Source organism: Schistosoma haematobium, chromosome 4 (assembly GCF_000699445.3).
Source record: "Schistosoma haematobium chromosome 4, whole genome shotgun sequence".
Taxonomy (NCBI): domain Eukaryota; kingdom Metazoa; phylum Platyhelminthes; class Trematoda; order Strigeidida; family Schistosomatidae; genus Schistosoma; species Schistosoma haematobium.
In genome coordinates this window covers 19,826,395-19,956,300 of record NC_067199.1, presented here as the reverse complement: position 1 = coordinate 19,956,300, position 129,906 = coordinate 19,826,395, and the positions used below count along the sequence as shown (strand labels likewise).

At 35.0% G+C, this 129,906-nt stretch overlaps 3 protein-coding genes across 9 annotated transcripts; 1 reads left to right on the top strand and 2 right to left on the bottom strand.

Annotated features, from left to right (window-relative positions):
• Positions 1 to 20,933: 20,933 nt before the first annotated feature.
• Positions 20,934 to 29,493, bottom strand: MAPKAPK2_1 (MAP kinase-activated protein kinase 2; the record flags this gene model as incomplete). 3 transcript variants are annotated; one of them, XM_051215922.1, is made up of 8 exons in its annotated part: positions 20,934 to 21,459; positions 22,797 to 22,957; positions 28,486 to 28,614; positions 28,647 to 28,722; positions 28,763 to 28,889; positions 28,923 to 29,002; positions 29,036 to 29,240; positions 29,275 to 29,493. In XM_051215922.1, 3 exons carry the CDS (start codon positions 28,517 to 28,519, stop codon positions 21,307 to 21,309), a joined length of 348 nt encoding a protein of 115 aa, XP_051066467.1. In that variant the 3' UTR covers positions 20,934 to 21,306. The 3 variants fall into 3 exon arrangements, with proteins under 3 accessions (XP_051066467.1, XP_012797625.1, XP_051066468.1); XM_012942171.3 differs by having other exon boundaries at positions 28,490 to 28,614; positions 29,275 to 29,418; XM_051215923.1 differs by having other exon boundaries at positions 28,490 to 28,614; positions 28,763 to 29,002; positions 29,275 to 29,427.
• A 15,438-nt stretch (positions 29,494 to 44,931) lies between these two features.
• Positions 44,932 to 50,917, top strand: USB1_1 (poly(U)-specific 3'-to-5' RNA exonuclease). 4 transcript variants are annotated; one of them, XM_051215919.1, is made up of 7 exons: positions 44,932 to 44,965; positions 46,439 to 46,708; positions 46,741 to 46,927; positions 46,963 to 47,016; positions 47,048 to 47,156; positions 47,189 to 47,272; positions 47,308 to 50,917. In XM_051215919.1, the coding sequence occupies exons 2-7, from the start codon at positions 46,510 to 46,512 to the stop codon at positions 47,413 to 47,415; spliced, it is 741 nt and encodes a 246-aa protein (XP_051066464.1). In that variant the 5' UTR covers positions 44,932 to 44,965; positions 46,439 to 46,509; the 3' UTR covers positions 47,416 to 50,917. The 4 variants fall into 4 exon arrangements, with proteins under 4 accessions (XP_051066464.1, XP_051066463.1, XP_051066466.1 ...); XM_051215918.1 differs by having other exon boundaries at positions 44,932 to 46,927; XM_051215920.1 differs by having other exon boundaries at positions 46,504 to 46,927; positions 47,065 to 47,272; positions 47,308 to 47,449.
• A 57-nt stretch (positions 50,918 to 50,974) lies between these two features.
• ACOT8_1 (Acyl-CoA thioesterase 8) lies at positions 50,975 to 102,955 on the bottom strand. Of its 2 annotated transcripts, XM_051215917.1 has the most exons (17): positions 102,880 to 102,955; positions 102,709 to 102,848; positions 98,024 to 98,072; positions 96,417 to 96,479; positions 93,111 to 93,166; positions 92,661 to 92,771; positions 91,212 to 91,370; positions 86,243 to 86,366; positions 84,927 to 84,999; positions 65,452 to 65,521; positions 61,048 to 61,212; positions 59,632 to 59,968; positions 58,586 to 58,722; positions 55,776 to 56,022; positions 53,776 to 53,939; positions 52,318 to 52,512; positions 50,975 to 51,571 (listed from the first exon to the last, which is right to left on the bottom strand). In XM_051215917.1, the coding sequence occupies exons 2-12, from the start codon at positions 102,745 to 102,747 to the stop codon at positions 59,867 to 59,869; spliced, it is 1,011 nt and encodes a 336-aa protein (XP_051066462.1). In that variant the 5' UTR covers positions 102,748 to 102,848; positions 102,880 to 102,955; the 3' UTR covers positions 50,975 to 51,571; positions 52,318 to 52,512; positions 53,776 to 53,939; positions 55,776 to 56,022; positions 58,586 to 58,722; positions 59,632 to 59,866. The 2 variants fall into 2 exon arrangements, with proteins under 2 accessions (XP_051066462.1, XP_051066461.1); XM_051215916.1 differs by having other exon boundaries at positions 52,318 to 56,022; positions 93,111 to 102,848.
• Between the last annotated feature and the right edge of the window lie 26,951 nt (positions 102,956 to 129,906).

The window sequence follows — 129,906 nt, the reverse complement described above, 5'->3', positions numbered from 1 at the left end:
AGTTAAACATTAAAACCGGCTCAGTTGTCTAGTGGTCAAGCGCTCGCACTAGAGACTGATAAGTCCCGGGCTCGAATCCCGCGAGGCAGGGTCGTGGATGCGCACTGTTGAGAAGTCCCACAATAGGACGAAACAGCCATCCAGTGCTTCCGGGTTCTCTATGATGGTCTAGCTTCAACTGACTCAAGATCTTAACTATTGAAACAAAAGTTTATTTGAGTTTATAATTAAAAATGCCATTTGTTTTTTAAATGCAAACTGATATAATTTTGTGGTAAATTATATTTATACATCAAGTATTTTTCCTGTGGGCTATTTTTTTAACCAATGATATTTATTATTATAAGTCTTATGGGTTTGTTTGCAAAACCCATGAATTGACAATAATGATGCCTTACTATTTGAAACATAAATCTATATTAGAAACAGAGAGAATAAATTTCTTTAGTGGAAATGTAGACATTTTATAACTAAATAATTTCTTTCTAAAAACAACATCTTCAGTCACTGACAGAATTTTAAACAGGAATTTAATACGACAAATTAGAAATATTTCAACTGTAAAAACTCTTAGAACGTGATTGGACAGAATGACATTCAGAGATCAGTATATTCGTAGCTTACAATTCATTTTAAAATCAAAGATGTTTAAACGCAGACTAATTATTACAGATGAACTCAGACTTAACAACATCTTTTTTTACTACAAATCAGGCTACATTTCGTTTGTTTATTTTATTCAATTATGGGACCTTAAATACAGGATGAAGTTTTATTCCACGTTTTATTATTCGCTAATCATCCTTCATATTTGTATAAATAAAGCTCGCACGTTATCTGTTGGTTTCTAAAAACTGCTCATATGGCTCAAAATATTTTTGATATTCTATTAAATCCTGAAAATTGAATGGCACTAAGAATTACTAGATATGGAAGATTAGGTAGGAGGAAAGTGCAAAATATATAGGAAATGATCTTTAGTAGTTTGCTACTGGTAAATTACTTCATCTAACTCATTATTTTGATGTAACGGACAGACTTTGTTTTCAGTCATTTTTTGGAAACAGTGTGCTGCAGTCCAGCGAAATCCGCGTAATTATATTCTTTATTAGCTTAGGAGCCAAGTAAATTGATAGAAAGTTTCACAGCTACGAATGATGCTTACAGTCATCTGGTTAGTAATTTATTTAGATAATAAGGCAGAATAATTGGCTGATTCAATATTTTCCTGAAACGTACAACTAACTTCTGCAAAATACTTGTTGCTGTGTTTATCATGTCTGTGAATCAAAATCTGGCACTTAAATATTGTCGAAGGACATTGGTGCTAATTTAACTTTATATGGACACAAACTTCTGTAAGCTTTAAAATCATTTAAATTACATGCTTTCTGTCTGATAAAATCGTCTTATTTGCTTACATGTTCGCATAAAATCGATCTCACGTATTAATATAATGAGCTTAACAATGATGTGTCTATAAGTATCATACACCATCATCTGCATGTAGTATCACTCCATATTTCCATATTTCTACAATAGAATGATTGCTACAATAGAATAAAAGTGGGAAAAACAGTAGAACAATAAAGATATATGAACGAAAAATATTCTTTTCTGTAATTTCTCATCGGGTTTTACAATTATATATCCAAATTAATATTTCAAAAAATGTCTAGGTTTGAGGCAAAGTACATGATTTAGAATTATAGCATATAAATTAAGGATTATTTGTAATATAAATAATAAATCAAAAACATAAATACTTAAGGACAAACTTTCCTTGGTTTTGTTTTTCTACATTATAGAAGGAACCTGATTAACACACTTCGTTATAGAACCAAGACCATATACACTCTAGATACAGTTAAAGAGGAAACAAAAGCATTGCGTACTAACCTGAAACAAAATGTATATCCAAAGAAATTTATGAGTGAACAACTATCCAAGGAAAGAGAACGTGAGGAATGCCTAACTGTGAGCAAAAAGCCTCTGTATATGCGTTCACAATTTAGAGGCGATGTACCCAGCAAAATGCCACTATTAAAGTTGTACATAGCAATCTAAAGAACTTTTAATGCAGGTAAACTACAATTACTGTTTTCTACACATCCGATGATCATTCCGAGATTGAAAGATAAATTATCTAAATTAGCCACTTCTTTCAGCTGCTCTTATGGAGCAAGCTGTGATGATTAGGAGTATTTGAACTACTGTACTACTTAAGAATTCTTAGAAATAACGCATTTTAACCAAGAAAAATCATATGAACACGAAAGAACGTATTTTATTTGGAATTCGAAATCGAGCGATCATCATGTACAAAGAAATCATTAGTTCATACAAACACTACATCCGCCACAGCTTTAATGATGATCAATCGTACCTCTTCTCCTTAGGTTCATCATGTGCCTGTCCGATTGTATGGTGGATGTAAACTCTGTACTATTTGGGTCCTGGATTTGTATACGATCACCATGCCGGTTGTGTACTGAAACCATTGATACCTAGAATTTGAACCAACGACCTACAAACATAATCCTTCCCCACGAAATAATGTTGGATGTTCATATCCCCAAGTTATAAATGATGTGAATTCATTTAAAACATACTTCTCATATTGACTACAATATTTCATAGAAGTGACTTCACGATAAAGATAAACGACAGTTGATATGAAATCATCCGAACTGTAATCAAAATCGAGCTCATTTATTACTCGTGCTTCTCATTGAACAAGTTTCTCACAAGAAACAAATCCATTATGGGGACAAATAATATTTGATGACATTAGGATTTGATTCTTCTTAAATATTTTCCTCAAATTAATTGTGAATGTCATTGGAGAGTAATGGATCATTGAAAAAATCAGCATCTATCAAAACTGCATCAGGTTTTTTATTACTGTTTGATTCATTCAACATATTTTCCTCAGATTTGCAAGAAACTTCGTCAAAAATGTGTGAATCATTAGGACAAACCATATCTAGTAAAATCAAGATCATAATGCGGCTGAACGTGTCAATGTGATGTTATTTTGGTCAAGATGATCTTGTGTGACATATCATTGGATTAATTTGTGTGTAAGAAGGTGGGTATGAATTATCATCTAGTTACAGAAAATGATCAAATATTTGTATAACTATCCGCTCGAATCTTGACTAACGTTTGTTTTTCCCTAAGATTTATTTATTTATTATATTAAAGTGATCTGTTCTATTTTGAGAAATAACATAAAATCTACATTTAAAATTAAATTTTATCATTTATTGGTTATAAACATAAGAATCTACGATTCAACATAACAGTCGCAATTTACAAATATTTATACACAACTACAAGTAGTATCGTATTGATGAAGTCACTTGAAGTAAATACCAAATCGTATAACACACTAAATAAATGTCACTTGTTTTACTGATAATATATTTTGAAACAGATGTTATTGGAAAATGACTCTTTTGTTTAAATAAAATCGACGGAATCGACAAGATATTGTGAAGTTTTTCCTTTATATTCCCTTTGGTTTATGTAACTGTGGTATTACTTTAGTCAGCTTTATCACAAGTAAAACCATCAATTTTTCTTTCGAAACATTTTCCAAAATAAATTTTCATTTTGCTAAAATATGGGACATTTTAACGTATTAATGTGGCTCTTCTTCATGTAGCTTTTCGACTTGCAGTACGATATAAACTTCTATGGATTTAACTCGGTTATTTATTGATTATCTGAGTAAATGACTTACATTAAGCTTCAAAATGCCAAAAATTTAATTTTTACTCAATGGTATATTATAAATATAGAGTTTTATTACCAATATTACTACGCGCGAAAATAATGTTCACAACCGTTTAAAGTACCTTTAAAAAACATAATTTTGACCATATGGTTAATGAATGGAATGAGAAGTAAGCGGATTGAATAATTGATTTGATAGGTTTGATAAGAACATTTTAATAGCTATAGCTTCAGTTTTATTTCTGAAACAAATTAGTATAAACTACAAAAGCCTGATTGGCACTTTGCATATGGTTCTAAATGGTAAACTTATTTATTTTATGTTTTAAGAACACTAAAGCCAATATTGAATCTTCGATGAATTACTTTAGATTACACGCATGAAGACATACAATCAAAATGTGAAGGGTTCAAATGTTATATTAAACAGAATATTGAGGCGACTGAATGCATAAACTTGACCAAATGTTACTCATCAAAACTATGGAGAGTTTTTATACCGCCCCATTTAAAACAATTAAGAATATCATCAAAATATTCAATCTTTTCTGTCAAATTTTTCAAGTTATTTAATAGGAGCAGTCAGTACTCGATTTCCTTTTCATTTCTGTCCACATTCAACAATAAAGCTAATCGGTAATATGCTATTTCAGAAAAAAAAACAAATTCTTTATATCACGATCAATCTGATTTCTGATCTATTCAATTACTGTCGTTTTGAAATCCTTTGTATAGAAGTCCAAAACTCTTGAAATGAATTACAGCTATGTAAGTTATGATTAAATGAATAAACATGATGATCGTAATATAAAACAATTTTCTGGAAAGTTGTACATTCATTAATGTAAAAAAAGGTTCTGTTAAATTCAAATAAACATTTCTGTATTATTAATATTACAAAATATAACTAATTGTAATGATTCATAAATTCAAACAGGCCAATAGGCATAAATACACACCTTAGATACTGTAACCAATTAACGTCACTTACTCTGTTATTACAAATGATCAATATTATGTCAAGTGTTTGTAAAATCACATGACTAGGTTTGTATGTAAGTAGACCCTAATAACATTAAAAATATTATTATCACCTGATATTATTTTACATACAATTACCTTATGTTCTTGTTTAGTAACGTTTCAAGTGACGTTTAACTTATCTCTATTACTAACAAATTATTATTAACTAAGCATATAGAGACGGAATGATGTGAGTCTCATAAACATTAATTGTTATACAGCTTCATTATTGCAAAAAACATGTAAATTCTGATAACTGCAACTTTAGGAACAGACTAAAGATTGAGTATTTAAGAAGTCATGAGATTAAGCTATTTCTTGGTAAATTCCATAAGTGTACATTTGGATTAAAAGCTTAATATTTTTCACATTACAAACTATAGCTGTAATAAATAATGTTTAACAGATGTTTGAAAATGGTATTGGAAGGACAGATTCCAAATGACATAGCTTTGTTACTCAATGAAGGTGTGCCCAAAATATGTTTTTTGGTTCTATTTTAAAAGATTAGCGCTGGTAAATAATTCCGGAAGTCCATAGAATTTCTATAAGTACCGTTTACTTCAATACTTGATTTAAGCATCCTTACTTACTTACATTTACCTTGGTATATGTCTTGTGTTCAGCTCATACATTTTTTTTCAGTTGAATCTAGGTGAGTGAAGTGAATCCGTCGAAGTGTATGGATAAAAATGAACACAGTAACAGGTAAAGCAATATAAAACGGCAAATAATAAGGAGAAAAAGTGAAGTAGTAATCACGAGTAAACAGTAAGTTAACATGGCTTTGATGGTTAATAACTGAGCAGGAGTGGGGATTCAATGAAAATTATTACAGCAACTTAGCCATTTAACCAGCTCTTAGAACAATTTCTTAAAGGAGATGATTCAATCCGAAGATCATTGCCTTTTTGTTTTAGGGTAGCAAAGCTTACATTGAAAGCATCTTTCAGATACTGATGTGCAAATAAACACGCTTATAATTTTTGGATACAGTAAGATTGAACAACGTTAGAACACACAACTCATTACTTATTACTTGTTAGAAATCCTTGGATCGACGATTCATTCTTGTTCGCTTTCGTCAATGAGATGTTTAAGCGACCTAGAAGAAACTTATGTGGATCTTTCGAATTTGACTGATATCATACTGTGTAAAGACGAATATGTTACCACTAGGCTCACATGGTTCGATTAACCAGCGAAGAGAATGAATGTCGCGAGTTCAAACATTGCAAAAAGGTGACAGTCTCATCAAAATTGCAGAAACATTTTGCTGACAAGTGCCAACAAGTTTGTGCTTCAACATTGCTTTGCTTCCATAGTTTTCCAGTTGACATCAGTTCATGTTGAAAGCTAATTTAACGTAAAATGACCTTCTCAACCCTTGTCATGCGGATGTTATTTGTTTCAAGCATACTGACATTTAAAGCAAAAAAATTCATTTTTTAAGTAGTTGGCGGTAAACAAATGAAACAGTAACATTTACAATATTACCAAAGTTGCTTTAAAATACGAGTTAGTTTTCCAAACTAAACATACAAGAATGGCTATTTTCGTATATAAAATAGAGTAATGAAGAGATGCTCTACAAAAGTAAAAATTCAAGAATGTTAGATAATATGACAACAAAAGTTGTCAACGAAGGACACATTCAAAATAATATCAACATCAAAGATTAAATTAGTGCTAACCTGCACCACATACGGGATCAATGAAAATCGTTTTACAATATATTCCTTCCTAGTTTAAATCAATTCATGGAATGCCCACCATTACCCTCTACAGGATCAGTTCCAGGGTTTTCATATCTCGTAAGGAGGAAAATCTATTGACCTACTGGAATCTCAGTGAGAAGTTACTTTAGAATTAGTAACCCAAACCAGTGAATAGATAGGATTTACACTAATAAGCACTCAAAGAAATGGGTAGCTGTCAAAAAGAGCAAGTGAAGAAAGGGTGCCCATCAATAAGGGTGAACGGTAATAACACTGACCATCGAAAGGACGACCATAAAAAGTGGCTCATATTAATAAATGTGATCATCGAATGCAGGAATGAAATTTTCGCTTCATAGATAATAGTTAACCCTTAAGTATCAAAGGTTATTTCAGTGGCTGCTTTCAGTTGACACCTATTTCACACTAAAATAATTCCCTTTGAACATAATTTTGACAAATATATTTAGTTTTGGGACAGTTATTTGCCGTGGAATTTCATTTGTTGACTTGAATTTTTTATTGATAAACATGCAATTCATTCAAATCGCAAATTTTATTTTTCACTCAAACATACGTGAATATGCACAAAAATGTCTCATATGAAAAAAAACCCCAATGATCTGAATACTTTCACACATGTATTCTAGAACAATAGTTACCATGTTTCAAGGATATCCCATACTAGTGCGGTTTTTATATATTTGTGTTGTATGAATAACATTTTTCTGGTAATCCTAATTTTTTTCTCACAACATATAATTAATACCGACAATTGATATATTATTAAGTGATTTGCAGAACAATCTATCATCACTGTTCTGATCTTAATAAAATGCTTATATTAAGAATTAATAGCTTTTCAAACTTCTAATGAAAATCTAGATATTAGGTCAAACATGTGATTAAAATAGTCTGTACTATTAAACGATTCTTATTCACTGACAGGTATTAGTTAAGTGCTTAAAATTAATAGGTTTTAAACATAATATCCAAATGTGGCCTAATAGTACATGAAGACATATTATCTATACACTACTATTGTAGCACCTAAATATATATATAATGCAGATCAACTAGATAATTAACTTGGATGTTCGAAAAAGATGAATGAACTATGATTTGGGTACTAAGAAGAGCAAATTGTTACCCAATTTGAAAAACCACTGTATTTGTTGAAAGTCGATTGTTTATTGAACGTTTGATGAACTATATTTCTGATTGGCCGAAGAAGCAAATAAATAAACGATAAACCGAACAAATTTCAAGCTTTTAAAAATTTTATCCGTTCCTTCGATACTCGCCTTTACTAGCATGTGCCATTTTGATAATCACACATTAGATTGAGTTCTTATAAATGAGTACCTAAAGATGGCTGCCCATAAAATATATTCGATAATAGTAGCTCTAAGTAGTTATTTAATAAGATTTAGATATATGATTCAGTGAATTCCTAATATATAATATTATCATCGCCGTAAGTTTTAGACGTGTTTGGTATAACTCACTATGTGGATCTTGAATTCATGTTGTTGGATTATTCGGAACTTCAACAAAAATTTAATCCAGTGCTCACTAGTTTTAATCGTTTTTCAACTGATATAAGTTTATGATTCATATAATCTGAACATAAATACTTTTTCATTTATACACATATCACTATACTTTTAATATAGACGATTTTTTTACTTCCCTTCCGTAAATTTGCCTATTTTTTATTCGCACTCGTTTTTGATTATGTCATTTTCATCTAATATTAGACAATAAAAAAAACCTTTTGAGCAGATCAAATAAATTTCATACTAAATGCATAAAATCATAACATCGCGGGATTACCGAAGCAAAACTCAAACTATTTTCTGGATAATATAGATAAATTGCCTCTCTTTGTTATCACCTTCATACATAAAGCTCTGGACGTATTTTACTTGATCATCATTATATTACATATCATTTGCCTTCATTATAAACATTTTTTGAAGTGGATCTACTATATCCGAGTACATTTTCCTGACCAATAAACGAAATACTGGATTACATTTTAATATTCTTAATCCATAAGTAGACTATATATATATACCAATTGCGTTGCGTTCCCGTTCTTTCGTTACCGATCTTCTACTGAAACACATTATATTCCTGACCACCGTTATATACTACTTATGTGGATATAAGTAATCCACATCACAGTGTTATAATACAGCATCAAATCATTTGGTATTATTCACTTATCTTGGTGGTAAAAATCATTGGTATTTTTCACGATAAGGTGAATAATGTTGAGCTAAGCGATGTAATGCTTAAACCTAATCTTTCATACCAAGTTTTCGCTAAAGGTTTGTAGCCTGTAAGTAGTCAAGCATAAAATGACTTCATCCCAATAATTATTGTCATAATAATACTTTAAACTATATATCTTTTCCCCCGTCAATAAAAACACTATTAACTTAAAATATGCGTTTGGTTAGAAGAAGCTTGACTATGATGTACTGACTAACTCATTGATTCCAACCTGTCACTTTCATTAAATTGAACGTTCTAAATTTATATTCATCAAATTTTACAACTCATTTATCTCATATGATTCATTAGTTAGAACCAAGCGTTTTTACGTGTGTTTTTCTAAAAAACATATTTATTTGTTTACCTCTTTTGATCACTTTAAATTGTTTAAAACGTGCCAAAAAATAGTAAGCCAGAGGCTTACAATCATATGACCATAAAAGAGTTGTTGTCTTCTTTAACTGATGTTTTCTCTAAATATCAATTTTACAAAAAAATTGAGTTATGTAAAAATACTATGTACACTCATCATTAAAAGTTCATAATGAAAAATAATTGTAATTAAAATGAAACAGAGAGAGATCTTGTGGATATTTTAGTAATTTAATAGTTGAATTCATTAGTCGATTGAAGCTAGACCACCATGGAAAACCTGGAAGCAAAAGACGGCCATTTAGTCCTAATATAGGGCGCCTCAGCAGTACGCATCCACGGTTCGGTCCCATGATATTCGAACACAGGATTAGTCAGTCTCGTGTGCGAGCACTTAACCACTAGACCACTGAACCGGCATCCGACGGTGTTAATGTCTACCTTCAAACAATCCACGATATTGCGCCGCCGTCCATCATTGTCATCAGTGAGTTACTATCTCACAACAGATCCGGTTTTAATATTTTAAAGTTATTCTAAGTTGATATAAAGAAGATGAGTGATAAATTTATCGGAAATTTCAAGTTATTCCAAGTGTTAGTAAAATTCATGTACTTTAGATTGGGTATAGAATAAACTTGATGAAATCTAATAACATAGCTTTATTATGACTTGATTAGACAGTCGAGAATCCAAATCGTACCGTATTATCTTATCAGAATAGTTACTTGTGTCAAGAGTTTGGGTGTAAAAGTTAAACCAAACATGTTATTTGATGTGATTTCATGCTACTGATGTCATTAAATAGTAGTAAATACATTTATTTACTGTGAATATAAGTATTTCACATGTCTTATTTCTATGTATAACCTCATTTTTTTTCAATTTTTGATTAACCGTCTTCCTTTCAAATGTATATTCAGTTGTTGATTACCAGGAGCTCATAATGACAACAGATAAATCAAACAAAACATTAATATCCCAACCTTTCAATTAGAGATACCTGAGTGACCGTAACTTACATTTGTTCATGATATCGCGTACTCGAGATATCAAAGTTAGAAGTATTAGACAATGAAAAACAGTTAGCTGGATCCCATGGATCTAATCAGATTCTTTCCCTTTACTCACCAATACAGAGTCTAGAATTTTTACAACATTTCGATCCAGGGATTTGAGAGTCATAGAAATTAATGCAGAATAATATGGACAACTTCCGCTTTTATTTATGACTGCATATAGAATACAATGGCAATTCAGTGTTCTCGCCTTGAAACCTTAAGATTAGTAAGATTAAATAAAAATTCAAGTGTGAAATATTGTATTTCAACTCATTTGTATACACTATATAAACTACAGGTTCTCTATTCGATGTAGTATGGATTTAATTCAATATAAAATGGTTTGGATTATTTGCTTGTTGATATTTTTGACTGAAATTTGATCGTTGACTTATAGGTGCTGGTACGTCCACCAGACAAGTTCCATATAGAACAAAATGTTAGTCTTATGTTCTACTGTTAGTCACATTTCATTTATTGGTATGTATTATTGAGAAGTTCCAAGCATATTCGATTACATCCTAATTTTTTATCACTTATTGAATTAACATATTTTTAGCGAAAATAACTTTTGTTAAGTTCATTTCTACCTCAATTATTTCGAACTAATTATTATGGAATGTTCTAACGAATTTGTTCTTGTTGTTATATACACTTTTATTTATATTGACCTTCTTTGAAAATCAATATCATCTGTTGAAAATATTTTGTCAATGTTAATTTGCACCAACATGATAATTTAATGTCACATTCAAGGATATAATACCTTGACATCTGTGCAGGATAGAAATGAAGCCAAATTGTTAAAGTACATATTCAGTAACTGATAAATTACAAACATGTTTTTTTAAATTAAAACTGTTATAATTCTACAGTATGTTTCTGTCCTTAATGAAACGACAATGTGTTAGCGGGTTATTCTTGTTTAGAATAAAATACTTTTGTTAGTATTTTTGTATTAGTAATGTTCATCGACTGTTATATAGGTAAATGTTGATGATATTCTCAAAACCCTACAATTAAAATATACACTTTAAAGTAACCCGATAATAACTAAATAATAATGATTTTTTTCAATGAAAGTTTTACATTTCAACTTTCAAAAAAAATCACCCATAAAGAAAATGTAACAGATTTTCCAATTTAATATTTTTTTGACAGTATATTTTTTTTCAGCTTTATTCAATATTATATTGCTTGCTCATCGCGTTATCCAATTGGCTTTTTAAACGACATTAGTTTGTGTTTCGATTTATATTGAAACAGTATAGAAATTTATTATAAATCATTTAATAACAGTACTAATAACTTAATACTTCCAAGTAATTAACTTTGAGATTTTAATGGAAAACTGTGTCCTTTGAAGTTAATCAATTCACAAATGAGACGGAAACTCACTGATGATATACTCTGATATTTCTAACATGTGAAATTAACTTAATTGAATGATTAGAAAGTTATTGAATTTCCTCATTATGCTTACTAATCAAACGAACATTCAATAGTCAGTGATTAAAATTTCGATAAAATAACAATATCAACATGATCTAATTCTTGATAATAAATTCATTAGGTGACATTTAGCTATTACAAACTTCTCAATAAAGTCAGTTTTCAGTACCCAGATCAGAAACAGATATTTTTAATTAAATAGCTGATCTCATCAAACAGAAGATGAAACGTATTTGAATCAAACATTCGTCGGTTTTTGTTAGTTTTCGTATCAAAGCCAAGGTGGTAATTGAAAAACTACTTGGCCAAACTTAATTCCAATTCCTATTAACAACTAATTGAAATGCTATATGGGTCTATTTTAAGCTTATTAATAAGCTAGACTCGAGTTGAATTATTTTATCACGAATATTTAACTAGGAGGAATCCCAATTATAATTCCTAAATATTGAACATTGTACACAATACACAAGTATTAGTAGGCTTTAATACAATTCAAAGTCAGTGTTTATCGTACATCACTTATATTTCTGTAGTTTTTTTTTGGAAAAACGCTAGTGTTTAGGTGAGGGGGAATTTTTATCAAAGAAATTGTTTTAATCCACTTTCATTCAATAACAGAAGTTATTTCGATTGTTATGTCAAACATGTTAAGACAGATAATTCCAAATCCCTAAAATTTATTTTTTAAATCATACTACCGTTACTCAAAATTTCGAAATCGACTCCGGTAATCACATTGTTTTTTATTACTCGAAACAAGTGTGAAATAAACCACATGCAATTAAATATTTGTAAATATATATTTGATACAGATGACTTTATTTAAAAACTACATTTTTATCAGTTGAATTCATGAATCGACTAAAGCTAGACCACCATAGAAAACCTGGAAGCCCTCATCGACCGTCCCGTCCTAGTAAGGGACTTCTCGGCAGCATGCATCCACGATCGCTCACGCAAGACTTGGACCTAGGACCTACGGTATCGCAGGCGAACGCTTAACATCTAGATCACTGAGGTGGCATCCAACAGTGTTAATGTCTAACTTCAACCAGTCCACGATATTGCGCGGAGGTTAGAGACAAGAATTTCCTAAAATAATAGCAACTTTGATTAAAATACGAAGCACAATATAGTCTGTAATGAAATTACTGAAATAAAATTTGTTTAAATTATTTGTGATGGGTAAGGCCGTTAACTTTGGTATTCAATGTGACAACAGAACAACGTGAAAATTATAATTCAATATTCTTTTCGATTGATTCCAGTGATACTTAAGTCTGTCAGGCAATAAGTACCCATAGCCATATGCAGAGAAAAAAACACAGAAATTACTATTTATTTATTTTGTCATGTACGCTTTTGATCTTTAACAAGCTAATTAATTGTTATTTGACGATTCACTAATATCTTCAGTAATATTTAAACAATAAAGTCCTTATATTCAAAGTTAGTTGTCATCTTTTTGACTTATTAACTAGAGTCTTTTGAGATAAGTAAATACTAATTCACTGTTCAAAACAAAATTTAGGATCTTACTTTAGTGCATTGCGAGTGCATTATACAGAATTTAACTCATGATCTTGGATTCCGGAAATAGTATGAGATTTTTAGACAACTTAAGATGCTTCTAATGGTCGCACTCCCAAACAGTTACGGTTTTTTACTTTAACATTTGAAGTTCAGCTTGAACCTAGTCATCAGTGTGAATATGATTATTTTCAGTCCACCAAGGTTATTGATAACTTTCTACGTAATCTCGGTCATCAGTAAGAACTTGCTTCAAATATGACAATTTTCGTAAACATCATGCTCTTTATCAATAACATCAGAGCCAACATTGTCTTTGTAATACCTAAACCACGGGGAATGATTTCCAAAACCTTTATTTACTTCTATATGATAGATTCTTTATGTAAGGCTATGATCCATTTATCTAAATTATCAGATTATCAGTAGGCTGATTACTCTCTCTCTCTCCCTGACACCCCTTTGTTTTCGTTTTGTTAAATCTGATGTGTACACTTCGACATTAATATTAAACGAAAGTTCAATCGAAACCGGAAAAAAATGGAGCATGGACAGCAGTTAAAAATCTATTTAATCGGTTAATTTATAGATTATTACATAGAGTCTATTTAAAACATTTTCTAAGAGCATATGTTTTCTTAAAATTCAGTTAATCGTTCTTGTTTACACAAGAGCTTCAGAAATTTGTTTTTTTACAAGTCAATTTGTTCAACACCAATTAGATTATAAGTTCATCTCGTCAGAAGTAACATTATTCTAGGGTTATTTACGTTAGTTATTAGTTAGAAATCATAGCCACAGTTGCAAATAAAGCTTATCTATTTATTATGATATCACCGACATAAAATGGCACATTTAATGTTGAGATGATAAGAAGATTGAACAAATGGTATCTTCATGTTGCTCTTTATTTATCATGGATATTATGTATAATGTTAATTATCACTTAACTGAATAAAGTAATAAGATGTAACAATTCAGCCAGTATTATTTGATAGTTAGAATATTAGCTATCAGGATGAAAATAGACTTATATACGATTTTGATACAACGGATTAGCTCCACTGGTCATGGCTTCTCACAAGAACTCCAAGAATTCCCTCACGAAGCTAGTCATTAGTGAGCACATGGTAATTATCAGCATAGGGTTGTGGAGATTAATAAGTTTTTGATTGAGATCATGAACCGATTGATGTTCGACCACCATTGAAAACCTAGAATCATTGGACGGCCGTTTTGTCCTATTGTGGGATTCTTCAGCAGTACTCCTCCACGATTTTTACGGACAAACCAATATGTGAAAATTGTTCCACATTAACACAGGTAACTCTTGCAAGTGTGGAGTTATCATTAGTAAACAAGGCATCAAAAACATAAATACAGAGAGATGGCATAACTAAAACCCTAAGTGCTTTTTAAAATGATCGATGTATCATCCTTGCTAATGAAAGGTACGTTCACAAATTTCCTAATTACAGTACAAATTAGTGTTTAACAGCACTTTTTTATTCAATATCAACTGACAGTCAACCGTTTAGGTTTGTGGTAGGTTAAGAGATTAAATAATTGGCTTATAATTGGCTTTAAAATAAGCCAATTATTATAAAGAAGAGAACAAAGTTTATTGAAGTAGCATTAATATAGATGCTGTTGTTCAAGAAGTCTATTGTATCACACTCATGTATGTCACTGCTTTTTTTGATTCCTGTTAAACGTATGATGCAGCACTTATGAAACAGTTTATTATGACAAGAAGACTGGAATGTCATCTTTATGAACTAGTGAAATAGTTTAATATTAGAGCATTTTAATCCAGTTACATAGTTTCTTTTAGTGCATACATCTAAAGAGAAGAAAACGGAAACAGAGGGCACGTAACAAGAAACATCATGATGATAAGTCAATTTTAAGATATGTTTTTAAATGTTTTTTAATATGTCTATTTATTATTACCCCACTACAAAAAGTGAATAATCTTACTCGAGTAAAGCTTGCGATTATTCAAGTTTTATGTGATAAATTAAAAGTATGAAATAGCAATTCAAAGGATTTTTCTAGTGTACCTAATCATAGACATATGTACATATTTAATTATTGTTGTAAAACTTATTAAGATAGTCATAGAATACAAAATACTTTTTACTTATCAAGTTGACTCCATGGTCAGATAGCGATGAATTGTTCCAGGTCCTTGAATATTTACTTACAAATTGACTCATGTAAATGTTAGATTTCAAATGACAAATCTTATTTTTTAGTATTAAAGTGATAATGGTGCAACTTGATAACTTCGAAAAGTGGATCACATTATTAGATATAAATGATAAGTTATCTAGGATATTGGGAAAGCAGTTTAGACTTATGTTAATCAGATCTAGATTTGTATTCAAAGATACAACCATTACCGTGATTGTTAACAGCAAATTAACTAACAGTAAACTAACTAGAAATTACCATACTGACAAATAAATAGTGCTCTGGAACATTCACTAGAGATGTGTATTCTATTGCATATGGTTTACGATTCGTGGTTACCACTTAACTTAAAAGCACTTTAGTACTGTTCCATTACTGAACTAGTTTGTTTTTTCATAACATACACCATAAATAACTCATAGATATGTTCATAATTACTTGTAATTATAAAAAACCTACTTTTTTCCTACTCATAGTTAAGTATTTATTGTGATACCACTTTTTCATTTCATTTCAGTTGGCATTTAATTCCACTATATATATACTCAAGACGATCCAACATTAAATCATTTTCAGACTAAGGCGTCATTTCTAGCAATGATTATCGTATTTATATAGTTCGAATGACATGGAACCTACATTTTCCAGATTAGTGAATATATAACTCAAAACAGAATTTTCTCTTCTAATATTTTTATAGACTTCAGGCAAATTATGCTCATTTTTCTAGCTCACTTTCTCACTATTCAAAATGGGATAAATCAAAAACAGAGGAATTGATTTTTGCATACAATTGTAAGTTAGTTAATTTAGTCTGGTATATCTCATTTTTGTATTAATATATATAAATCTATAGACCTAAAAAATATTGCTCGAAATTTCTCATTTTTATACAAAGAATCGTCAATAAAAGATTATATACATATGGACCATATTATATAACTTGCCTATCGAAGAAGCACGTTCAATCGCTTGAATAAAGTCTTTGTCTAAAAAGTATAAATGTTTCACCGTCATCAAGTAATTTCCATATTGTATAACTAGCAGTACTAAGACTTATCTAATGACCGTATCCTATTAACGCCTCCAACACTCACGTGGTCAGATTAAATTCTTCATATCGTCTATTTAGCTAAAATGAAATTTTATGAGTAAACGTCATAATTTGGAAGGTCTTGAGCAATACAAGTAATGTTTATGAATTATCATAATAAGCTATCTTGTTGTTTAATATATTGGTGTAAAGTGACAATATGAAATAAAGTACACTCTAGTATATTTTATAATTAAAGATAATTAGTACCCTTCTTCCATTTAGATTTCGTGTTGGTTAGCAAATGGTTATCTATGGGATTTGTGCAAAAGTAAGTATCTTCAAAAATTCGAACTTCAGTCAATTAGATCAAATAAAAGTCAAAATTGGTAAATTTTTCAAATTGCAAGTCTTACTGTGGAAAACAATGATTATTCCCTATAGTAATATACTAACGAGTGGTGCAGGGGTAATCATCGACAGATATGGAGATTTGAATGTTCGAATTTCTGTGGTAATGAGTTCATTCGTCATTTGTAGCATGATTTATTTAACATTGTCTCATCTCCACCACTGAAAGATTGTAACTACTTCAATCTGTATTACCGACAAATAAAATCCATAATTCTAAATGTCTAGCTTATTTCATTTCACGTTTTTACCACTTTGACAAAGTGATTCTATAAATAATCGAATGTATCGATCTTCCCGTAGATTCATTTTATTGACTATCATCCTAGCTGATTTTGTCATAACTTTACTCACATAATGAAAGTTATGAATACATTCATCACTGCGTGCATGAATAGTTGCCTACTTGTCATATTTTGTGTGAAGCCAGTAATTCTGACTACTTCATTCACATAATTAAATACCATTGTTAGCTGTTTCATGCATGTCATCATCAAATGGGTATTAATTGATTGACTGAGTATGCATCAACTGAATTTCACTACTTAACTTGTTGAGAATGTGATTGTTTTGAATGATTGTGGTTGTGGTTATTACGAAGTGAGTAAATGCATAATTGGAGTATTGCTGACTAGTTGAATAAGTTGAAATCGATTGTTTCTATTAGTAGTTGACTTGATCAATCCGTGTATAATTGTTTGAAGGAAAATCGAAAGTTGGTCAATTTTAGTTCATTTAGTCGACTGTGCATTTATAAATTTCCATGAACTTGTTTATTTAATTGTCTATATCAAGGATACTTTTTAGGTTTACTGATAATGAGATTCTAATCTTTGTTCTTCAGTGTTAGATTAATGAATAATAGTCCATTATATAAATCTTGTAGAGTTGCTTTCATTGAGTATGAGAATAACTTTACGGAAACATTCCCAAGTATAGAAGAGAGCAATATTGTAGGATGCGTCATCTTTTCAAACAATGTAAAACTCACTGGAATTCAGAAAACATTTTCTCTAGTCGTTTAAATTAGCCAAAATATAATTATAGTAATATTAGCAATAATATTTTACCTTTACATTGTCATTTACAAAAGTAACAATTACTTCACAACTATTCTACATTTACTGTGAACATTTAAATTCTTAGTACATGTAACAAGACGATCCTTTACAGGTATCATTTATTCGACCACATGAATTAATATGAATCACCATTAGTAAATGAAAGTGAAAATTAATATATCTAAGGGTTTAAATATCTTAAAATAGCGTCCAGTCACATTCATGTATTCAAAATATGGATATACAGATTGTTTTACCAAACACTATTTCATATAACGTAGGCAAATCGTTTCATGTTTTTCTCGAGACATCAATCTACTGAATTCGAATGTAGGTAGTACTGTTGGTACACACTGATGACGACACTCTAATTAGAATGGAACAGCTATTTATTGCACTTTGAATTTTAATGATTATTCATCTAATAAACGTTCCCACTTATCATCTGTATAAACAATATTTTATTGTATTTGATGTTATCCACCAAATTACCTAACTCTCCTATTCATGTTTTGAGTTACTTTAGTTATCCTTATTGTTATTACTATCAATTTTTATCCTTTATTTACTGATTAATAAGCAATAAACACCTTATTTTAAACACTTTAAATCCTCTATTATCTCGACATAGTTGTTACTGGGTCACAATCAAAACAATAGATGAATATCTTCTCACAACTTATGTTTTCAATTTTAGTATTACGTTGATTTTAGAAGGGAAAAATAATTAAGTTTAACTCGTCTTGATCAAACGTAATGGTAATGCACAAAAAGACTAAACGCTTGTCATCAATCTACCTGATGAATTTGGTCAGTAAATTGTTGTAAAATGACATCTTACTATTTGAAACTTCATTTGGCATGAAGTACATGAACTTACATGCACGAAATAATCTGAAATTTCTGTTCATCAACTGTAGCACTATAGCTTTGCTTACCTTCAAATTCGATTTAAACCGTTAAAGAATTTGAAGAATTACACCGATCAATTTATCTTAATGTTTAATCAACTGAAGTTATTCAATCAACACACATTTATGTTGCCTTTTATTTGTTCGCTAGAAACGTATGTAAAGTGCCATCCTTTGTCAATCTATCAATCGTTTCCAACTACAAGTCATTTAATGTCTTTTGATAATCGTATGGTTTAAAGAAGCATAAAGTGCTGAAAAGAGATTTTTATTCCTTATTAAATTCAGTTAATTCAGTATCCTATCATCAGTTTAGTCATTACCTTCAGATATTGACGGTAATTAAATATATTTGTGATCGATAATTTTTAAACTGTCGTTCCGTTTCGAAAATTATCATGTGGTTTATGATCTGCTGGTGTAGTACCTACTGATAGCGTATATTAGATCAAATGATTGTCTGGGTTTGTATGCTTTAACACAAAATCATTTTATGTATACAGAGTATATAGGAGTATTAAGTGACTTATATACCAAAGTGTTTCATCTAAAAATAACGAGAAACAATAATATTAAAATATTCAACTTGAAATTTTAATAAAACTAAGTAGTAGGGTTGTAGAAATTACTGCTAAATTGAACAAATATTATAATCAGAATAGACTAGATTAATCGATCATTATAATATCATACAACTATACCAAATATGTGGTAATATAGAGTACTATTGATAACATTGATAATATAAAGTAGTGTTATCTCAAATGTAGAAAAAAAAGGTTGATCAATTGAGTAACAATTCATTTTCTCTGAAGCTTATAGATAAACAAGGTCAAATTCACTTGAAATCAATGAAATAATAACTATGAACAGAATTTTTAATCTAACAGTTCAATGCACAACTCCAAACTAAAAAACCTTTGAAATGATTCACTTTAATGAACTAGTTGATAAAAGTTAACTGATTTTTATGAAATTATAAACAATGGAATCAAGAATTTGGCTCTGAGTTTATATTTCTTTCCTTTTTTTATAGATACAAATACAACACCTGAATAATCCGTGCTTCATAATTATAATCAAATATATAATCCCTGAAATAAGTAAAACGTACTTGGCCACTTTATAGACTAAGCTGTTAGTAGAAAAATAGTCACCAATCTATTTCTTCTTTACTTCAAAATTAAATGTCAGTGATTTCATTGATCATTCAAATCCTAAACTCATAGTCGCTTGAAACGTTAACATATGAACAGTTTTCGTGGATACTGATTTAAATCCTAAATTTATTTACCTTAACCACTATTTTAAGATATAGTATGATCAATGTGTTGAATTTATAGTATGCAATATTTCCATCACTCAACACTAAGGTGGAAGCTATAATTGGCAAAGTATGAAGGCTTTATGCTGTTACCCAGCTCGTTTAATAATGTTTTTTCCGGGATTTTATTATTATCAAGATATATAGCCTTATGGGGTACATTTAGGAGGAATGTATTGGTGATCTTTAGAAAAAAAGTTCTGCTTTTACTTCCTTCAAGTCACTACACTCATATTGACTAACATTCTCCAGGTTATTGCTAGTGATAGAATTATGATTAGTGAAAGATACAATAGTTTAAAGCCATTATTGTATTTCATGAGATTGCTTTTTTGAACTTCTTGAGGTAATATCTATGGTTACAAGCGACTATTTTCACTAGTTGGCTACCGTCTTTGTGGATTGATTTCTAAAATTAGTACAACAGTAGTATGTGAAAGTGGACGGTCAGGAAACATACCAGCTCGTACAATACACTTACGAAAAATATATTTTGGAAATCTAACTGTTTGTCCCCAGATGACTGATGATCTTACTTCCTTGTTTTAAGTAGTTTTAACTTTTAAACTGATCAGTTTGTTGAACTGATAACCAGAAATTGAATGATTTAAACCCAGTCATCGTTTCTATTCAACAGTGTACTATATTACAGTTCATTTAGCCAAGGATATTGCTGATAGTACTGTTGCAAGCCCATATAACTTTTACAGCTAGATAAATAGGTTTTATTATGTTTCAATAGAAAACCCACGGAAAGTTTCTCGCTCGGCAAAATACAACACTTTCAAATTAATTCGACAAACTACCAAGCATATTAAAAACAAACGTCATTATCTATTTACTTATTATGAATATTGGCATTACATACATAAAATACATTCTAAAAGGCATATTTATATGTATATGTTCCATTTTTGTACAACGAGAGAATTGACTTCATGCTTTGAAGTAATGAGCAAAGCAGCTCAGCAGTGAAGAATATTACCTTTACAAAGTACTATTATATAATGTTATACATATACGGTTTTAGAAATTGTGTATACAAAATTAAGTATAATTTATCATCAGTATGAATACAAAAATACACGTAAGTCAAGAAAAAGTTAACAATTATGTGATTAACTGAAAAGAAACAATAATCGAAATAATATTATTAACAAAATTTTTGTTGGTGATGATACCGACTATTATAGCACTTTATGAGAATTATTTTCAGGATTAGATTTTTGATTGATTTTACGTTTAATTAATAAGGGATTTTTGGAAGCATCTAAAGTCATCAAAGTAGGGACATTGGAGTGTTCTTTACGCTTTGTCTGAAGACTTTCACGAAACATCTCCTTTTTTTAAAAAACGAAAAGGAAAAAAAAGGTGTAAATTAATGAAACACTATTTTTGTAGTCATTAAATACAAAAAATTATTCGTAAATGAGGTGTTTTAAGCTCATTATAGTTTTTAATTGCATTGTAAAGTACTGAATACCATTACAAACATTATATACGTCTTGTTCTATCTGTTTATAAACAATAAGTACTCTCAGTTCTCATCTAAGATCTACTTCAAAATAAAGCACTCAGTGTTAGGCGGTTACAGGAAGATTTATCTGATAGTTTTTTGTAACTATATGCTGACGAATGTATTTGATATGAAAGTCAGTTCACTCAATCTATTATTCAAGTTGATGAAAATTATGGTGCTTTAATCAACACTTATGCTAATTATACACGTGTGCGGTGGAATTAATATCACCTGCAGCTAGTAAAAACAACGTTATTTTAATACTATAGTTCAACGTTTGGCTGCTTTTCTTATTCTGACCTAGTCAATATATGATTTCATTCAGAACCGCACCGAACTATCGTATAAAAACTTTGGATGAAACGAGCATTTGATATAATATACCTAGCATTCTATTCATGAATATAAAAGAAAAAAAGATGTTCGATTTATCAGATCAATTTTATAAAGATTAAATTAATTTCATCTTGGTTTCCTGTCTTAATGTAGAATGTGGAGTAAATTAATAACGCCATTCTCTAGACAACATTATTGGCAATTTTATGATTAAACATAAGATTGATTCTAGTTTGTTTTTTAAATTCCGATTGATAAATGTTACTACGAAACACATTCGTATTACACCTAATTTTAATTCATTATAATGTTTTAGTATAGAAGGTTTGAGTACTTTTTAAAACTATGCTCATGAGCGACTAAGTGCTTTATCTAAATCTTCTATTATTTAATGTCTTACTGCCTAGAAGATTAGCAAAATGCTTTAAACAAGGTCTCACATATCGAACGCATAATTAGACTTTCTGTCACATTACTTGACTAAATAATTTTTGAAATTTAACTTCTTTCATTTACTGTATATGCTGAAAACTGAAAAAACAATTCTACTTGAGCCCGTGTAGATTCATTATGCACAACAATTATTCGATTTAAAACAACAAGTAAGTAACTGGTTATATTATAGTACATTTTAGGCATCCTTTCATTTTGAATTCACTCACAAGTTACCTTCACTTTCTAATTTTAGGGGACATCAATCTCTTCTACATGATGGGACAAAGTACCAACTTAGTTAAATATTTCAACGTGATTAGTAGTAAAAACTAGAATTAAAGTGTTAAATTATTGATAAATCTATTCATTTATAACATTCAAACCTACTCGAAATTGATCCCATGCTTTTGTAGTGAAAAACATACTAGTTCCAAGAGGTGTGTTAGGCACATCATTATACTGAGCCACCCAATGGTTGTTCATCACTTCTCTGATTGTAGGTCTACGATCTGGCTCTGTGAGTAATAGGCTTTTGATTAGATCTTTAGCTATTAATAAATGAAAACATGCAAATATGTTAAAAAGTAAAGGAAAACAACAAACCCCAAGAAAAATTAACTGATAGTAACAAAATGGTTAATGACATTTGTCAACTAAAAAAAACACATATATCTTCAGCATTTTGTAAAAGTTGTTTAGTCTAGTTGTCAATTTTGAGTGTTTAAATTTTTTTTTTCAAAAAAGAAGTTGAAAGTTGGAATTACGAAGCTAATATAGTTTTAAAACATTGGGAAACTGAATATTTCATTACTTAGTGTAGATAACACAAAGAAAGCATAATGGTCTTTATCAGCTATTTTATTACATAAACAATGATCACATGTTTTTCAAGATTTCATGCAGATAATTCTAACAAACTTTTGAAAGCTGGAACATAAAACAATAACTGGCTGTAGAAAATATTAACCTGAATATGTTCCAGTTTAGCTGTGTTAACTTAACATAGGGAAGAAATAAGCTTTAAAACATACTCTTGAGTTCAGACTTCATTTGTTTTCGATTTAAGGTATCTCATAAATGTAGGTCTAATAACCTTTTACTAAATATTGTTAGTCTAATATTTCATCCAGTTCTGTATCAAAAACCGGGTTGTTAACTGAAAATCGTGTTTGCTGAGATATTAAGATGACTGATATCCCAATTCAGGTATTTCAAATTATATTGATTATTTCAATTTCATCAAACCTATGTTTAATCCAAGTGTGGCTAAGAGTCAACTTTGGGATTTACTCTTAGTTTTAGTCGTAACTTATCTGCTCTGTTCTAAATATCAATAACGGAAAGCATACATTCTTAGAAGTAATTGAACGACTTTTAAAGGCCAAGTTAAACTTAGGTGCATCGCTTTTCATTTATCCCAGGTTTTCATCAATAGGCAGGTCATATAATTGGTGGTTAAACACATACTAATCAAATAGTTACGGAATAATTAAAAGTGTTTATAAACTCAACGTTGCCTACGAAGACAAGTGGGTTGGTGGGAATGTAGTTCGAAAACTCAGGTGTATTGAAAGTTATAAGATTTGAACTTTTGCTGGGTAAAATGCAATTTTAGATCTTATAACAAATAATCTAAAGTTCAAAATTTCAATAAGGTATTTCAGTAACGTGACCAGTTATATAAAACCACAGAACGTTGAAATTAGCGTCAAGTAGTAATTAACCGAACTGAGGAGAGAATCAATCAGTTGGTTAGTTATTAGCACTGATTACACAAAACATAATTCGTATTTACATTATAAAAAACATCACGCAGTATTTAATTATCTCAAGTAATGATTAAAAGAGCTATGAAGACACCGAGTATTCACAAAACGATAGAGAGTAAATAGATCTGTTTTATCGTGCTGCTGAACTACGTTGTAGTTTGACAGTTCTAAGAGTTTGTTCAACCTCCAATTTCAAAAATCAGTCACAGTTAATGGGTAAAAATACTTACATTTTTATCTTTACTCTCCGAAAAAAACGACTTTTGACAAATAAAAATAAATCATCCTAATCATCCTAAATCGTCCTAAACAAATGTATGGATGCAGTGCATCGAGTGCAAAGGATGGTACCACGAAGTTTGCATGAGTCTAACGCTTTTAGCTCTCAAGTGGTTTAATAAAAATGGTTGCGTGTGGTTTTGTCAGCAGTACTGCTCGGACGCAAACAGCTTGATAACCAAGGCCATTTCAATGGTAAATGCTGCTGAAAAGTGTATTGGCAAAGGAGATCGGAACACATCGTACAGTACTCGCTCTGTTGACACACAAATTAATATGAAACCACCTCGAATAGTCTCAGTAACAGCTGACTCACATCGATCAAAGGACGAAAGACCGACTTCAAAGAGTTCTGTCTTAAATAAAAACTCAAGAAAGGAAGTTTTCTCTGCCCCCGTCCTCCAAATAGAAGTCGGCAGGAAACGCCTAGGTATCCCAATCGCAAGACTAAATCTGTTTCTAGCGAGAAAAACAACCTGACTGCTCAAGTCGTCTATAGCCTTCCGGAATCCCCCAGTGTGTCTGACGCGACTGTTGTCGTTACTCCAACGAAAGTTGGTGAATGGGCATACGTTGAGAACAAGAAACGACACAACGCTATTAAAGAAAATCCAACTCCCCCCTCCAAAAAAAATAGCCGAGAAATTAAAGACTGATCACAGTGACAGGTCAGTTATCCTTTAGAGAATCAAGGAGAGTGAAAGCCCAGAATCTAAAACTCGTTCTGAGCCTGACATTAGATTAATAAAACAGCTACTAAATCAGCTTATGCCCCAAAATATTTCCGTAGTTACCCTGCTAAAGGTGTATAGACTAGGTGACCAAATGAACTTGGAATAAAATCAAACCACACTGCTTAAAGTAGTACTAAAATATCCTAAAGAACAGGACTTACTATTACAGAATGCACACAAACTAAAGGGGTCAGGAGTTTTTGTCCGTAATAGCTTGCCACTTGCAGACTGTGTAAAAAGGCGAGAAGCCGAAAAAAATAAGACCTATGTTAGATGCTGGCGAGAAGGACCTAAAAATCGTAAATTTTGGGGTTGTGAGGCTTCGACAGATAATGATTTCGAGGCCACTATGGGTGCAGCACGAAGTCATTTAAATAGGCTCCGGATCTGTTACACAAATGCCCAAAGTTTGCTTAATAAGCGGTCGAAACTAGGTGTACAGATTGACTCTGCCAAGCCATATACAATCTCAGTCACAGAAACGTAGCTGACGCAGCTTATAGATAGTACGTAACTTGATTTTGGAGGTTTTATATTGGTAAGAGCCGACAGAATCCAGAAGCAGATCTATTTATTGGGAATGCTTGCCTATTTGTCACTATCGTCAGTGTATCCCACGAGAGTGGGACGTGTGAATTAGTTAGCTGCCTCTTGAAATACAAGGGATAAGAGCTGCTGATTGGTTTGATCCACCGTAGTTCAAGCTGTAAGGTAAATGAGTTCTTGCTACACAGTTTCAATACTTGGTCACAAAGTGGTCGATGTTTAATCTTAGGAGACTTTAATGCACCCATGGCTGACTGGAAAAATCCGCGAACTGGATTGTCAGATAATTCCTTTGAGCAGTAACTAGTTGATGCGGTTTTAGCATGTACCCTAGTATAACATGTGAAAAAAGTGACAACGTACGACTCGGACTCTGAATCATTCTTACTAGATCTTATATTGACCGATTATAAGGATGACGTCACGAACCTAGATTACATGCCAGCCCTAGATGAAAGCGATCATGCAGTTCTAACCTTTGACTTCCATATAGTTGTCAAAAACGAGCGTACATCAGCTCAATCCAGACCTAACGTCTGGAAAGCAAATATACAAGATACTATACACCCAGCATCGTCAGTATATTGTACAATAGACCCAGAGTCCCTAATTGAAACAGCCTGGGATGTATTTCGAAATTTATACTTAAAGGTTACTGCAACCCGCATCCCTTGGACTACTCTAAGGGGGTCGAGAAACTCTCTATCATGGTTTAGTAGGGAAGTTCGCACCCTTTTCCGTAAGAAGAAAAGAATGTGAGACAGATTTAGATTACTGGGGACTGATGAGACAAAATTTCAATGTCGAGAGCTCGGAATACCTGCGCCTTGACCCTCCGTAAGTCTAGAAGGTTGTGCAAAGAAAAGGTGTTAAGGAGTCTATAGAATGCCCCAAACGTTTGTATTCGTATATAAACCAAGGAACAAAATGAAGAGGAAATATTCCAGCACTATGGGGAGCCGGTAATGTTTCATCATTAGTGGAGGACGACTATGGTAAAGCTCAAATATTCTCAAACTACTGCTGGAAGAACAACATAGTAAGCCCTGTCTTCAAAATAGGTACGAAACATAAACCTGAGAACTACCGATCCGTTAGTCTAACTAGTGTGGTTGTTAAAATTTTAGAGAATTATTCGTGGGGAGCTGTTTAAGTACCTCGATGAAAACTGGATCCTTTCGGAGAAGCAGCACGCTTTCAGAATAAGTTATTCTTGTCTCACTAACTTATTAGTCACCCGTGAAAACAGGTGAGCTCTTAAGGACCGAACGTTACTCGTAGACGTAGCCTACATTGATTTCAGCAAAGCTTTTGACAAAGTTACTCATAACCAGCTGTTATGTAAGCTAAGAAATGTTGGAGTTGGAGGCAATCTATTTATATGGATAAAAAACTTCCTAGTTGGGCTCCAACAAAGAGTACGGGTGAACTCATAGTAGTCTAGCTGGGAAACTGTGCTTAGCGCAGTGTCACAAGGTACAATTTTGAGCCCAGTGTTATTCCTCTTATATGTAAATGACCCTCCTTGTCTCTTATCATCATCGGTCTTGCTATATGCTGACGATGTCAAGATACGGAGAGTGATAAGAAGTAAGGGTGATAGCTTAGAACTCCAAAATGATCTGGAGAAAATATCTGAATGGTTTCAAACTTGGTAGCTGCCGATAAGTACGTCCAAGTGTATTGTGGTGCATACTGGTCATCAAGGTACAGATATATACATGATGAAAAACACCGAGCTACCTGTTGTTCAGACACACAATAGCTTAGGAGTCATCATTAGCCAAGACTTAAAAACTACTGCACACTGCCGTGAAATGGCCGCCAAAAGTTTCAGAACCCTATGGCCAATACTTTGTGAACAGTATTCGTGCATCCTAAACTTGAGTGCTGCATACAAGCGGCTAGCACTTGCTTAAAAGACAGTGAGCCTTTGGAAAAAGTTCAGAGAACAACAACTATGCTGATTCTTGGAGTAGCAAAGCTCCCGTATGATGTCCGATTGGCTAAACTACACCTATTCCCGTTGTCATATCAAAGAATTAGAGGCGACATGATTACAGTTTTTAAATTACTTAGTGATAAATTTGCACCTAATATGCCTTCATTTTCTTTTGTCTTCCACAGCAAAAAATTTACGTGGACACTACAAAAAGTTCATAGGCTCAGAGCAAATTACTTGCCAGCTGACTATCGGCTTTCCCACCAAATCATCAACAAGTAGAATTCATTACCTTAACAAGTGATTGACGCTCCATCTGTCGATTCTTTAAAACGAAAGTTGGATCAGCTGACAGACCATCATTGCCAGGACTAACACAGGCCATCAAGCCTCCTGTACTTTCCAAACTGAAACTGTTAAATAACCTCTTGCAGGTTATTTATGCGGTTACTGTCTTTTGAGGAACAAGGTCTTTTCAAAGTCAAACTAATACCTTTGTTGCTTTTTTTAGCAAGTGGAAAGCTATGGATAACTGCCTAAGAAAAGCATGTAGTACATTTTGATAGCTCTAACCGGATACACAAATACCAGATACTTAAAATTTTACAAGCTTCGAACACGGTATAGGAAGCAAATATGGATAGAATGTAAGATGATCTGTCGGGGACAAAATACATAATTCTAAACATGCAGAGTCTAGAGTCGAAAAAAGGTTACTTTGTTATGTTATTAACGAATAAGTAAATGCATCAGCAAGTGTACAATTTATGAGTACAAATTCTGTACCGTTTAAATAAATGCCATACCTACCACTTTTTGAAACGTACTTCCATTGTGCATCGGGGAAGTCGTACTTTCCAGCTCGAATCTTTGATTTCATACCAGGAGATATGGGTTGGCCATTCTGACTAAAAAATGGCGGACAACCTGAGAGCCTAAACAATATTATGAAATGTAAATTGCTTACAAAATATAGGTTATTATCCCTAGGGACCAGATGTCACAGGACTTGTCATATCGTTCAAAATTAAGGATCTCTGGTGCTAGATATAATTATATTCATCAAAAGCATAATGAACCTACGGACATAATAAGGAGTGTAACATGGTGTTTGAAGAGACTTTTTAGTGACGACTTCTTTCGCAAACCCAAAGTCCGTAAGTTTTAGGATGGCACCATTCTCGTTAGACGTGTAAAGCAAATTTTCCGGCTAGAAATGGATCATTAAAAAGTTAAATATTACTTTAAGGTCACGGTGTGCTATATTTCTTTCATGAAGATAAGCAATTGCAGAGGATATTTGATACACTATTTTTGCAGCTTCTGCAAAGATAAAATCACAAATTTACGAGTTACCGCTTTCCGTAAAATTTTCATATTTTTTAATTTTATTAAATAGTTCACCACCCCTCATATATTCCATTACTATCAAAAGGTAATTCTTTTTAGTGTTCTGGTTTGTGTTTTCAAACACGTCTACGACCTTCACGATATGAGGACAGTCTGAGACTCTCCAATGAATTTCAGCCTCTCTTCTTGACTTTTGATTGTCCTCAAGTATCTAGAGTATGAGCTAGCATAGCAGATTACAGTACCTTTAAAGCATACTGGACTCCTGTCTCGTTATGAACACATTGCATCACCTTTCCTGTGATTCCTAAGCCAAGCACATTATTTGTAATCGTATATTCTGATGTTATAGTAGACGTTTTCGGAACAAATGGTCTAGACGATAACATTCCCAGCAACAGCAGTAATCAATCACTCAACCTAAAATCGCGGACAACAAGTTGCCTTCAAGTACAGTGCAGTCTAAGCAACTATGCAAAAAGCAAAAATTATTCATGAATAATGAACATAGCCCTTTGATTTCGATAACGAAGCATCATACAATACGGACTCCCTATTGCACTGAGAATATACAAAGACATTGAATTGTTAACTTGGGTTTCAAATGAAAGTATGTCTGTGCTTCACTAGCGTCTGTTTCTATCCGCTTTTCTTCTAACCAGATCAACTGAAGGCTCAGACATCAGTTCTTCCAATCGTCAGATCCGACCACTGATTACTCAACGGGAATTTGTTCGTTTTGCGCGTGCCTAAACTATAATGATAAACTCGGAGAAAAATAAGCGATATCACTTCTTGGAATCTCACGCACCACAATGAAGTCATACTTACCTGTGACCAGGTGGCGTAAAAAAGCCTAATATATCAACCCTATTGTCACTAAGTGAATCAAGTTCTTCCGAAATTCTTCAAATTCCAGTCCCTGGTATCCTTTTAAAAGGGTTTGAGATATTCTAAAAACAAACACTTGCGGCATACAGACGATTTTACTATTTCGGCAGTAAAAGGACTGGGTTGGACATTTTCGTGTCATGCATCTCTACGACTTTTAAGCACAAAGGAACCACGACTTAATTTGACTTCTGAATAATCATGAGTTAGGACCAGGGACATTAACTATTATCTCGTTTATTTGACGATATCTAAAAAGATCCCTAAGTGATCCGTCTGTGACGGAAACAAATTTCGAAGACTATTGTTAAAGACCCTATTGAATTCTACACAGATTAGAGTTACTAACTTGGTGTGACGATTGTGTTCCAGGTTGGGTGAGATGATGCACCAAGAGCTAAGTGAAGGAAATTTTTCAAGACTTGCTGTAGTTTTTTAAAAGTCGTAAAAAGTCTATAAAGTAGCTATTTTGATAAATAGGAGTTTTGTTACCTGAGCTAAAATCTCCACCATAGCTTATTACTTATACGATGTAAACCATGCCGCCATCCAAGTAGCATTTATTAAACCCATTGTCGAACAAACGACTGGCATATAAATGGTGTTAGAAACAGTTAGGTGTTTTTAAGAACTTGCATTTTAAACTCCAGAGGACATCCAAGTAACATCATTAGGAACTTGCGAAACACTATAGTTCTAGTCTAAAAAACAGGCAATATTGTTTTCAAAATTTTTGATTCTGTAAGTTTGTTCAGCAAACATTGCTTTATAGCCAGATCCACATTATGTAAAAAACAAACTGTGATTCATCTTTCTATTTCAATCTACTCCATTCAACCTCCAGGCAAACAATCTGGTCGTATGCGAATGTTTGAGTTGCAAATCTAATGTGAATTATTCAATATGACGTCCAACCACCCCCTACTTCGGAAAGCTTACTTGAAGCTATTTATGGGGTGAATCTTTCCTCCCGCCCACTTACGGACTCTCATTACCTTGATCTCATGTAATTAATAGTCTCTTCTAGGAGTCCATTCATGATTGTAGACTCCACTATCCTCGAATCGCTTGCGTTCTATTAAACAGTCTCATTAACTTTTGACTTCTCCAGGTTCCAAGCAATTAAACTAAACAAGGGTTTATCCTCTTTGTAAATCCTGTTGATAACCTTTGTTCACCTCCACTAACTACCAATACCCTTTCCGAAACTTTTATTTTGTTTTCGCTTTTGGATCTACCCACTCATCTGCATTATCTAATTTGTCTACTAGAGGGTTAAGCTCTACATACGTGGTACCATAATATGCACCCTGCAGTAGTGCTTAGAGTAATCACACTTCGCTATCATGATTCTTCGAGATTTAATACAATCACGCGTAACGTTGTAATTTACTATGGTGCTTCCCCTTTCAACACATGAACAGTGGTAATCCTAACTGATTTATCCCGAACCCGTTAACCTTCGGTAAGTTTGGACCAATAACAATCTCTAACATGGCTCATCTTGAAACAAGTCCTCAACAAAGCTCATTTTCCAACCTACGTCTATCCGATGTACTTAAGGTCAGTCAGTCAGTCAGCTACAACGTAGGACCAGGCACATTTATGCATCGGTCCAAGTTGCCATACCTCATTAACACAACAAGATCGACACCGGATTCATAAAAGTAGTTAATTCAGAGGTGGCAATATATAAAAGAAAGATTGCAATAAGGATATGGTACAGGAAGAAAAAATTAGTTCATAGAAAGAAAGATATGAAGCGATTTTAATCTCTTAGTTTAAGGAAAGACAGAGAGTGTATACACCGACGCCATTGTGATTGATTCTGAGCCATGTCACCAAGAGTCTTCAACGATTGGTTAGGACAGTCACGCGGACTCCAACCAAGTAGTCTGCATCTACCAACATGGCTCAGACTAGAAGTTAGTGACTTCAAGCACTGATGCCACGTTTTGTTTTGGCCGCCCCCAACTTTCTTCCAACCATCTCCAACACCGGTTAGCATTGCACGTCGTAGTAATCGGTGTTCAGGCATACGTAACACGTGGCCCAACCATCTCAATCGATGGAGATTAACAACCTCATCAACTGGTTTACCATCATTCCCTAACACCCTGCGTCGAACCTCACTATTACTTACTCGGTGATCCCAGCAGACGCCAGCAATATTTCTAAGGCATCTGTGGTCAAATAATAGTAGCTTACGAGTGTCTTCTACTCTTAACGGCCATGTTTCGCTGACGTAAATTAAAACAGAACGGACTGCCACGCAGTATATTCGTCCCTTAATTGATAGACGGATATCTCGCCTTCGCCATAAGTGACGTAAGTTGGCAAAAGCCAAACGAGCTTTTCGAATCCGTGCTGAGATTTCGTCAGACACCAACCCATTAGGGCTGATCAGACTTCCAAGATAAGTGAAGTTTTCAACGCGTTCGACCACTTCATTCCCTATCCTTAGTTCAGGTGTTGACGCAGACCAGTCCTGAAGCAACAACTTGCATTTAGAGGGAGAGAAGCGCATTCCAAACATTCTGGCATTGTTCCTTAGTGCTGTCAAAAGACTGCATTTTATCAGCGTCTTCACCAAACAGGACTATGTCATCTGCGTATTCTAAGTCGATAAGTGGACCTCCTGGATGGAGATCAATACCCGAGAATTCAGTCGACGAGAAAGTTATTTCCATCAGTAGATCTATGATGAAGTTAAACAAAAATGGAGAAAGTGGACAGCCTTGACAGACACCACTTGACGTTGCAAAAGTAGATGACAGTTCGCCATAAGCTCTGACTCGACTAGTAGTGTTCGAGTAAAGACCCTTCACAAGGTTTATGTATTTCTGAGGCATGCCTTTCAATGACAAACACTGCCACAGAACCTCTCGGTCTACAGAGTCAAGTACTACTTTTAAGTCAAGACAGACCACCATTATCGGATGCCGATAAGTATGCCTGTGTTCTAGAATCTGACGAATGGTGAATATGTGGTCGATGCAGCCACGACCAGGTCTGAAGCCAGCTTGATTCTCTCGTGTTTGCAGTTCGCGAGTCGTAGTTAGGCGTCTGATAATTATCGAGGCTGGTATTTTAGATACTATATTAGTTAAACTTATCCCTCTATGATTGTCACAGGATGATTTTAACCTTCTCTTATATATTGGGACGATAAGTGATTGTGACCAGTCAGATGGGATAACGTCTAACTCCCAGATCTTAGCTAAAATATTAGTCAACCTAATCACTAAAATTGGACCACCATCCTTAAAGACCTCGGTAGCTAATCAATCTGGACCAACTGCCCTTCCTCTTTTCAAATTAACGATAGCCTTTTGAACTTCAGCAAGAGTTGGGGGACCTACTTCAATGTTCCATTCACACTGTCTGGGAATGGAGGGTAGTTGTAGAGTAGCTGAAGGCCAGCTGAACTGTTCTCTGAAATGTTCCGCCCATCGTTCTAAACGTCTGGACTGAGAGCAGACGAGGGTGCCGCCTTTTTCCGAAATAGTCTGACTTACATTTGACTTATTAATTCCAGTTTCTTTTATTAGTCTGTAGAGCTGTCTTGTGTTCCCTATAGCCGCCGCCTTTTCCATCTCCTTTGCTTTCGTCGCCCACCACTGCTCACAGTCGTCCCTTAGACTTTTGGTTAACCTAGAACTGATTTGTTTTCTCTCTTCATCGTGTTCAGAGCCTGATGGGATGATTTTACAAGAATCTATCAGTGCAATAGACCTTGAGGAAATCCATTGGTTCCTTGTAACCCTGTGGTTTAAATCACTGATAGATGTCACTGTTGTTTCCACAGCTGATCGTATAGCTTTCCAAGCAACATCTGGGTCAGCCTCGTTTTCAGAACTACCTAATTGTGACCTCAGTTGTTTCTGGAACCTACTTTTGGTTTTCACGCTGCTCAATTCACTTCCAATGGGTCTTTTTATTGTGGCTTTTTGCGTCCAATGAGGCGCAAGCAGATGCGTGCCCATATTAGGGCATGGTCGGAGTCCAAGCAGGTACTCCAGAATGAGCGACAATCTTCTACCGACCCTCTACAACGATGACTGATGGCAATATGGTCTATTTGAGTCCATCGTTGGTTTGGTGCAGGGGGTCGCCATGTTAGACGATGTCTCTCCTTATGCTTAAAATTTGTGTTTGCTAAAAATAAACGATTGTCTGAGCACAGTTGCAGCAGACGATCACCATTATCTGTTCGCTGTGCCGGAATGCTAAAATACTCACCTAAATGCCTTTCTGTTTGGTTTAAACTACCTATCTGGGCATTAAAGTCGCCTTCTACGAGTACTATGTCTGAGCGTTTAGCTTTCTGAAGAAGTTCAGATAGCTTTCTGTAAAATTCATCTTTCACATCATCTGAGCTGCAGTCGGTGGGAGCGTAGGCAGAAACGACGAAAAGGCAACGACGTGTATCCCTATCCTTCCGAGTTCTTACGGAGCCGTTTAACCGAACAGCACATAGACGACTGTTGACGGGGATCCACTCTAGCAGTGCTTGTTCCGCCCTCATGCTTAGTGCTATCCCTACTCCTGCCAGTCCACGAGAGCTGGCCATCGGGTCACCAGACACACGGAGGGTGTGTAGAATTATGGTCCACTATGATATTAGTACTGCTCTAATAATGGACCTAATCCTAAATTTTGTAGATTTGTCATGATATAACTGCCTAATCTATAAGATCTTACGTGGAAGTCACACCATCGACTACACCAACTCACTGTATCGTATCAATTACCAATACATGATGTAGAACAAGGTTAGGCTAGAGAAGGAACAATATATTTAATATGAATAGAAGATATAAGGTAACATTCAGATGGACCACGCCTGCATGGTCGAGCCATGCCATCCGATCAACTCCAGTCAATTCAATCCATTGTTCGCGCCTTCTCCATTCTTAGGTATTTCTCCGTGTTAAATATTGAATATCTATTTTCTCAATAGTCTTGTGTTCAGCTTTGAAGATTGTATGGTTATGGTCCAATGCCACTACACTACTCTCCCACCAGAATCAACGTGATGTTGGTTCGATACCAAATTGGATGGGATCGTCGCGCGCCGGAGGTTACCAAGGATAATAGGAATCCTCCGGGTATTGGTAAGCTGAAAGATAAATCAAAAGAAAGCGGCAGCATCTGGTCGGGAAATACATGTAATAATTTTAAAATATCTGCCTTCATGCTTAACATGCTTGAAATGAAAATTCGGGTGATTATTTGAGCTATAAAAAATGGGATTACAATAATAATAATAATAACAAATCGATGCGTGTTAATAGATGTTGGTTAATAACTTAACGTATAGGTAGTAAGTATTTTGTGTTTAGAAATATTAAAGTAATGAATATTGTAGAAATGTTAATATTGGTAGTTTTGGTTTAAATTATGAAATCAAATAACGATTATGCCGGTAAGTTGTCCATATGAGTTGAATTCCAATTGCATCTGTATTAGTAGGCTAACTGAAGGAACAAAAGTATTACCGTGGAGAAGAATTCCAACTAGTGTTCCAGTTAGTTTGATACGGTTTATTTAGTTACGGGGAGATTTTCTCAACCCCGTGTTTACTTGACCGTGATAGAATTTAGTAATACTACTAATACTCATGAATGGTTATCAAGACAAAATTTAAATACGTGAGTGATAATTATATGAGTTTTAGACAGATAGCTAGAAACAAATCGTTAAACATGAGTGTATTCGTAAGAGACATGCTCTAGACTCAATGTTCTGATCTGTGGCAGACTATTTATTTATATTTATACTTGCCGGCTGATTGGGCATACAAGTTAGTTGCAAGTATGCAGTTTATCATAAGGCGGAATACGACTTAATTGAGATATAGTGGTTATAAGTTATTGAAATCAGTTAAGCCTATGTGTCATATTGCTAAGTGATGTGGTGCTGCAAGATGTATTTAGCTAAATGAGTTTTTACAAGATGATTAATAGTGAGTGACGCTCATATGATTATCAGGGAGTACATAAGTGGTAACCAAGGGGAGTACACTCCCAACTCATGTCTATGATAATGGCTTGAACCTTAGTCAGTGTTGGGGTAAATTCGACATTGTTGTTTTCAGTTTGCAGGAGATTTGCTCGACTGCTTATACCGATTATTTGCATGCATGATTGTGTCGCTAAACCATCAATAAGACTGACAAGGTTTTGAGATATTTACTGAATGAGCAACTGATAGAGAAACATACTGTAATCATCTGTAGTAAATGAATACAAAAGAAAAACAACACTAGTGATAATTATAAGTAAATTTGCTGACTGATTTTGTTAATAGTTTCATTAATTTTATCAATCATATTACGTGATTGTCAAGTTATGACAATGCTTTATGACGATATCCTGAAACTATTACGTTTAACTAGTTATAGTGTTGATTGAGGATTAGTCAGTAGAAAAATAGGTATTGTTGCTTTAGGTGATTCGAAATTATCAGAAATTTATAACGTTAAAGAATCCGAGACGCCTAATTTAATTATAAATTTTAATTCAGAAAGATTCGTTTAGTGTTAATTCTAGTAGGCTACGGAGTTTTGATTTTAAACGTTTGTTTAGCTAACAGCTACCTAGGGATTTAGTTATTTTACTAGTGCAGTTGATAGTACCTAAATTTTTAATCTTATTATCTAAACTATGTTCGCATTTTAGGCTGCTAATATGATAAACCAATCCATAAACCCAAATACGATTAGCAACAACGACTATGATGGGTTTATTGATAAATGTTAAAGGCGATTCAGATGATTCCTAAATTTAGGAGACATGAAGATATAGTGTAACGTGTGTGCGGGCCAGGTTAACACGCAGGTTGTTGACGTATATGACAATTTAAAAATAATGAACATGACCAGATAAATAATTTTAAAGTTTAGACTGCTTGTGAAACTTCAGGCAGGAATATGATGCGTTATAAACCTTCCATAAGAAGTTACTGCATTTAGCTTAGTGACACTTACAAATATATGACAAAAGCAACTGGAAAACATATACATCTTAAGTACAAAAAAAATCATCCAGTAAAATAGTTGGACTCGCCTTGATTATTTTTGAAAATTAGATTATTCAGTGGACGACATATATAACGCCATTCGTGAGTAGTAATGATTCAAAAGCATCCAGAATAAAACATGCAGTATGGCAATCACTTCCAGGGTGCTTGATGCTGTTGAGGTTTTTGGGACTCGCTCTGATTAGAACAACTGAATGAATCCAGATAATTGTGTGTGCCATTGAATGAGCCATCTAAAATGAACTTATGATTGCAGAAAACTTATGGCTGAAACTCACCGTATGCTTTTAGAGAAGTGTCATCCTTGTTGTTTGGCAATGGAACTCGAGAATATGAAATTAGGCAGGTAGTGGTCGGAAGAAAAGATAATTCAGGATAGTGCAGTTTAAAACAGGATGAGGTGTTATGTGAAGGAACACTGAGAGTTAGATCCAGATACCTATTTAGTCCTTGACTGCATCGCTAGTCAATGCATATTTACGCTACTTACAGGTTATATTTACTAGAGCTTGATGTTTAAACAAGTCTATGTTGCTGAAGCAGGTAAATGCTATTAAAGCTTGTTAACGAACCATCAAAGCTAATTAGTTGATATAGATGATCAACTTTTGTTATCGATTGAGCTAGTAAGTTATGTGAACTAATAGATATAACATTACGATAATATATGTGACCATTAATCAAAGGACTATTAGAATACTGGAATTACAAAAACAAAAACCGATTGAGAAGGTTAAGGTGGAAATAAGGATTAACAACAATAGGTTGCGTTTATTTAGTTGGGCTCACCAATGTAGAATTATGGTCTACTATGATATTAGTACTGCTCTAATAATGGACCTAATCCTAAATTTTGTAGATTTGTCATGATATAACTGCCTAATCTATAAGATCTTACGTGGAAGTCACACCATCGACTACACCAACTCACTGTATCGTATCAATTACCAATACATGATGTAGAACAAGGTTAGGCTAGAGAAGGAACAATATATTTAATATGAATAGAAGATATAAGGTAACATTCAGATGGACCACGCCTGCATGGTCGAGCCATGCCATCCGATCAACTCCAGTCAATTCAATCCATTGTTCGCGCCTTCTCCATTCTTAGGTATTTCTCCGTGTTAAATATTGAATATCTATTTTCTCAATAGTCTTGTGTTCAGCTTTGAAGATTGTATGGTTATGGTCCAATGCCACTACAGGTGTATCTCGTTGGCTCTCCGTTTTGCTGAGATGAGGTCAAGTGAGTGACCACACTGTGATCCTGTATGCGTGTTTCAGAGACACAGCATACATCAATGGTATGAGATTCTAGGGTTCTAGCCAAGGAAGCCTGTTGACCGATTTGACATATTGTGCATACGTTGAAGGCACCAATGTGTAGTTTGGAGCGAGGTTTCAGTAGACCTGGGACAGTGTTTTGAGCATTAGAATCGTTGGTTATGGTGACACTTGAGGGGGAAGCCGAAAAAGGAAGTTTAGATGTGAAAGTCGATGTAGGAGGAATAGTAGGAAGTGAAGACGGAGGTTGATTATGAATACAGTGGTCTTGAGTGCTGTTAGAGGTATGAGGGCGGTTAACATTTCCCGGCTGCCCACACCGTGGAAGGGTTCTTCTGGAGGTACCTGAAAAGGAAATTGGATTAGAAGTGATCTTAGTGACCTGGGAGCGTGACCGCAGTGCCCAAGGGACAACTGCTTGAGGTCGGTCACACACGACCATTTTATGGGCAATTTTTGTGTTAGCTCCGTACTTGTTGAGACCTTACCGCCGGAGACGGATATCCGTGGGATAAGGTGAGGTGTGCATTTTTAGGGTCGACCTATTCTAACCTCACCCCTCCTTGTGAGAAGGCAGCATCGCTGTCATGCTGGTTGTCTGAAGGAAACACCTTACTGCTGTCACACCTTTGTACAGTCAGCAGTACGACTTCGCCTTCGGACCTTGGGTTTGTTGCTTTTAGTCTTACCGCTCTTCAACCGACCTGTCTGACATGGTAGGACCTTGAGGAACAGTTGTTCCAGCCAGTATAGCTCGGTTGCTTCATCACGATAGGCAAGCCTGACCACCACGTCAAGGTAGCAACAACGGACGTGATGGAAAGAATACAACGAGATTTCACTCGCAAAGTACTTACACTATGTTGACTTGCCATTAATATTATTTCACCACTCCTTACCTTATCTATAACACATATATGTCTATACTTCTCCGCCTACTTTGGTAAACAACTATCCTACAATATACCATTCTTACAGCATATACTCTGATTGGCAACCTATACTTTGTGCTATAGTCATTTATAGCATTGCATCGATGACTTACCCACAGTCCATAACTTGTACCTGCCTGATGAGCTTGTAAAATGGTACTTAGAGAAATGGTGTTTTCCAACAGGATGTGAAACATAGAGCAATGTGTAAGGTATGATATATATCCAAAAAAAAGCTTAAATGAGCCTAAGATCAAAAAAGGAGTGAGGGTGGTGTTACTGACCAGCAAGCATTGGTGGTGAGGGCGATGACTTCAAACTACCCATGTTTGTGAGGAAGAATATTTTGTTTGTATTAGGCTCTTTATGCTTAAGAACAAGTCAACCAATCTGTGATACTGAGTTTGTTCTCCTACGCTAACCATTCAGACTCATGTTTCCAATTTTATGCAGGACTAGCTATTCTACTAAAACAACCCATACCATGCTAACTCTGACTTTTACATTAGGACTGTGTGTCAAGAACAGGATGGGAAAAAAGGAAAAAAATCAGACAATAAATAACATAGTTATTACTTTTCTTAACACTTTACACTCTATACGCACTTTCTGTTCTAATAAACAGCCTTCTTTATTCCAACATTGGCTTCCCTTACTTCATTTGAACTTATTCCACCTTGATAAATATCACAACTCATTATTCTTTATTACTGCATTGTCTCATCTAAAGCCTCTGATCACATTTCACTCTAGCTACAAGAGCTAGTGTGAATTCATTAAAATAATTTATCATATATCTGTCTCTTCCACTACAAAATGTTAAGTGTTGTTTATCGTTCACATTCAGGTGCCTTGCTCTACAAGTCTACTTTATAACAACTATAAACTTACAAAGTTTCATTATATAAATAATTAGCACGACCAAATTCCGAACATAATTATGCTGAGATCGGATCTGGCGTGTAAAGTGGAAGCGATGCCACTTTGGAGAATATTTTGAAGACCACTCAGTATATCTGAAAGAATGAACTGATATTTGCTTTTGAAGACTATATTTATTTAACATGCACACTGTGAACGAATAAACGTAATTTGTAGATCACGCCTGTAAAAATAGCGTGTACATGCCCTTGCAGAAATATATTATATTATCCGTCTCTCGTGGTCTGGAGACAGATCTTCGTGAAAAGTCTTTTTGAGGAGTTTGGGAACTTCTAAGGCTATGATGAATATATCAGTAGACTAGAAAAAATATCCGAAAATATGGAAACAGTGACTCAATAAGTAAAAACAAAAGATGAAAATATGATATATGATGTTCAAACAAGGAAAAGACCCATGAATCGGAGAACCAGATCACGTATCGTTCACCAATAAAGATGCCACAGTTATTAAGAGTTTTATTATTGGGGTTTTATGTTGATGATGTCACAGGTATTCAGTGTTTAACAACGCTTCTACCAGTAACACCTTCTAATATATTTCGTTCCCACCCAGAGAAATCAAAAGACAGAGTCGAGGAGATCGGAAGAGTATATTTGGCGATGACCAATATATCGGAATTCTCTGATCTAATCTGGCTAGCGATTGCGGTAGATATTGAGCACGGCGTTACCACACGTGATCTGGTGCGGATGCCTGACCGAGCGCCTTCAGCTAGATGAGTCCACTAACACATATGGTCAGCATCCAATGTCGAAAACTTAGAGCTATTTATTTTGGGGATTTATTTACCGCTACAATGTGCAAGATAGTTAATAATAATAATAATAATAATAATAATTTATTCTCAAATAACAGTTTGTTACCTGAGGCATGCCAGTTTACAGGCAAGATCAAATTGATACAATATCCACTGTAGTAAATTACTCAGCTGGGTTGATAATTTATAAGATATGAATGTCGATGGTTTTACTCAATATCACAGTTGGCGCGCTTCATGAAAGTTGCGTTGCGAATGTGCAACTAATGGTCAAGGATGAATCCATTGAAGGTGGGAGCTTCTAGAAATCGCAACCATATGTCCCTTTGGAATATCTAAGGCTTTAAGGATGGTGCAGGATGAAGTCACCAGTTACATATCTCAAGGGGGCTGAAAGAGGGAGCAAGTAAAAGAAAGGACGAGAGGCAGAGTAGCAAATATTCATGAAGGAATGTTCAAGGTATGATTACTCAGTCTAATTTTCTTTCATTAAGGTATTTGTTAAGCAAGAGCATTTTAATAGGTTAAAGAAAATAAGTGTAAACATGGTATGAGTGGATATACAACTGACAAATGGAGGCGATTCAGAAAGGAACTGAGAGCATGGGGTTATGTGTGGTTATAAAATATAGTGCTGAAAACAGTATTGTGATATACAATTGGCTATCTTTCTTTTTTTATCAAAGATATTGGAGCCCTTTACATTTTTTTGTATTATTATTTTTTTTAAGGTATCATAGGGTCTTGAGTAGGCTTCGTATATTATCGGATTGTCTAGTTTGCTTGTAATAGGATTACTGGGTAGGAAGTGAAACGAATTCAACGTTCGTAACACGATTTAATGACGTATTTTGCATGATGAATCAGCATTAATACCTTAAGTTCGTGACATCCCACTAGACCATAAGGAGCCGTAATTAAACAAAATGTACTACCCTACAGACATTGGTGGATTGAAGTTATCTCCCCACCATCATGTTTGCTGGTCAGCAACGCCACCCTCCCTCCTTGTCAAATTAAACCAATTCAGTTAAATCAGAAGTCATAAATGAAGGGTTTCGAATGCATATTTGGAAGGCTATCAATATATTGAGAAGCGCCTTGTTTGAGCTGGCTATAAAGTGCAAGGAATGCGTAGCACGGCGTACAATTTGGTGTTCTGATGTGGATGTGTGAACAAGCGCCTCCAGCTATGTGCGCCCAGTAAAACTAGTGAGGTTAGCATCAATGTCGTAAACCTACAGAACTATTAATCTTGAGTTGTTTAGCTCTAAAACCACTTACACGGGAGTCAACAAGCAACTGAAAAAGAGCATTACAGCCGGCAAATATAAATTCATGAAAGACCTAGCAACGGGAACCGAAAAAGCTGCGAGGGGAGGAAATATGCAAGGATTATATTATGCAACAAAGAAGATACAGGGAAGTAGATTGAGGCTAGAATGTAAGACAATCCCTGAGATTCAAGAACAGAGGAACAGGCGGGCAGAGCATTTTTAAGAACTCTTGGATAAATCAGCTTCACTGAACCCACAGGAATTCATAGCATCACACACAGATCATCTTATAACTATTATTCTACCAATGATAGGCGAAATCAGGCTGGTCATCAGACAAATGAACAGTTGGAAAGCGATATATTCACACAACATACCAAATGGAGCACTGAAGTCAGACATAGAGGCACTTCAAAACATGTTCCAAGTTCTATTCAGAAAGATTTAGGGGAAAAACATGTACCGACAGACCGGAAAAGTGGACACCTCATCAAGGTACCAAGGAAAGGAGTTCTGAACATGTGTGAAAGCTGCTGAAGTATCACACCATTATCGATACCAGGAATAGTTTTAAACAGAGTTGTTGAACGGAATGAAAGATTCAGTAGAAGCTCAACTTCGAAAGTAACAGATTAGATTCCAAAAAGATGAGTCGTGCACGAACCAAATCGTTGAACGGATCGTTGTTGAGCGGCCAGTTGAATGGAACTCGTCACTACACGTCAACTTTCCTGACAGCGTGAATAGGAGAGCCCTATGGAACCTTCTCCGACACTATGATGTACCTGAGAATACCGTCAACACAATTCGGAAATTATAAGACAGATCGCACTGCAAAGTTATGCCTAGAGGACAGTTCACAGATGAATTCCAAGTGGAGGTACGCCTGGAAGATTATGTGACAGCTTACGTGCAATTGTTCAAAGGATGAACGGTACTGTTTAGATCTCGAGTTTATCACTAAACGTACTCCAATTATCCTCAACCAATTCATTTCTACTGATTGATCAATTTATTGGAATTAGAGACGCTTTACCGGAATGGCATCCAACCTAATGTCGGATCAGGACGTAGCCAATTCATACAACGTTTTGTTTGTTGAAATCCGAGGGTAAAATGCAACTCGGTCATGGTGTCAAAGTGTGGGTTGAAGCGGAATGTCTGTTACACCACCACAATAGTATACAAAGACAAAGTACGACGTATTGGCATGTGGACGCGTTGTGCTAGTGCGCATTTAATAGTAATTTACTGAAGGCTGATGTCAAATCATCTAACTGAAATTGTAAGCTTTAACTAACTGATATATGAAGCGTCGAAATCTCCAACTATATGGAAGCAATTAGCCTTACTACATGTAAAGATGTGACTGGAGATAAAGTTGTAGGCAAGACAAGTTTGACTACAATATATTGCCCCTAGGATCACTACCACATTAATAGACAGCTTTTTGTCTCACGAGATTCACTATTTTTCGCCTCCTATGTACTAAATTTTATGCTAAAGTGATCTTTTAGATAAAAGATTGTTTCCTTTCCTGCGGTTTGCAAAGCAATACAACGCTGCTGCTACCATAGGTTTTGGTGCATTATGGTCGCTTTGCTGAGTATTCAAATGCTTTGACGAGATGTTTCGAATTTTATATCCCACCTATGCAAGATCACACTTAGATTACTGTGTTCAAGCATTTGCTCCATATCTGATTCAACATACCAACTCACTTGAGCGTGCTCATCGTGTGGGAACAAAATTGGTGAAAAGTCTTTCTAAAGTCCTATCTTTCTGCTCCCTCCAGCCCTAACGATCTTCGAGGCCGTAACAAGAAGGCTCACAAATTTGATCTAATAATAAGAGAGTGCGGTTCCGTTTTTCTCATCGAGTGGTTAATGACTGTAACGCCACACCCGAACAAGTGGTATCAGGGCCATCAGTGAATATTTTCATGTAGAAGCTAGATCTTCACTGGAAAACCCACTGAAGAGAGTAACATAAGTCCACCAACCTATCATTCTTATTACCGGGGAGTGATGACCGAAATTATCACCAACGCTACCCATACACATCATAGAGCTACTGACATCCGAATCCTCACTACCTAAAAATACTACGATTTGTCTCGCCGTTTCGATCAGTAAGACCACTATTTCACCTCAATTAATTTTCGGGTAACTGGTCTGGTCGTATATGAGTGTTCGAGTTGTAAATGTTACATGAATTGTTTAACATCAATTTTGGGTTGGAATGAACACGAGGTTTGATGGCCTGTGTTATTCCTAGCAATATGATGTTCATTTTTGTCAGTTTGCTTTGAAATTGCTATTTTAGGAATAAGAGCAAAGCTGACATGCACACGATAACCTGTTTGGTTTCTAAACATTTTCCAATAAGTGTAGTAACTACCATAACTACGAAAATGTACCAATAACTAACATTAACTGGTGATAGTTAAGGCAATACATCCAACTATAAGAAAAAGAACAGAAAACGGTGAATGCGATCAAACAATTATAAACGAAAAACAAAACGTCAGATGAAAAGACCTACAGTAGAAACCTAAATATTGCTTGAACCGTCAAATCTGAGTTTAAATCTAAGCTCCTAGTATGATACGAGCAACGTAAGTGAAATGCCTCAAAACGCCGAAGAACTCGTTTTTGCAAAAACATATGTGTCTCCACTTTGATATAATTTGTCCAGACATGGTAGCACACCAAGTAAAAGAGTTTTCTGTTCTATCTATTACCATTTCACTCGCCTGATTTCAATCCTAAAGTATTTGGCGGAACTACAAAAACGGCCTTCAGTAAGTTTTAAGTTTACACGAAGACGGATTGTGATCAGAGTTGTTACACTTCTCATCAGCACAGCTATAAGGAAACAAAACATGTGGAATAATGCTTTCAATTGACAGTAAGAACTAAGCAAATCCGCGCGCTTTGTGAACAGGAAGTGTGATCCTCACGTGATTTTTAATTCTCGAACTCGGTGTCTTTACGCAACAAAAGTACTATTTTCGACCCCCAAAGATCTGTTTTCTGCCTAACGATCCGTAACTCATTTCCTTCGAGTTTTGTCCGAATCAGCAGCTAACTGTAGTTTTGCCTCAATTTACTTTCTTAGGTTCACGTGGTTAGTTTTAGTTCAGAGATTTCCTAATCCTGGCCGGCATAAAGGGGAGTGGTTACATCGTCATGACTCAGTTTTATTAGCGATACTGAGCTAAAACATTCTACCAACAACAGGTGTTTGAGCAATCTACGGCAGGTGAACTGGGATGTTCACCCTCAAGTCTTACGCTAACTACGACAAAAGTGCCTTACGATCATACTACGGACAAGCGTTTTAGGCGAATTTGAAGGTGCAACACTTTTAATTGGCCTCACTAATACTATAGGAACATAGTGTTTCCTCTCTCACTCCAAAAGGATAAGAATGCACTAAAGCGTATCCAAAGTAGAGCCACGAAATCAGTTCGGGGACTCAAATTCAAACCTTATGAAGAGCACTTCAAACCACTTAATTTTCACCTGTCAGGGTATAGGCGTCTCACAAGTGGCCTGGTGACCTATAACTTAATTACTTCTGAGCATCCCCTAACCTACTTAAGCTCAGTCAAAACACAAACTTTAAGTGTAACATTCAGAAGTTAAAGATGCAACATAGGAGAATGGACTATACGGCTACCTTTTAATCTGTGTGATTAGTCGAATCCTGGATTTTAATACCGACTGAGGTGGTCAAAGCGACTTCTAAGGGGTCCATCAAGAGGAACCTTAACGTATTCTTAGGGACTCAGGATAATATTTTTTCATAACTAATACTTCTCTTTTGTTTTGTAAGTATACCTAGGTTCCTACTTGGAAGTGTCAATGATCGACGGCTACTAGATACGGAACCTCGTTAAACGAAATCTTCTATTCGTTCCACAACAATTTGAAGAGAATAGCTATATCATTGAACTTCACTAGTGGTAGTCAAATAATGTGGTTTTATTGTGACAACATAAGTGTGAAACTGCGGTTTTGCAATCTTACTATACTTAGTTGTTGATTCATATAAACTCAATCTACTTTGGCTCAAGTGAAAATGTAGGGTAAATGATGTTTGCACTAGAAATTAGTAAATTAGAATTCTCATTGGCCTACTGCATCAACTATTGATGTTAATTTAGCGATTAACGTGCACATCTGCATGTATTTGTGGATGGCATTATATATCCTTTATTCCCTGTATTTTTGTCTCCATTATTTATCATTTGTTTGCCATCTTGTTTTAGTGAATGTGTGCAATTCATCATTTAATTAAATACACCTAACTTGCGTATGTTCTTTACGACTTCAGTGTGATATGAACACACAATTGGTTGAATATTCATCTAGTGATGAAGAAGAAACTGAAAAACTGGAGCTGCCTACAATACTTCAAGATTTAAATTCTGATTCCTTTCGTTTTTTTGTTCGTGAAGATGATCCTTCGAAGCATGATTTTCGTAGTAGAACTTTTCCTCATGAACCTGGGAGTTGGGCCACTTCTGTGTATATTGCATGTAATCACAACAACGTCTTGTATTGTACCAAGGTTCTCATTTGCATTCTAGAATACTTGAGGCGATCAAAGACCCCGTAGTTCAATCAAATCCTGTAATGGGTGATTGTTATACTGTGGATTCTCCTCACATAAGTTTGTCGAAGACATGGCCTATTTATTTTCATTGGATTGAACATCTCGTTTGTAATCTTCGTTCTGCTGTAAGCTCTTTTGGAAAGTAAGAATACTTCGTGCATAGTTAAGTGATTTTAGGTGCTGGATTGCGCTTGATGGCGTAGAAGTTCTTGTAAATGAAGAAAACACACGGTACTCATTTTCTACTGCTTATAATCTGTAGATCCTTTTTCACTTTAGTAACTTCTGAAGAGTCACGTATAGCATTGATATCTCTACTCAATTCTGTTGATTCATGTGTCACTGCGTTTAGAGGGCCAAAGTATTATGAAGTAAGACAATCAATTTCCCTATTATTCTTCAGAATCCTAAATTCCATATGAGTTTTTTGTGGTGTAATGGGGATGTTCGTAAGAAGTATTCAACAGAAACACTAAACAATTTTTTGGTAAGACAACATTTTTCTATGAATTATTCATAAAGATGGATTTGCGAAAAGCAATATTTGTAGAATCTAAACAAATATCCCATGAAGTTACAGATATAGTGTGCAAAAGCGGAAAAAAATATTTCGACATAAATATATTGTGATCTTTTATGTAAATAGATGTACTGTGCTTTGAAATATTCATATTTCTCTACAAGCTTATTTATTTTGAAGCGTACAAAACCTTGCACAAAAAAATCCTATTAACATTAATTTAAATTAAAATAAACCGGAATAGTTTAGTATTACAGAGGGATATGAGTCCTAAGAGGAAAAGTGAGATATTTAGTGGCCCGATATCTGACCCCAAGTGGATCGTAAGATTGATTGTTATTGAATGATTGCCGTCGAAATATATACATCGCCAATCCTCGTATATACTCATCGACTTGAATCGTGTTGGTGAATAACGGAATTAAATAAGCTGAATACGAGAGTGGGTTTTTGAGTACGTATATTTCCTACAGTCATTGATCTGGACGGACAATCATAGGTACGAAGCGAAGGGAAGAAAGCAAAGCGAAATGATGCGCGGTGGAGAAGGCGTGTGAGCTAACTCGATTTAATCGAGCGTTATTCGATATTTATGGCCACACATACATGTGACGAGTAAGATAAGGAATGCACGCATACACTCCCCCCAAATGCCCCGGTACGGCCGGGAGTGAGGGGTCAGCTTTCCATCTCGAAATGCTCTTACATGACCACGTGCATACAACCACTGCCAGGGAAATCCTATTTACTGCCTTCTCGCGGCAGGGGCGTTGTTTACGAAATTATAGCTTCTGAACAAGCCAATTAATCCATTCTTCTTGAGTCACGTTTTTACCTTGTTGATTACTCATTTATCAACCCTGACTGTTTTTATATGAACGTATGTGTGTGTACACTTTTTATCCTCTGGAGGAGGTACCTACTCATGAGAAGCCTGTAACTTATTTTTGTTAGGCTATAAATGTTCATTAACTCTTGATTAAATTGATTTGGTTCACATGCCTTCTACACTGCACGTCATTTCACTTCATTCTTTTCTCTCCGCTTCGTTTCTCCGACAATTTGTCTGGATCGACAATTGTATGAAATATATGTATTCGAAATGTATTTTCGTGTTTGACTTATTTGATTCCGTTATTCACTAAAGTGGATTAAGTCGATATACGTAGAACCTAAGATCACTTGAATGAAATATGAGTGCCTTATATTTCAGTTATAAAAAGATTAATGCCCTGGTACGGCCAAGGGTGGGCAGAGTTAACTCTCCCTTTCCAATTCCTTGCACATGGCCAAGCGTATACAGCCAGGGAAGTTCTACTCACTGCCTGCTCGCACCAGTGGTGCTGTTTACGAAACTGAGAGGATGAAAATCGAATGTCAGGCGCTTTAGGCGGGCTGGTGGATACGGAGAGTTCACCTAGGGGGGTTGGGAAACCCTGATTCCAAACCAGTGGTGCACATGGGCTCCAGTATCGTGAAGTAACAAATAGCGTATGAATCAATTGTTGGTCACCAGCTACCATGGGTCTGCATTCCGTGCCGTTGCTCCATTGCCTTGTGGATCAGATCTTTAGGTCGAAGTCTCGGAGTGTGGTCCCCAAAGAAAACCACCTGCTTCGGTCTGGGCATCCGGTCATTATCCCAGCACTCACAAATCGAATGATTGATATGGCGCATATCTATTTGGTGCCTTCTTGTACCAATTTTTATGTGTTCAAACAAATATATAAAAACAGTCAAGTTTGATAAGCGAATAATTAATAAGGTCAAAATGTGGCTTAAGAAAGGTGAGTAGATCGGCTTGTTCGGAAGCTAGAATGAGTTAGTGGGCTTAAAAATAGCAACCGACACTACAGACATTTATGTACTATATGGTGGCTAGTTTTGGGCCACGTCAATCTGTTCCCATTTCCTGATTTTTAGAATCTAGATAACCCCAGCTATGTATCTTATGCGACCATTCGCCCTATCGCTGATGTTTTTCTCGTATTTACGAGAATTCACATCACCAACGGGTCCGTTCTTCATTTTTTTCAGATTCTACTCTTCACCTTATTCGGTAGTTTCAACACACACAATAAGCGAAGCACCTACGAGTTAATACGTTCCAGTCACATTTTAGGGGTTAAGTGAAGCTGTCAAATGCTACACAAAGTTGTCACTTGGTCGCCTCGTTCCGATATCATCAATGTTGGGGATATGAACTATGGGACTCAATGAACACAAGTTGCGCTTTTTGGATCGAGTAAAAAAGGTGCAATTCTTATTTCGTAATTGAACACCTAGTCTTGGTTACTAGGCTACTTAGACTGAATGTAAAAGAAGCAAAAATTACTATAAAGGATTACTTAGGTGTTTGTTTCATAGGACTTCATATCAATCAAATCTTTGATGAACAAGTAAAGTGGTATGTTCTGCTTCTTTCTAAGTACTTAGCAGAGTTGAAAGCTGAAAATGTGAAGAAGTCTCGCTGCATAATCTATTGGAGAATAAGAAAATTGATAGAGCGTTAATCTACCAAAACTTGTAAAAAAAGTAGGGATTTGAATCGAATTTTGGATTACGATCCAAGTTTCGTATAAAAGAAATAACTGCCGATTTGGTGAACTCCATTCAGGGGCAGAGTTACATGTTCACGTTTTCGTGAAATGGAATGACTTAATTTCGATTCATGGAACTACTCTAAGTTTATGAAGAGGGATAGATAGTGTTTGGTTGTGTATCTAGATGATCAGGTCGAACGAGATCGGGGTCGCGTTGGTATCAAATACACAACTGGGAAATCAAGATTGCCAGTTTACATTTATTAGATCTTATTAAGACTGATATTACGGATATGCATTCCTTCCGTATATTACAACGCGAGCATGGTGTAAAAAGATCGACTTAAAAGTCAGAACAATATATTTTCGATCAATACTTGAATCCAAACAATAATTTAGGTGCTACGGTAATAGAGAACTGAGTTTGTAAAAAAACATCGGAAGATGTATAGCCTTATTGTACAAAAGTTTACAAGTTGGTATGAATCCAAATAACCATCCTAGTTACCACACCATTATCGGCTGACCGCGAAAGCTATATCAAATAAACATAGAGTCTGCTGGAGCATTTTGAGAAAACAAGACTATAGAATTATATCCGATCAATAGGTTTTGCATGCATAAAAAATATTTCACTAGATGTTTGCAATTTATTGCTAATATGTGTTAAGATAGTGTCTCATCGATCCTAGCTTCTGGATACCAACCGGATTTCACCTCGTGCTTTGAACTGAGCGACGTATATTTGTTCACTTGCTATTGTTTGCTCGAATCTTCTCATTGATGTTTAGGACTGCCAATGGAAAGATTCAAGCAAACAATACCAAGTGAATTTAAACTTCACTTCATTGCACAAACAAGTAGCTATCAGGACTCAGTAGCTAAGCGGATAACTTGATGGCATTTGAAACGAACGGTACTAGGTTCCAGTCCCGGAGTGAACAACAACTCCAGGATGCATGTACATCCAGCCGGTGAGTCCCAAATAGGACGAAACGCTTGTCCTAGATCCCACTGCTAACCACCATGTTTCCTTATGTATATTGGTTTGAATTTTTGCATAAGGATATGTGTCAATGATTTTCGTGACTAACATTAATCTGGAAGAACTTATATAAATTTGGAGTTAAGGCTAGTAACTCCACTTTTCATCCACCTATCAAAGAAGGATACTGCTTGCTCAATTCACTTTAGTAAAAACTGAACAGAAGGTTAGAAAAAGCACTTAGTGTGAATAGTCTTAATCAATAATCTAACCGAAAGTCACTTCACTGTTGAAGTGGAATGGCCTGTGAGCTTTTATGAGGAAAATATTAAAAGGACATTCAATTCGTTGTAATTTAGTAGTGAATAACAATTATGAGGGAAATACTGCAAACATATTAATCAGAGAATCACAGCACCGATATCACAACTATAGTTTAAAAGTACGATATAGCCAGAACATAATATCAAGAGACTTCTTTGTGTGCTGAGGAATGTTGCATAGATATATATGTCCATGACAGGAATTAAGATATACAAAAAGATAATAAAATTTAAAGTCAGGTGCCTATATGGATGTAAGATTATTTCTCGGCTTGTTCTGCTAGTTCACTCATTGATGTATAGGATGAGACTGGTGTCATTTGTTGGGTCCGCACCAAGCCTTGTTGAGCCATGCTTGCCAGGAGACAGCCTTCTCTATTCCAAATGTCTCCATATGAAAGTGTCAAAGCGCCACCTGCACACCAAAAAACAGGGTTTTAATTTAGATGGTTAGATAGCAATCCTGAATGTCCATCAAAGAAGGTTAACAAAATGTTTTACAAACTTGAGCAGACTAAAGACCTAGAAGATTTCCTAACATAAAGTTAAGTAGATCACAGAATTTTCAGAAAAAATACTGTGAAAGGTTATACATTAATATAATTCATGAGTTGCAAGCTTTTATAAACACTCCTATATGAGATCGAATCAATAATCACAATTAGGCAGTGGTTTTCTGTTAACCCAGTTCTTCATATGGATGGATTGTTACACCGTATCTACAATTTTTTGCATACTATAATAAATGATTGCCTGTAGTTCACGTGACTTCAACAATTCAAGATGCACAATTTGTTTCCTAATTAAATGATATAAAATCTTGGCAGATGAACAGAATAAACCATATCCTCATGTTTATAAGACGATACTAAACATTAATGAAAATAGCAAAATCTAGAATGATTGTAGTGATCGCTCAAAATCAAATGATTTCGTAGCAAATTTAAAACTAGTTCACACTACTGTGCTGTTGAGATTCTGTAACATGGAAAACTGTCTAGTCAAAATCTAGTTCAGTTACAGTATTTTACTACATTGTCTTTTGAACTCTAATGTCGTTACTGAAAATGACTTTAAAAATAGGATTATTGGTAAACAAAAAAGTAATGATTTTCGCCTAAACACTGTTCCAAAACTGATAATCTGCGATAGCTGACGAACCTACGTAATTTGCTCTTGTTCCAATCAAAATCCATTCGTCCGGCTTAATCTCTACTTCGGGATTGTGAAACCATATGCTTTGATTTAGTGTGACCAAGTATAAAACATGATGTGGTTCAGTAAGAGCGACCCATAACAAAAAAGCATCCGATAAATACGCTAGGAAGGCATCACGATAAGAATGTAGAGAGGCGGCTAGGAAACGAAAAACAAACAAATAGATTTTTTTAAAGTAGCAAGACTTCTGGACCATTCACATAGACTCAGTAAACTATTATATACTTGATAATTCTCCTAGACAATGTAAGTGTAAGTGCTCTAAGAAATAGTGATTGTATTGACCACATACTCCTAACATGATAGGATATTAACGTGCTGAAAAATATCAATAACCGAAGGAAAATTTAGCGGCCTAGTGCACTCACTTCTCATCTTAGTAATACAGCACACCAAAAATATTTATAATGCTCTTAGAATAATAAACGAGCGAAACAATATTATTTCTGAATGATTAGCTATCAAACAAATTTCAACCAACAGGACTATTTACACTTTTCATCTACCCAACTAGAATGCAATGATATTACATGAAAAAGACAGTAGAAAATCGCCTGAATCATTAAGATGGATAGTTGGTTCAGCCTAACATAAATTATTATTTGTATGATTAAGTGATATCTCCATATTATCAGCTATAGTATTTCAAGTGAAAAATGACCTGAATAAATCACAGGATAGGAAAAAAAATGAAAATCTATTTACCTCACATAGGACAATAAGACAAACTGAATAACCTTACTGACACTTGCTGTAGACCGATGTCAAACTACTATAGTTCTTGAAGACGATTGAAGCAAACATAAATCTTGTGATTTCAATAAACTCACAAAGATAATTATAATCCCATACATTGTTCTTTTTCTGTAAGAATAGTAGGTTAAGAAAGAATGGTAATAGAGTAGCTTAGAGGGGCATGGGTTCCACTGTGAAATGAAGTGTCGATTATCTGGAAATTTACTTCGCTCAATTGACCTAGAAATGCCACGAGCATTATGTGATAATATAAATAGACAAAGTACTTAGTATGACATAGGGAAACATTATGTATTATTGGTTCTGTACTTGTTTATCCAGTTGACCAGCAGCAGTATTTGATTAATAAAAGAACATTTTAAACAAAAGAGCATAAGGACGTTTCCAGGAATTCCTAAACTTTGTTAAAACTGCAACCGGCTCACTTGTGAGGTAGACAATTCGAGCACTGAGAAAAGTAATGATATAACAGAAAGGTTTTAAATGGTCACATGACCTGTTATGCTTAATCTATTAGTCACTTGAATCAGCGAGTTATTCTCCTCATTGTCGTAAGTCAAGGAAGATTTGTAGTCTTTGAAAACGGTGCGCATTACATACGGAAAATAAAAGTAGAAAATAGCTTAATAAATGTTAACGACTTACAAGGTGGTTCCTTTAAACGGATCCAAGAGTGTAGTTGTCCACCAACATTTGACTTAAAACCAAGAACATATTCAGGTTCACAGAATACTGTTTCAATAGGTGAATTAGCATCGAAACTTTGATAATGTAGTACCCGAGTTCGTGGTACATTTGGCAAGTTGTCACTAACAAAAAATGAAGTAATTGAATCAAATAGTTAGAAAACCGTATTCATGACACTCGGTGCAAATTATTATTTTCTAATGAAGTATAAAATTTCGTAATGCTTAATATGAAGCGCACCAAAAAGGAATCTTTTTTGTTTAGCAACAGGCTGACGATAGAACGACGATGTTGATAAATTCAGTTAGTATGAAGGCAACAACAGAAAAGTTTCAACAAGTGAAATAAGTATAAAATAACACTTTTTGTAAATAGAAACGTACAAAATTATTCAGTCCATAATAATAAAACTAAAATAGTCATTCTAATAGAACAGTTTCCTCTAAAATATAATCCAATGTTTAACTTTCCATATCAATTTATGTTATTTCTCTCCAACTATTTTTCGTCTTATTAATCTTCCTTCTAGCTTTGCTAACATAAATTGTGACAAGTCAAGTTGATACATATCATGTCAGTTCCTATGTTAAATTTAACTAATGACTGGTTGAAGCAGAACCATTAGACTATGTTTTAGATATAAATGATATCTGTTATATGTTTAATGGTCTGGTACTACGAAACTTTGTGGTAAATGTATGGTTTTAGTAAGCCAAGAGTGAAAATGTAAATATATTTTTTGGTATAACCCAGTTAGATAAGTTATTTTCAGGTGGGCTCATCATTTTAACTCGTTCAGGAGGAAATTGACTAAGTTTTATGTAAAAAATTATATCGTTTGGAGTTTAAAGGTTGAACTTTGATATTAAATCAAATATGAACACTTTAATTGCTGTGGTTATATATTACAATGTGTGAATGTACAATTTAGAAAAAACGAACGCCACGATACCGACAAGTCAACTATATTGGAGCTATGGACATACAGTGCGCATATGAGAGTACGAACTTTTAAATACTGTCAAAAACATTAATCAAACATGATAATCAATAAATTTTTTGTTATATCCCAATAAGTAGCGAAATTGCATTTCTGACATTTCTGACTTAATGTAAGCCACTTATTCAGAGAAAATAAATTAACACAATTCTAAATAGTACAAAGAAAACAATGCAGAATATTTTTAGTACAATAAAAATCATGACAGGCCTCAATATGTCAATGTCCAGTTATTCTTAGTTAGGAATCAGTATTTCGGAAGTCCATGAGTGAAAATCAATCATTAGTATTAAATGAATAAAAGGAATATTTCTCCAATTTCCGACCTCACAGAGAGATAGAGAAATAAGGCACATACATAATCATAACTATAAACTTATTAGCGTTAATAACAAGAGCATCATTCCTACAGTTGAAGAACACATGGAACTCAGAAAAACTATCAGCCAACATCCAACTCACAATCTTCAATGCAAACATCAAGACACTTCTATTGTACAGGGCAGAAACGTGCAGAACAAATTTAACCATAAAAAAAGTACAGTTATTTATAAACAATTGTCTAAACAAGATACTTCAGATCCGTTGGCCAGACACCATCAGCAACAACCTACTGTGACAGAGAACAAACCAACTTCCAGCTGAACAGGAAATTAGGGAAATATACTGGAGATGGATAAAACACACTTTGTGGAAATCATCGAACTGCATCACGAGGCAAGCCTTAACTTGAAATCCTCAAGGTAAACAGAAAAGAGGAAGACTAAAGAACACACTGAGTCGGGAATCGGAGGCAGACATGAGAAGAATGAATAGTAGTTGGAAGCAACTGGAAAGGGAGGGGCCAAAGACAGAGTTGGTTGTCGAATCTTGGTAGGCATTCTATTCTCCCACAAGGAGTAAAAGACGTGAGTGAAAAAGTAAAACCGCAACCAAAATTTTCAGACATTGAACTTACAAATCCAGTGATTTCACATATGAATTAAAATCTTGGAGTTTTTCAACATACGGAACATTAGGCATGGGAGACAAAAAGGATGCAGCATCCTTCTCAGGTGTTTTAAATGAACAATCCATGCGAAAATACGGAGTAATTGAATCCGATTCACTTTTATTTATTGGAAAAGCTTCAACTAATCTATGACAAAATGAACGTCCATCACGAAGTTTTGTAACATAGTAATCATTCGGTTCAAGTACATTTGCTGAAAAAAAAAACAAATTAGAGCATCAGCAAATCAGAAAAACAGGATCCAGTCCCTGATATGGAATAACAAAAGCATGTTCTAAAAGTAAAAAGAATATCAAAGCAAATCAGGAAAATGAAACTATAGAAAAAAAAGATGGCTATAGATTAATATATTTAAAATCAAAAGCCAAAGACAGAGGAAATATCCAATTATATCCTGGTTATTTTTGAGAGATGATACTGAAAATATCCAACCATCAATTTCGTATATTTTGTCATCCACAACTCAAAGTCACAGACCTACATTACATAGTTGAGAGAAACATCAATTATTTAATAATTTATACAACCAAAGACGCTGGACGGAAAACGCAAAAGAATAATCACTATGTAACTCAAATCTTAGCAACCGTTTCGCAAATTGATCAACTCGCTGACATTTTTCAGTCAATAACTTCAGCATTTTTCCCGTGACGAAGTACTAAATTCATTACTCTAATGTTTCTGCAGTGATAAAAACAAGTGAAAAGAAACATAAGTTTGGATTTTTGGGCGGATATGTGACAGTTAACTGATAAGTCTTGAATCGGTTTCCTAAGCTCTTCTAATAGTCTCATGCTAAATCTACACGACAATGTGAACACGGAGAAAGAGCGCAAAATGTGGAGAGAATGCTTTCTTCCAAGGTTAATCCATAAACAGAAAATCGAGGGTATTTATAGTATTTCAGAATGCCTTTGGCTTCTGGAAGAATCTGGAACTATACGAAACATAGTAGAAGGATATGTAACCATCCAGTCAGAAATGTGACTCGTGACCTTACTTTCTAGATTGTTCTGAGAAACTTCTACTCAACGCTGACGGGATAAAATGTTTCACAGTGTCTTCAGGGACCCTCTGGACTATTTCAAGGAATACATTTGATTTCCCCAACACCTTTCTTCTTACAAAAAATAAGACTACATCTTTAAATCTACTTGCCACATCATTACAATTAGTAGTTTACTGAATTTATCGCGATTCGGAATGCAGAGAATAGAAAGTCGAATCAAATCATAGGATTTAATGTTAGGAAGTTGAAGAACTCCACAAACAAATTATTAACCGTCATTTTAGGTTGCACATATCCCCACCACCACTGTTTCCTTTGATATGCTTAAAGTAAGAGAAAACCCACCATGAATTTTGTTTAAATCAAAAAGATATTGAAAAATTTATGCTAATTTCTTATTAATTATAGATGCTTTGTAATGAAAAACTTAGTTTCAGGCTGACCGAATTTTCTTACAATTAAAAATATTATACCATTACCGTAGATTTTAAAGTACTCTTGTGTTAAATAGAACTGATGAAAAGCAAAACGGGAATTTCATATTAAACAAAGATTTTTCAATACAAAAAACTAAATAAGTCAATGATTAAAAAGTTAAATTATTTCACCGGATTTCATACAAGTACAGCTTAAAAACTGTGATTACGATTTCTAGTCAAAGCCTAATAGGTAATGAGACAGTGAGCTGTCAAGACAGTAAAACACACATCAAACGAAATGCATGTTGCATCATAATGGTAAAAACAGCCATTTTTCTACGTTAATAACAAACATGGTGACTGAGCATCAGATATTCTAACACATACGCTACATTGAACAGTAAAGCACAGATAGTCAGAGGTTTGTGTAATTACGATAAAGTATATAAAAATGGTCAAGGATTGAAACAATTAAAATCTACTGCATTTATATAGTACGCAACAAGAGGTTATCTTTTCTGAAAACCACTGTCAGTGGATGTTAATCAACCATAGTAAGGGCACAAAATTATATCCGAAGACATTCGAAAATATCAGTTTTTTAATCATTTCAACCACTTAGAACGCTGAGCTTCTCTAAACATAAAGCGAAGACAAAATTATAACTGATGCAAATGGTATCAACAATGTACTGAAGTGTGAACATGTTTGAAGTAGCAAAAACCTATTGTCGAATGCTTTCCCGTTTGTATGAAAAGTGAAAAAATGGATACACAAAATCAATAAAAGTGGTCCCCACTTATAATAATTTGAAATAATAGATGATTAAAAAACTGTTACATCCTAGCACGTTTCCCACGCTGAAGTTTGTTTACGTTTAATTTTGTTGAGCGTTTCAATTAACTTGTTTGACTGACAGTGTTATTCAAATACTAACAAGTTGTATATTATCATGCATCACATGTAATATATATATATATATATATATATATATATATATATATACTTGAATCTTATTAATTCATTCGACTCTTGATTCGTCTCTGTAATCGCTCGTGTTTGCAATACTGCCCGAATTAACTTGATGAGCTTGTGGCTTAGTGATCTCTGCTTTTTAATAATAAGTTGTAGTCGGTCATTTGTGTTCCTTTCTGAAATTCATACACCTTTGTGATTTATTTAATAAAGGTTATCAGGAAGATTGATATACGAAGTCTAAGGAATTATATCGAAAATAATCCTTTACATCATTATCGAATAGAGTTCTTCTGTTGGTTTAAAATCGCCCCATGATACATTTTTACAAAACGCATTACTAATTAACTTACATCGGTCATGAAAATAACAGTGTAGGCTATTCGGTCTGAAATCTTTAGGAACGGTTTTACTCGCAGCCATTAAAGCTTGAGCCATGAGCTCACCACCATAAATAGTTCGTGGATTAGGCAAGAACACGCGTTCACCTCTGAAAAAAATCACATAAGAGATTACATTCTAACTGAGTTTACAATAAAAAGTATATATTTCAGTGACAGGCACTATTACATTATAGTCACAAAATTTTCAAGTTTTCTGTCATTACAGTAATGAAATGTCGAATGCCTGATAGAAAATAAGCTTCTATAATAACCTTTCGACTGAATAAAATGATGTATATGACTAAAAACAATAATACTAGGAGTTACTTATTTTGCAGAAATTCACAAAGTCACATCTAAATGGTGAACCCTTACAGCTGTCAATAGAATATAATAGACAAAACTGATAACTTGAAAATAGTATAATCCTTTTATATGACACATTTTAACGTCTACAAGCGCAAACTTCGGTATTTAAAACAAATTCATTATCCAATGTATGAGATTAAATTCTATTCCTTTTCGAAACAAACCACTCATCGTATGCATGTATTTCAACGACCACCTGGTGATTCATAGACTGGGTATTTTCACTACACCAAGTCTTGGAGATAGAAAGCAGAACTTGCTAACCGAAAGTTGTTATCAAAACAAATTCCTTTATACAGAAAGTGTTACTGCTTAAAATTACACACATACCACTTGTGAAGACTACTTTTAAAAAATAAGCAAACAAATTCACGAATTTTAACGTCCTTGTGCACATTCAACAAATATATGTTAAAACATGTGCAAAACAATGTTGTTATTTCATTCCCTCATAATAAATCACTAACTGTTCACAGTTTTCAAGAAGTGTATTAATCCACCGTTGTAGAATACATTGCTAATAAGTAGTTATTGTATGTCTACCTATATGTAACCAGTTTTTTGTATGTCAAGCTACAAGAATACAATCAGCATCCTATTAAAATTAAACTATATTCAATGTAATTTAAAAATAATATTAATCTTGCCTGTATACATTTTCTCTTTGTAATTTCATATCCAACAATTTAGTAATAAATTTATCACCAATATTCATTGTTCCAAGTAGGAATATTCAAAAGCTAAAAAAACAGAATTGAATTCAATAATGTGAATTGTTATTATTATGGAAGAGAGAAAACAAAAAGGCAATGAGCATTATCACCAGATACATTTTTCTAATGAATAGTACAGAAATTATTCGCACAGAAACATTAGTTTTTTCTAACAAACAAAATTGTTTAATGTATTTCGGAGAAAAGTGGAATTCTCATTTGCCAATTGTTTCAAAATAATTTGAGATTCCTCTGGATATTGTAATGATGGCTGTAAGAAATTGAAATGATAAAATTTTTTTTAGAAAAAATGGTTAGAAGCAAGTAGACAATATTATGAAATCAAATCAAATTTACTTCAAACTTTTATTAGTAATAACCCAAGTAATCATATTTCATGTGGGAAAATTTGAACATGCGATATATTGGTTATGTTTAAATGAATTATTTTAAAAAGATTTCATATTGAGTCACAGAATTGCAAATATGTATATAAGGTACTTATTTATTAAATAATTTGGATATATAAACTAAAACATGTTAATTAATTCAAGATAGATGACATTACATAGTAACAAAAAAACATTTCAGGGAAATAAATAGTGATAGGTAAAAAATATAATAAGATATAAGTTGAGGAGAATGAAACACTGATAAGAGGAAAGAAAAATGTATTAGAATTATTGGTGACTTTATGTTTGTGCAATATATGACAATTTTATTTGTTATTCAGTTGCGCAACATCTACGATATTTACATTATAGAGTAGAATAAAATACAACAATAATAGCTAGATGATAACAATAATGCAGTAGATCAACTTTGTACAATTCATCATTGAGAAACAAAGAGTATCTTAACTAATCAATATCTCTTTGAAATCATGAAACGATCAATGTTAGACCACTACTGAAACCCTGAGTTGGTTGGAGTTAGACCTTAACACCGTTCGATTTCGGTTCAGAGGTTAGACATTCACGCACAAGACCAAACGTCCTAGGTTTGATTCCTGCGTGCAGGATCGTGGATACGCACTACTGAGGAGTCCAATACTAGGATTTCCATTAAACTAACAACTAGCAAAGAAATGTTATTTACTGGAATTGGATCCATCGATGAAAGGTTAAAAATTTAACCAACAATTCAACATAGGGGGAAGTCGATTGTCCATATCGCACTAAGAAACCATTAAATTTGAGTGTGTTTTGTTTTACTGCTAACAACTGATACATCAACCTGTAATAAATCAAATCTCGAATGACAAAAATAATCAGAAAACAGTTGAAGATTTACATTAAAAAACAGCTTTTAGTTTTAAAGGAAAATCGAAAGAGAATTCATATGACATACGTAATAACTTGCATAATTTCGTAAGAATTTAACAATCATATTTGTGAATTTTATTGATTTCCGAAGATTTGAATCTTTTTGAGCATCATGGTAAAATTTATTCACAACAGCTACAAACAATTGACTAGGAGACAATTCTGGAGTTGAAGATACATAGGCTAAACACTGAGAATAGAGGTTAAGAAAAAAACAACGAGATAGGAAGAGAGAGAAATAAAACTGATATCTTGCATTAAAAAGTATCAATTGTATGTAATAAGAACAAAAACCACTTTATTTCTATTGTAAAAAGGTAATTTAATGAAACGGTTACCTTATAACTGAATGAAGATAAATCAAGAACAATTGATCAGTGTAGATTATATAACAACCCATTATGGTCCAGTAAAAATATCTAATATGACCAAAACGATAAAATTTCACTCAACTCACAAACTTATTGAATTACAATCGTGATAAACATTTACAAACCCGAAATTTGCGAAGCCACTCAATATTCATTAATTGTTTGTTTCAATTAAAGTAATATTTATGTTTATAGGATAAGTTAAATGTGTATTCACAATCGCTCAATGGTGAATATTTTATCTCATGATATGTTTACTATCATTTTAGTAAAAATCAGTGACGGTGGTCAATAATAAAAAATAAGATCTAATTTTTTGCGTTGGACAAAAAAATCTTTCTACTTGGCAAAACAACGATTCATAAATTGATGCCATGTATTTTCAAAAGACGGAATAATAATTTATATGTACACACTAACATTTACTTAGTTGCAAGGCATAGAGCTGATAGCGTCTACACAAACATGAAGAAATAGCATAACAGAATGGTAGTGAATTAACTACTTCTACAGCATATTCCAAAGATACTGTCCTTGGATAAATTTTGAAAAAATCTAAGATAACAGTTTCACAATTATTGAATAAAGAAAGTGAGTAGATTCAAAACATCGACCTGTGGATACTATAATGTCATTTATATCAATGCGCAAAGACAGTTATAGAAACGAATTATGATGGAAGTCTCAAAAGTCCAGATCAAGAGAATAAATAAGGATCTATGGGATTCAGGTCGGTAGACATATTGCCATAGATCCAAATCATTAATTGCTGTCCAGAAACGTAGTTAACCTATTCCATTAATGAGATAAGACATTAGACAAAACAGAAAAATTGTCATGAGTATATATATATATATATATATATATATATATATATATATATATATATATATATATATATAGAGAGAGAGAGAGAGAGAGAGAGAGAGATTCAAGTGTTCTATGTAGTTTCTAGTACAGAAAACATCAATGTACGTTATGAAAGAATTTCAACCAGTAACAAAATATTCTAGAATTCGGAAGAGTAAAATTAAGGTATCCAATCTTGGAATTGACTTTTAAAACCTTGAATCAATTTGTAGATTTTGTTCGCACTTTGATGTGTTGCTTTTTTGAAAGAGCATTGAACTTTTTAAGATAGTTTTTATCACAACGCGATATGAAACTATGACACGTTAGACAGGTGTTTTATTTTACATTTCTGGGATGAATAGTTAAATGTCGAAAGATTCGAAATTCACATAACAGAAAACAATCTGAACGGATATACTCTGAATGTTAAACTCTATCCAAAAAATAGAATGCACAAATGAAATTGCAGTGGGACCTAATTTACTTTCAATGAACGTTCACTTAACTCCCAAGCCCGGGTAAAAGAAAAGGAATGTGAATGAGGTCAGAAACCCCATCCGGTAGAAAACAATCTTGCTAAAAAACGCTAACTAGAATAACAATTTAAACCAATTAAACTCTGTCCTGACAGTTCGAGGATCTTCTTTTAGAGGAATTATGACGCCTCATGGTGAAACCCGAGAATCTTCGGGAGTCATGACGCCGACATCCCTTCTAACAACCAATGCAACAATTAATATGGGTACATGGAATGTTCAGACAATGTGGGAGACCAGGAGGACGAGTCAAATAGCTACAGAAATGAGGAGATACAATTTGATGGTGCTCGGAATAAGTGAAACGCATTGGACCCAAGCTGGACAGTGAAGGTTAAATTCAGAAAAGATACTGCTGTACTTTGATCAAGAAGAAGAAAATGCCCCTCACACAGAAGCAAACAAGCAAGTGAAGAAGAGCAAGCACGGACCACAGTGAACAGCTCGAATACAGTTAGACGATTTGGACTTTACAGATGACCTAGCTCTTTTACTCCATACACATAAACAAATTTGCGTGAAAACAGCCAGTGTAGCAACAGCCTCTACAACAGTAAGTCTTCACAAAAACACAACGAAAAGAGCAACATCCTCAAATACAACACAGAGAACACTAATACAATCATACTTGGTGGAGAAATTCTGGAAGACGTGGAACATCATACGTAGCTGGACAGCGTCATTGATAAAAAAGGAGGATCTGATGCAAACGTGAAAGTATAGATTGTCAAAGCATGGGCACCATTCCTACAGTTGAAGAACACATGGAACTCAGAAAAACTATCAGCCAACATCCAACTCACAATCTTCAATGCAAACATCAAGACACTTCTATTGTACAGGGCAGAAACGTGCAGAACAAATTTAACCATAAAAAAAGTACAGTTATTTATAAACAATTGTCTAAACAAGATACTTCAGATCCGTTGGCCAGACACCATCAGCAACAACCTACTGTGACAGAGAACAAACCAACTTCCAGCTGAACAGGAAATTAGGGAAATATACTGGAGATGGATAAAACACACTTTGTGGAAATCATCGAACTGCATCACGAGGCAAGCCTTAACTTGAAATCCTCAAGGTAAACAGAAAAGAGGAAGACTAAAGAACACACTGAGTCGGGAATCGGAGGCAGACATGAGAAGAATGAATAGTAGTTGGAAGCAACTGGAAAGGGAGGGCCAAAGACAGAGTTGGTTGTCGAATCTTGGTAGACATTCTATTCTCCCACGGGGGGTAACAGGCATGCGTATGTTACTTGTTATATCCCGAGAATTATGAATGGTAACTTTTGAGAACTCTTTATGAACCAATACGATACATATATTTTCATTGTGTAATTGTTAAGTAGCCAAACTATGTATATTCATGTTCCTCTTATTATAAGCTTTATTTTGACCCATAGAATATCATTATACGATTTACTGTTCTCGATTTATGCCCAATCTATTAGTTACAGTCTCCCACATTCACAGTCACTTTTAGCTAGATCTTGTACAAATGTTGTTCTCTATTTTGTGGTGCGATGTAGTCTGTTTGGTTTGTATATAAACCCAGTATGTTTGGAATACATGATTCACATCGCAGAGGCTGAGATTGGTGTTTTGAACTCATCGAGCAGGGCTAGGCAGGAATAAGGACCGACAAGAACACTAGACTGCTCTTACGGGCTTAGGCGTAATTGGTCCGATCGATAAACCACTGTCATCTAATTGGCGACGTCATTGCATTGTATATATATTGATAGGGGCACAAGGCCACAAGTTATAATATTGTTAAGTAACGTTCACTTGGTTAATATGAAAATAACAGTCTTTCATAACGAATTGGCCGAATGATTGATGCGTGCATAATATATTGCATAAAAATAAATTTATAATTTAAAAACGTGTAGCAGTAAATGAATATGATCAAATTAACAAGATATTTATCTGCATAGAAAATCCATGTGAATTTAAAAAGGTTTGCAGTAAATAACCCATGACCGATAAGCAAAGAATTTCATCCCAAAAGTTATTTGCCCTTAACTGAACGTCGATAATGATAGGACGTAGTGTAAGTAGTTAAGCACAACTGGAAAAACTGCCAAAGTATCTCTGCGAATAAGTAAAGACGAAACTAAGTAGTAGAAAGAAGAACGATCTAGAAACGCTTAATATAGATGAAGATTAGAACTTGTTGATACTACTTCCAGTGAATGTTTCGTAATTATTCTAAAAGACAACTCTAAGAGACCTCAGTGTAACTAGTAATTATGTATTAAGCAAATTAACGTGACGTTTACTTCTGATAGCATGAACACCAGCTCTCTCTTTCGTATAAGCTCTCACATTATCGTTTTCACCTGAATTTCTAGCGTGAATAAGTATATATCGACTGTTCCCAACTTCAAGATATTAATTGTTCTCAACAAAATCTGTTTTGAACACTACTTATTCAGGGGTTTAAAGTAATATAGAAAGTTAAACGAACTCTAGCAAATAACATTTTCTTAAAGATCAACGTGGTTAACTGTCTTTTAATTACATTAAAAGAGAAAAGCGTTAGACTAATATACTAACCAACAGTAATAAACAACTTTGCAAACTGAATAAAAACCTTTAGTGATTATTGTAAAGAAATAGTCACTCCAAACATGCAAAACATGGATCAACGACCAATACTTACTGGATCAAAAAGAAATTCCAAGACAGAATATGAATCGACTGGCCAATTAGAATCCAAGGTACAGAGTTTACTTTGTTAAGATATAAAAAATTGATAAAGAAAGTAACCGTAAAAGGTTATTTAACAATCTAAATTTGTATATTATTGAAAATTGTAATCATTATTCTAAAAAAGGATTTTCTTTACCATTACATCAAAGATAAAAGAAACTAGTGGAAAATCTCTAAAACATGAATTACATATCAACTAAGTAATAGTCTATAATTCCCCTATATATAATTGTTATGAACGGGGAATTAAGAAGCCCAGACAATTACGAAAGCTATTTTCTTGGGACGTTATTGCATTTCATTCAAAACCTGTAAAACACTTATATTTATTTTTGTCCCTATCTTATTCTACATAACACGAGCTTTCGTTCTATGTATCATTCACTAGCATACCCTTTTTTGTTCCAAAAATATTGTAATTTAAACATTATATTTTGCACTATATTTTCTACCCTAATTCCCTGTTTCGGGGCATAACTGTATTTTTCCAAATTATCGTACGTCGTGGTCAAGATATGCACTTATTTATTCATGTACATTTTTGTAGTAATCCGAATTCAGAGAATCCAGAGTTCAGTGTTCCAACTGTCTTGTCTTCTTTCACTTGCGTGCTTGCCAACCAGTCAGGATTTAGGATAGTTCTCTCTACCCCGATCGAACTCACGCGTATTAGACTCAAGGTTAAGCCACTCAGCCTAACGCGTCAAGGTCATAGTTTAGTCTAGACAGATCAAGGTGAAGTCATAACAAGTATCACGGGGTAAAAGCAATTCAAGGTCATAACAATAATATAGTTATTTAGTTCATTTTTCATTTCAATAAGAAATTAGTAACTTAAATACATTCAAGATAAAGATTGAGTAATGAAAAATTCCAATCAACCATAGAACTTAAATTTTTCCTTAGTAAAGGAATAATTATTTATTAAGAAGAGTAAGGTATTATTATTTGAAATTAACCAGAAGAAAACAGATATTTATAAAATAATCAAATCTTTATGATTAAGAAAATAAAATTTATCTATATATTAGAGACTATGAGACATGTTAACTAAGGTCTTTAATAAACTCTTACAACTTTCAGACCTATGAAACCTACAATTACGCGTATGATATGAACCATCGATCATTGACTACGTAATTATTTGTGTTATATTGTATTTAGTCGAAAATATTAGATATTAAGTTTGTACGACAATCGTCATTGAGTGTCAAAAGTTTATTGTGCCTATATTACAGCTCATTTCGGATAAACTGAATAAACAATTCTCTTTTCATCTTCTTAGGTCAAATTAATTCAGGAGACAAATATTTGTGGAAAGGTTTACTGATATACACAAAAGAACATTTTTCCAAGCAAGTAACACTAACGCATACACATGTTTCCAGTGACCAGCTAAATAAGGTAAAACAAAAGCAGTATACTAAATGACCAACAAATTACTTGTAAACAAAGTTGTCCTTAATAGAGATGGAAAGGAAGCATCCATTCAGTTAAGAACTTTGGTGTGAATAAATTCAACTATATAAATTAAAAACTGGAAAAAATGTCGTCTAGGAGTTTTGGCATCCTCCACAACTTAGTACAAATTCCTGAGGGGATAGAAGCTCATTGATTTGTTTTCCCTATGTTGAAACTTTAATATTATTAACTATATGGCTTAAACCTGTTGGATTGACTCCTGGATTATTCAACGTCAATCAATTAATTATTGTTGAATTGGAACTTTGGGTTAATAAAAAATGAGCGCAATGGTTGTGTTAGAAGTAATAATTTTTGGCAATCACAAGCCAGATCTTATCTTTCCATATTTCTTAACCTTACTACGACATAACATACTGGGAAAGCAATTACGAATCTTGTAGCCTAGTGTTTTGAAACTCGTTTTTTTCATTATTGATTTATTCAGTTATATATCCTAATTGAACTAATTACTTTCGTATCCAATGATTACTCTTCATCAACTATTAAATCCCCATAGACATTCCAGTAGGGTTTACATAGTAAGGTGATATCTTTGCTCATCACTTATAACAGTCAAAGACATGCACGGTATCCTGATTGACAAAATCAAAGTATGTTCGCAAATTAAAGTAGGCCTTTGGTGTAAAATATAAGTGAATATCGGCAATTTGTGTGTATATAACAATGATTAATGGATATCAAACTTCAGTTTTTGCTATCACAGATTTCACAGTGCATAATCTATACACAGGAAAATGGATTATAAAACAGACAGACTTTGATGTAGGTGAATGAAATCTAATTTACTTGTATTCAGTCCTACCACAGGACAAACAAAGGGAAAAATATACCAACCACTCTTGTATCTCTCTTACAGTTTCATGGTATTTAACTTGGCTATGTTTTATTTTGTAAAAGCATATGGGCGAATCCCGACCGTTGTTGCTACCTTGACGTGGTGGTCAGGCTTGCCTATCGTGATGAAGCAACCGAGCTATACTGGCTGGAACAACTGTTCCTCAAGGTCCTACCATGTCAGACAGGTCGGTTGAAGAGCGGTAAGACTAAAAGCAACAAACCCAAGGTCCGAAGGCGAAGTCGTACTGCTGACTGTACAAAGGTGTGACAGCAGTAAGGTGTTTCCTTCAGACAACCAGCATGACAGCGATGCTGCCTTCCCACAAGGAGGGGTGGGGTTAGAAAAGATCGACCCTAAAAATGCACACCTCACCTTACCTCACGGATTTCCGTCTCCGGCGGTAGGGCCCTTTGAAGAACGGAGCTAACACGTCAAAAACCTCCCACGAAAAAGCCGTGTGCGACCGGCCTCAAGCAGTTGTCCCTTGGGCACTGCGGTCACGCTCTCAGGTCACTGAGACCGCCTCTAATCCAATTTCCTTTTCAGGTACCTCCAGAAGAACCCTTCCTCGGTGTGGGCAACCGGGAAGTGATAACCACCCTCATACCTCTAACAGCACCTAAGACCACTGTATTCATAATCAACCTTCCTCTTCAATTCCTATTATTCCTCCTACATCGACTTTCAACTCTAAACTTCCTCTTTCGGCTTCCTCCTCAAGTGTCACCATAACCAACGATTCTAGTGCTCAAAACTGTCCCAGGTCTACTGAAACCTCGCTCCAAACTACACATTGGAGCCTTCAATGTACGCACCCTATGTCAAATCGGTCAATAGGCTTCCTTGGCTAAAACCCTAGAGTCTCTTTCCATTGATGTATGCTGTGTCTCCAAAACACGCATACAGGATTCCAGTTTGGTCATTCACTTGACCTCACTTCGGCAAAACGGAGAGCCAGCGAGATACACCCTCCGCGTATCTGGTGACACGATGGCCAGTTCTCGTGGACTGGCAGGTGTAGGCATAGCACTAAGCATGAGGGCGGAACAAGCACTGCTAGAGTGGATCCCCGTCAACAGTCGTCTATGTGCTGTTCGGCTAAACGGCTCCGTAAGAACTCGGAAGGATAGGGACACAAGTCATTGCCTTTTTGTCGTTTCTGCCTACGCTCCCACCGACTGCAGCTCAGATGATGTGAAAGATGAATTTTACAGAAAGCTATCTGAAATTCTTCAGAAAGCTAAACGCTCAGACATAGTACTCGTAGGGGGTGACTTTAATGCTCAGATAGGTAGCTTAAACCAAACAGAAAGGCATTTAGGTGAATATTTTAGCATTCCGGCACAGCGAACAGATAATGGTGATCGTCTGCTGCAACTGTGCTCAGACAATCGTTTGTTTCTAGCAAACACAAATTTTAAGCATAAGGAGAGACATCGTCTAACATGGCGACCCCCTGCACCAAACCAACGATGGACTCAAATAGACCATATTGCCATCAGTCATCGTTGGAGAGGGTCGGTAGAAGATTGTCGCTTATTCTGGAGTACCTGCTTGGACTCCGACCATGCCCTAATATGGGCACGCATCTGCTTGCGCCTCACTGGACGCGAAAAATTCACACTTAAAAGACTAATTAGAACTGGATTGAGTAACGAGAAAACCAAAAGTAGGTTCCAGGAACAACTGAGGTCACAATCAGGTAGTTCTGAAGACGAGGCTGACCCAGATGTTGCTTGGAAAGACATACAAGCAGCTGTGGAAACAGCAGTGACATCTATTAGCGACTTAAACCACAGAGTTACAAAGAACCAGTGGATTTCTTCAAAGTCTATCACACTGATGGGTTCTCGCAAACTCATCCCATCAGGTTCCGAACATGATGAAGAACGACAACAAATCAGATCTAGGTTAAGAAAAAGTCTAAGAAACGACCGTGAGCAGTGCTGGGCAACGAAAGCAAAGGAGATGGAAAAGGCGGCGACTATAGGGAACACAAAACAGCTTTACAGACTAATAAAAGAAACTGGAATTAACAAGTCAAGTGTAAGTGAGATTATATCGGAAAAAGACGATACTCTCATCTACTCCCAGTCCAGACGTTTAGAACGATGGGCGGAACATTTCAGAAAACAGTTCAGCTGGCCTTCAGCTACTCTACAACTACCCTCCATTCCCAGACAGTGTGAATGGAACATTGAAGTAGGTCCCTCAACTATTGCTGAAGTTCAAAAGGCTATAGTTAATCTGAAATGAGGAAGGTCAGCTGGTCCAGATGGACTGGCTCCAGAGGTCTTTAAGGATGGTGGTCCAGTTCTGGCGATTAGGTTGACTAATATTTTAGCTAAGATCTGGGAGTTAGACGTTATCCCATCTGACTGGTCACAATCACTTATCGTCCCAATATATAAGAAAGGGTTAAAATCATCCTATGATAACCACAGAGGGATTAGTTTAACTAATATAATATCTTAAATACTACCCTAAATAATTATCGGGCGCCTAACAAATACTCGTGAACTTCAAGCACGAGAAAATCAGGTTGACTTCAGACCTGGTCGTGGCTGCATCGACCACATATTCACCATTCGTCAGATTCTAGAACATAGGCATACTTATCGGCATCCGATAATGGTGGTCTGTCTTGACTTAAAAGTAGTACTTGACTCTGTAGACCGAGAAGTTCTGTGGCAGTGTTTGTCATTGAAAGGCATACCTCAGAAATACATAAACCTTGTGAAGGGTCTTTACTCGAACACTACCAGTCGAGTCAGAGCTTATGGCGAACTGTCATCTACTTTTGCAACGTCAAGTGGTGTCTGTTAAGGCTGTCCACTTTCTCCATTTTTGTTTAACTTCATCATAGATCTACTGATGGAAATAACTTTCTCGTCGACTGAATTCTCGGGTATTGATCTCCATCCAGGAGGTCCACTTATCGACTTAGAATACGCAGATGACATAGTCCTGTTTGGTGAAGACGCTGATAAAATGCAGTCTTTTGACAGCACTAAGGAACAATGCCAGAATGTTTGGAATGCGCTTCTCTCCCTCTAAATGCAAGTTGTTGCTTCAAGACTGGTCTGCGTTAACACCTGAACTAAGGATAGTGTCATCGTCTCTCGGTGTTTCGGAATGGCACGAACTAAACAAACTGCTCGCAAATCAACTGGAGGTAAGGCGCCTCGAAAGCAGCTAGCCACCAAGGCTGCGCGCAAAAGTGCCCCAGCTACCGGGGGCGTGAAGAAGCCACATAGGTACAGACCTGGAACCGTCGCACTCCGAGAAAGCCGTCGTTACTAGAAGAGTACCGAACTTCTGATTCGCAAACTCCCATTCCAGCGTTTGGTCCGAGAAATCGCCAATCTACGATTCCAGAGCTCAGCTGTGTCTGCTCTTCAGGAGGCCAGTGAAGCGTACTTGGTTGGACTGTTTGAAGATACAAACTTGTGTGCTAATCCATTGGGGTTTCCCCGCGTGGGTTCGAATCCCATCCCCGTCACCAATTGTTATGACTTCAAATTTGGATCGATTTTTACCCTGTGCTAATTGTTGTGTCCTTGACTGGAAAATTAGATAGCAGCGTACTTATCGATCGATTCAATGACACGTAAACACGTACGGACGGCCTAGAGTCTCGATTGGTCTCGCTTCCCTGTCTAGCCCAGTCAGTTGAGTCTAGAACACAAGTTACAGCCTCGGAGATATGAATCATTATATTTCAAACATACTTTGTTTATATACCAATCAAGCATACCACATCGTACCATAAAATAGAAAACAACATTTTGTACAATATTCAACAAGTGAACAGATATCGACCAATAGGGAATGTCCATTTAAAGTCCAAGGACACCATTGGACTTAACATGATAATTATTGGTCTATTCCTCCGCATCCACAACAGATAGGGAGTGAAGTAGTCGAACGCGTTGACAACTTCATTTGTCTTGGAAGTCTGATCAGCCTTAATGGGTTGGTTTCTAACGAAATCTCAACACGGAATCGAAAAGCTCGTTTAGCTTTTGCCGACTTACGTCACCTGTAGTGAAGACAAGGTATCCGTATACCAATAAAATGATGAGTATACTATGCGGCAGTTTGTTCTGTTTTACTTTACGGCTACGAAACGTGTCCATTAAGAGTAGAAAAAACTCGTAAGCTACTATTATTTGACCACAGATGCCTTAGAAATATTGCTGGCGTTTGCTGGTATCACCGGGTAAGTAATGGTGAGGTTCGACGCAGGGTATTAGGGAATGATGGTAAATCAGTTGATGAGGTTGTTAATCTCCATCGATTGAGATGGTTGGGCCACGTGTTACGTATGCCTGAACACCGATTACCACGACGTGTAATGCTATCCGGTGTTGGAGATGGTTGGAAGAAAGTTGGGGGCGGCCAAACCAAAACGTGGCATCAGTGCTTGAAGTCACTAACTTCTAGTCTGAGCCATATTGGTAGATGCAGACTACTTGGTTGGGGTCCGCGTGACTATCGTAACCAATGGTTGGAGACTCTTGGTGACATGGCTCAGAATCGATCACAATGGCGTCGGTGTATACACTCCCTGTCTTCCCTTAAACTAAGAGATTAAAATCGCTTCATACCTTTCTTTCTACGAACCAATTTTTTCTTCTTGTACTATATCTCTATATGCAATCTTTCTCTTATATATTACCACCTTTGACATAACCACTGCTATGAATCCGGTGTTCATCTTGTTGTGCTGATGCGGTATGGCAACCTGGACCGATGCACATATGTGCCTGGTCCTACGTTGTAGCTGACTGACTGATATGGGCGAATAATGTAGTTGGTTTGGATTCTTAGTTAGTTAAAAAACCGAAAATAAGAAACATCGCTGTAACATTGATCGAAAATACATAATCCACAGGTCGACTTGCTGACAACTTGATATTTTATCTTAAAAATGGTTTTCTGTAAGAATTGCGGAACCGTTTGGAACCAGCGAACATTTGAACAAAGTCCCATCCTAGGTATGGGGCTCCCCAGTGTAGTGGACCCACAGCCTCCCAATAACTATACCTAAGAACTTCTGTTCTCACCGTGAAAAAGAGAAAACATCAGGCTACTGAGCAGGAATCACATGGTCAACACTTAAAAATTTAATCTATTTATAAGGAAGAGTAGAGGATATTAAATGTCATTAGCAGGTAGTAACTACTTCACTTTTAGTCTAAATCAATCTGTGACAATTGTTATGAACGGGGAATTAAGAAGCCCAGACAATTACGAAAGCTATTTTCTTGGGACGTTATTGCATTTCATTCAAAACCTGTAAAACACTTATATTTATTTTTGTCCCTATCTTATTCTACATAACACGAGCTTTCGTTCTATGTATCATTCACTAGCATACCCTTTTTTGTTCCAAAAATATTGTAATTTAAACATTATATTTTGCACTATAATTTCTACCCTAATTCCCTGTTCGGGCATAACTGTATTTTTCCAAATTATCGTACGTCGTGGTCAAGATATGCACTTATTTATTCATGTACATTTTTGTAGTAATCCGAATTCAGAGAATCCAGAGTTTAGTGTTCCAACTGTCTTGTCTTCTTTCACTCGCGTGCTTGCCAACCAATCAGGATTTAGGATAGTTCTCTCTACCCCAATCGAACTCACGCGTATTAGACTCAAGGTTAAGCCACTCAGCCTAACGCGTCAAGGTCATAATTTAGACTACACAGACCAAGGTCAAGTCATAACAAGTATCACGGGGTAAAAGCGATCCAAGGTCATAACAACTGGCGACGGAGAATTTTTTTTCTTTCCTATATTGATTGATCCAGTACAAAATGCCTGTTTCATTGGATGACCTTAAAACTATTCTTCAAATGCAGCAAGCACAAAATGAGGCAAATCAGACGAAGCTTTTGGATGCATTCGCACGAATGTTCTCATTACAGTCGTCCTCAGCTTGTCAATCAGATAAGCATGAAAGCATCATAAATTCTATTTCTGAATTCCAGTATGATCCTGAAGCTAATGTCATTTTCAGTTCGTGGTTTCACCGCTGTGAAGATATTTTCCGCGTTGAATGCTCGCATCTTGATGACGCAGCAAAAGTCCGCTTACTCTTAAGAAGACTGGGAACACAGGAATATAATAAATATGTGAATTTTATCTTGCCGCAAAATCCACGAGATGTATCATTCAAAGATACAGTCCAGATTTTATCTGATATTTTCGATGAACAGTCCTCATTATTTAATACTCGCTATAAATGCTTCCAAATAACGAAATCTCCAGAGGACGATTATCTCACGTATGCCGGGAAGGTAAATCGACAGTGCGAACGCTTCAAAATAAACGAAATCACAGCGGACCAATTTAAATGCTTGATTTTCATATGTGGTCTAAAGAATGAAGAAGATGCAGATGTCCGTACCAGAATGTTGGTACGCATTGAACAAGAACCAAATATGACATTACAAATGGTCACAACCGAATGTCAGCGGTTACTTAATCTCAAGCATGACACTGCGATGGTGCAACAGAAGGGTAAACCTTCCGGTTCTGATTCAATTAATGCGCTCCGATCCATAAAATCATCGAAACAAAACTGTACAAGCATGAAAAAACCTGCCAACCCCCCATCACCATGCTGGTTCTGCGGAGCATGGCATTTTGCAAAATTCTGTCCGTTTAAGAATCATAAATGCCGCAAATGTCATCGCATTGGCCACAAAGAAGGTCATTGTTCGTTAAATAAACGCAAGACTAAACATCGTAGTGAAAATTCAAAGCAACAATCAAATAGTCAGATTAAAACCACGTTTGCAACCTTTAAAGTTGGATTTAAAAATAGGCGGAAATTTGTAAATTTATTAGTAAATGGAAAACTTATACGACTTCAGTTAGACACTGCTTCTGATGTCACGTTGATTTCAAAGAACACATGGCACAAGTTAGGATGCCCATCCATCCGACCGACAGAACATGTCGCCCGAAATGCGTCAGGAGACATAGTAAAGTTGACAGGAGAGGTCCTATGCAATGTTCAACTTATGGGAAGTAAATTTACAGATGTTTGTTATCTAACAAATCGACACGATTTAGATCTATTGGGATTAGATTGGATTGCACATGTTGATACTTTGAATAAATTATTAGATGAGGTATGTTCTCAAAATGTTTCCTATGATTCTATCCAAATCCCTAATGATATTTCTAAATCAAATGTCTCCGACGAATCATCCTCTCTGGATATTAACGAATTAAATGCTTCTGATGAAACATGTTCTTATGATCTTTCTGAATCGGACAATTCAAATGTTATGTGTTCTCACCATGTCAAATCTAATACCGCCGATTTAGTACCTTCTCATAAAATTTCCAAATCGAATACTTCAGACAAAGTATGCGCTAGTGAAACTTCGGAATCTCATGTACTTCTTTCTAATGTTATGTCTACATCAAAGTCTTCTGCTTCCTCTCAATTGTCGTCCGTATCTTACATAAACCATCTTCGACAAATTCTTCCAGTGACAGCTGCTCGAATCGCTGAACACACTCGCCGCGATCCTATCTTAAGACGATTATCTACATTTATCCAGCGTGGTTGGCCCCCACGTATAACATCTCATGAACTGAAACAGTATTATCAACGACGCCAATCTTTATCCATCGTCAATGACTGTATAATGGTTGCTGATCGCGTAGTGGTTCCGTATAACTTACGCTCACTCGTCCTGAAACAACTGCATACAGCCCATCCAGGTACTGGAAGAATGAAAGCTATTGCTCGAAGTTATGTATATTGGCCTAATATCGATGAACACATCGAAGATTTCGTGCGTGCGTGCAGAAAATGTGCTGAGGTTTCTAAGTGTCCACGAAAAGCTGAACTACATTCCTGGCCATCTCCAGAAGAACCTTGGTCGCGTATACATGTTGATTTTGCTGGCCCATTCCAGGGTACGTACTTCCTCGTTTGTGTTGATGCTTATTCAAAATGGCCGGAGATTTTTCCTATAAATCAAATCACTTCGCAACAGACTATCATGAAGCTACGGCAGTTATTCTCCCGTTTTGGAGTTCCAGATGTTCTCGTGACAGATAACGGCACTCAGTTTATTTCTTCCATCTTCTCAGATTTCTGCAAGAGGTTTGGAGTCAAACATGTCCGTTCACCTCCGTACCATCCACAATCGAATGGTCAGGCCGAAAGGTTTGTAGATACCTTCAAAAGAGCGCTACTGAAGGCAAAAGGGGAGGGAAAGATAGAGGAGATTCTTGATGACTTTCTCTTGGTCTATAGAACAACTCCAAACCCATCAACACCAAATCAAATGTCCCCAGCAGAAATTATGTTTGGTAGAAAAGTAAGAACTGCCCTCGATGCCATGAAACCACAGCAAAGAGACATCGGAAAAAGAAACAGAAAGATGGAAAACCAATTTGATCGCCATCATGGGGCGAAACGCAGAATTTTCCAGAAAAATCAGAAAGTATACGTCCGCGATTTCCGATATTCACCTCCACAATGGACCAGTGGACGCATACTTAAGAGACAAGGGAACGTAATGTATGTGGTGGAAGTTGAAGGACAGAAGTGGACACGCCATGTCAACCACATACTGGAAAATGCTGGCACTTCACAGAAAACCGAGAAATTAGACTCAATGTGGAGAATCATTCTGGACAGTTTTGACATAAAATGCTCAGCGACTCAGAAGACCACGCAACCTGAACAAAGTCCTATTAGGAAAGCATCACGGAAACGCAGAAGACCAGATATTCTACAGGTAGACCCAAAGAGGAGAACATACGTTTCCGAAGGAAGATATCAATGATGATATCTCAGCACTTACCTGTATATAGTAACTAACCATTTTTTTCTTTTTTTTAAAGGGGAAGGTGTTATGAACGGGGAATTAAGAAGCCCAGACAATTACGAAAGCTATTTTCTTGGGACGTTATTGCATTTCATTCAAAACCTGTAAAACACTTATATTTATTTTTGTCCCTATCTTATTCTACATAACACGAGCTTTCGTTCTATGTATCATTCACTAGCATACCCTTTTTTGTTCCAAAAATATTGTAATTTAAACATTATATTTTGCACTATAATTTCTACCCTAATTCCCTGTTTCGGGCATAACTGTATTTTTCCAAATTATCGTACGTCGTGGTCAAGATATGCACTTATTTATTCATGTACATTTTTGTAGTAATCCGAATTCAGAGAATCCAGAGTTTAGTGTTCCAACTGTCTTGTCTTCTTTCACTCGCGTGCTTGCCAACCAATCAGGATTTAGAATAGTTCTCTCTACCCCAATCGAACTCACGCGTATTAGACTCAAGGTTAAGCCACTCAGCCTAACGCGTCAAGGTCATAATTTAGACTACACAGACCAAGGTCAAGTCATAACAAGTATCACGGGGTAAAAGCGATCCAAGGTCATAACAACTGGCGACGGAGAATTTTTTTTCTTTCCTATATTGATTGATCCAGTACAAAATGCCTGTTTCATTGGATGACCTTAAAACTATTCTTCAAATGCAGCAAGCACAAAATGAGGCAAATCAGACGAAGCTTTTGGATGCATTCGCACGAATGTTCTCATTACAGTCGTCCTCAGCTTGTCAATCAGATAAGCATGAAAGCATCATAAATTCTATTTCTGAATTCCAGTATGATCCTGAAGCTAATGTCATTTTCAGTTCGTGGTTTCACCGCTGTGAAGATATTTTCCGCGTTGAATGCTCGCATCTTGATGACGCAGCAAAAGTCCGCTTACTCTTAAGAAGACTGGGAACACAGGAATATAATAAATATGTGAATTTTATCTTGCCGCAAAATCCACGAGATGTATCATTCAAAGATACAGTCCAGATTTTATCTGATATTTTCGATGAACAGTCCTCATTATTTAATACTCGCTATAAATGCTTCCAAATAACGAAATCTCCAGAGGACGATTATCTCACGTATGCCGGGAAGGTAAATCGACAGTGCGAACGCTTCAAAATAAACGAAATCACAGCGGACCAATTTAAATGCTTGATTTTCATATGTGGTCTAAAGAATGAAGAAGATGCAGATGTCCGTACCAGAATGTTGGTACGCATTGAACAAGAACCAAATATGACATTACAAATGGTCACAACCGAATGTCAGCGGTTACTTAATCTCAAGCATGACACTGCGATGGTGCAACAGAAGGGTAAACCTTCCGGTTCTGATTCAATTAATGCGCTCCGATCCATAAAATCATCGAAACAAAACTGTACAAGCATGAAAAAACCTGCCAACCCCCATCACCATGCTGGTTCTGCGGAGCATGGCATTTTGCAAAATTCTGTCCGTTTAAGAATCATAAATGCCGCAAATGTCATCGCATTGGCCACAAAGAAGGTCATTGTTCGTTAAATAAACGCAAGACTAAACATCGTAGTGAAAATTCAAAGCAACAATCAAATAGTCAGATTAAAACCACGTTTGCAACCTTTAAAGTTGGATTTAAAAATAGGCGGAAATTTGTAAATTTATTAGTAAATGGAAAACTTATACGACTTCAGTTAGACACTGCTTCTGATGTCACGTTGATTTCAAAGAACACATGGCACAAGTTAGGATGCCCATCCATCCGACCGACAGAACATGTCGCCCGAAATGCGTCAGGAGACATAGTAAAGTTGACAGGAGAGGTCCTATGCAATGTTCAACTTATGGGAAGTAAATTTACAGATGTTTGTTATCTAACAAATCGACACGATTTAGATCTATTGGGATTAGATTGGATTGCACATGTTGATACTTTGAATAAATTATTAGATGAGGTATGTTCTCAAAATGTTTCCTATGATTCTATCCAAATCCCTAATGATATTTCTAAATCAAATGTCTCCGACGAATCATCCTCTCTGGATATTAACGAATTAAATGCTTCTGATGAAACATGTTCTTATGATCTTTCTGAATCGAACAATTCAAATGTTATGTGTTCTCACCATGTCAAATCTAATACCGCCGATTTAGTACCTTCTCATAAAATTTCCAAATCGAATACTTCAGACAAAGTATGCGCTAGTGAAACTTCGGAATCTCATGTACTTCTTTCTAATGTTATGTCTACATCAAAGTCTTCTGCTTCCTCTCAATTGTCGTCCGTATCTTACATAAACCATCTTCGACAAATTCTTCCAGTGACAGCTGCTCGAATCGCTGAACACACTCGCCGCGATCCTATCTTAAGACGATTATCTACATTTATCCAGCGTGGTTGGCCCCACGTATAACATCTCATGAACTGAAACAGTATTATCAACGACGCCAATCTTTATCCATCGTCAATGACTGTATAATGGTTGCTGATCGCGTAGTGGTTCCGTATAACTTACGCTCACTCGTCCTGAAACAACTGCATACAGCCCATCCAGGTACTGGAAGAATGAAAGCTATTGCTCGAAGTTATGTATATTGGCCTAATATCGATGAACACATCGAAGATTTCGTGCGTGCGTGCAGAAAATGTGCTGAGGTTTCTAAGTGTCCACGAAAAGCTGAACTACATTCCTGGCCATCTCCAGAAGAACCTTGGTCGCGTATACATGTTGATTTTGCTGGCCCATTCCAGGGTACGTACTTCCTCGTTTGTGTTGATGCTTATTCAAAATGGCCGGAGATTTTTCCTATAAATCAAATCACTTCGCAACAGACTATCATGAAGCTACGGCAGTTATTCTCCCGTTTTGGAGTTCCAGATGTTCTCGTGACAGATAACGGCACTCAGTTTATTTCTTCCATCTTCTCAGATTTCTGCAAGAGGTTTGGAGTCAAACATGTCCGTTCACCTCCGTACCATCCACAATCGAATGGTCAGGCCGAAAGGTTTGTAGATACCTTCAAAAGAGCGCTACTGAAGGCAAAAGGGGAGGGAAAGATAGAGGAGATTCTTGATGACTTTCTCTTGGTCTATAGAACAACTCCAAACCCATCAACACCAAATCAAATGTCCCCAGCAGAAATTATGTTTGGTAGAAAAGTAAGAACTGCCCTCGATGCCATGAAACCACAGCAAAGAGACATCGGAAAAAGAAACAGAAAGATGGAAAACCAATTTGATCGCCATCATGGGGCGAAACGCAGAATTTTCCAGAAAAATCAGAAAGTATACGTCCGCGATTTCCGATATTCACCTCCACAATGGACCAGTGGACGCATACTTAAGAGACAAGGGAACGTAATGTATGTGGTGGAAGTTGAAGGACAGAAGTGGACACGCCATGTCAACCACATACTGGAAAATGCTGGCACTTCACAGAAAACCGAGAAATTAGACTCAATGTGGAGAATCATTCTGGACAGTTTTGACATAAAATGCTCAGCGACTCAGAAGACCACGCAACCTGAACAAAGTCCTATTAGGAAAGCATCACGGAAACGCAGAAGACCAGATATTCTACAGGTAGACCCAAAGAGGAGAACATACGTTTCCGAAGGAAGATATCAATGATGATATCTCAGCACTTACCTGTATATAGTAACTAACCATTTTTTTTTATTTTTTTTTAAAGGGGGAAGGTGTTATGAACGGGGAATTAAGAAGCCCAGACAATTACGAAAGCTATTTTCTTGGGACGTTATTGCATTTCATTCAAAACCTGTAAAACACTTATATTTATTTTTGTCCCTATCTTATTCTACATAACACGAGCTTTCGTTCTATGTATCATTCACTAGCATACCCTTTTTTGTTCCAAAAATATTGTAATTTAAACATTATATTTTGCACTATAATTTCTACCCTAATTCCCTGTTTCGGGCATAACTGTATTTTTCCAAATTATCGTACGTCGTGGTCAAGATATGCACTTATTTATTCATGTACATTTTTGTAGTAATCCGAATTCAGAGAATCCAGAGTTTAGTGTTCCAACTGTCTTGTCTTCTTTCACTCGCGTGCTTGCCAACCAATCAGGATTTAGAATAGTTCTCTCTACCCCAATCGAACTCACGCGTATTAGACTCAAGGTTAAGCCACTCAGCCTAACGCGTCAAGGTCATAATTTAGACTACACAGACCAAGGTCAAGTCATAACAAGTATCACGGGGTAAAAGCGATCCAAGGTCATAACAACTGGCGACGGAGAATTTTTTTTCTTTCCTATATTGATTGATCCAGTACAAAATGCCTGTTTCATTGGATGACCTTAAAACTATTCTTCAAATGCAGCAAGCACAAAATGAGGCAAATCAGACGAAGCTTTTGGATGCATTCGCACGAATGTTCTCATTACAGTCGTCCTCAGCTTGTCAATCAGATAAGCATGAAAGCATCATAAATTCTATTTCTGAATTCCAGTATGATCCTGAAGCTAATGTCATTTTCAGTTCGTGGTTTCACCGCTGTGAAGATATTTTCCGCGTTGAATGCTCGCATCTTGATGACGCAGCAAAAGTCCGCTTACTCTTAAGAAGACTGGGAACACAGGAATATAATAAATATGTGAATTTTATCTTGCCGCAAAATCCACGAGATGTATCATTCAAAGATACAGTCCAGATTTTATCTGATATTTTCGATGAACAGTCCTCATTATTTAATACTCGCTATAAATGCTTCCAAATAACGAAATCTCCAGAGGACGATTATCTCACGTATGCCGGGAAGGTAAATCGACAGTGCGAACGCTTCAAAATAAACGAAATCACAGCGGACCAATTTAAATGCTTGATTTTCATATGTGGTCTAAAGAATGAAGAAGATGCAGATGTCCGTACCAGAATGTTGGTACGCATTGAACAAGAACCAAATATGACATTACAAATGGTTACAACCGAATGTCAGCGGTTACTTAATCTCAAGCATGACACTGCGATGGTGCAACAGAAGGGTAAACCTTCCGGTTCTGATTCAATTAATGCGCTCCGATCCATAAAATCATCGAAACAAAACTGTACAAGCATGAAAAAACCTGCCAACCCCCCATCACCATGCTGGTTCTGCGGAGCATGGCATTTTGCAAAATTCTGTCCGTTTAAGAATCATAAATGCCGCAAATGTCATCGCATTGGCCACAAAGAAGGTCATTGTTCGTTAAATAAACGCAAGACTAAACATCGTAGTGAAAATTCAAAGCAACAATCAAATAGTCAGATTAAAACCACGTTTGCAACCTTTAAAGTTGGATTTAAAAATAGGCGGAAATTTGTAAATTTATTAGTAAATGGAAAACTTATACGACTTCAGTTAGACACTGCTTCTGATGTCACGTTGATTTCAAAGAACACATGGCACAAGTTAGGATGCCCATCCATCCGACCGACAGAACATGTCGCCCGAAATGCGTCAGGAGACATAGTAAAGTTGACAGGAGAGGTCCTATGCAATGTTCAACTTATGGGAAGTAAATTTACAGATGTTTGTTATCTAACAAATCGACACGATTTAGATCTATTGGGATTAGATTGGATTGCACATGTTGATACTTTGAATAAATTATTAGATGAGGTATGTTCTCAAAATGTTTCCTATGATTCTATCCAAATCCCTAATGATATTTCTAAATCAAATGTCTCCGACGAATCATCCTCTCTGGATATTAACGAATTAAATGCTTCTGATGAAACATGTTCTTATGATCTTTCTGAATCGAACAATTCAAATGTTATGTGTTCTCACCATGTCAAATCTAATACCGCCGATTTAGTACCTTCTCATAAAATTTCCAAATCGAATACTTCAGACAAAGTATGCGCTAGTGAAACTTCGGAATCTCATGTACTTCTTTCTAATGTTATGTCTACATCAAAGTCTTCTGCTTCCTCTCAATTGTCGTCCGTATCTTACATAAACCATCTTCGACAAATTCTTCCAGTGACAGCTGCTCGAATCGCTGAACACACTCGCCGCGATCCTATCTTAAGACGATTATCTACATTTATCCAGCGTGGTTGGCCCCCACGTATAACATCTCATGAACTGAAACAGTATTATCAACGACGCCAATCTTTATCCATCGTCAATGACTGTATAATGGTTGCTGATCGCGTAGTGGTTCCGTATAACTTACGCTCACTCGTCCTGAAACAACTGCATACAGCCCATCCAGGTACTGGAAGAATGAAAGCTATTGCTCGAAGTTATGTATATTGGCCTAATATCGATGAACACATCGAAGATTTCGTGCGTGCGTGCAGAAAATGTGCTGAGGTTTCTAAGTGTCCACGAAAAGCTGAACTACATTCCTGGCCATCTCCAGAAGAACCTTGGTCGCGTATACATGTTGATTTTGCTGGCCCATTCCAGGGTACGTACTTCCTCGTTTGTGTTGATGCTTATTCAAAATGGCCGGAGATTTTTCCTATAAATCAAATCACTTCGCAACAGACTATCATGAAGCTACGGCAGTTATTCTCCCGTTTTGGAGTTCCAGATGTTCTCGTGACAGATAACGGCACTCAGTTTATTTCTTCCATCTTCTCAGATTTCTGCAAGAGGTTTGGAGTCAAACATGTCCGTTCACCTCCGTACCATCCACAATCGAATGGTCAGGCCGAAAGGTTTGTAGATACCTTCAAAAGAGCGCTACTGAAGGCAAAAGGGGAGGGAAAGATAGAGGAGATTCTTGATGACTTTCTCTTGGTCTATAGAACAACTCCAAACCCATCAACACCAAATCAAATGTCCCCAGCAGAAATTATGTTTGGTAGAAAAGTAAGAACTGCCCTCGATGCCATGAAACCACAGCAAAGAGACATCGGAAAAAGAAACAGAAAGATGGAAAACCAATTTGATCGCCATCATGGGGCGAAACGCAGAATTTTCCAGAAAAATCAGAAAGTATACGTCCGCGATTTCCGATATTCACCTCCACAATGGACCAGTGGACGCATACTTAAGAGACAAGGGAACGTAATGTATGTGGTGGAAGTTGAAGGACAGAAGTGGACACGCCATGTCAACCACATACTGGAAAATGCTGGCACTTCACAGAAAACCGAGAAATTAGACTCAATGTGGAGAATCATTCTGGACAGTTTTGACATAAAATGCTCAGCGACTCAGAAGACCACGCAACCTGAACAAAGTCCTATTAGGAAAGCATCACGGAAACGCAGAAGACCAGATATTCTACAGGTAGACCCAAAGAGGAGAACATACGTTTCCGAAGGAAGATATCAATGATGATATCTCAGCACTTACCTGTATATAGTAACTAACCATTTTTTTTTCCTTTTTTTTAAAGGGGGAAGGTGTTATGAACGGGGAATTAAGAAGCCCAGACAATTACGAAAGCTATTTTCTTGGGACGTTATTGCATTTCATTCAAAACCTGTAAAACACTTATATTTATTTTTGTCCCTATCTTATTCTACATAACACGAGCTTTCGTTCTATGTATCATTCACTAGCATACCCTTTTTTGTTCCAAAAATATTGTAATTTAAACATTATATTTTGCACTATAATTTCTACCCTAATTCCCTGTTCGGGCATAACTGTATTTTTCCAAATTATCGTACGTCGTGGTCAAGATATGCACTTATTTATTCATGTACATTTTTGTAGTAATCCGAATTCAGAGAATCCAGAGTTTAGTGTTCCAACTGTCTTGTCTTCTTTCACTCGCGTGCTTGCCAACCAATCAGGATTTAGAATAGTTCTCTCTACCCCAATCGAACTCACGCGTATTAGACTCAAGGTTAAGCCACTCAGCCTAACGCGTCAAGGTCATAGTTTAGTCTAGACAGACCAAGGTCAAGTCATAACAAGTATCACGGGGTAAAAGCGATCCAAGGTCATAACAACAATAGATCTTCAAATCAAGCTACTCTCCACAAAAATCTTTCAACTGAACTAAATATTTTATATTTGTGGGGTTTAAAACCATACAGCACTTTGGATCAAATGTTGAATAATGGGCAAAAAATGACATAACTATGAAACGTTTTTGAAAAGATACTCTGAAGGGTGGAAGATAAACGCTTATTTGGTCGGTAGTACTGCTTCTAACAGGAAACATTTAAGGTCTGTTTTGCTCTTTGTCTTAAATCCTATGAGCATTGTTGGTTTACTTTTTACCAGATTGAAAATAACATTTCCATCATTGTAACTTACCAAAGAAGTGTATAACAGTGCGAAGGAGTAGAGTTCTTTAAGAAGTTCAATATATATTCACCTTGACGGTGATCTGCAAAGCAAGTATAAAGCAAGCACGAGTCAATAATAACAACCATTGATTTTATTGACTGACTAGACAGTGAACTAGATAGTCATAACCAAACTGATTGCAGAAGTGAAATGCTCTTTGAAAACAAAAACATATTGGATGGACAAGCATACGGTTGAGATGTTTAAGGTGAAAAACAAAACGAAAAGACCACATGAAAACAAGACCAAACTTGAGAAATTAGATGCGTTTAGTATGCAGTTTAAAAAAAGTAAATGTACTTACAACGATTATAAAAAATACTATTATTTAGTAGAATTAAAATACACTAGTTGTAGTCGATTTGCTTAGCAAACAATGGTAAAGATCAATAAAAGAACTAATTAACTAATCACTTACAATGAATGAAATACTTTGTAGCAACTAATGATGGAACTCACGATGTATACTTCACTTTCTTGAGAGTTGAGCAGATGGATATACACCTAAATCTCAATGAGTGATAAATGAATTCAGTGTCTGACTCTTAAAGACTAGGGTTTTTTTTATTTATCAGGTAACTGACTTATCATACATACCTATTGATAAACGGATATGGAATGTTCATATGATTTCAAATTCTTATCGTGAATCTTCGAGCAACTGAAGTTGCTGGTTTACGTTTAAATGCTTAAACATTTATTTTTTTGTGCAAATCTTTATTATACAGCGCTTTAGAAGAAAATATGTAAGTTGTATATGAGATTTCAGGGTGCTATGTAAGATCGAAAATAGTAAACATAACAGAATAGACCATCGACTAATTACATTTTGTAAGGGCATCCAAATGAATGACTGATTAACCAAGCAAGTCTTTAAGTAACTTGAGAACATACCATTTATTGTATTAATTCATAAAATGTCAATCAGTAGATGTTTACACAGAATAATTGACTTAAGAATTCAAAATCTGTCACAGTAATGGATCAACTGACGCAATTAACAGTCATAACTTTATTATATATATATATATATATATATATATATATATATATATATATATATCAAGTTATTTATACTTTACTTCGACCATCCCCAAGATTCTACAACAGACTCCCACTTTTACTGAAGCCAATGTTGAAGACTGAAAACGTTGATGAAGATATACATAAAATATACATTCAAAGCTGTAATCGACATATTCAAACAACTTCAGCTGTTGACTTGCCTCTCTAATCGTAAGTTAAACCATGACAGTATGGCATATTCACTTTAGTAAACGTACCTGGAATAGATAAAACTTCGGGGAGTAGCGAAGCATACAACTGATGAAAAATAACCGGGTCTGGAGACAGTTCAAAAATGGACAACATCAAGCTCCGTGAGGGCAGTTTTTGAAAATGCTGAACCTAAAATTGAAATGACAAAATATGGTGCTTATTATGCAAATGAAAAGTAATTGAGTAAAACAAAAGTCGAATACATAATTATACAAACAATAAAGTAAAACATTATCCGTTAAATATAGGAAACTAAAAAGCACGAATCTATAGACATGAGTGTGGACTTGACCACGTCATTGGAATAGCTAAATAAAACACAATGTTAATTTTATTTACAAGAAGCTAATCATGTCACATTGTTTTCTCATAATAAAAGCATGATTCAAAGTGAATTAATGATCCCTTTTTGTATATTAGGAACACAGTTTTGTTTCCTCAACTTACAAGACTCGAAACAGCTGTTTAAGTATGATTGGGTTAAGATATTTTCTATATTATCATCGAATACCAACTTTAACTGAATATGAGAATAATTAGGAACATACTAGATAATCGTTAACTTAATAACTAGTGAGTAATTTCGTACGCTGAATGAAAAGCTTCTTAACGGTGATGAATGTTAGCTTATAAGCCACAGTACTTGCGCTTTAAATATCAGGTAGTGGAGTCAAATATCCCTAAACCTAATATGACTTAAACAATTGCAGTAACACTAATCTTCATAAGGTGACGTGGCTCTAAACCGAATATACGAACCTGTATATAGTTACAGGGTTGCGAATTCTTATAACCAGTGATAAGCACTTAGTAGCTATTCTAATCCGGTCACTCGTTAATCAGACGAGTCATAGACTTATAACTGATTCACGAGATCCAAATGTTCACGTCGGAGTTTTGTTGAGATCAGCAACTAATTGAGGACAAGTACAAACTTTTGAGCCATGAAATATACAATTTGGGGCTGTAAAATAATTTGATCTTCTTATCTATTTACATAAAATCAAAATTAAAAATATTTGTGTATACTGAAAATAACTTGTATCTTTTAGTAAAGTACATATATTTAACAATGACAGTTACTGAACTAAAAGAGCTGATACTTAATTTATAGATGCTCTAATTCAATGTTTCAGTCTTTCCACGAAGATTGATTACTACTTTTTCGAGGAGTCGAATGGAAGTTTCTGTTAGTCAGAAGTTATCTTTTTAATGAAAAAGTTAAATTTCTTACAAACAAAAACTAGAATTTACTTAAATTTATTTTAAAATATGAAAATAGTTTAAATGTTGAGTTTGCAATAAAAATGTGACTGAGCAGTTTAACAGCAGACTGTTGCAACGCATTACTGTTGTATTATATCCTTGATAACCCACCTGCTTATTTGCTATTCAGCCAGTTACTATCAGAACAGAGACTTGGCATGAGTACGCAAAGGTACAAGTCGCTACACCTTAATGTTAGAAACAACCACAACAACAGAGATTCAACTAGGCGAGAAAGCATAGGATGTGGAGTAGTATCGTAAACAGTAGAAATGTAAATATGAGAAATATAATTCAAAAAGAAACACCAACTGAAAGAGTTAGGAATGCCATTAATCCTAAAATTTAGAGAAGGATGGAAAAATTAGTGCAACTGTTTCATTGTGACAGAATTTGTGCCATGCCATCCAATGCCTACAAACATTGGTTACAAGTACAGCTTGGATCCCAACCAGGACGTCTGTACCCAAAAACATTAATCAGGTCAATAATCAGTGGTTTCATTGATTAATCTCATGTCTTGATCTGTCAACCGCTAATTTTGTTACACTGCAACAGGTCGGAATGGGTAGTGATCACGCATGGATAAATGTCTTTGAACCTCGAGATATTTCTTATCTTTTGGTACAAAATATACTTAATCTTTAAAGATTGTACTCAACTAAATGATAGATAAAAATAATTTCTTAAAAATCCGAATCACTTATTATTATAACAACTACTGATTGAACAGTCCGATATTTAAAAGTAGTTAAAAGAAAATATATGATACCCTTCTGAATACTGTGAAAACATATTTATTGCATGAAGTGAACTTTATTAGTATTTCATAATGAAATCAAAATGTTATAATTTTGAATAACACTTATTTGAACTTGTTTTGACGAGTTTAAACAATTAAGCTACATATCATCTTCAGTATTTTAAAGTAATATTTATTATACAAAACAGAAACTCATTACTTAATTGATTTTGCAAACGAAGAATTGAGGATAAACAATAAACTACAACTTTTAATAGGTACAGTGTAGTAAGATATGAATAAGCAAATTGCTAAACTTTAGTATGCAATAAAAGAAAATAGATTATATTCGTAAAGAACTCAAGTATCGGAGTTAAAAATAATTCCAACATTTAGTTTCGCAGCTTGGTGTTTGTTTCTTCAGGAAAGTAAACGAAAACCATAATTATATCGATTAATTCATGCTCTGATAAATTTGATTTGAGTTGCGTTTACTTCATAGTATTTTTCATAATTACAATCAAAATTGTACAATTATACAATCTAGTTTAAAAAATACAACACCTCTAGTTAATTGGATCGTCGAATTTGTTGTTGACCATGGACTAGAACCGTATATGGTCAATGATTTCCATTAAATCAGATCTGCATACAATTTCGCTAAATTTTGCGCTACATAGCTTATTTTTCGGTTTTAACAAGCTTCAAATTGAAGAAGTAACAAAGACGATTTAGCGAAGACAATCGTTTTTTGATGAATTCTTTCTTGTATAAAATATGGCATCACTTAAGACGTAATTGAAAGTCTCTTACAAGTATCAGTAAAAGTTACATAGTAGACCAAGATGAAAGCAGATCATATATTACAACTTGAAGAATATTCAGATATTGTGAATGTAACGTAGTCACAAATTACTTGCGAATACCAAATATAAAAACGAAGTTATTTAACGGTCGATTGACTAATGAGTAATGTGAAAAAAATATTATGCAGGAGAGAGATAATTGTTAGTTTGATGAATATAAAGAACAGAATAATTACATGTCATAGGTCATCGCATATTATAAAGAAATAATGAAGGAATATTAAAAATAGATTCTTGCGTAGAGTATAGGAAGGATGTTGAGATCAAATTAACTAAGGGATAGAACATATTGCTATAATACACAGAAACTAGGCTGGAAACAACTGATCCCTAAACTCTGTGGTATATAAATTTTTGGATGGGATTTCCTTCAAAACATTCTGTTTGAGTCTAAGAATAGCTTTGGAGGATTTTGGTGAAGTAACATGACCAATGTTTGCGGGAACTGGCTTCAAAAATACTTTTAATAACGAAGTATGATGTTCAGAGATGCATTTCGACAGAGTTTGCAATATATAAATAACAAATGCTCGAGTTAGTCGACATGTGAATGATTCCTACAAATGCCAGCATGTTGGTCTCGAAGTTGGGCGCCAACTGAATCTTTCATCAACACTTTGTTGAAGACGTTTCCTGGTACTGATAGTAGTGTGATACTTCTGTTGTTCTCACACTTGCTGAGAACGCTCTCCTATCTTTATGAGGTATCCTTCTTTCCAGTCTGTGGGCACATGTTCTTCGTCCCAGATTTTTCTGAATAAAACGTGGAGCATATTTTGAATTACCGCTATGTCTAACTTCAGTGCTTCAGCTGGTATGTTATTTGATTCTGCCATCTCGACACTCTTCGTCTACTTGGTTACCGGGCTGCTTTTTTCGACTTATAGTCTTCAAAGGGAAGGGAAATCATACAGCTCAAAGAACACATTGCGCCGAACATCGAAGACAGACATCGAAAGAATAAACAGCACTTGATAGTAACTTTAAAGGAAAGCCCAGAACAATGTTGGTTGGGGAAACAAGACAATCATTAATAAAGAACATTCTGTTATGACGGGCGGTGCCCAAAATCCGATACTGATACACAATGTGTTATGCGCTAGCCTTCTCCCCGAACTGACTACTTGCGCGATATCACAATAGCGGACGAGAAAGTATATTGCACTACCAAATAAAATGCACGAATACTCACCAATATATACACAACTCTACCCCTTAGGAAATTAATACATTTCTTAGTCGATGAAATGAACTTGTCTTTCAGGTCACTTCTGATTGGATTACCGTATCACTTTTCCCTCCTGAAAAATAAGTCTTGCTCCTTGGATTTAATTGAAGGCGTTCAGGGAAACGTCGTCTTTTTGATGATCTTCTTGGGTTATGACCATCACTTCTTATGCGTTTATCTTGTCGTTCCAGGTTGACTGTATCAATTAAGTAATCAAACAGCAAGTTCCAGCTAGGAGGTTCTTCATCCGGAATTAGTCATCTAACGAGGATGTGGTTTACATATAGCGTCACCCATTTACTTCGAACATCAATTTTATACATGTCATCGACTTCTTCCAATGACACCCGATACCTACGCAGGCCCCAATTGTCGAAGGTTTCTTACATCCACTGGTAATCCATTACGAAACAGATGTCCAGTTCTCGTCGCCTTGAGTGCATAATTTCGCCTTCTTCTTTGTGGAAACATGCTATCAAATAAAGTCTGAACCTTACTTCTGAACATTGGCTCAGCAGGGCAGATATCCTTGAGTGAGGCTGGATTCGCGTTATTCCTGGTGATTTTCTCCATCGAGGTACTTTTGATTGGCTTACCAAATCAGATTAAGTAGTATATTATGGTTAATTCATAAGAAATGATGTTTATAACAGAAATTTCTATTCCTTTTCGTTGAACAATATGTAAACTTTACCATTATACAACGAAACTTTAAAAGAAGTAAAAAATCGAAATATTTTTACGTTGTACATAGTCGAAAACTCAGTGATTTTTCCTTTGTCAACAATCTATTCAAACAAGATGTAAAAAAGAGTAACAGTGTTTACAAGTTGACAAAATATATATATGCATTGTAAAATGTTAAAACTTACATAAGAAACGAAAAATGCAATCACGAATAAGTGGAGTAACCATGTACTCCCGTTAGGAGAACAGTGAGTTGAGTTTAAACATTTTTGCAGATTTTCAGCTATGCTAATCAAAACAGATTCATCTACATGACAAAATCTCTTCATCAAGTCTATTTGATACTAATTAAAAAATAAAAAGAGAGATATGAAGCTGTGAAAAAGGAACTTATTGAATATATAATGGCAAGGGTGGATTTCAAACAAATAAAAAGGCATTTATTCATATCGCTCATCAAATAAATCATGCTAGTATAAAAGAATATAGTAAACAATATGAGTACATTGTGTAGCTAAGCATGATAAAGGAAAGTACTCATGAAACTCACAAAAAAATGATGTCAAACGTTTTGCAAATACATCAAGGACAATATGAAATGATTTCGAAAACAGAGCTGAACTCATTCACATTAATAAAAGGCGACTAAACCAAAGACTACTTAAAAAATAATCAATCTGTAAACTACTTGGAAATTAAGATGTCTCTATAACTTCATTAATGTGACCATAAAATAAATGAGACTGTTCACAGTAAAGTAGCGCTGCTCTCATCAACAACATGGTGACTGGTATAAATGGACATTGGTTCAGCTTGGTACACTTTACACTAGGACACTGAAAGTTAGTTAATAAGACGAGAATAAGCTACAGAATTCGATTTTGAGCCACATCACTCGAGGTCTCTAAAAACTTTTTACGATCATTGTGAAAAACCGAACCAGGAAAACCAACAATCGACAGCTTGATGAATAGATGGCGCATGCTGGTTTGGACACCTCTAATGTTCTTCTAACCTACTACTAAAACCCAAACTTTGGTTTGGGCAACTTGGTAGTATCTTTGGTCGTCACAAAAGTAGGATGGCTCGAAAGCAGGAACACAAACGTGAAGTTGGTGAATAAGCTGTGTGGTCTGTAAAAAGTTAGATGATCAAGAAGTCACTTTTAGGAGAATATCTGTGAGAACTGTGAATAAAATTAAGTAGTGAACAACTATGACAAGCGCTGCTATACAAAACCAAATTACATTATAATTAGCAGTAAAAAAAATTCAGTAAAAGGGTATATATATGTAGGCAACCGAAAAAACGTATTTTTAAATAACATTGAATGCGAAAAAGACTTTTAATAGGTTCGTATCAACAGCACGACAAAAAATTAATAACCAAGGATGATGCGAAAAATCCATTAAAGTATCAAAACTATAGTTACCTTGATATAATTTTAGTCAACATATTGTGAAATGTACGATAACCAAGAACAATAAGGGACTTTACCATTTACAACTACGAATTTCATAAGAAGGATAATAATGATTTGATTTTATCGCAATAAAAATAAGGTATAACTAATAACTATCAATACTACATAGGAATATTTTTAAGAAATGAAATGTTATCAAATCTTAACTGACCTCCTGAAAATCTATATACTCTGCATTAGAAACATCGTATTCCCAATTTGGTTGACAGGTCGGGACAGAAATAAGGTCACTAAAAGCATTATTCAGTGTCTTGTAAATAGCCTATGGGAGAAACGAAAAATAGCAGAGTTAGTATTGATTTTATAAACAGCTCACGAGTTTTCTAGCTTCATACTGAAAACTATCAATAAAAGAGGTAGATTGATTTTTAGTAGGAAAAATTAAAAGAACATAAATAATCAATATTTCTGGTACAATGTTATAAGAACTATGTGCGTATAGGTACGCGTTGTGACTGGGTAGAGTTGTAAGAGACTTAAATTATCTCAAAAGAATGCCATACAACATTGATTATATATATATATATATATATATAATACAGTGAATAAATGTGGATAATAGAAGCTAAAACCAACCTACTTATAAAAGCAAATAATTTACCTCCGAGCGCTTAATACAGTCTCCATTATTTCTGTGTTTGGTAGATGTTCCAGAACCTAGTAGTGATAGAATACGTGAAGTCTAGAATGATGGGCTGAAAAAATTTGTCATCATTATTTGCATACAGAAGTACAAACTTATATTTCTATAAGATCACAGCAACCTCTTCGATTACCGTCTGTGCTGATACATTTGGAAATTTTTTTAATCTGTGTACAGATATGTTTGATAATAGTATGATTTTCTATTACTTTTAAATAGTAGAGATTTTAGACTAAGATTATTTTGCCTTACGTGGTTACACTAATCTGAATACACATTATGTGTTGTCTTGAAAAATAAACAAACATTCCTAACAAATGTCAGTCAACCAATCAGCTACAACGTACTATCAGGCACATATGTGCATCGGTCCAAGTTGCCACACCTCATTAGCACAACAAGATGAACACCAAATTCATAGAAGTAGTTAATTCAATAGTGGTAATATATAAAAGAAAGATTGCATATAAGGATATAGTACAGGAAGAAAGAATTAGTTCATGAGATTCATTCTACATTAAGGATTACAGCTAAAGGTGAATTATTTTACGTCATTCAAACGAGGATTTTACGACAAGCGATTCAGCACTTCCTTAGTTCAGAAATTTTACCACACAATGAATTTGACATAAAGAAAAATCTTTGTTTTTTTGTCTTACTATTTAGACAAAATTTATTATTTACGGGTAAAAATAAACTTACTCAATAGATCCTACTTGATAACCACACGATTCCTAATCATGGAGCAATGACTTAGTGACTAAGGGATTCGACTATCGGCTACCCAGTCGAAGGTTTGGAACCTGCTCCACTTACTTCAGTTTGGGAAACCGATTAGTATCACTGCTCCTTACATTCATAGTATGGCTTGAAGCCAAGTAGACGGATTCGTACCAAATACGGGACTTAGAAATACTGTGCAACAGAATGATTGTTTGAGAACATAAAATTGAAGTTATGAAGCTGATATTTAATTTGGCTCTTTACCCACATACCAACTAATATCAGTACAGAATAACATGGAAGTTCAATTCTATCCAAAGCTACTACATCTGGTACAAAATATCAAATGAAAAACAGTTATGATAGGCAGTGATTGCAGTGGAAAAGTTAAGAGGACGAATGGTATGGGAATTAAAAAGTAAGAGACGTACCATCCATGTATTAATCGTAGTCAGATTGAATCTGTAGGACATTAGAGCTCTTTCTCAAGGATATAATTAAACTTCGGTTTAATGTGCCTCGAGAGTTTATCGTGTTCCTTATGAACACTAGGGTCGAAAAGTTTGGGAAGTTAGTGAACTGTGATTCTTATTCTTTACTTATTTTAAATTTTACACACCCGATTCCTTGCGAAAAGTTAATAACCTGCAGTCGAAATTGAGAAATCATATTTCAGTATTCTTATTCTTGTTAGAATCAAATTACACAAACCCCTCTCAAAATGACACTTTTATCTATGTGAAATGAAACAGATAAGCCGCCAGAAGTCTCTGAAAAAAACCGACTGTAACAATACACATGGTTATTGAAAAGAAACTTGTATTATCTTTGAGTTAACTAATAATGAAAACGCTCTGAGCGTGACGATCAAAGAGGCACCAAATACATATGCGCCACACAAATCTCATTTGATATGTATGAGGGCTCTGATACTGCCCGGGTGCCCAAACCGAACCAGGTGGTTTTCTTAGGGGGCCACACCTGGAGCCTTCGACCTAAAGGTCTGATCCACAAGGCAGTGGAGTATTGTAAGAAGATACAGTCCCATGGTAGCCGGTGGCCAACAATAGGTTCATACGCCATTTGTTCCTACAGGATCTTGGAGCCCGTGTGCACCATTGGTTTAGAATCAGGGTTTTCCAACTCCCCTAAGTGGACTCTCCATGTCCACCAACCCGGTTAAAGCGTCAGACATTCGCTTTTCGTGCTCTCAATTTCGTGAACAACACCCCCGCCACGAGAAGGCAGTGAGTAGGACTTCCCTGGCAGAGGCTTTATACACATGGCCATGTGAGAGCATTTCGAGAGGGAGAGCGGACTCTTGGCCGTACCAAGGCATTTGAGCGTGACGATCACAAATTCCTGACTCCTACCAAAGTCTAGAAGGTTGGAAAGGGTTATCACTCAAGTTTATAAGTACAGATATCTGTTTCTCACAATTATAAAGTTAGTCTGACTAAAATGACTTTGAGATCGAACGGCTAGTAGTTATCTGATATGTGTATAAAGCTCGAAAATATTAGCCGTCCACTGTGGTGTATGCTACCGATTTCGATAGATCTAAGCAGTATGTGTCATCAATAGAAAGTGAAATTTCTGGCGGCAGCAGGTTAAGAATATCAAAGAAAAGAGAACGAGAACAAAGAATGAGTAGTGTGGAAACGAAAGAACAATAAAGTCTGAGACGATTGACTGGCATTTGCAAAAGGAACAGTCAAGTTTGAGACAATTGGTTGAGATTTTGCAAATTATATATTTGCTGTATGGTTCTCAGATTTTTCGAAGATGTTCTGTAATTTTATCCCCCCTTATGTTCTCGTTCACTACACACTAACCTAAATTTATTTTTAAGGCTACTAAAATACCTCAACACCAATCAGTAATCCACTTTTGTTGTTGTTATAACTCTCTTTCTTCTTACGGTTATAACCCAGCTATTCCTATTGCTTAGTATTCTCGGACACCGATTCACTCGACAAGTCCCCAAATCAGAACACGGTTGAACAGGAAAGAGATTATATTCCAAATAGCAAGTCAGAAGCACAATAGGGAAAACGTCAGTATATTTATAGTTTTTACATAAGAAGATTCCAGAGTATTCTCCAACTACCGACTAGTGCTGATTGGATAAGAATCAGCCAATCAGCGTGCACCAAAGCAATCATGCATTGAGCATGCTTTAATCTAGTCTATGTCCCGCTAACAGTTGTATACATGTGATAGGTGATCATTTGAAGCAACTCTGGTCATGGAACATTTACCAAGTAAATGTTTATATATTCAGCTATTAGTGAGCCGAAATAAATTTATGTGGAAAAACTTGATTAAGGTATATGACGACAGAAACTAACTAAAAACCGAGGAAAAGATCATTTGGATAACAATAATTCACAGAACAACATTTGGTTCGATGGATTAAAAACTTCACGGTCGGAAAATCTTGTCAGCCACGTATATTTCAAGAACGGCAAATGAATTATTCGTTATACCTCATATTACTTAGTGTTCAAATGATTAACTGTATGCGAACAAGCAACTTACATGATACTTTCTCATCTAAAATAACGCACCTCTGAACAACCTCGGTAAAACGTGCCACACCATCTATAAATTAAGGAAGCCCATGCCGAATGTAGAGAACTAAACAGAAACTTTAGTATCAAACGATTAGTTTCGAAATAAAAAAGAAGAGAATGTTGGGTTACAAATTTACTAATACTAACATTCCTTATTGAATGTTAGCTCTCATTCTACTTTGATCTGAGCCTCCAACGCATATAATATAGATTGAGTGGTCCCATTAGACAGAAATAGCTGAACTATAAAACTACCAGTGTTTACTGAAGTTAAAACTATAACCTTTTATGAGTAAAGCTCCTTTATATTTACGTTAAAATGAATCTGCCTGTTTATTTGTTCACGTAATATCATGAGCTTCGGAAGAATGGAGAGAATATTATATAAAAGAATTTCAGAACACGTCCCGAGAAATCTAATCTTGAATGGCCCTAAACTACATAGCAGTGCTGTCGGAGAACATATATTGGACATGGGCCATCCAGTAGACCTTGATATTGCCTTCCGAGTAATAAGCAGAAAGAGTAACGACAGACTTCTACGTTACGCAGAAGTGAAGACTATTCGTCGTCTAAAACCCAAATTATGTACATCTGGAGTTTCTAGGTTGGTCAGTTCACTGCTGCACTTCCCTTCCTCTATTTTTTCATTCTGTTTGCTTGTCTTCATTTATATCTAATCAAAATATTTTCATTATTTATTTTAGTAGTTTTCATTTCTTACTTATGGTTATCATAACTAGACATACTTTAACACCATATAATAAAATATTTAGTCCTTATCAATTTAGACATCGGACTCCTTCCTTTTCATATATTATAATCGTTACTGTCGTAATTATTTCATTATCGTGTTTACGGTCATTACTATCACTCTCTTCATTTTCTCTACTATAATCATGATTGCACGTGTTTCTTAGATTGCATTATGTCGTCGTCTTTTTCTCTCGTTTAATCCCTTCACCTATTTGTTATATAAATATGGGAAGTATTCATAATTATTTCTCTTCACTAGTAGAATAGAGAATTTTTTACATATTACACAGAAAATTACAGTTGTAAGACATCTCATTTATTTGTTCAAATTAATGTACATGTGGATGACTTAAGGCACACGAAATGGAATGAATTTACTTTATCACACAATGTTCGTTATTATTACTTTACAAAAGTTTATCAAGGGAAATAAATGCGTAAAAATCAGGAAAAATAAAGATATCAGACACTAGATCAAAACCAAGTGGAGATGTGCTCAAGATAAGTAATTCCGAGACAACGAAAAACACCGGTCACATATCTCAGACTTTGTGATCTAGTTAAGAACGACTACTTTTTCAAGGTAACAAAGACAAATCAACTGTTCGTTTTTCCTTAGATTTAGCAGTATTCATGCTTCTAACCATGGTAAAGGAATCAACTAATGCTTTTACTTACTACTGCATTTCCATTTGCAATCGCAATATACAGAATCGAATGTATACAACACTATTTTACGTCTAAAACTAATAATTCATAAAATAAATCAGTAGGTAACTTTGAAAGAAAATCCAGGTGTCCGAACGGAATACTAACCTGAAAGCCAGGGGTGCCCAGCAGAACTCGGTATGCAGGAACTGATACTCTGTGAATCAAATATGAATTAACTGGTAATATTAAGGAAATATATTAAATATAGTACTATCAAAGCTAACGCAAAATAAGCAAGTGTATGGTGAGATATTTGTAGGATTAGATTAAAATTGGATCTATTTGGTCAGAATTACTACTATGAAGCAAGAAACTGCACACAGAAAGTGGAAAGAGCACTAGATCTACTTTCCGTATTTCGTATATGTTATTCTAAGATGCTGTCGGAGCTGAAAAGCTATATCCTCACTATCAAGAGTAGTCGCGGATTAATTGCATCAACAGTCAGTCAGCTACAAAGTAAGACCAATCACATATATTGCATCGGACCAATTTGCCATACATCATTAGCACAACAAGATGCACACCAAATTCGTAGAGAAGCAGTTACTTCAATGTTAGTGAAAAAAAATTTCATGTAAAGATATGATACATGGGGAAAAAATTGGAACGTAGAAAGAAAGGTGAAAATGAATTTTAATCTCACGGTTTAAGGGAAGATAAATAGTGTATACACCTACGCCATTGTGATCGATTCTGAGCCATGTCACCCAGAGTTCTGACCATTGGTTACAATAGTCGTGCCGACAACAACCTAGCATTCTCCATCTACCAACATGGCTCAGATCAGAAGTTAGTGACTTTATGGACTGATGCCACGTCTTGATTTTGCCGCTTCCAACTTTTTTCCATCCATCTCCAACACTAGTTAGCATTGCATGCCGTGGTAGTCAGTGGTTAGGAATGCGTCGGTGACGATTCACAACCTTACCAACTGATTTATCTTCGTTCCGGACCCTCCCCACTCTCGGCCGTACCAGGGCATTTGGGGGCATAGTATACTCATCATTTTATTGGTATACGGATACCTCGTCTTCACCACAGGTGACGTAAGTTGGCAAAAGCTAAACGAGCTTTTCGATTCCGTGTTGAGATTTCGTTAGAAACCAACCCATTAGGGCTGATCAGACTTCCAATACAAATGAAGTTGTTGACGCGTTCGACTGCTACACTCCCTATCTTTAGTTCAGGTGTTGACGCAGTCCAGTCATGAAGCAACAATTTGCATTTACATGGGGAGAAACATATTCTCAACATCCTGACATTGTTGCTCAGTGTTACCAAAAGACTGAATTTTATCAGCGTCTTCACCAAACACGACTATGTCATGTGTGTATTCTAAGTCAATAAGTAGACACACTGGTAGGAGATCAATTCCTGAAAATTCGAACGACGAGAACGTTATTTCCAGCAGTAGGCCTATGATAAAACTAAACGAAAATTGAGGTAATGAACAGCCTTCCCGGGCACCACACGAGGTTGTGAATTCGGATGACAGTTCGTCATAAGTTCTGACTCGACTGGTAGTGTTCGAGTAAAGACCCTTCACAAGGTTTATGTATTTCTGAGGTATGCCTTTCAATGACAAACACTGCCACAGAACTTCTCGGTCTACAGAGTCAAGTACTACTTTTAAGTCAAGACAGACCACCATTATCGGATGCCGATAAGTATGCCTATGTTCTAGAATCTGACGAATGGTGAATATGTGGTCGATGCAGCCACGACCAGGTCTGAAGTCAACCTGATTTTCTCGTGCTTGAAGTTCACGAGTATTTGTTAGGCGCCCGATAATTATTTAGGGTAGTATTTAAGATATTATATTAGTTAAACTAATCCCTCTGTGGTTATCATAGGATGATTTTAACCCTTTCTTATATATTGGGACGATAAGTGATTGTGACCAGTCAGATGGGATAACGTCTAACTCCCAGATCTTAGCTAAAATATTAGTCAGCCTGATCGCAAAAGCTGGACCACCATCCTTAAAGGCCTATGGAATAATCTATCCGGACTAGCTGCTCTTCCTCGTTTCAGATTCGCTATAGCTTTCTGAAATTCAATTATAGTCGGGGAGGGGTCTATTTCAATTTCCCATTCAGGCTTTTTTGAAATGGTGGGTAGCTGTAGAGTAGTTGAAGGCCAGCTTAACTATTTCTTCAAGTGTTCCGACCATCGTTCTAAACGTCTGGGCTGAGAGCAGATAAGAATGGCGTCTTTTTCCGAGATTCTCTCGCTTATAATTGGCTTCCTAATTTAGGTTTCTTTTATTAGTCTGTAGAGCTATCTTGTGTTACCTACAGTTGTCACCTTTTCCATCTCTTTTGCTTTCGTTGCTCACAACTGCTCACGATCGCTTCGTAGACTTTTGGCTAACCTAGACCTCATTTATTTTCGGTCATCATTGTGTTCGGAGCTTGATGGAATTAGTTTGGGAGTCTATCAGTACAATAAATGTTGCAGAAATCCACTGGTTTTTCGTAAACTTTTGCTTCAAATAGCTAGTGGATGTCGCCACTGTTTCCACAGCTGCTCGTATCTTTACAAGCAATATTTTAGTCAACCTCATTTCCGAAATTGCCTAAGTGACTTCAGTTTATGGAATTTACTTTTGGCTTTCCCGTCACTGAGCTCAACTCTAATGGATCTTCTTAATGTATGTGTGTTTCGGAGACACAACATACATCAATGGTACGAGATTCTAGGCTCTAAGCCAAGGAGGCCTGCTGGCCGATTTGACATAGGGTTCAAATGTGTACTTTGGAGAGAGAATTCAGTAGACCTGGGAGAGTACTTCGCGCACTAGAATCGTTGGTCATGGTGACACTTGAGGAGGAAGTTTAGGGTTGGTAGTCGGGGTAGGAGGAATAATAGGAATTGAATAGGGAAATTGATAGTGAATACAGTGATCGTAAGTGCTGTTAGAGGTATGAGAGTGGTTTTCACTTCCCGGTTACCCACACCGTGGAATGGTTTTTCTAGAGGTACCTGAAAAAGATGCTGCATTAGAGGTGGTCTTAGCGACCTGAAAGCGTGATCATAGTGCCCAAGAGACTACTCGAGGTCAATCACACACGACTTTTTCGTGAGTAGTTTTCGTGTTAGCTCCGTACTTGTTGAGACCTTACCGCCGGAGACGAATATTCGTGCAACAAGGCGATGTGTGCATTTTTAGGGTAGGCCTATTCTAACTCACACTTCCTTTGAGGGAAGGCAGCATCGCTGTTATGCTGGTCGTCTGAGGGAAACACCTTACTGCCGTCACACCTCTGTACAGTCAGCAGTACGACTACGCCTTCGGACCTTCAGTTTTCTGCTTTGTATCTTAATGTTTTTCAACCATCCTATCTGGCATGGTAGGACCTTGAGGAGAGGTTGTTCCAGCCAGTATAACCCGACTGGTTCGTCACGACGAGCAAGCCCGACCACCATATCATCATCAACAGGAAAATACGATATGATTCATTATGAAAACGTAAACATATTTATCAGTGACTACTTCGCAAAATAAAATGTATCCATTCAAAATACAGCTTAGTAGCAAAAAGGTGCTAGTTTGTGTAACAGGCACTACAAAAAGTTCCCTTGCCAAGAATTTCATCTACCTAACGCACACTAAGTAGAAGCGGTAGAAAACGTTGAGGTATTGTCACTATTGTATTAATTAAAGATTAATGTCGAGCTATCATGAATTTATTCAACAAAAACTTCATATGCTTTTCGTCTATTAATAACAGCGAAATGCAAAAATCAACCATGGCTGCGAACAACCAGGGAGAAGATAATACTTATATTGCAAAGATCAACACGTGCAACTGAATAATTGGTAATGCTAAACTTTGTTATTCATATCGTATTTGTAGTCATAGGTTTTCACTTCAGAAGCAACTTGTTATTGATAAAATAACTACTGATACAAAAAATATCGACGACTAAAAACCGGTTTCGGTGACATTGTTGCAGACTAAAGAATAAAACTTAGCATAGGAAATTTTCCCTTACCGAAATGATATACAAGCATGTTTGATACAAAATGTTACTAAAATCCAAATGAACTTATTCTCCAGGAGCTTGGGCATGAGCCACACTCCTAATGTGAGGGCTAATGATACTACCCACGTACCCAAACCGAAACAGGAATGGCCGGGTTCGAGCTTGTAACTTACTGGCTGAAAGTCGAGGGCTTTAATCACTGAATTAAAGTTCCGTAAAGTTGTTATTAATTAGTGATTAGCTTAAGCATAGACATCAGTCTACACAGATACGTTACTTTCTTGCATAAAGCAGCAAAAATTGTCTTAAAACATTGCGAAACCAGGTGCAAGAAATATATTGTATTGTACATAACACAATGAAGCGAGTTACATGGATCAATAGCTAAACAGTCTACGGCATATAACCTAATTTACACAAAAAAGCAATACAATCAGTGGTATGACAGTTGCAGAAATATAGAGACGAAAAAAAGTTTCGTAACAGGTCTAAGTATAAAAAAATCAATTTACGTTATAGTTGACACCAAGTAAGGGATAGGACTGTGGTAAAACTTGGAATACAGTAATTTTGGTATCTTTATTTGTCGACATTCTTTGCTTCTCAAAGGCCACTTTAATTTTGACACCCACTGTAGTATGAAATCGCGAGTTTTACAAGTGCGGTTTAGTGCCAATTTGTTGCAAAAACCCACTTTGAAACCCGGTGTTTACTCATGTAAACATTTTAAAAGCAAAAATGGAGAATATTATGTAGCGAGAAAGCTGCATCTATAGTAAAGTGAAATTACAAATCACCTTTGGCATATTGGTTTTGACTGGCATGAAATGTATCATTCATAACATTTGATGAGATTAAATGGTGACAACTAGTGTAAACAAGATCCAAATACAGGCCAGTACAGGACAACAGGCAATATGATTTATATCCTAAAATTCTACTGAGTAATGCATAGTAATCAAACATACCGGCCCAACCAAACGTACACGGAAAAAGGTATTGTCGTACCTCAAGGTCATACAATTCGGTTTGTTCAATAATGGCGGTATACCATAGTCACCATGGCCTCGACATAAAATGCTTTATACAGTTGCCGACTGATATCACACATGATAAAAAGACATTTGATTCTAAAGATACTGTTTCATCGAGCAAATATAGTCGGCATCGCTATTCAGAAACAGGAATTACACAACATGTTCCTATTCACATCATGTTTATTATATTCTCGCTTGTCCGAACATATCACTGATTCATTTCGTATATAAATAAGACTGTAGTAATATGGACGCATTGTTATAACTTAACCTTTATCAGCCTACTCTTAATGAGTAAAGTGATGCAAATCAATCTGCTTTCAAATAGAAAAAAAGTACTTTGGATTCTACCGTTAACATGCATTATAGAGTAGTGTTCATTTTGGAACAAAGGTGATAAGTCTGTTTTTAGATTGTACGTCTGACTGACCGTATTTCAAGATCACTGCTATTAAACAATTTCCAAAGTGTTAACATCGACAGCTGGATAACTAATGGCCTGTGTTTTTACTTCGCAGGAAAACAGCAGTATACCGTCCTGACAGTGGAGTATTGTACGTTTCAACTAATACGGTATTACGCTTATATTACGCTTTGTTCAGGTTGTAATGAATTACCTTATTGTTAACTAATTTTCATGAACATGTTAGTATATCACAGTTGTATAAATTCTTCTTTGCTTAAAATCATGTAATTCGTTTATTGAGTTATTCCATATTTTCGACTAAGGCCCTTACTACATGAGTGAGCCCTCACAGATCTCCATACAAACTGTTTTGTCGTCAGAATTATGGTACTACAGAACAATCTACGGAGAGCGGTACTAAAAGCACCTTCTACCATGTCCCTAAAAAGCGAGCTGGACGTTCACTTTAGTTTCACATTCATTTCCACAGTCGACGCGTGACTTTTTTAGTCCTTTAGAAACATAAGAACGACTGTAGCTTAACGTTATCAATGTGAATGGAAAACTGGTGTAAATATTGTCTTATATTTCACTGTTATTGAAAATATTCCTGAGTTAATTTGTATATCCGATGCTTTGATTTATCAGGTTGACCATCATAAGAAATCCACGAAATGTGAGTGTCTTAGCATATGGTTCACATGTAATAAGTAAAATTAAGGAGAAATACGCTTCACGTTTCTGTTATTTTCTTGAATAACTTACAGGCGCGGGTCCATGTATACATTACCAAAGAAAACAGAACGTTGCACCCCTCGCCTTCCTGCAACCGATTCCAGAAATCATAGGGTGTCATAGTAGTAGAAGTATGGACACGCGTAAGGCATATCCGAGTCGTCTCTGCCCATGGTCTTTCGGCCTTCTTCCATGACCAAAACATACGGACATACATTACAGATAGACACACGTTACATACTGATAGCGGTTTTCCTTCTTCTCAATTCTAAGCTTGCTTTCACCCACGACGTCATTTGTAAAACTCATCTAATAGTGCTATGTATCATATTTTCAACAACAACCCCTCGAATGTCTTGGTGTTGATGAGGGTGGGAAGAGTCCGTTCTCACTCTCCAAATGCTCTCACATAGCCACACTCATACAACCACTGCCAGGAAAGTCCTACTCACTGTGGGGGTGTTGTCTGTGAAACTGAGAGGATGAAAAGTGAATTTCCACTGCTTTAACCGCGTTAGTGGATATGGGGGATCCATCTAAGAGAGTTGGAATATTCTGATTGCGGACCAATGGTGCACATGGGCTCCAGGATCCCAAGTAAACAAATGGCGAATGAACCGGCTACAATGGGACTGCGTCTCGAAGGTTCGGTGCGTGGTCCCCTAAGAAAATCACATGCTTCAGTTTGGGCACTCGTGCAGTAGCCCAGCCCCACACAAATAGAATAATTTATGGGAATCACATCTGTTTAGTGCCTCCTTGTACCAATGTTTATGTGTTTAAATGATGATTAAATAGCATCTGTGATATGGTGGCATGTTATCAAGTACTTGGGTTACATAATTATAGTATTCTAATTGTCGTATGAATTAGGAATTCCAGGATTAACGCAATTGAATTAAGAAGACACGGGCACAACGAATGTACTGTATTTAGAATTCGAAATCAAACATTCAACCAGTACAAAGGTATCATTAGTCCATTCAAACACCACAATAATCCTTTCGAATACATCACTGGTGCCCATAATCACTGGACACTCAGTATTAGTTTGACTCGTTGATGGGATAGGATTAACCACACTACTGAAGGAAATAAAAACCCCAGAGATCATTCTCCTTCATAGTTCGCAATAACATCATAAATAACAATTAAGAACGAAGATGCGGACAGTTAGAGAATCCCAGGCTGCAACAACATCCGTTTCATCCAAAAAACTAACTTCGGTTTCCATCCTTTACAAAATAATACTCCGAACAAACGGATTAACATTTTGTCACAAAAAGGCGAGCTTGCCTGCAGAAATGCAATGATACGAATTATTTAGATATGAATACCGAAAAATCCGGAATGTATGTAAAAAGACCACATCTAGACGCCGTGCTATTTACGAAAGAAAGTTGGCATATGATAACTGTGCTTGTTCAGAACCATTATTTTCGTACGTTTAACGGCGAACAAAACGTAGTGATGGTATTCTCTCATTACCGTTGCACAAAAATTCATATTTACTAGTTGAATCAAATCTGGCAAGAGCTGAAACTTTATCAAACTATTTTAGCGAAGTCTACTCTACGTATATTGTCAAAAAATACTTGTTCTAAACACATCGATATACCAGTCATAGAGCCTGTTTACGTGATTGGGGAAACTGTTCTTCCATTGGTCACTAACCTCTAACCTTGTAACATAACGGCCTGTGATGGGTTAAACCACGACTTCTGTCATCTCTTATGAACATTATACTAAGACCAGTTGCGGAGAACTTCAACACGTCCCTTTCACTCGCTCAACCCTCTAGAGATTGGAGAGATGCTATAGTCAGTCAGAGACAGATCATATCTAGCTGCCGACCTGTCAGTCTGACCAATATAGTAGTTGAATTACTTTAAAAGATGGTTCAGTTTAAGTTACTAAGTAATATAGATTCATACAATCTGCTAGCTCCCAAGCAACACGGGTTTCGAAACAAGAATTCATGCTTGACTAACTTATCTATTGAGAGAGACGATCGGACAACAGCCCTAGATAACGGTCTGTCTGTCGACGTAATATTCATAGATTTTGGCAAAGCGTTTGACAAGGTTTCACACTTAGGTCTTATGGAGGAGTTCTCGCGCTTCTGAACAACATGTGCTGTACAAGAATGGATAGGAAACTTCCTATGTGACTTCAGACAGAGAATGAGGGCTAATTGAATGCTATCCGAATGGAAACCGGTCGCACGTGGTGTACCCCAACGCACCATCTCAGATCCCGTACCATTCTTTCTCTACGTCAATGAATTACCGCTATTGTTTGAGTCGTGGACACTATTGTTTGTGGATGATGTCAAAATCTGGAGAACAATAGGAAGTGACACTGATCGTTTTAGGCCCCAAGCCGACCTAAATGAATTAATTAGATGGTCTCATTGTTGAGACTTAGAAATTATTTTTGAAAAAGCATGCTCATGCACATCGGACATGGTAATAGTTACCGGCATGCTATGCCATGTGTCCAGAAACATAAAGACTTATGAGTAATAATAAGTTACGACTAGAAAATAACTGCGCACTGCAACGCAGGTTCTACCATAGGTTTCGGCACGTTATGGTCGCTTCTCTGAGTATTCAAATGCTTTGACGAGATGTTTCGAATTTTATATTCCACCTATGCAAGATCACACTTAGATTACTGTGTTCAAGCATCTGCTCCATATCTGATTCAGCATACCAACTCACTTGAGCGTGTTCAGCGTGTGGGAACAAAATTGGTGAAAGGTCTTTCTAAACTCCCTTACGATGAGCGCTTGAAACACTTGGGATTTCGTACCTTTAATTACGATTTCGGTGATAATATGTCCTATCTTTCTGCTCCTTTCAGCCCTAACGATCTTCGAGGCTGTAACAAGAAGGTTCAAAAATGTGATCTAATAACGTGAGAGTGCGGTTCCGTTTTTCTCATCGAGTGGTCAATGACTGTAACGCCTCACCCGAACAAGTGGTATCAGCGCCACCAGTGAACATTTTCATGAGGAAGCTAGACCTTCAAAAGTCCACCAACCTACTATCCTTATTACTGATGACTGGCCGCTAAGTACTGTGCGAAAATTACGAACAGGAGATGAGTGTAATTCCAGTCCATGCAAGTGAGTTGTTGTTACTGTCATGGACATCGTTTACTGCTTCTGTCTAACCTGACTACAGCTAACTGTTTCTTTTAAAATAATAACTTAGAACGTCTCAATTTCCCCATTTGAGGAGAAACCGATATAGAAAACTTTGGGAAAATTTCGAAGTTCTCATGCCATTTAGGCATATAAGAAAACCAGGAAACATTTACACCTTAAAATTAATTGACAGTCAATGAAAGACCTCAGTTGTTTTCGAAATTGTTTTGAACACTGTTCAGAACATCATTTCCAAGAGAATAGTGTGACACTTCTTTGAATATGTATTGAAATTTGAAATCAAATGCATAAAACTTTATTGGCTGCTTACTTTTCAAAACTAGTATTCAAAACATCTTGTTCTTGATTATTTCACACTAACTGAACCATATTTTTTGTTGTAAAACTATAAGTTTATCGTGATCTCGAGTCACGCAAAATCTCACAATGAAGTATGGGAAGATCCGAAATGAAGTCATTGTAACATGCATACTGGTTATCAGTCATATTTGCTAACAATAATTTGTTGTGCAAACTCAATTGTTATATGAACTTATCATTGAAATGTGTGTGCATAACTAAGTTAAATAATGAATACTGGTTAGTTTGTTTGTTAAATATTAATTTCGACTTTATATTAAGTTGACCATCTTTTAGGAGTCTCACTTTAAATTATGTTTTTACTGTCATTGTTTCCTTAAAATGTCATTACTATGCTCAACTTTTAATCCGTTAATTCACAGAATATGGATATAATTTGTAAAAAGCTTGTGAATAAGCATTTACAAGGAATGCAACCTAACGTTTTGTCGAGTTTTTAACATAAGCGTTGTTCGCATATACATGTACGTTTAAGTAAAAAGTACTCGTTATTCATATGTACTGAGAAAAAGATAATATGGATTCTAGTCTTCTGATCGTCTTCAAAGCTAAACATCCCATTGTAGACTTTAATTAATTACGTTATTGATAACTTCATTTGTATACTTTGGTTAACAGTATTGGATCAACATTGTGATAATGTCCACTAACATTTAAAATATTTGTTCTTAATTTACATTTTATTGAATTAACATATTATTAATGTAGTCCTTAAATTAACTGTGGTAGTCTATTCCTCCAAGTACATTTATTCCTAATACTTACTAATAACTTTCCATATATTCCATAAATAGTGATAAAATGATATATAGGTTTTTTTCCTAAGTTACTTACAAATATCTTATTTTAAGCCTCTACATGCAATGCTGACGAATTAGTGTCGGTGCAAAATTATATTTTAAACAGGCGCAACATGGTATAGATAATTCATTTTTTTTTAAAATCTAAGATTAGTATAACCAATATCGTTATTATATAGATATGTATAGTCATTTAAGAAAAATACGTATATAGCAATCAATGTTAACTGAAATATTATAGGGACAATTATGAGTAACTATCATACTCAAAGAAAATAAATCCTAATATTCTGGTTATTAGTAGTAAACGCACAAAATTAAAGCCAGAGTATTATTTACAATACGTATTTAGCTGGTCAATTTATTTAGTTATGAATAGAAGTAATGTGGTGTGTGTAGTGTTAGCATTAAAATCAGTCATCTCTTTCGGTGTTTCATTTTAGTAAATTTACTGTAGATGGGTTGTATGTTAGACGTAGGTATCCTAGTTTTATTTAATTTATTTCATTATTAACATTTCGAGTTGTTTACTGAATGAGTTCATATGTACTGTTGTTATCCAACTCACATCACATTATTTAATATTTTCAGTAATAAATGAATTTTTAAAACTATTCAGAAAACATTACGCCTTTGTCACTTTGATCATGTTAAGTTCCTTTACTACGTTCCGTGACAACTGCTATTCTTCGTCCAACATCGTATCGTCTACTGTAGTGATCAATTTCGACTTTAAAAATGACAAGTAATTTGGAATTGTTTACATATTAGTGTACTCTGTATATTTAGAATTACAGTGTTGCTTACTGCTATACATTTTTATGACTTCCTACTTGTTTCATTTACATATTTACTGTCACTAATAATAATGACAATAATGATAATAATATTAACAGTAGTAATAATGATGGTAATAATGGTCATATTATTATGAATAAAGCATGTATGTAAAAAAACAATCAAATTTGTGCCAATGATTGTTGCTTCATCCGTTTAATCATAAATTTCAATATACATAGTATATGCAGTCCACCGGTTTATTGACCTACACTCAAAAGAATTCATTTTATATATGAAAATTATATTTGAAACAATCTCAGCGATTGGAACTTAAATAATTCTGACATTTCGTCCAGCAATCTTGTCTGAACAAAACGTCGGAATTATTTAAGTTTCAATCGCTGAGATTGTTTCAAATATAATTTTCATATATAATGATTTCGCTGTACTCGGAGTCTAATTTTCGTTAGACTATTCATTCTAATATTCGTATAAAAAAAATTCATTTTGTTTGAATAAATAAGGTTTTCAATCACCTATCTTATAGAAAAGTCTCTCTAAAAATATATTCACTTGATTTATTGAAAAGTTACTCCTAGAGCGATCGGGAACTGTCTTAGATGAATAGTTATGAACATTAAGGAACCTAATACAAGTATTAACACTTTCAGTTTGCCATAGTTCACACTAGGACTGTAATGCAAAATTAACAAAGCAGGTGAATAATATTAATCATCCCAATAAAAGTAAAAAACTCGGAAAACTAGAGAATAAAGTGTGTGGTTTGATAACATATGTGAGAACTGAACAGTGATAAAGTATGAATTCATCTGTGCTACTACGATCAATCCTAAAGTGTATTGCTCAAACCGATCAGGAAGTTTAAAACTTCTAAAAGTTCATAACATCAAGGAAAGACTTTATGGATTAATGACACATATTGGTCCAACTGTCTTTAGTCCTACAATTTATCTCAAATATTCTTGAATTAGTACTATGTCTATAAAACTTCGCCACATGAGACATCATCTGCGCACTGTGAATCGATAAGTGAATATCTGTGTAGCAGATTAATCTCGGAAAAGTCATCTGAAAGAAGGTTTACCTCAGAAACCAACGCTATGGGTAAAATAAGGTAGATAGATAGCCCTGGTTGCCACGTGATGTGAGACAATTGACTATAAAGTCTGATCTGACAGCAGTTTTCAAGCTAAGAAGCATCCGTGAGTCAGTGTACCTTTCGGCGACAAGCGAAATTTCTCAATCCACTAAGTAACACAACTAATTTCCGTGTGATATATTCTGGGATCTAGGAACGAATCATTACTCGGTCTGTGTATCCACAGCTATGTCTGAGAGTAGCCTGATTTCCTTTGCCTTTCAGTCCCTCTAGGATTAAGTGATTAAAGAAGTTGAGCTTCTAGATACCGCTTGTCAAACTTTTGTCTGTGGTTGCTACAAAAGGATTTCTAATTGATCCTTATGAACTGGGGTGGTCTCCGACCTAGGCCAGTAATATTAAATCTCTCGAGGTCTGCTATTTCAGTTAAGGTCTCTGAAAATATCCTATCCCAACATTTTGCTGGTCGTTCGAGCTTGTTCACTACTTGCAAATTCGTCTACATATAGATCCTCGATTTCAACCTAACATTCAGGCTTGTTGATGAATAACTAGAGAGCTGATGGAGGTCAGTTTGACCTTTCTTCAAGGTGTCCCAATGACTGTGTCAGTTGCTTAGTCTGGGGGTGGTTAACCATTACATCCTAATGTCATTTAAATGTTTAGACTGTTGTTCATTATTTCCCACGGTGGCCGGGTTTTCCATCTCATGCTTTCATTGTTTACCACTACTCATGATCACTCTGTAGACTTCCTTAATTTTTTTAGCAGTTTCCGCTTTTCGTCTTGTATAGCATTATATGTATGGGCTTCCAGGTGTCTCTTATGTTGAAAGAAGTTAATGAAATCTATCAAAATCTCTTACTCTTTTAGGTTGGTGATGCTAACAGAAGTCATTGCTGCCTTTACAGTATACTGGAAGTGATACTAGACTTTTGTAGAACTAAAATTCTAACACTTCACAAAACGCTTAACTCACTTTTTCATACATTTTTGAAATTTTCGAAATAAATTTAAAAACATCCAGGAAAAGGTAAATAAATGCGAATCTGTACCAAAGAATAGTCTCAGTTCAGATGGACACGGCTGTTTTTTGATCTACTTCAATGATCGTTTAATCTATTTGTGGTGTGTACAACCTACATCTGTAAGTGATTTTTAAGAAACTTATCCCTTTATAGCACGGACTTGTAAAGTTTTGTCTATTGAAGAACGTCAAATTTGACAAAGTCTTATTATTGCAAGCTCCTTTATGTAGCTTTGAGAGCGCGTCCGAACCCTGTACTCTGTTAAGCGCATTTCCAACATCAGTTGGTTATGGTGAAGGAAACAAAAGTAGTGCTGCATGTATTGCTTAAAATCACGGTTTGCAGTCAAGATGAATAAACTTGATGACTGAAGGTATGTGTTTGTTAATAATTCGATTCAATATACTCTGATGTAATGTTATTATACTCTACAGAGAAGATATTGAAAACATAAAAATAACTGGGAGTCAGTTAAACTACGGGAGACACCAATGTAAGATATAGGTGTTGGCGTTCTTTTAGTTTATATCTCTTTGATACTAAAGCCAAAGAGGTCTTCATGACTCAGTATTTGACCACCTCTTTCTTCATTATTGAACTTTTGTTAAACTCCACCCAGTATCTATAGCTCATCAGTACACTCCTGCAAATGTAATTTATTTATGCTGAAAGTGTGATTTATGTCAACCATGAAAAACGCGGACAAAGCCTTAGGATATTTTTCTTTTTTCAGTATGGATTCTAAAACTATCTTCGTACCAGTGTGTGAACGTAAACAGTGTTTCAGTCACTTGAATTCGATATTCACTATCTGAACTACTATTTTTCATGCTGAATCTCACTTTGTGTGTTCTTATGTTTGGTCGCTGAAACTTTCATGTGTCCTTCATTACGTTATTTATTCACTCTATTTTCAGTGACTTCGTATGTGTAGTTGTAGGCAATAGATATACGTCTAGTCACTCTAGTGATTTATTCTTTTGATTAAGGTGTATCTTTTCCTCGCAGAGTAGGTAAGATCAATGAAAGCAAGGGGAACTGGCCTTCATTGATTATTCACAGTATTCAGTGTTAGATATATTCACTCCAACCAAAAAACCGCTTTTGATTATTGATAGTAGAGGATTTTGAGATAATTAAGAATGTCTAGTTTGCGGTTACCAGAACTATTAATTGTTTACGTCAATTAAACAATTTAAGAGGCTGTTAACTATGTACTCAGAGGAATAAGGAGAACCAGGAATTAGATTTCCTAAGTAAAATGGTTATTCAGTGGATGATGCATTAGAAAGTTTGCCAGGGAACCTGAAAGATAAAGTCGTGGAAGAAGCGTTTCATTGAGGTTCGAAGAAATCCTAAATACTTTCATATGGCTATCAAAACGGTCTAATCTAACTAGTAAATTCGTTTCAATGTTTAGCTTCCAAATGTTCTTGTAAATCGAATCTAAATCAGTCACCTCTTGGTGTATCTTCAAATCTGACTGTACTTACTGAAGCAAGTGTATTTGAAGAATGTATTAGTATCCACATACTTATTTTGCTATACATATAAAATATTCGAAGTTGACAAGACATCATTTATTCGTAAAATCAATCGCTTGACTTTTAATTAATCTGGAACATGCACTTGTTGGATTCATCACTTTTACAGTAATCAACAGACAAAAGTACTCAGCCTATTTGATTGCTTTCATTGTATATGTACGACTAAATGCTGACTTTTATGCATGATAAAAAATGCCATGAACCTTTAAGTTAAAAGATACTATATTTTCAACTAAGTGCAAATCATTAATTATTTCACACTTTCTTGATTGATATTTAATCTATTCTTTTCATTATCATGGTGTTTAAAAACAGATCTGGTATGTTAGTTTAACACCGGCAGTCATTCATCCTTCAATAAGGGATTTTATACGATAACGTTATTTCTAGGTACTATTTATAACTTTGATAATTTGATGTATCCATTTATTAAACTCTACCGATTTTATATTTATTACAATCATCAGTAAATATACATCTTCATTTCATTATTGTCATCAGTATTTTAGGTTTTTTTGGTTGACCCAACTTTATGCTTCTGTGGAAAACAGACGCTAAAAAATCTTATACTCGCTAAAGCCCATCGTCATTGTGCAGTATTTATTAATCTGCTCAGTATCTTTGCCACTGTTCGGTTAGTGAATAAGACCTGCGGGTATAAATTTCAGGTGTCTGTCTCCAAAATGGGTTGAATAAATTACTTTAAGTTTGTCATTGAAGGATGTAGGTTTTACAATTCTGTTATCATGCAAACGCAGTTATTATGAATCCATAACAAATCTCCTTTTGTCTTCTAAAGTGGTTGTTAGCAAATAGAAATAATCTATAATCTATCATTCATTGAATCGTGATTACTAGCATTCAAAACTTCTGCTTTGCATTTAAACAATGTCATGATATATAAGACAATACAACTCACCTGATTGACAGTCTTGTGAACTGAATTAATTCTAATCACTTTGTCTTAGTTATCTGACTCTACAATAATTAAATAAATTGAATTTGATTATAAAAGAGATACCATTAATGGAAACGCTGGAATATTTTTGTTACTTTTCTAATAATTTAGACATTAGCTTCACCAAAAAGTATTCGATATTATCAATCTCATTCTCAATTCATCATCATTTACAGCGTTAAAATAAAATTAAAATTTCACATTAAACTTAGAATTTTATTATTATTTCATAGAAGATAAATTAAGTCATTTTAATCCTTATTTTTATATATACTTATGACTGAAATTCAAACAAGTGCTGATATATTTTTATTTACTCTAGTTGTGTTCATAATGAATCAGTTGTGTGAAAGTCCATAAAACTGAGGCAGAATTCAACAACTTACTACATAAGTAGTGGGAGCAGTTTAAAAATGTCATAAGATCAACGAATTGATGACTATTGAAATCACTTCTTTTATGTTAGAACGGTAAAACTATTCTTCTTATCTGATGAGTTGGCCTACTAAGCTTCTATCATATCCATTGAAGTGGTTGGCATATTTGTTAAATAAACCGCTAACTACTCGCAAGTAGTTCAAAATAAATTAAGAAATATTTTGCTCCGAATTGTGATTATTCACTATTTGATTATAAAACTCAACTAATTATCATCATTCAGAGTAAAACAGATGATAGTGTCTACAACAAATATCCTCCATAATGTAAATAAAAGTAAGTTGAGAGGGGTTTCAATTAAATTACAGCCAATGAATTAATTTCAATAGTTGACATCATGAGTCAATTGAAGCTAGACCACCATGGAAAACCTGGAAGCACTGGACGGCCGTTTCTTCCTAGTATGGGACTCCTCAGCAGTGCGCATCCACGACCCTGCTCTCCGCGAGATTCGAACTCAGGACCTATCAGTCTCGCGCGAGAGCACCTAATCATTAGACCATTGAGCCAGTATCCAACGGTGTTAATGTCTAACTTCAACCAATCCACGAAGTTGCGCCACCGTCCATCATTGTCTTCAGTGAGTTGATATCTCACAACAGACCTGGTTGAACTCCATTGGTAACGGCTTCTCACTAGAACTCCAGGAAATGCCTCTCGAAATCAGTCACTAGTGAGAAGATGACGAAACGGCCGTACAGTGCTTCCAGGTTTTCCATGGTGGTCTAGCTTCAATTGACTCATGATTTCAGCTATTGAAATTTCTAAAAAAATCTCCACAAAACCGCTTCTAACAATGAATTAATTGCTTCAGTTCGTGGGAGAACTCGCGTTAGGCCGTCATCAGATTAGTTTTTTGCAATAACTACAAAAGTGATCTACTATGCTTGTACGGTATGATCTAACAAGAAAAGGATAGTAGCTTGATATGACTATCTGTGGGTATCGATTATATTTATAAAATTCCATAGGACTGAACAGTTTAGTTTTCATTCATTTAGCTGTTTAGTGTATCAAGAATCTTTCATTATTTTTTTAATGATACACTGATAATTTTCACATTTATCAGCATCACATGTGCAGACCCAGTACAATTATCGGTTATAAATTAACAGAAAAAAGCTTAATCCCACCGAATGATGAAAATTTACAACTTTGAGACAATGTAACTATGAAACAGTTTCTTAACATCTTAAAATATATTTGTTGTCAATTCAAATGTTATCATGACATCAGGTGACTGGACTGGACTCATGACTGTTACCTCTTGTAGAGGAACATAGGCCTTTTACCAGCATTCTCCACAGAACACTGTACTGGACAATCCTTTTCAGTAGCCAGTCATTCACTTAATATCTGCTTCCGACTCCCTACTCGGTGTATTCTTTGGTCTTCCTCCTTTCAGTTTCCACTTCCAACGTCTTTTCCTAACTTCCTGTTCATCTGTAAGTCGGTTCGTTCTCTGCCATAATGGGTTGTTGCTGATAGTGTCTGGCCAACGGATCTGGAGTATCTTGTTTAGACAATTGTTTATAAATAACTGTACTTTTTTGATGGTTATATTTGTTCTGCACGTTTCTGCCCTGTACAATAGAAGTGTCTTGACGTTTGCATTGAAGATTGTGAGTTGGATGTTGGCTGATAGTTTTTCTGAGTTCCATGTGTTCTTCAACTGTAGGAATGGTGCCCATGCTTTGACAATCTATGTCTTCACATTTGCATCAGATCCTCCTTTTTTATCAATGACTCTGTCCAGCTACGTATGATGTTCCACGTCTTCCAGAATTTCGCCATCAAGTGTGATTGTGTTAGTGTTCTCCGTGTTGTACTTGAGTATCTTGCTGTTTTCCTTGTGTTTGTTTGAAGGCCTACTGCTGTAGAGTCTGTTGCTACACTAGTTGTTTTCACCCGAATTTGTTGATGTGTATGGAGTAAAAGAGCTAGGTCATCTGTAAAGTCCGAATTGTCTAGCTGTATTCGAGCTGTCCACTGAGGTCCGTGCTTCTCACGAAATGTTGCTGTTTTCACAATCCACTTAACAATCAAAAGAAAGAGAAGCTTTGAAAGTAAGCAACCTTATCTGACACCAATCATCACTTGGAATACATCTGTCAGCTGTCCTCTATGCACCACTTTGCAGTGTAGTCCGTCGTATGAATTTCAGATAATGTTTATGATTTTCCCAAGTATATTATATTGTTGAAGAAGTTTCCATAGGGTTCTCTTATCCACACTGTCAAACACTTCCTCATAGTTAAGGAAGTTGACGCGAAGTGAGGAGACCCTTTCAGTTGATTCGCATTGTCGCGATTTGTTTGTGCACGACGGCCTGTTGATCTCGAAGTTGGTTGTCAACTGAATCTTTCATCCGGTTCAGGAACACTCTATTGAAGAATGTTCCTCGTACTGATATTGGTGTGATGCCTCTGTAACTGAGTTCTCACACTTGCTCGGATCTACTATCTTTGGTATCTTGATGAGGTATCCTTCTTTCTGGTCTGTCGATACATGTTCGTCCCCCAAATCTTTCTAAATAGAAGGTGGAGCACATTTAAAGTTACCTCTATGTCTGACTTCAGTGCTTCAGCTGGTATGTTGTCTGATCCCGTCGCTTTCATACCTTTGATTTGTCTGATGGCCATAGTGATCTCTTCGTCTGTTGGTAGGGTAACGGTTATAAGTTCTGTGTGTGCTCCTTCGATGTCCTGTGAGTTCAGTGGAGCTGGTCTGTTCAACAGTTCCTCGAAGTGTTCCACCTACTTGTTCCTCTGTTCTTGAATGTCAGTGATTGTCTTGTTTTCTTTATCCTTGCCTAGTCGCTCTGGTTTACTATATTTTCCCACCAATTTCTTCATCTTGTCATATAGTTGTTTCGTATTTCCTTCTCTCGTAGCCTTTCCTGCTGTTGTTGATAGATCTTCCACGTATTTCTTTTTGTCTGCTCTAATGCTCCTCTTCACAGGTTTATTTGCTTCTGTGAATTCGGCTTGTTCCTTGATTTTCTCTGTTCTTGTACGGCTGTTGTTAATTACTGTATTTTTTATCTTTTCTTGAATCTTACCGTGGCTTTTGAAAGAGATCCATTTTTTATGATGAAGCTTCTTGCTGCCCGGCATCTCCTGACACGCTGAAGTTAATTCTTCTTTGATCTTTTCCCAATTGTTCTCCATAGTGGTTTACTCTCCTTTAAGTAAATCTTTTAGGGCTTGGAACCTGTAGTTGAGAGCTATCTTGAATTGGTCGAGTTTGTCTGTAACTCAAATGAAGGCTGTATTAAACCTTTGTAATGTTATTTTCTCAGTTTTCCAATGATTCTTTAGCTTCAATACAGGTACAGGCAAAAAAAATGAAAGCAAAATTGCCATTGACAAAACTAGTGAAGTGTTAATTTAAGTGGGTTCTTCGTTCATTTATTTCATCATGTTTTACAATTACACAGCAAACCCACTGATCTACGTCCTATAGTTTCAAATGTTGAAAATTAGGTTTACTCTATAAAATATAAGTGTTAAAAATATTGGTCATGCAACAGAGTTTTTATCGCCATTCTTTTGACACGATCTATTATGATAGAACAAAATAGTTCGTGAACCACTTAAAAAGGAATTAAGGACAATCACTGGTATACTTTGTTCTTACATCTTATTTCTCTCTCTCTCCCCATATATATATATATATATATATATATATGATGTTTTTTTAAAACAACTTCTTGATGTGTTTCTATCACGAACGAAGTTTAGTATATCGAACATGGTATTAAATTTATTATTCTGTACGACAATTGAATGAGAGCTACTATGTAAAGCGAATTCTTCACAGACACATCTCTGGGCTACCATGTTTTCATGTGATTATTCCACTAATATTTGCACACTACCTGTCAGAAGTTTCATAATTAGTGAAAATTCAAAAAAAATATCACAGATAAGTGATTTAAGCAGACTTAGAATAGATAAAAACAACAATTCGACAAAGAGATTTAACATCCATATTATTTTTGCCATTTTCATCTTTCTATCAGAAATCTGTGTTTTCTACTTTTAGCCTAATGTTATTTCTTACATCAACACTTTATAATGACCAATGGAAATTTTTAGTCAAGTAAACTCGAGATTACAAGGTAAAATTTTTAACTGGAATAAAGCGGCTAATGAATATTTTATGATTCTAAGTGGTTCTTTATGAATGATTTCAGCATTTGATAAATAAAAGCTCTATGGAAGGCATTTCTTGAAATTAAAAAAACATTTGTGTGATGCACAATAACAGTCGATTAAAATTTCTAAGTCTATGAGTTCTATGTAAACTTCCTGTTTTTACACAAGTTCGCCAAACTGAAAATTTAACAAGTATCGTTTAAAATCATATTTAATTTCATCACTTTTTTATGCCTAGTTTTGAAAAAAAGAACCAATTAAAAGAATTTATCGTTTTTTTTCACCCCTGATAAAGTAGTAGGAGTTTAAGTATACTTCACATGTCCACTCTCCTAGCAACCCAAATTACATTTCTTGTAACCTGTTTTCATCTAACTTATGATGAAACTAAACATTTTTTCCAAACAAAAATTCGAACAAAATATTCTGTATATCTGTTAATGAATAAATATTTTGATAAATCTCCTAGATTAGTATTTTTATTGTTTGTTTGTTTTTTCGTAGGAATTGTATATACTTGTCAATCAGCTCAGTATGTTTTTAGTAAATAATTAAACTGACAATCATTGTAAAAATAATAGATTGAGGGAAATAACTAGTGTAAATAATAATTGAATTGGTCGTCATCACTTAAACTGTTGACTTTATTTCATCATGTAAAAATTAAAAGAAGCACATTTACCAATTCATGTATTAGTCATGTTGGTTTGATATATAACTATTAGTTTACATGTGGAGAAAGATTATCATTCTAGTTAACACATTTGGAATAATGAATTCATAGAGACATTCTTAATGTGTTAAATGCTTGAAATTAATTGACAGAGTTTCATGACCTTCTATTTAGTATTTCATTAAATTAATAATAAAGAATTTTATTTTGTTTCGAAGAAGAAGTATGTATTTCCATAAACGTGAATTAATATACAGTATCTGTATAAAACTATCTACTTATTGTACTATTAAGAAATAACTCGAGTCTTATTGAGCTGATATAGACTCTTTCATTTCAGTAAAGGATTGTGGGGTTTGTTGAGCTTAGATTGGTATCATGAATGGATCAATGTTAGACCACCGTTGATAACCTGGAAGCACTGGACGGTCGTTTTGTCCTACAATAGGACTCATCAACAGCGTGCGTCCACAAGCCCAGACACCGGACTCGAAACCGGGACCCTCGGTCTTGAGCGCGAACGCTTAGCCTCTGGACCACTAAGTCGGCATCTACCGGTGTTAGTGTCTAACTTCAACCAACCCACAATATTGCCCGACTGCACTTCATTGTCTTAAGTGAGTAACTGCCTCACGACAGACACGGATGAATTCTGCTGGTCATGGCTTCTTACTGTTGTGTTGTGAAGCAGTTACTGATTGAAGACAATGAAGGACAGTAGCGCAATATCGTGAATTGGTTAAACATTAACACTGTTAGATGCCGGCTCAGCAGTCTTTTATTTTAATCGGTAGGAAAATAATTGCTTCCCATTTATTTTACAGGTTAACTTGTATACTGAATATCTGACAATATAGACTACATTAAAAGGCTGAATCCCCTTTAATAGATAAACTGACTTGATAGGTATTTAATATTGTGTTAATTAGTAATTCCTACTCTATTCTCAACCAATCTTGATTATGTTAGGTTGTTAAAGTGAGAAGAATGATACATTTACCATGATATAACTTTTATATCGAAGGAATATTCTAATATGTTGTATTTTATATTACCAAATGAGTTGATCTTAAACTTAAAAAATAATTTAAACTACAGAAGAACTGGTCAAGTCAACATTAAGTTAACTAGTCGATAGGTTATGTTCAGTATGTTTATCATCATACATTTTAGATGTGCACTGAACTACAAGTTATTTTATAGACAATACAATTTATAACTATCTTATCAAATGATCCGATTAATGAATTTCATCATAATTTAACAATGATTAATTACCTTTTATCTTTGTAAACAATTTTAGATTTAACTTTTGTCTCGTCTAATATGTTTACATATAGTAATATTCTGCCAATTATGCCAAAAGATTTTGTAGACTCACAAAATGATTACATTTACCATACAAATTTAGTAAACAATTCTTTATATTTATTCCTTGTTTGTTTACTGGGAAAAAATATAGAAGTTGAGATATCAATTTACCAAGACAATAATGACATTAAACATATAGTTTTATGTTGGTTTTAGTTTTATGTTATGTACATGTACATATGTGTGAAAGCATGAATGTGTACACGTGTGTATTTGACTTAAACCATGTAGTATAAAGCAAATCAATAAATTCGAAAAAAAGAATTCATTCTTTTCTACTCCTTATCGCTACGTACTTACCTCCCTTCCTCCCTCTCTCCCTCTCTCACTTAATCCTCATTTGACGTCTGGTATGTATCATTTCATTACTACTTTAGTAAGTCATTATCAGCCTATATACGTTTATTCAAAATGTAAACGTATGTTTAAATATATTTTTAATGTGTTCAATTTATGTGCAACATTTATTTTAATTTTTGTTTATTTTTCGCCTTTCTTTATCACATGATCAAAAGAGTGGAAACATTAAAATATTTTTCCATTAAAAAGAAAAAAAAAGAGAACAGAATATGAAAGAGAAAATTTGTCAAGTGTTTACTTTCCTAATGACATGCACATTGACAGCCCTTTGAAAATAAAACATGCTAATCGATATGGGATTAACAATTCGATAAAGTATTTCTATTCTCAGCAGGTTATTCATTGTATTCACTGTTGATTTTATTCAACCGAGAATTAGTGTTTTATTCGATGGATGCTACTGTGTATTATTTAAAAAAAATAGAGATGTTATAAGTGCGTTAAAACTTTTATCAGACGAAACTCATCAGTTTCATATCATCTTGGTCAGTATTACTGTTCTAATACTTGTAAAGCAGTAATCTGATCGAATTTTCTTTTTTTTCTTTAATACTTGTTTTTGTTCTGTTCTATTTTCAAGGTTTGAACATACGGAGATTTTGTAGATGAGTTGTTTGACTAATAATAATGTCATAAGTTGATGTGATTTAAGCTATACAATGAAGGCATGGTAAATTAGGGTACATAGATGGGCAGGTGGGGTATGTGTTCAGCATTTTCATGTATGTATACTTATTTCCAGAAGTACGTGTTTGAAATTACTGATTTGGAAATTCAATTTGACTTATATATAATGTATAAGATTTAAGATAGCTAGTTTGTTGAAATTCACATGTCTAAATTTGACAGACCACACATGAGTAAATGCTACTAGATCATTTAGATTCAACTATACAGAATCACAGATTTCTTATATTTAGACATAAAATTAGTTTTTAGAGAATTCACCTAATCAGTTTTTCTTTGGAGAACCATTTATGTTATTGATGAATGGGTTGATGACTTTTTAAACTGTAAAATAAAATTTTACACTAGTCTCATAAGTTATTTGATTGATTACCTGAATGGTAAGAATTACCTAAAATGTGAATCTAAAATGACTATTTATGAACTTTCATTCACATGAAAGTGAAAGGCAGAATAACAGTTAAGCTTTTAATAGTAAATGGTGAACAGTTCAGATAACAAATTGAGTTTTCTGGCGATTTGGCGTTACTAATATAAGAGACATAGGAGACATTATTGTTGTGTGACTTGAAGGGTCTCTGTTTGTAAAGCACCATAATTCATGCAAATGTTGCTTATGTTAAAGGAGGTAAGATTGAAATTTTCGGGTAGTTTAAATTTATTGCTGATGGCTTTCGATACTATGATTTTTAGGTCTGTAACTATCACCCAAAAGGAAGGTCATTCACTTTAAGACTTTAGTCAAGATGATAATCACTAGCTTTTAGAGCCTCAGTTAGAATGAAAATAGGCAAACACAAATACTTTCTAAATTCACTTGATATTGTTTACTTGAATCTTCCCATTGATGTTTAGGACTGCAGTTGGTCGATTTCTTATTGGCATACGTGCATACTATGCAATATTGCCTCGATATTGCCTTAATTCACAAGAATTCTAAGCAAAAATGGATGGTGGCTAGGAGTGGAATCCAGGACACGCAGTCCTAAACATTAATGGAAAGATTCAAGTAAACAATACCAAGTGAATTTGAACTTCACCCCATTGCACAAGCAAATGGCTATCATGATTCAGTAGCTAAGTGGATACCGCAATGGCGTTTGAAGCGAACGGTACTGGTTTCAATTCCCAGAGTGAACACCAACTCGGTTGCATGTACATCCAGCCGGTGGGTCCCAAACACATGACATTGATCACTACCCAGTGATATTTTACATAAAAGGTTCCTCTTGATCGCAAAGTGAGAAAATACTTTAACTGGTTATCTTAGAAAGTACAGAGATGTCCTATCTATCTATTTGGTTATCTGCATCTTATTTATCTAAAGAATGATGATCATTCTATGTACTGATAGTCATTGTCGTTGTGCAATCCATTATAAACGTGGATTATTAGGGGATTATTCAATAGGTTCAATCATATTTGTACTAGGAGATACAAATCTCTTAACTGAAACATTATTGAATAAAGATTATTCATTGAAGTTTGTAAACTGTTGAAAAGGTAGCAATACAATGAGACCTATGATGTTTCCGAAACCCTAAATATTCTGAACCTATCATTACAATTCATTAGAAGAAAAATGTAAACATTTTTGCCTAAGATGTATCTCATTTGGATTTCCAATTTAATCTGTGTAGTGTAATTTAAACTATTTACTGCATTAGATCTTTCCATATATCTTGCCTAAACTTCTAGTTACTGCGTTAGAGCTCCGTACTGAACACCAAGTCTGAAATGTGAGTATATTCAGCCGACGAATCCAAAATTGGACGAAACATGCATTGAGGATTCCATTGCTAGTCACCATTCATCTCTGTTTGTAATCCCTCCAAAATAATTACACTGTTGAGACCATTCGTTCAGGATGCACACATACCAAAGAGACTGATCGATTGCAGTCCTAAGTATCAATGGAAAGATTCAATCAACCAATACAAATTGATTCATTTCTTAAAGTTTGCATAAATGAAATGTTTGGTCACTATGAACATGTAGATTCATTCTATGTATGTGTTTTATTGCATAGTGAAATTGTTTTTGTTAGAGACTAGCAGGTGATACAGAATGTGGAAATAGTTTTTAATCTAGTTCCTCTACGATCCATTTACAGTAACCTTTTTGGGTATTCTCATCTTATTTATCACTTACTTAATTAGTTTTTTCTTCTTTATTTTTCTTCTTTATTTTACCTTATGTCTCTTTGACTTTTTTCCACAAACTTTAATCTTAAACTCATATTCATACTCAAACTTTATAAACAATGTGTTCCTCTGATTTCAAATGTTGTTTCAATTTTTGTACTCACATTATTAGTTTCAATAATTTATGACTATAATGTTGAACTTTATTAACTGTAATTTTAAGATTTAAGAAATTGTTTTTATCTTCTTACGTTGTTTATATTCATAAAAGATCAAGCCTTTAAAACGTATTGAAGTATTGTTCAAACTAAATACTGGATTTAATTATCTTCTTATTTCTACTTAGAATCAGTTGTTCTTTTTTTAAAGAAAAAAATCTCACAAATTAAGGAATCGAATGTTTACAAATGATATTAACCTTATTTGAAGAAGTGTATAGAAATGGATAAGATCCGGCTTTTGTTTTTTTTACATTTTACCCTTTCATCCATACATATTATTCTGAGTTGAGTGGAAATTTCGGAAAAAGAAAAAAAAAGAACAATACTTTTTTCCCACTATGAATCGACTTTAAGGATCATAATAATAATGGCGCCAAAAAATAACTTAAATCTTTTGTTATTTAAAACGTTGACAGAATTTAAATGTATATATATTTATATTTAGTTATAATAAATAGTTGTTCTTCATTTCACACGTACAAATAATAAATAACATCAGGTATAATTTTCTTTCATGGGTTCTTTTCTTTTTTTTCTTTTTTTTTTTAAATATTCATCAGTTCCATGGTAAAAGGTAAGAGACAAGAAACGCAACTAAATAATATTTTGAAATTGTTATCCCTATCTGTATGTTTATATTTTTTTTTGTCATAATATTTAAAGAACAGTTGTGCTTTCTTAATCATTATTATATATGATATAATATAATGAAAAATGATTTAAAGTGAATATTCTAACTTACTGATTATTATTATAATGACAAGGTTAATATGAATAATGATAATAATGATGAGAGAATGATTTTATTGTTGATTTATTTAGTTTCTTGTATCTAAGCCATTATTTGTCATTAAATCTAATTCACATGAAAAATTATATCGTTTAAAAATAAATAAAATTGTTAGTGACAGGATTCATTTAGATTATTCTGATAAAAAATGATGAATCACTAATTTGTTTTTCTTTTTAATATTTTTTAATTATTGTTTACACATTTGAATCTGAATAAATCCAATTTGAAATACACTTCCGTAAATGTAGCTGCAATATAACTCAAACAATTAATCTCTATGTTAATCATCTCTCAGTAAATAAACGATTAAATTCTGTTTAATTCTTAACAGTGTTTTGAGACTCGTTCGAGGTAAAGAATGGTGTCAGGCAAAGTTGTATACTCTCATCTTTTCTTTTTCGCCTGGTGACTGACTGGATCATGAAGACGTCAACATCTGAGGGGAAACATGGGATACAGTGGACAGTTAGGATGCAGATGGACAATCTAGACTTCGCAGATGATCTGGCCCTTCTATCCTAAACGCAACAAGAAATGCAGGAGAAGATAATCAGTGTAGCAGCAGTCTCAGCAGCAGTAGGTTTCAATATACACAAAGGGAAAATCAAGATTCTCCAATGCAACACAACACGCATCAACCGAATCACACTTGGCAGAGAAGGTTCGAAAGATGTAAAAACCTTTACATATCTGGGCAGCATCATTGATGAACACGGTGGATCTGATGCAGATGTGAAGGCGCGGATCGGCAAAGAAAGAGCAGCATATTTACAACTAAAGGACATCTGGAACTCAAAGCAACTGTCAACCAACACAAAGGTCAGGACTTTCAATACAAATGTCAAGACAGTTCTACTGTATGGGGTGGTAACATTACGTCATCAGAAAATAATCAATCTAGCTTCTGTTCGTGTTATAAAGAGAATTGATTTTTTTTCAAAGAAATCCTTTGTTATGCATTTACAGTTATATTTTAACTTGCCAACCGGTATATAAGTGTAGTATTGCCCGTATGAATTAGACAAGACTACAGTAACAATATTAAGGGTTCACTTACTGTATAATTAATCATTCATAAAATATTAGGCATGTTAGAAGATGAAAACAACGATGATTTCACGTTTTTTATTATGCTAGTATAGTACTTTTAGATATTTGTTTATGTTGAATTGCTAGATGTAAAATACAAGACCTAGATTTGAGCTAGTGTTTCACGTTTTTTAAAACCTATCAACGACGATTATTCAAAGCCTGTGTTATGCGTAAAGTCATATCTGTCAGTGTTGTAGAGTGATTTGGTCGCAAAGATAGACTAACTCACTTGTGGAGGTAATTCATATTACAATATATCGTAATTTGGAAAATGATTTGATCAATTTAAAGGCCGTTTAGTCACACGGAACGTCTTAGTTTATACCCGGTCAAAATATTTTTTGAACAGAGAGATCAGGCCTGGGTTAGTGAATTATTAATACCTCCACCATGAGTAAACCTCGTTTGATCCAGTTTGTTGCCTTTTTAGATACACTTGTAAAATAATTAGAGTGGTGGTTTGCAACCAGAGTTGATTGATTGTTCAATAGTTGGGCCTTTGTCAAACTTGTATCCATCTTTACGTAACCATACAAGCTAGTATTAGGGTATGCATTTAGAAAAGACACATTTTTCGTAACCAATATAGTCTGCTACACAAGAAAAACGGATGTAATAACTGAAGTTAAATATGAAACAAACAGATAGTTTACCTTGTCCACTTTCGCAAAGGAAGATAATTAATGAAAGATACGATTTAAAGTTTTACTAAATAAAGACTTTTTTCTAAGAAATATTAAAAGTAAGCTTTTAAGATCTCTGCTGAGGAATCAATGTTTATGATTCAAACTCTCTTTGTACTGTGGGGCTACATCAAGCCTGATGTATTGATCCCTTGTTCATGTTGACAAACTTGTGAGAGGAATTTGTAGGATCATATTTATTTCATCCTCTATTATGTTCTCCATGTATATTCATTCAAACACCAAGAATTGAAAATGTTATTTTTAATATTGTTTTGAGAGAAAAACAGAAACTAATATGATGAATAACCTGAAGAAGAAAAGTATATCTTTCAAATCACATTCAAAACTTCAAAGAAATTTATATATTAGATAGTTTGCAACATCTTAACTGAGTGCACACCAAGTCAAATAAGATAATGACTATCTAGTGAGTTCTAGACAATTGCAGTTCAAGGACTCTATCTATACTCGTAAATGTTTGATTATCTGTCTTCCAAATGGAAATGAATTCAATCTGAACGTTTTTTTAAAAGCCATGATAAACATGATATGTCATTTTATTTTTATGGTATTTCAATCACTGAATAATTTAACTATGTTTGTGGTTTTAAAATGAAATAGTTAAATAGAACTGATCTTTAAGTTATCTAAGATACTAGACTAGGCAAAAAATCTAACCAATCGAAATTCAGTTCATTTAAACAACGTCAACAATGGAAATCTATGTAATTTGGTCGTAATTATTTGTTATGAATGATGATTTGGCGTCGAAATTGTTATAATAAAGCTACCTGATACAAATTATAATAAATATATATGTTGATTCATTTATTTTATTTTTAGTATAAATACTTATTCTTTTTCTTATTATTATTGTTACCAATACTACTACTCCCATCATTACTACTAATACCAATCATCATCAAACAATTAATAATCATTACACTAAGTTATCTTGATAAACTATGTGCTTATGTTTATAATGTTCTGTGTGTAAGCAACATGCGCTTATACACAAATTTATTCGAATATGATTACATGTGTATATGAAGTCTTATTTATTCCTAGTAAGGCTGTTATCCAATGAATCACAATTTCACCAAAGAATTTCTAGTAGCCTAAGTGTAAAAGCAGGAAAAGAAAATTATGCCAGCAAAGATGATAAAAAAACCATATAGATTAGACATTATGGAAATGTCAATGGGGAGTGGATGTTACTAGTATCTAGTTGAATGTACTATTGTGAATGAGAACACAAGTGGGGACGATCAAATGTAAAAAAACTCTTGGGAAACTATGAGAATTATACATTGAATACTTCATTTGCTAAATTCTGTCATTTGTCCTTCACATTCTATATGATTCTTTTAAGTCGCAATTCCTTTCTATTTCCTTTTCTGTTTTTTCTTCAACTTGATCTTCTTGACTACTGTTGCACAGTTTCCACTTCCTATTGGTGTTACATACTACCTTTATCTGTCGACATAAGTAGAATACATTACAATACTACTTAAACAAATTTTGTTAATAGTACCTAAATACTATCGAATCGTCGGATTTTCTTTCAATTATTTAAAAATTAGAGCCGTGATATGTGGAAATAATCTGTGTCGGGTAGAGACAGCTATCTACCTCAGTACAATGCAAGATGGTCGCGCAAAATTGTGGATTGGTTGAGGTTAGATATTAACACCACTGGATGTCGGCTCAGTGGTCTAGAGTTTAAGAGTTCACGCAAGAGACCGAAGGCCCTGAGTTTGAATCCCGCGAGTAGGATCGTGAATGCACACTGTTGAGAAATCCCGCAGTATTACGAAACGGCCATCCAGTGCTTCCAGGTCTTCAATGAACAGGATGGCACAACATCACAAAATGACTGAAGTTAGAAATGTAGACCATTGAATGGTGACACAATAGTTGAGATGTTAGGCGCTCACCACGAGCTATTGGGGTCCTGAGTTCGATCCTTGATGAGGTTGATGATGTTCTCTGCTAAGTAGTTTGATACTGGGATGAAACAGATGTTCAGTACTTTCTGATTTTTAGTAGCTGTTCGTTAATATCAACAAGTGGTATGAAATGTAAAGATCTAATCCTAATTTTTGCTTGACTGCAAGTCAATCTACACAGGTTTAGCTTCAAGTGAACGATATCTTTATGGATTGTATAGACTTGAATAAAACTCAGAAGTGAAACATATGGTTAGAAATTTAACGCTCTGCAAAAAATCAGAGCAAGAATTAAAATATGATTATTAGTAGATGTGAAACATTCCATTGGGTAGTGTTATAAACTTATCAGTGGAGAATTTATTTAAATACTGACAATCGCCTTGTTTTTTTACCATAGTTGTCATTTATATTTTCGAAACAAATCTTATCAGATAAAGGTATAATGAATGTTTAAATTACTGGTAATAGGCTAGCCTGATTCAATCATATTATGAGTTGATATCAAGTAAATCATTACTTTAAAGTCAAGAATATTAGTTGATCATTACATATTCTACTTATGAAATTCAGTACTTACTCATGTTTTCTACATCTCGCAAGTTCTGACATTACTCATTAAAATATAGTGATTTATGCATCAGTTATAGTTAATCAGTTATTTGCCCGACGTAAATCTGTAAAATCTTCAAAATATGCTTGTTGCAAACCACTTTTTGGTTAAAAAAAAACGTATAGTATGAAGAAGAGCCGATCAGGACTGAGAAAACGATTTTTGTGCTTCTGCACTAACTTCAAAAAAGAACGAATTTTATCTTATATCTTTTGAACCAGAAATCAAAATGTTTTACTGTAGTGCCCAAAACGTATAAAATGATGTCGGGAAATTAGTTTTTGTTATGAGGAAGTAGAAATGACAGTGTTTCAAGCATCAAAATACTCAATTCCTTACTCGTGGATTCCTTACAGTAAAATCAACCCTATTCTGAAACTTAAATCCTGTTCAAAAATTTAAACCGTTATTCCATCCCGAAATACTTAACACCAAACCTATAATCCTCACCTTAGATACTTAACCCCAAACCACAAATACTTAACTCTGACTGGGGACAGTGTAAGGACTCCGGAAATAATGTCTTTTACTTCTTCATTACGTTTGAAGATGTTGGATAATTTATACCCATAAGGACGAATTTATTTCAATGTTTTTTGCAATATACGGGCAAAAACTTGTAACGGACACTAATAAGCTCATTGTGTAAAATCTATTTACCCTATGTAAGCCGTTTTCTCATCAAAGAAGTTGCTGAAAATCTATTGAGATTGCTTTAAGTTCATCCCTACAATTTACTGTCGCCATTTTAATGTCTAATCAATTTTTAATTGTTTTGCGTAAAGCCTTTAAAGATTTTTTAAAAGATGTACAGTTTTGTACCTTATTCTAAAATATCATGAATTTCCTTAAACCAGACTATCCA

Excerpts from the sequence above, each read along its gene's own strand:
- ACOT8_1 (XM_051215917.1), bottom strand. The coding sequence starts at position 102,747 with ATGATACATTTCATGCCAGTCAAAACCAATATGCCAAAG. Across the intron at positions 98,073-102,708 it reads TCAAAACCAATATGCCAAAG|AGTATCAGTTCCTGCATACC; the intron begins GTGATTTGTAAT and ends TTTGATTCACAG. Across the intron at positions 61,213-65,451 it reads TGGAATTTCTTTTTGATCCA|TGTTTAGCCTATGTATCTTC; the intron begins GTAAGTATTGGT and ends CTCTATTCTCAG.
- USB1_1 (XM_051215919.1), top strand. The coding sequence starts at position 46,510 with ATGAACACACAATTGGTTGAATATTCATCTAGTGATGAAGAAGAAACT. Across the intron at positions 46,928-46,962 it reads GCTGTAAGCTCTTTTGGAAA|GTGCTGGATTGCGCTTGATG; the intron begins GTAAGAATACTT and ends AAGTGATTTTAG. Across the intron at positions 47,017-47,047 it reads GTAAATGAAGAAAACACACG|ATCCTTTTTCACTTTAGTAA; the intron begins GTACTCATTTTC and ends TATAATCTGTAG.